This window comes from Diceros bicornis, chromosome 2, assembly GCF_020826845.1.
Source record: "Diceros bicornis minor isolate mBicDic1 chromosome 2, mDicBic1.mat.cur, whole genome shotgun sequence".
Lineage (NCBI taxonomy): Eukaryota > Metazoa > Chordata > Mammalia > Perissodactyla > Rhinocerotidae > Diceros > Diceros bicornis.
The window spans coordinates 9,789,097-9,933,275 of NC_080741.1; positions in this window are offsets into that span (position 1 = coordinate 9,789,097).

Sequence of the window (144,179 nt, forward strand, 5' to 3'; positions counted from 1 at the left end):
TTTAGCGTATTTTGTTATACAGAAATTTAAATCTTTAGGTATCCAGATTTGCAGTCTTTGTGTCTTGCTTAGGAAGACTTTCTACTCCCTAAATTAATTTGATTATTATTCTATTCTTTCTTTAAATCTTGTCTTTTAAAGCCAGGTCTAGGGCCGGCCCTGTGGCTTAGCGGTTAAGTGCGCGCGCTCCACTACTGGCGGCCGGGGTTCGGATCCCGGGCGCACACCAAGACACCGCTTGTCTGGCCATTCTGAGGCCGCGTCCCATATGCAGCAACTAGAAGGATGTGCAACTATGACATACAACTATCTACTGGGGCTTTGGGGGGAACAAAAAAAGGAGGAGGATTGGCAATAGATGTTAGCTCAGAGCCGGTCTTCCTCAGCAAAAAGAGGAGGATTAGCATGGATGTTAGCTCAGGGCTGATCTTCCTCACAAAAAAAAAAAAAAGCCAGGTTTATTGAGGTATTATTTATAGGCAATAAAATTCATTTTATTTTTAGTCCACAAATTCTGACAAATGCATGAATTCATGATACCACTACAGTCAAGACATAGAACAGTTCCATCTCCCCAAAAAATTCCCTCACGTCCCTTTTGTCTACCATTGGCTCAATACCCAGCCCCTGGCAACTACTGATCTTTTTTCTGTTCCTATAGTTTTGCATGAAGTCATAGAAATGGAATGATATAGTCTGTAGTCTTTTGAGTCTAGCATCTTTCACATAGAACAATGCACTTAGGATTCATCTCATGTAGTTGAAAGTATCAGTACACGGTTACTTTTTATTACTAAGTGGTATTCTATTGTATGGATGTACCATATCTTATTTTAGCATTCACAGTAGTCCCCCATCATCTGCGGGGGATATGCTCCAAGACCCCCAGTGGATGCCTGAAACTGCGGACAGAACCAAACTCTACATACACTGTGCTTTTTCCTGTATATACAGGGAAACAGAATTTGCCACCCCAAAATGTGTCTCTTTGGCTTGATTATTTTTAAGAACAAAAGACTCAGGAAGAAACTTTGATATACCCCCTAAATGCCTAAAAGAATTTAAGATTGAAGGCCTATTCCAGGAGAGAGCTATCACTACAGATAACTATAGTATAATATGAACTAGGTGTGGCAGACAGGGAGGAACCTAGCAAGACCCCTTTGATCAAAGTCCTCTCCACGTCCCATTGTCTCTGCAGGCATGGCAAGCATTTGTCTACCAAACATTTGCTTTTCCATCTCCATGTGAACTGCCTTCCTCCCCTTTGAAGTCTTGAACCACTACCCCCAACATCTTCTTTTATCTTTAGCTGAAAATGACATGTAAGGTGGTGGCTTTGGCTATTTTGACAAGTTACTCAGTTTTCCTGGGTTTCTCCCATGTATACATGTTATTAAACTTGTTTGATTTTCTCCTGTTGTTCTGTCTCATGTCGATTTAATTCTTAGACCATCCAGAAGAACCTGGAAGGGTAGAGGAAAATTTCTTCCTCCCCTACACATATATACCTATGATACAGTTTAATTTATAATTTAGGCACAGTAAGACATTAACAATAACTTCTCTTTGGCATATCCAAATTGCCGGCATCACTACTCTTGTATTTTGGGGCCATTATAAAGTAAAATAAAGGTTACTTGAACTCAAGCACTGCAGTACTGCAACAGTTGATCTGATAATCAAGATATTTACTAAGTGACTACCTGATGGGTAGCATATACCGTGTGGAAACACTGGACAAAAAGATGATTCAAGTCCCAGGCAGGACAGAATAGGATGGCACAAGATTTCGTCAGGGTACTCATAACAATATGTAATTTAAAACTTACGAATTGTTTATTTCTGGAAGTTTCATTTTAATATTTCCCGACTGTGGTTGACTGTGAGTAACAAATGTCAGAAAGTGAAAATGCAGATAAGTGGAAACTACTGTACTAGTTGAAGGACATTTGGGTAGGTTTCAATTTGGGTGACAACAAAACCACTAGAAATATTCACTATAAAATTTTTGGATAAACGTAAGTTTTTATTTCTCTTAGGTAAATACCTAGAGGTGGGGATGCTAAATCACATGGTAAATGTATATTTAACTTGAAAAGAAATTGCTAAACTGCTTTCCAAAGGGACTGTATTATTTTGGTTTCTCAGCAGCAGCATATGAAAGTTCCAGTTGCTCTGCATCCTTGTCAGCACTTGGTATTATTGAGGTTTTGAATTGTTTTGTTTCTTCAGCGATTCTATTTTGTGTAGTAATATAACATTGTGGTTTTAATTTGCATTTCCCCTATGATTAACGATGTTAAGCATCTTTACATGTGTTTGCCACCATATGTCTTCTTGGGTGAAGTATCTGTTCAAATCTTGTGCCCATTTTTTATTGGGTTGTTTTCTTATTGTGTTTTGAAAGTTATTTATGTAGTCTAGGTACAAGTTCTTTATCAAATATGTGTATTTTCTCCCAGTCTGTGGCTTGCCTTTGTACTCTCTAAACACTAGCTTTCAAAGACCAGAGAGTCTTAATTTTGATGAAATCCAGATGATCAATTTGTTCTTTCATGAATTATGCTTTTAGTGTATTATCTAAAAAATCTTTGCTGAACCCAGAATCATAAAGATTTTTTCTTACCTTTTATTCGAGAAGTTTTATAGTGTAGGTTTTATATTTAAGTCTATGATCTATTTTGAGTTATGAATTATATTACTTTGCTAGTATTGCCATAACAAAGTACCGCAGACTGGATGGCTTAAACAACAGAAATTTATGTTCTCATAGTTCTGGAGGCTAGAAGTCTGAAATCAAGGTACTGGCAGGTTTGGTTTCTTCTGAGATCTCTGTCCTTGGCTTGCAGATGGCTGCCTTCTCTCTCACGGCCTTTCCTCCATGAGCATACATCCCTGTTTTCTCTGTGTCCTAATGTCCTCTTCTTCTAAGCAGACCAGTCAGATTGGATTAGGGCCCTCCCTAATGACCTCATTTTACCTTAATCACCTCTTTAAAGGCCCTATCTCTAAATACGGTCACATCCTGAAGTACTGGGGGTTAGGACTTCAACATATGAATTTGGGAATTTGGGGGGACACAATTCAGTCCATAACATAAATCAAAATTCATTTTTTTAATATGGGCATCTAATTGTTCCGCAACCATTTGTTGAAAAGACTATTCTTTCTCCATTTTTTTAAAATGGTAAACCTATTTTTCCTTCTGTTCTATAAGTGAAATAGTACCGGCATCCTGACACTCCTTGGAGATGTCTTTCTTTCGTTAAATATCTGGCTACTTAGTTACCATAAGACCTCATCTGGTCTCATTTTTTAACTTCATTATGAGTTCAAGAAAAATGATGATTTTGAGATTTTCTGGCTTTTTCTTGTTGTTAGGTTGGGAGAGACTCCCTTTCTAGCTTTATATGCTTTCAAAGTTCCATAATGTTATTTTTAATTTTTCTATGTATATTTTGCTCATTAATTCAGATTTTCTTTATGTCTCTCAGTAAAGGTTCCTATTTTTTCATAAAATTCTTAAATTTTATAAAGTTTATTTCTTGGTATTTTAGAACTTTACTCTTTGTTACTTTGCTGCTCTTAACAGTATCATTTACTTTATTATGGACTTAAACTATCACTGGTGTATAGGAAAATAAATGATTTTTGTAAATTGATCTGGCAAACTCACTGAATTTATTAAATCTAAGTTTACCAGTTGATTCTCTTGAATTTTCTAGTCCATTTATTCCTGGGTTGTAGCTCCTAGAACTATCGTATTCCCATAGCAATATTCTCCTATGTGTTTTTGGCTATAGTTTCCTCTTAATTTTGTCCATAGATCTGATCCTATCTGTTTTCCCTGTTTCAGAAATTTATAGCTTGCGTACGGCACTCTCGTTTTCCTGTGCTTATATAGATTTTTTTCAAAATCTTTTTTTATAACTTCTTGAAATATACTTGCTCAGTGTGGCTACTTGAACTCCATCCCTGCTTGCTTTCAAATGCACCTCTCACTTGATAATTTTCATGAGTAAAACTTGCTTGCAATCAGGTATATTTTGGAAAAGCACACATAAAGTTTCTGAAAACTGAGTTGATATTTTAAATCTTCTAGGTAAACAGTTTTTAATAGCATCTTGCAAACTGGGTAATTAGTTGTCAAGTACAAACTCATAATTACCAGAAAAACAATTCCTATACTATCCTTTCTCTATGATTTTCATTAGGCTTTGATATCAGTATATCTCTCAGCTCATTCACTGATTTTGGAAGTTTTTTGGTTTTTTTTCATTTCTGAAGAATTTTATGTATTATGGAAATTTGGTGTCCTTGTAGGTTGTTAGACCTTTCCAGGAAAATTAATTTGCACTAGTGTCAATAATAGGAATAGATTTCAATCACTATTTCAATTTTTTTCAATGGCATTCATCTATTCCAGTGTTTTGGCTCTTCTTGAGTTAATGTTAAATTAAAAAATTATCTATTTAATCTAGTTTTTCAAATCGCTTGCATAAAGCTTTTCATAGAATTCTTTTATCATTTTTAATTGCTTCAATTTCTGCAATTATATTTTCATTGCTCATGGTCTCTAATTTTTCTATCCAACTTGTCAAAAATATGTCTTTTAATAATTGTTTTCAGAGCACCAGTTTCTGGTTTTTAACACCTTTTTGAAAGTTTTCTATCTCTTTATTTCAACTTTTATATTTAATAATTTCTTTCTACTTTCCTTGAATTTATTTTGCTATAATAACTTCCTGAGCCAAGCATATTTCATTCATTTTCATAACAAGTGTATTTAAGACTCTAAAGTCTCTAGTTTCTCTTTGACCACTTCTCACAGGTTTTATGCTTCCTTTGTCATTTTATTTTCCAATTATTAGAGAATTGCTTTAATGGGACAAGGACCAGCTAATAGTGGCAGAGGATGGCACGTGTGTGTGTCCTCCTTTGCTAATGTTTTTTTATTTAATTTTTATAAGATAGTTTACATGGCTTCTGCTTTCTGCTTTTAATTAATTTTTTCTTTTTAATTCATTCATTGATATTTTGTTTGGAATTTATTCAAACTTTTATGACCAACATCCATGTATTTAAAAATAAAGTGTAAGTTGGATGCAGATGTCTCTTAGAGTCATTAGGTGCAAATAATGAGTAGGAGACAAAAAACAAACCTTGATTCACATGCTTATGTCTGAAAAATTAAGATGACCTCATGGTATATAACGTTATTGGTTATAACAGCATAACCAACAAGAATTCAGAGAGAAAGCCTGACAAGTATTTTAAATATGTTGGTGTTATTCTAGCCTCTTTCCTCTCCAAATAGATATGGGCAGAATTGTGGTTTTTAATTTTTTCTTTTTTGTGTCACTTCATCTTTGAATGGAAAAACCCACAAATCCTATTTCTTATCATATCTTCTAGGTCTGGTGGCATAGGAGGCATTAGAAAAGTGGACTCTTGGAAAAGGAGGCTGAACCAATGCAAGTTTAGGAGATTATATAGAATTGATCTAGATCAAGTGATATTTCTTTGGGAAACCATTTGCAATATTTGATAGCACATAATTAAGTTACTGGCAAATATTTCTCCAAAAGTGGGATAGAAAAGGCTCTACAAAGGCTCTACAAAAGATAATTTCTTTCCTTAACCCACTAATGTAGTTATATCAACAACAAGTATAAATTGAATAAAGGAGAAATTACTTTAAAGAATACAGAGTTATCCGCATTTCTTCAGATGCAGCCTGAAGGTGGAAATGGAGTCCCAGGATTAGTAATAAACAGGATTATTCTGGCTTTCAACCCCTAGGCATGTGACGATACCTTTCAGTCCTCATAGTCACCTCATACCTGCTTCCGAGTCTCTAAGGCCCAGTGCAGGTGGGGTTACAATCCCCTCTCTCAGCAGCCATGAAGTCTGTAACCAGAAACCAGGCAAGGAAAGGGTTGATGGGAACCTGATCCATAACTAAACATGGTCTGTCAAATGTTTTCCAGAAAGGAGAAAACTAAATGTGCTGTTTTCCAGAAGTTGATGTCCTCATTTTTTGCAGATGTTGCCATCCTGCAGTGAAACTTACAAGGTTGTAGCAGGATCTCTGCAAATTGCTCCAGCTCTAAGTGTCCAGAAGTTACCTCGGACCTGTCACGTAATGGCATGTTGCACTGAGCTCCTTATGTAATGGCGTTGAACTCATTCTGTAATGGCCTGCACGTGTGCCCTGATTGGGCCCAGTTGTTACATGGTTGTAACATATCCTCTGCACTCTGGTGTATAAAGTCTCCACCTGCACTAAGCTTGGGGGCACAACGCTTTGGGAGCTATCCCTGGGGTTCTCCATTGCTTGTACAACAATAAAACTTGTTCTCCACCCACTTCAGCCTTGGTTGTGCTTTTCGGCTCTGCACTCACCAAGGGACAGACCCACTGAGTTTGGTTACAAGTCCAGAGGCCTCAGCTGCTCCCACGGTTATGTGAAGAAGCCTCACCTGCTCTACAGAAAGGAGGAAGGCAATGAGGTCATGCCCAAGACTGTGACTCCCCACTCTCTCAAGCCCCAGATCTCCTCCCAGTACTGACATGACCCGGCTGAGGGCCTCTGCCACCACTGTGGCCTTGGAGTCCTCACCAAACCTCACCTGGGTTATCTGGAGCTTCAGTTCACCCAAGCCAGAAGCCTCCCTTGCCAAAATGGAGTTTGCTCCCTCCACCTTACTGTTATGTCTATTATCCTGACTCGGTAGAAAAGCTGCCTTTTGTTCCCAACATGTCACAGAGATTTTGTGTATAAAGATAGCTCTTTTTCTGTTTTACTTATGTGCCATTTCACCCTAAGAACTCAAGTGTGGATACGTGACTATTGGACTAGCATCATACATACTGTAATGCATTAGAGTCACCTCTTCCATCCGATGGCAAAGACATGGCTACATATTGGACCAAACACATATACCCAACTCTCTCCCCTGTGGGATAAGGTTTTCTTATAAGACCTCTCAACTCCTGATGCAAAGAAACCCCTGGCATCCCCCCCACATTCTGCCAGTGGTGCCCAAGTATTTCTGAATCCAAATTGATATGCAGCTCAGATAAACCGAAGCCCTCCCTATAAAATATAGACTATATTTAATCTCCTGGAAAATTAGCAAAGAAAATATCTAATAAGTAATAATCCGATCTGATAAGCATTCAGTGGAAATTTACATAGAGCAGGGACCTGATGGGGCACAAAGCAGTGATTCATTTGGGAGGCTGGCTGATGTCATAAACCAGGAGAGGCGAGCAGGAGAAGTTTATGGGCAGTAGCAGTTCCCTCCGAGTAAATTATGGCTGTGTATTCATCCTGGGACATTTACTGCTTTCACCCATAAATACAATTAATATGCTGAATTTATTTTCAAAGCACAAAGCAGAGTTATAACTTATCTTAAAGTTTTTCAGTGGAGAAGCATACAAAACAACTTCAAAGGAAATTCTTTGGGACTGGCTTATTGAAGAATTTAACCAACATCTTCATTTTCCTTTTGGAGACCGTGGCACACATACACAGAATTTCCTTTCAGGATGTGGCACATTTTCAAAAGCAATAGACAGAAACTAGATGCTCAGTTACTGTTTTTTCTTAACTTTATCATTCCTGTCTTTCCCCCAAAATCTGAATTTGACTTAAACACAGTGCTTTTATTATGTTTTTGAAGGAGCTTGTCACCATGAATAAAACATGCTTACAAGTAACTATAAGCCATGGAAAGTTACTTAAATTAGTTTTCAATTACCTAAAAATACACAGTTAAAAGGAAATATTCCCAGAAGCTTACCTGAAGACTACAGGAATATTCCAAGTTCTTTAAAAACTTTAAATATGCACCAAGGTGCCTAATTTGCAATGACTTTATATTCCATTGTCTTTTTTTTTCTTTTAATGAAAAGAGTGATTTGTTTTCATTGATTGAAAAGCTTAAAATACAGTGAAAAGAATTTCTTATCAAATTGCTCTTCTTTTTCTAACACATTCTTTTTCCTTTTTCTTTCACACAATCTCAGTCTTCTTTCTACAGAGTTCCATCAAGAAGGGAAAACAATAGTGCAGGTGGGGAATGGGTCCATCAGGCAGGCAATGGAGCATGCAAGCAGGCCACAGACCAAGTTCTTAAGCATCCAGACAAAACCACACGGCCGTAAATTACTGTCATTACTTGCCGAAAGTTCCCTGGATTGTGCAGGATTGCCCATGCAATCATAATTACAAAGCAAGCCGTAGTAATCATTAAACAAACACTGCAACTTCTGCAGTCTTAAGCAAAACGCTTGTTTTTCTAGCTTATATTCACGTAAGATATGGAATTACCAAGTGGAATGCACTAGCTCACACTCAGTCCCTAGGATTCAGAGAGTTCTGCTCTCTAGGCCATCCTTCTTCTCACCAGCAATGACATTTTGCATGTTCATGTTTCACCAAAGTGTTAGAACAAGTAAGTAATCAAGGTAGTTTTCAGGACCATCTAGTAAAACTGCAAGAAATGCAGCCAGAAATTCACAAATTTGAGTTACCACAGAATGAAGTTTTTTCACTTGGCACACCACTTACAGGTGATGTCTTACTCCCTTGATTTTCATGGAAGAAAGTCAAATTTGGAAATTGGCATTAATGGATGCTTATCATGTGGCAGGGAGCAAAGCTTTCCTCATCTATTATCTCCTTTTTATATTCACAATAACCCTATATATAAAACAGTTTAATTGCCTCCATTTTATAGAAGAGGAAACTAAGGCTCAGAGTAGTGGAATTATTTGCCATTCTTCATCACTGGTTCGTGTCAGAACCATGATTCAACACTAGGACTAGCTGTTTTTGAAGGCAACACTACTTCCCCTGTCCTGTGCTGGTGATAGAAAAGCTGGGGAGCTTTTCTAAAGTAAATAAAATGTCGCCCAACATTGTTTTCTAGAATTGCACTTTAAAGATGAGGCAGTTTGCACAGATCCAATAAAACTACAACTGCTTACACAAACAAAAGCCAGTCAATCCAGCCCATACCTGGAAGAACACAGGCACAGATGTTCACCACAGGCAAAAGCAGAACTTAACTCTAAACACGCCGTTGATTTACACATCTGTATTGAGTGCTGACTTGCAATGCACTTTGTTAGCCGTTGGTGAGATGAAGATGAATACGGCATGGCCCCTGCACTTGTTAAGCTCAGAGGATAGTCAGGGAGATAATTAAAATACAAAAGAACCAAGGCAGAGAAAACCTACAATTGGTGGTGTAATTCTCAGTTTCTCGGGAAAGATGAACTCCTCCCCTAACCTCATGCCCGCACACACCCCTGCTCCCAATGGGCCGAGCAGAGCAGGCAGCAGAATGCCCTTGTGTAAATGCCACATTGTGAGAGGTGGTAACAACTCCGTCTCCAAAGTTCTGGGTAGGTCTAAAGTGTTGTGAAAGAGAAGAAGGCTGGAAAGACAAGCTAATGATGAAGTGCACCTTCACAAACACTGCCTTCCATGCTAGCTGGCAAGAAGACAAAAATGTCCCTCAGAGTCGCATCTCTATTCATTCCATCCCAGACAAGCCTGGGCAGCAATTCCAGATTCATCTGGTGGAGAAACCCAAGAAGCTGCATGCTGAAAATATTAGTTGGAGAAATAGCTTTTGATTTTCCTGCAATATAAATGCAGCCACTTTCAGCCCCTGCGTAAGCCCTTACCCCTTGAGGATGTGACTGTGGACACTTGGCCAGTTTCCCCTTCGCTAGCCACTGGACGCCCCAGCTCCTGCAGTGCTGGACCTCCTCCAGTTCCTCAAAGTATTTACATGCGGTCTATCTAGCTGCCTGCCCTCTAGATGCTTCTTTTCCTGTCTCAATGTTTAAAAATGCAGCCTGGGCCATCTCCAGCTTTACTAAGACTCTTCTAATTCCTCCAACAGGGGATAGGTGCATCTGCATGATTTCATTCAAAATACATTTATAAACACTGAGGACTCAGCAGTGCACAAGACAGACAGCTTCTGCCCTCACAGAGTTTATATTACAAATAAATAAGTAGGATAATTTCAGATATTGGTAAGTACTATGCGAAAAATAAAACAGAGGCATAATTGAGGGTTAATAACACAGGAGGATAGAACTGAGGGAGGGTGAGTGGTAGTGGTGGCTTGCTTCGTCTAGAGTGTTGCTCAGGGAAATGACAACTGAGCTGAGCTGTGAACTACAGGAGCCTTCCAAAACAGAGGCAGTGGAAGTTTCCAGTCAATAGCAAACACAAGTTCAAGTGCCCTATCAGAGCATTGCTCAAAGGGCACTCTAGTTGCCTCGCCAGTTGCAGTCTGAGTTTTCTGAGGGGAAGATCCATGTCTTATTCATCATTGCATATACCTTAGTACCTGGCAAATGGGCATTCAATAAACACCTGCTAAATGAGAGATGACAAAAATATTCCTAGCCTTGAGGAAAAATTTACATGAGCGTCTTTATATATGGAACATTGAACAATGTAATGGACAAACAACATCCTGATTCTATAAATGTAATAGTGTGGTGTCTGGCAGAGCAGGGACTGTAATGGCTTTGGATGTGTCAAGTTAGACACACCCATCCTACAGTTATCCAATTGAGTCTACTGATGTGCATTGAGGGTTAGAAAACTTTCTGGAGGGGGAAATAAATTCCACAAACGGCACTAATGTACAGACATACCAGCCAGTCTAATGGGCCAGATGGGGCAGAACCCAAGCGGAACTGTAGACAAGGACCATGAGAGCGTTGAAAGAGAACTTGCTCCAAGGGAAAGAGAAATCTGGCTCCCAGTCTCCAGACAATGCAGGCATGTCCAAGGGAAGTGGTGGTTTCTGACCATGAAAACCTGTCCTCAGCCCACAACTCTAGAGGCACTCGAGAAGAAGGGCTGTACACATAAGCTGAAAGTAGTCTGTCACTGAACTCTACACTTGGTGACCAAAACACCTCGCTGTGGCAAGCTCTGACAACATAAGACAGAGGAAGGAAGCTTTCCCTCTACACTTATGAAAGCTGACTGAACCACCACAGTATTGTAAAGACCAAGAACAGCACTGGGCCACAATGACACTCAGTAGAACTCAAAGTAGTTTAGTGAGTGGAAACCAAGCTCCAACCCAGCCACAGAGCACCTCCACCATCAAGACATTGGCTGTGGGGATCTGGCTTGCTGGGTGCCACAATAAGCAATAGGATCATTGAATTTGTAAAGACACATTGGAGTCTCCTAAAGAATCCTAGAAATTCTTGGAGACAGGAAACTAAAATACACTTTTATATCCAATTATGTAGAGATTTGTGATTATGAAGATAATGTTAAATCATGGTTCTGTAAAGGAAATTGATGGGGGCAGGATCAGTTTAACATAACCTAGTTATTTTGAGACTATACCTTAGACTAGGTATTTCTTGTGGTATAGCTTACTATATAGCTGAAATTTGGAGAATCTTATAGTTTAAATGGTTAGTATTTCTTAAGCTAACATTTCTCAGTAGATGACGAGTGTATGGAAATATATCTAAATCACCTAGGAAGTCTTTCAAATAAATGTCCCTAGTTCTCCCTCTGTCTACAATACCCACTCCCCCATGATTCCATTATACTCTGCCTCCCAAAGAGCTAAGATAGGATATGTGTGTCTGTTTTTGTAAATCCCCCTAGATGATTCTATTTATACCTTTCCCTACGTGGCTGTCCCTCTCCTAAATTGAGAACTGCCCTAATCGCTCTCTAATATAAGTTGCATCAGCCTAGGCTTTGACTAAAATGATACAGTAAATTAGATTTAGTACCGTTAGTAAGTCCCTGAAAGACAGGTAAGTTGATCATGTTTCTGGTTGCAAGTAATAAAAAAAAACAATTGAAAATACCTTAAAATCAAAGGGTATATATTATTGTACATAGAAATAAATCTGAAGATGGGGTGGCCCTCGGCCAACATCTATGCCATCCAGGCACAGCAGCTGGTCCTCTTCGGCTGAGCATCTCATGGTTTCAAGATGGCTGTGACAGTTGCAGGTATCACAGGCAAACATAACACCATCCAGAGGAAGAAAAGGTGTTTCTTCTTGTGAACTTCTTTTTCAAAAATGTCAGCAAGGAAAATCTTTTGACAAACCCTCAACTATCTTTGCCTTAATGTCTCATCACCAGCATTTTATCACAAGCACAGCACCGGCCACTGGCAAGGGGCTGGCCCCCGCGGCAGGCTCAACAAATCCTGACTGCTCATTAGAACCAGGAGGGTGCACACTGCCACAGATCCTGACTTAATTAGAGTGCAGCCTGAGCGCTAGCAATGTGTAAGTTCCCCAGGTAACCCTAATTTGTAGTTAAGGCTATCTCAATCATGGTTTACCCCTGGCATTGACACTTGCAATGCCTCAAACACCTCCCCACACAGAGGAAGTAATTGAACAAAAGCAGGGTTGTGTTAAGAAAGAGGGACAAGAAAATGGATATTAGGCGGACCACAATACACACCACAGGTATTCTGAGTTGTTCCTTGAAAGAAGGTCCATGACAGGGATGAGCGATTGATGTTTTTAATTCCAAAGGATAAAAAAATCTTTTCCATTCAATTTCAGGGTTTTTTACATTTCTGATAACTGAAAAACCAAACATTTTAAGATGACTATAGTCTCCTCTATGAAGCCTTCTTCCAAATAAAAATGTTCTAATCTTCCCCTCTTTAGAAAAAAAGTCAAACTTTGGAATATACAGTATTTAGTAGGTTTGATATCTGCTTCTGGCAACACTGGGGATGACCATATGACCACCATCTTGGTGACCTATAGGGGGAGCTCAAGTTTCCTCTTCACTCTCCCTATGAAGCCCAGGGAAGACATGCTAAGAGGGATGTCAAGTTGACCAAGGGCTGAAGGGTGTTGAACACCGGTGCTCACAGGAAGAGGTTTAAGCTCTAGGCTTATGTGGAAGCAGTTTCTCTCCCTTTGGAAACCTCAGAATTGTTTCTTGAAAATTGTCTTTTCCTGCAAAATTGGTGGAAAGAAGCCCAAGTCTAGTAAATTTGCACGAATTTTCTGAAGCAAAGAGACTTTCTTCTCCATTCATTGGTGTGCTTTCCATTCAACCTGCCTTCTCTTGCCGTTACGAGTGAGAAGGTAGAGAGAGCTGAGATCTGAGTGAGGGCTCAGAAGGAAATGGGCCCAAGACATTCGTGCCCCTGCCCCTAGTTTCAGTTGTCATCAAGCTAATCAAGTCCTTTGGCTCCATATCATTTAGGCTAGCTCTTTAGAGCTAAAGACGGACACTGTGGTTTTGGGGCCAAAGCCACCATTCCTTGCCTGGTCTAGACACCTGGGCCTGTTTCTCAACCAAGAATCACTTGTGGGAGGAACCAAGTGTCAGCGTTTAAGGCGGGATGATGTTTGGGATCACAGACCCCAGCCCTTTCTGAGTCTCTTCCAGCTCAGCACAGCTCATGCTACCACTTAGTTGGAGACGAAAGAGAAAAAAAAGAACAATAAATTTTCAGGTTAAATAGTAGTAGTTTTCACCGGCTTTGGAAATGGGAGACATGATTTCATGCCCTGGACCCAGTACTTACTATGTGCCCTTAGATCTCTAAGCTTTAATATCTCTAAGCTTTAGTTTCCTCAGCTATAGAATAGGGATAGTAACAGTAGCCTCCAACAGTTATAATGAGAGCTAATTTAGATTGGTTCTTCTCAAACTGAGCGCACGTAAGAATCACCTGGAAGGATTATTGAACCATGGAGTGTCAGGCCCCACCTCTAGAGTTTCCGATGCCAAAGCTTGTGATGAGACCCAAGAATTTGCATCTCTAACAAGTTATCAGATGATGCTGATGCTGCATGTCTAGACATCAGATTTTGAGAACCACTGATTAAGATAATACAAGCAAGTTACTTAGCACAATTCTTGGGAAATAGTAAGCAGTAAATACATTTTAGCTATTATTTTTAAGCTACATTTTGACTTTTAATGCAAAAAATTTATTATGTTTTAGAGTTTTTAAAATGAAGCATCTGTTAGATCATTTCTAATGCTACAGAGCTTGTCCTGATATTATTAGTCAGTTATGTTTCATAATGTAATTATATACAGGTAATTCCACGTCCAGGCACATAGGAGGTTTTGGTGATATGAGTATTCTCCTCTGACATGTGTATTTGCCAGTATGAGTGAGTTGCTAAATCTATACCTAAGAAAATCCTAACATGACTATCTCCTTACTCTGATTATTCTTGTGTTATGAAATCTGAACTTTCACTAAATTGTTAGCCAACATTGTCAGTTTGTTAAGCAATTGGGTTCTTCAGTACCTACCTCACAAGATGACCAGGTACCGTCTGAAGAATCCTGGAAAGAAATAGTTCTGCACAAACTGGTTCTGCACAAATGAATCATATCATCTTGGCTGTTCAATCATAATTCATCCCTCTCTTCATCAGGGTTAAGTGAATTGCTCTTGTAGATTAATAATAAGTTCCGAATGACACTTGTACAATCTTCAAATCGCTTTCACATTCATTATTTTATCTGATTCACACAGCCTCATGGAGGCGGTTATTATCACAGTAGCCATCCCGTAGACGAGACAATGAAGACCTGGGCTGCTTGTAATTGTATAACGTCTCGTTCACTCTCAGTTGCAGAACCTAGGCTGGAACTTCAATCTCTGGAAACCAGGATCTACAATCAGTGTGCTCTCAGAGAGGACGTTCTCAGAACTTTTTAAAATCAAACATAGCATTTGGGCTCTTTGAGCACTAATTTTTCATTCAGTTAAACCTGAAAAAGCAAAACTTGTCTACTGTCGGAGATCAGACTATACAGAGAAAAAGAGAAAAAATTAAAACCACACTCAATCTTACCTACTCAGAAAGGACCACTCTAACATTTTGGTGCATAATCCCCTAAACTTCCCTCCCTATCACATCATGTGCAAGCCCAACCCTGACGCTTCTGAAGCTGCCGTTTTCATTTACCAATGTATTATGATTATCTTTCCATGTCAATAAATGAAATTTTTTTTCCTAGCATAGTGGGCCATTGTTTGAAAGCACTGAAATTTGCTTAACCAACTGAGTGTTAGGTGATTTCCAACTTTTGGTTTTACAAAGAGCACTCCAGTGAATATTCTTGGAGCCCAATCTTTCCCACATCCTTAGTTATGTCCTCAGGAACAATTCCCAAATGTGGAATTACTATGTCAAAAAGCATGCACATTTTAAGTCTTTTGATACATATTGCCAAATTGACCTTCAGAAAGGTTGTACTAAATTATTTGCCAGTCCTCAACTTAAGAGCATACCACTTCTCCCTGTTATTGTTATTATACATTATTTATTTATTTGGCTACTGGTAGATTTTCCCTGGCCAATGCGTTTTGTGTTCTGTACTTCCACAAAAGAAGTCTTACAGAGCTCAGCAAAAGCACCCAAAAATCTGTTTTCATGAACAAGATTTGAGGATTGTGCAAAGTTGGTAGAACTATTTCATTTAACCCCTTGTTTCAAAATTCCACTAATACCTTCCATCTCTCCATTCCCACCTATAACAACCAACTTTTACAATGGGCCACACATTATTCTAAATCCTTTATGTGTGCCAAATCATTTAATTTCACAACGCACCTCTGAGAGGAGATGCTATTATCATCCCCCTTGTACAGATGAGGAAAGGGAGGTGCATCTTTGGCCAAGATCACATGGGAAGTAGCAGAACTGATATTTTTATTTTTTTTTTTGCTGAGGAAGATTAGCCCTCAGCCAACATCTGTGACAATCTTCCTCTATACGTGGGTCTCCGCCACAGCTTGGCTGACGAGTGGTATAGATCTGCGCCCTGGATCCAAACCCGCAAACCCAGGCCGCCAAAGTGGAACACGCCAAACTTAACCACTACTTCACGGGGCCGGCCCCCAGGACTCATAATTGAAGCCAGGTAGTCAGTATTTCAAGTAAGAAAACATAAAGGAAAATGGAGAGACAAAGAGGAAGAAGGAAGAATACGGGGGGAAACAAGAGGCAGTGTTCCAGAATGCAGAATGGACAACACTGAGACCGCCGCAGGAGATAAATTATTTGTATGTTCTGTATACGTTATTATTCCTACTGAAATATAAAGGAAATTAAAGTAATGGGATCCAAAATGGAACTAGAAGCACTCCTCAACCAGTTTCTGAAGCACCATTTGTGGGCCTGCTGAGGAAGAAAAGCAGGCCTACTGAAACTCAAGACCTCCAAGTCAGAATGAATCATTTCAGAAACCCTGGCCTGCACACAGAGCTGTTCCATTTCTCTGCCTTCACCAATTTGTGGTTCAATGTGGGCAAACTAAATCATTAAAAGCTCTGATGGACAAAACCTATTTTCTTGACCAGTCATTTGTTTTCCAGGTCAGGAGATAGGACAAAATAAGGCATGATAATTTTTTTAAAAAACATCAGACAAGCTATTATGTCTACATCCAAGTTCCTGGAGGAGATCACACAAAACTGCTCCTTCATCCTGGTGCAGAAAGGACATAGATTGTGCTAAGCCAAATGTTGCTAACCTTTGGGAACTTGAATGCATTTCTGAATAGAAGGGCTTCTTGAAAGAAAGTAAACAAACAAGTGTTCCCGTGTTGATATTTTACTGAGTTGTGTACTGCTTAAGATTTGGGACAAACGAATAGGCTGATTCATTAAAGCAATTTAGACTGTTATCAGTCCTTTCAAAAGAGACTTTTGTCCAGAAACAGCAGATGCTGCCTGTCTTCTCTCTGTCATGGTTTAATTCTTCTAGCCCTCACCCAATCTCAACATACTTTTTCCCCTAACGTACTGTTTGCCACTGTCTCGTTTTTTGTTTTTTTGTTTTTTTAGAGCTATGCCTTCTACATTGGAAATTATTTTGTGCCAGTTCCTAAAATCACAACATCACAACATCTAGATTTGTGAAAGTTTAGTAAGGTAACCAGTAAAGTAAGGTGCAAAGAAAAAAGAATGTAAACATTGTTTTTTATTTCCTCAACTTAAACATGCCTCAGGTTTCTCCAGATCCTCCTCTCTTCTCCTTAGGGTTGACTAAAGAAGGCAGTAAGAAAGTAACACACCTGAATAGGAGTGCTTGACCAGAACAGAGGTGTTTGTCCTAATGGTTTCATACTGATGCACAAGAGAGGCAAATGTGGAGGCTCTGCTCCCAGAAAACACGTCGTCTACAAGCACAGGATCCTTTGGGGGCGGGGGCCTGTTAGTTCTTCTTATCTCCTCTGGAGGAGGTCGCTCATTCTACTTTGTCTACGTGTTGCAACCTCATTCTTCCTCCTCAGTCTAATTCTGAAACAGCCTACTTTTTTATTCATGGTTTAATTTTCCTATCATGTTTTCAAGAGCCAGTAAAATTCTGAAGCAGACAGAAAATGTAAACCAGATGTCTGTTTGAGGCCACAGGCAACAGCATACAGTAGACTCAATTTTTGCTGTAATTTCTTTCTCTATTTTGGAAGTAGCTACAGATAAATAACCAACTCAGACGATAGCAACGGAAATGATGGAAGAGATACTGGAATAGTGTATTCAAATGCAACATCCTTCCTTTCTTCCCTTTAGTTGAAGAATATTCCAGCTGGTTTTACCGTGAAACTTTGCCCCAAAGGAGTAAATAAATAGAGCTAAAACCTCACGTAAACTCTTCTACGACTGTTGGGAAAATGCCTTAAAATAAAAAATAACCAAATACTGGAAACATTCTAAATTGTTGTGGTCCAATACTGTGTGCTCATTGTAAGCTTTCCAAAGTAATTTCATTCTGTTCAATATAAGCCCATTAATTCCCAGGATCATATTATTTTTTTGTTGTTCTCACCAGAACCCCTAAATAAAAATGAAATATGCTATCTCTTCATGAAAACATTTCCTTTCAAGAGTAATCCCTCAAAGTTACGTCTTAAGTTGACGAACCAGGATCCACTCATGTTTGGCTTGGCCCAGCTTATAGGCTTCTTGAGTCTCTCTGAAATGTCTAAGAGCTTAGTTATGAAATACAACAAGACTTCACCAATTCAGATTATTTGTGGGAAAGGCTAACATGTTTAAAGGATAAAGTTTTCATTAAAATTTAGTTTTGTTATCAATGAGACTATATGCATGAATAGTTACTGTCATATCAAAGTACTTCCAGATTTTACAAGGCCTATCTTTAATTATGCAATTATTTATTGGGTACAGTAATATCCCTTTCTTAGATATTATTTTCTTTCAAAGACTAAAATGTGTGCTTTAGCCTGAGTAACACAGATAGTCATCACTTTATACACAGAAGATTCAAAAATGAAAGTGTATAATGACATGGCCTCTAGTCAAAAGGCTAATTTATTCCTATTCACGGATGGCCCTAGCACACTTCCGGTTGTACCCTCTTGAATTCTATTTACCTGGAGAACACAATTTGGAGATGAATGCTTATAAGATGATTCCCTACCTCTTTGATGGGAGAGCTTTGCAGGGTACACAGGCCAGGGCCTCCTATCACCAACCTCACTGTTACACTAATAGATTGAGAAGAGGGCTGTTACCTAGATAAGTTTAGAATTCCAAAAGATGGTGATAACCTTGAGAAGTAGTCAAAAGCTGAAAGTGAATTTTCATAAGCAGGATTTATGTATATCAAGAATAATCACAAACCAACTTTAAGTCAAAAATATAATTTCTTTTTAAGCATGTTAAAGTACAATATTACGTTGTGCACTGCACATAGACCAAAATGGAGACACTGTTTTCACATCTATTTTTTGAAGCTAAAGTGGCTACTTGAAACCAAAGATCTTTCAGAACGAATGAAAAATAAGCCTAGTGAGTTCCTTCAAATCAATTAGCACAGCATGTGATCTGTAATGGAGAACAAGTCATTCCCAATGAGAAATGTGTGTGATCACTTACAACCTAGAAGAGAAATCAATACCACTAGCTCAGGTTACATCTGCGTCTCTGCAGTTATCATATTATGAGGATGTTTGATAACTGCATGTAGTATTCAGTTGAAAGAATTTCAAGTTGCCCAACCTAATCTGAGCTTCTCTGGTTGGAGTATTTCTCAACAGTGTTTCACATACAGGGCCTTTCAGTTTAACAAGAGGAGGCTTAAGACCCCAGGGAATTATAGTACCATGATGCTCATTCTTGAGCACACATCAAATTTCCATTTATCTACAAAACCATTTGAAGAAAAATTACATACTCTTTTAAGAAGAGCTTGATCAAAAATCTTTTTAAATGTGTTCTTGAACTAAAACACAAAAAACTAAGAGCAACACTAATAAACATGCTCACGGAAGGAATAAAGGGAAGCATGCCAATGTCTTAAGAGATCGCTTGCCCTTTCAAAAGGACCAAGCCAGGTACAAAAAGAGTCAGATTTGACTGGCAAGAAGGGTATTTGTGGTCTGGGATAACCAGAAACTAATTCTATTCTGGAATAATTTTACAGCTAAATAAGACTTTTTCAACCCTGATTCACATTATCTTTGCCCCATTACTTTCACTTCATTTTTCCTTGTCACTGGCCAAAGTACAATCATTTATGGCCTTGAGGAGAATTTGGAACATGCAACTGAGGCCCATATTTGGAAAAGAAACAGCATGGGTAAGGGAGTCAAGAGAAAAGTAATAGAGAAAATGCTCACCATTTTGGCTTCTCCTCCTGGAACCTCAGGATTTGTAACTAGGAAACCACAAACCTACATACAAAGGTATAATTGGCTCTGCTCTAAAGCATCATTTACCTTACCAAGCACATGACCCAGAAAGATTATTGCCAAAGTTTTTAGCTCCAGAAAGTGGAAAAATTGTTGAAAAGGGAAGGAATTTAACATAAAATATATACAGCTTCTCCCCCAGGAGATATATTTTTATGAAGAAACAGCAAGCAGTGCTTGTATATATATAATAAATCCTTATTTATTCAGCATTAACAGGAAATCTGTCATGTTTCTCATAACCAAAGATTTTTTTATCCATTTAAAAATATTGCACACTTTCCAACCTTTTAAGACATTGATTTCATTTTGTTTTTCTCAAGATCCTTGGCATTAGTTGTTCTAAAGTGATATACTTAAGGCTATATGCCCACAGAATGTCTATTGTTGTTTTAAAGACTTTTGTCTGTTTTTAATAGTTTTTGGCCAAGTGGTCCTCTCTCTCCCTGACTATATGGGCAAGAGTCTACCTAACACACCCTGTAAGGGTCTGATAGAGCCACTCTCTTTCTAACTGGATACTCCAATCTGCTGTATTCTCAGAAACCAGATAAACAAGCTTGTGATAAGTAAAATTAAACTAAGAGTAAATGGATGCTAGGCGATGAATTTTTTTATGGGGAAAGACCATGACATTTGGGTTACTCAGAAGCCTTTCCATGACTTCCTTTTAGCTTCTGGACTATTTCCTGAGAGGTAGAATGTGCCACTTAAACAACTTTCATGTAAGTAAGGTGCTGTGTGTTTACGCACCTGTTTGTGGCTTGTGTTGTTACTCAAAACAAATTTAATCATTCCAGTAACTTTTATTCTTAAACAGCAGATCTTCCAATCATGCTGCACATGTATTTTAGACTTCAATGACCTTCTATCACCAAACTAAATTAACTTAGGACAGAACATATGTAATAGGGATAAAGGGAATGTTCTTGCACACTTAGAATAAGCCAAGGTCAATGTTTGGTTTCAGGTCATATTGTGAATTGATGTGTGTGTAATCCTATGCAAGTTGAGTGCACAAACACATTCATGCCATGTGCACACACTCATGCACACACTGACCCTCAGAGGCCTATGTGGTTTGTTATTCTAGCAACTAAATCCAGTGCCCTCTCCTAACCTGAAAATGCTCAAGACTGATTCTCTTTGCTTCCCACATTCTATGTATGATATGTTGTGTAGACGGTACTTTGTTCTTGTATGTAATTATGAAAAGCAAGAGATTCCTGGGACTAACAAATAGATGATGCCCTCAAAGAATTTTGGCAAAATTAAGAGAGCAAAACAGAGCAGTGTTTTAGAAATAACAAATATCTATGGTTCCCTTGAAGAAAATTCAAAATCTCACTCTAACAATCTATTCAGTTTTACTCCACTCCTACAAGTGGCTCCCTTTTCACGTTTCTGCCCCTCTCTCCACAATTTTTGTTATTTTTTTTAATTTTTTAACCATGAGAGCATCCTGCTCCTCTCTAGTCAATATTGAAAGTAATTTCAGGCAATGGAATGATTAGAGGCTGCATCATTACTCTAGAGAAAAATGAAAAGCATTACACTGGCCGTTATCATTATGCCAAAAAGGGAAAAAACACACTTAAATAAGTGCTGAGTTAAGCCATAATCTTCATTGCCTAGCCAGTTGCTGTCCAAGCAGAGATCCTCTCATCTACTTATCTTCAAATGTATATTAAAAGCTTAGTTTCATTTTCATTTCTGAACATTATATCTAATCAATAACCATCATGGAGCACAGAGTAAAGCTATAATGCCTCTTGCATGCTGATCATTAGGCTGGGATAGATCTTCATCTACTCCAAACTACTGCTGAGCATCTCTGAGAGGAGGAGAAGACATTGTCTCTGCTACTGAGAGGATGAATTGATGTCGAAGCTCCAAAATACTTGGGAACGTTTAGAACTAACTCTGAGTTACTTATCCACATTTCAATATTATTGTAGATTTCAACTAGTCACTTTCTCTCAGAGATTGGACATCTGCGTGTAGACCTGGAAACATTCTTGGAACTTTTCTCTCCTCCCCACTTTCCTATTTCTATCCTATCACTCACCAGCTAATTTGACTAAAACTTAGAAACTAAAGTGGAGGGCTTAAATTTTAAACCTGAATTTAGAGAATATCAATTTTCCCTAATGCTCCACGAATTCATTAAACACTTATTAGTATAAAGCACACAGACTCAAGGATATGGCATAGAGATATTGTACACTCTGCAGCAGAATGCAGAAATAATCCAAAAATGGGGTTGGCTTGGGGAAGAGTTTTAAAATAAGTTATTTGCTTCTGTAGCCTCCTCTTCTCACCTCATTTCTTCGTTATGTTTCTTTACATTTACCGACTCTTTCTTCACCCAACACACTTAGGGAAACCCTATGTTTACCTAAATCTTTTGTCCAATGCTTAATTTCTTTAGACACAATGTTGCGTTCCCCACCAATTCAAACTGCCTCTTCTCTTGCCTCCAACAGTCTCCTTCTTTACCTCTCCTCTTCTTTTTCCTTACTCTTTTCGGCCTTTCTCTGTTTCTTCCCTCGGTGTCTTCCCCCTTCTTTCACTCCATCTTATCCCTTTATTTTTTTTGTATCTTTGTTAGCAAGAGATAGTATCAGCCCATAGTGGAAAATTAATAGAGATTTGTAGAAAGAAGGAAGGAAGTGGGAGAGAGCAGGAGGCAGAGGATCAGCTCATGGTCAACCCGATTTTCCAGCACAGAATGCCTTAGTTCTTAGACCCTTTCTTCCAATCCAGCTGCAGGACATGGAGGGTAGAAAAAGAACAACATATTAGGAAAGTAAAAGTATGGAGAAAACAGATTCTGAGATATTCTCCTTTTCAACCCTTTTTGGTTCCAAGAAAATAGAAGACAGAAGTCATGATTTTATGATTGAGCTTGTTTTGTAAGTGGAACTTTTGAGCTGAAAGGGACCAGCTCCCATCTCCTTGGGACTAATTTACCCGTTTGGTTTCCACTTATGTGATCATTGTTCATCATATTCTTCAGTTCTTTGAGTTCAGATTCCTCTATTGTGACTGTATATTTCCTTTTCCTATTTTGCAAAGAGTGGTCTTTTTCCATGAGGGGGAACCAGCCATACCCCAGGCCATGATGAGGCCTTCTCTTTTGGATTCTTCTCTTTGTGGCCAGAACCCCATCAGTACCCCCAGTGAAGGCCCACCTGTGCTGATTTGGCCTAGCCATGACCAAGTGGTCTCTTCAACATCCACGGTCTATTCACATTATTTTCTCCTCCCCCACTTCCCTTCTCTTGAAGTTGTTTGAGTAAAGAAAGAAGCTGCTAATACAGCTAATCGTCTTAACATACCTCACGGAACTGAGGAAATCTCACCGCCTGCTTCAACATCTCAGAAATAGAAATGATCAAGTTTTGAGATACTATAGTAAATAATCACCACAGCTTCAACTAAGGACATCCACTAGTAGAGGCATTTCTTTCTCCTTAATCATGTCTCCTTTGCATTAGTAACTTATTTCTGGCAGGAAACCCAAAGATTGTGAAGCTGCTGCATTTCCCTACTTCATTTCCAAGTATTTCCACCTGGACTGGATTTGTGAAGATTCATTTAAAAAGCCAAAAATATCTTTTCTCTCAACAAAATATTTGGATTCTGGAATGAACTGAATCTCTGAACATAGGATTAGAGAAGCTGACAGCATCAGCTCAATATTTTTAGGGGTGTGATCATTTAATCTCAATTTATAAGTCTAGCTACCAGAAACATCTTGGGAGCCAGTCCACCAGCCTTCCATAGTACCAGGACAACTTAAAACTGGTTCCACGGCATCTCATGTCACTTGGCTTCATCAGGATAAGTTAAAAGGCAAAACTGTCTCATTGCTGAACTCCGAAGAAGAAAATCATTCATCAGAGAGATGGTCTTGACTTATCTAAAAAAATTACTGCAGGCTGTCATAACTTTTTCTCCCATAGCTAGTAATTCTGGGCGTTTATTACTGATAATATTTTCATTGATTGCTAATGAAGAAGAGATTTAGTTTCTTAAATCTTCTACTTGTGCTGCATTCTAAAATGTTGCTTGAGGATTTGAAGCATTTCCTAAATCCTAAAATTCCTCCTAAAATCACTCTGATTTGAATGAAGAACAGTTCTGTTTAGTTCAACAATATTTCTTTGTACTGAAACATATTTTCATTAGAGCAGTAATAGAAACTTCAATATGACAATTAATCAAAATAGATTCTAATCCTTAAAATAGAAAGCATAGGCAGAGAAGATGCTATTTACAACCATAATATTCTATGTCTCTGAACAACACAGAAATATTACAAGAGAAAGAAACTAGATTAAGATGGCTGACTGGACCCGTTCAAATTCATCAGAATATATAGTTAGCTAGATATTTAAATAAATTCATATTAATATATATCCATAATATCACTGCTAAACATGAAATATTGTCAATGGTGAATCAGAAATTGGATGAATCTATGAAAATTAGAAAACAAGGTTAGCAAAGGAAACCCCAGATCCAGCACACACAGGCAGGGACTCCTACAGAGGTGAGGGTGGCTCCGGGGTTGTCCAGACTGAGGTACTGTTTTCCTATTCATGGGAGGCCTCAGGACAATTATTGGAAATGAGAAATTGTGTTAGAAGAAAATATGCTCTTTGGCTTCTCTTTCCTTCTACGTTTGTGTCGAGCAACTGACAGCAGAAGCACGCGTCCATAAAGGAGAGCAGTTAGGATGGGACTGCCCCACCTACTTTTAAACTACCAGAAGGCAAGCTATGTGTAATATGTAAATTGTGTAAAACTCACACATTGCAACTCTCACCAGCCCCTCCCCTCACGTTCACTGCAGACGACCTCTGGTTTTCAGAATAGCCTCCAGCAACAGAGGAATAGAGATTCTTAAATGCAAAGATGAACAGATGATTGAGAATCACCATGTGCTCCCAGAAAAACACCACCATGAAAAATAGGCACAAATAACAAACAAAAGAATCCACCCCCAGAAAAAGAGAGGTACCATAGCAAACAAAGAACCTTTAAAATAAGGACAATTGATATCTCCAGAGAGAGTTTAGAAGATAATGCATCCAAGAAAAGAAAACAATTAAAGATCATAAACATTAAAATATGATTATCAAAAATGAAATTAGCAAAAGGACTAAATCGCAGAATGGAACAAAATCCTGGAACTGGAAAGTAAAGAAAGTATAAAAGGGATGTTAAGAAACATGAAGGATGAAATTAGAGATGAGAGAGGCTTGATATAAGAAATAATTTAGAGATTCAAAAAAATGTCCCAAAGCCCCAGAGAAACATGTTATCAGTTTAAAATGGCCCATCAAGTACCAAGCAGCATGTTTGACAAACTGCCCCACCCTCCCAAAGTATCGTCCCGCAATTTCAGAGCACCATGAAAACTGATGTCAACTTTCATTAAGGAAAGATTTCACATTTTTTAGAAATCTATACTATTCTTAGAAATCAAGAAATCATGTAGATAAAAAAGAATAGTAAGTTATAGAAGATATAGATTAACAAAATAAACAAGCTTCATTGAGTAGAGATATATAAAACTCTCTCGAATAACTTAAAGGAAGATTTATTCTAAGGTTAGAAAATAAATCAACAAAATTTGATTTACTTTCTGAAGTTTTCAAGAATTGCTAATGATCCAGTGCTATGCCTCTCAAAACCAGAAACCTCACCTTAAAATCCAGAGGTAAATAAAACATGAAAAAGTTTAAAATATAATTAGCATAATCCTAGAGGATACGGAAATGAAAAAAAACCTACTCAAAATCGAACATTTGGACGGCTCTTCTAGGGAAGAACTCTCTCTCTCTCTCCCCCTCTCTCTCTCTGTCTCCCTCCCTCCCTCCTCCCCTCCCTCCCTCCCTCTCTCTCTCTCTCTTACACACACACACACACACACACACACACACGTTATCTTTTCCAAAACATTACTCACAGAATAGAATGTTCTCTTTGTCACGTTCCTGCTTCCTATACCAAAAGGGAATATTGCCACAAACAAAAATCCTACATAAAAATAAAATATTTATGATAAAGCAAGCCACTTAGAGAAGAACCAGGCTCTCTGGCAAAAGCAGGAATGAAATAGAGGATGATGATGATACAACTGATAAGACAGGTACAATTTACAGCCACAAGCAGCCCCAGCCCAACTGCTCTGGACTCTCTTCCCCCACAGCAGGGGGACGTGGTTAGATGTTGACTCTTTGAAGTGGTTAGATCTTATCAAAATTCCAGTTGTGCAGGTTCCTATTGAGGCCAGGAGATATTAAAGGAGAAATTCACAGAGGCAGTCTGGAAATCAACAAGCCCAGGACTCCACCTCTTTATATTAGGCCTCCTTCATTGGGCCTCCTTCTCTAGGCCTCCCAGGAGGACAAGAGTTTGTAGCTTTGTAGGGCTTCTGCATTGTAGGGGACAAAAACCTTGAAATTTATGCACTAGCAGAATGATCTAGCTAGCAGCAAGTTCGTTGATTTGAAGTCAGTGTGAGGGAGAAGGAATGGGATTCACAAGCGAGGCAGCTGGAAGTGTTGCCTGCTTTCCAACCACCCAGGTTCCTTGGCTCCTCTGGTTTCCATCAACCAGCTTGCCCAGAAGAATCACAGGGCAGTGTTGCTCTCTAATTCCCAGTTTGCAAAACAGCAGGCAAATTCATAGAGACTCATCAGAGAGATGTGAGTGGTATGTGGGAAAGCCAGACTTTGCATGTGGTGCTACCTTTTCTTACAAACACATAGCTTAGTTGCAGATATATGAGATTTTAAATTCTCAATAAGTTAAAAATAAGAGATTACTTAAAGCATTTTTAAAATTCTGAATTGATTCCAATATAGTGAATTGAAGGAGATATATATGATATAAGATAATATATAATATAATAATAATATAGATGATTTTTTAAATTATACTACAAAGATACAAACAAGGACAATCTTGTTCACAAAGGTGATTGATTAAAAGCAATACCAACAGTTGGGGGTCCTCACTTAAAGTGAATAAATAAGTTTGGCCACAACAGAATGAACTCAGAAAAACCATGTTCTTTTTGCAATTGTACTAGCAATTTTATGAAAAACTTGAGAATCCTCATTGATTATGAACATGCCTCAGTTTCTCAAACCATAAAATACATAACATAATCTTCAGGAACAATCTGAAAGGAACTGTAAGAAAAAAAGGGGAAAATGTCAATAATTACTAATAATGAAATATCATTAATTAAGCTAAGATCCTCAAGTAAAATCACCAAGGAATAGCTGTAAAGCCCTCTGAGCACTGTTTGTTTACGAAAAGTGAAAAACACTCACATAATTGATATTTAATCGTGATTATATTGCCTTTAATTATACCAGGAAATTAAAACTTACTGTTTTTAAGCTAAGGAAAGCATAAAAAAGAACACAAACAATCAAATTTAGAGATTGACTGAAGAGGGAGATTGAATAAAGTATAGAAGTATAAAAAAAGTGTAGAGCTAAAGCCCGGGTGTAAGTTACCAAGATTTCACAAAATCCAAATTCAAGTATTTCAACAAAAATAAAATCTGTGAAGAAAATAAGAGAAATATTTCATGAGACCCAAAAGGAATATAACTAGAAATGACTGACGAAATAGTCAAATACAAAATGGAAAAAACAATAGAAGCCTATAATTTGTTGTATTAAAACTCAGCTACAGCCCAAGTTGAGAAAGTCAGGATAAAGAGAGGGATTTTGAACTAAAAAAAAAACTCACACAAAAGAAAATAATTTGTTATTATCTGTGTAAAGTTTCATGCTGCCAGAACAAGGAGAGTCTCAAAGTAGGATTCTAACATTAATCTTCCTATTTCCATCTTCTCATAACCATTTATTCCACTTTAAATGTTCAGGATATATCATGACCATAAAAGTAGGAGGCTGTTTTCCCAGGAAGAAAAATCAACACTTGTTCAGTCTTGCGATTGGATTCATTACTGGGGCCCACAGTTGGGCTACAACAAACAGGTGGTGTGCCCGTTCTCCCAGGAGCATCTCTTCCCCCTGTTGTGTTTTCTTTCTCTCCTTCTTTCAATAAGAAGTGAATTTTGTCCATGGAAGGTCACCTGTGACCTTACCTTAGGCAGTTAGACGATTCCACTTACCCAACTTTCCACCTCCCTCCACTACCTCCCTCCCCGAGCATGGTGCGCTGTATGCTCCCCTGCCTGTTTTACAAACGTTCTCTGCAAACCATATCCATCCATGTTAGAAAGTACAGCACTCTTCTTGTCAGGCCTCAGCTGAGGATCCAAGCCCAGGTTGGCATGATAAAATTTTCTTTTAAAAAGATGTGAGCTAGGAATGGAATGGAAGGTAATTATCACAGAAAGTTGTCATCCCATCTCATGGGGACTCGTGCACACTCCCTTTACAGGGAGCTGCACTGATTATGCCCACACGCAGGGATGGGGTATTTGAGAAACCAAATAACTGGCCAGCTAACAGCTAAGGGCTTTTGTTTATCTGGCAGAGTCAGAGTGTTTTACTGTCTTTTGAAAGAAGGAATTATCCACAATCGTGTCTGGTATCTTACTTTACTATAGGGATAAAGGCTGGAAGTTAAGATGAGGTCAGAGTAAATGTTATGCCAAAGGAGAAACACAGAAAGAAGATAGTGACACATTGCAATCTGTGGGCCCAGCTTACATGTTCCTTCCTGTTTTCACTCAAACTCATTGCTGATCACAGTGACTGGGAGTAGTTTAAAGAGAAAAACGGGATTATTAGTCAAGGAAACCTTATCTACAGGTTTCCTGGTTTATTCAGAAACCGTTTATTCAGTACCGTTCTAAACACTACACAGATCAACTTCAGTGTGTTTTTCTTCCATTTAGAAGAGAGAATCCATTTTGAGCATCTTTGTATAAAAACAACTCAATTTATTTTCTACAAAGGCATGTGACATTGCTACACGTGATGAAAGTGATTATACTATTATTAAACTAAGCACACCGATGGTCCCGCTTCCTTCTTCCCCCACAGGTGTTCTGGAGCTCACTCCTCATTATACTTCCTGTGCATACTTCTGCATCTCAAAATCTACTTCAGATGGTAATAAAAACACAGACTTACAGCCTTCCAGGTATTACTCTACCCACTATTTACTACAAAACACAGAGAGATCAAGGTCAAGAAGCTCTTAAAATTCGATATTATTATTACACAGCCTATGTATTTCAAATTAAAAAGTTACGTTTCAAAAACACAATAATCTTGACATATTAGGACATTGTGAATCATTTTAGGTTGTTCAAAATTCAAAGGGAATATGCACTGCATTTACATAAAAAAATTAAAGAGAAATTTTATTACATCTGACCTTAACTCCCTTTATTAGCTTAACCACATGTTGAGACACATACAGTATTAAAAAACATGGCATCTGGTAACGCTTTCCGGAAAACTAATCATCTATCTTTGAAAACATTCCATCAGAAAATATGGAGTTCCTGGCTTTATCTGAATGATAAAACATGAATTAAACAGCTTTGGGTTTTTAAGAGTATAGAAAAACTCATATTTTCTTTGTTCTTCTCTTGGCAATCACAGTTTTTCCTGAAATCTGAGAGCTTGGAGAATTAACATATTTTCATTTCAAACCTTGAAAACATCCATTTATGTCTCCATGATAGAAGTATATTGTGGCAGAAAATTTTCCTCAACTATCAGAAACATTTTGACAACCAAAGGGAAAGTCTTTAGAATGTATCAAAAACTCATTCCATTAACCAAAATTAATACTTTTACATTTTATTGCTAATCAGGTGTACTTCAGTAAAGCCCTAAATGGACTATAGTTATCAAAAATACTTTGTATTTTTTGTAACTTCTTTCTTTTTGAGGGCTGAAATAATTTTTAGCAGAATTAAAACATTTACAAAGCCTTTAAAACAGATTTTCTTTTCTTTAGGGGCAAAATGCCCTTTTAATATGCAATTCTTTGATATCATTGATGTCTTTGATAAGTGACATCATGGTACAAGCTAAGAATAGCATTTAAAATTATTATTTTCCCTCTGGCATTTCATGGATCTAAAAATCTAATTAATATTTAATCACCTTGAATGTGAACATAATTCTATAGAAACTAAAGTATTGTCCACTTGAAACATATCTGCCCCTTGTTATAACAGATCAGTGGCCAACACATTTGTTTCCTCTCATAAGTGTGCAGAACAGCAGAGTGCTCTAAGTCATGGTAATATGAAGGAGAATTTAATGGGGGGCTTTACTTCAATTCTCTATATCTGAAATTGGTGAAAGCAAAGTATTATAAGAACAAAAGTTGTAGACTGTTCTGACATCTTCAAAATCCATTTTATTTGGGAAGTATATTAGCCAATTGAGCCCAATAATTGAAATGTTGATGCACTGCCCTCCTTTTCTCTAAAGCAGAGCAATTATTGGTAGAGAAGGCCTTATCAGAGCTTTGCAGTTTCCTGGCTTAAAGCCTGAATCTCTATTGGTTTCTGAATGAGGTGTCGTTTTGTAGTTATCGGCCCATTTAAACATCATTGGATCAGCTGTGATCATTGCCTGCTAAGCTACCCTATTCCCGCTCCTTGACCTGTAAGAGTTTTTTTGACGGTTGCTCTAGATCTTTCCTTTGGTTAAGAAAAACACTGCTCTTGGCAAGATTTGGATTTCTCTGGTGCCATTTTTATTACTACATCCCTTTGCTATTTTGATGGCTCTTCCCAGGGATGAATTTATGTGTCATTCTTGCTTTATCCTGGATCATAACACTACTAGGACCTGTACTTGACAACGGACCAGCAGTTAATTACCATGATCAAGACAGAAAATATAGAGCCCACTCTTGTCTCTATACTGACTAAACATTGGTCATTGCAACAGGAACGTACCCTTTGAGGGAAGAATCTTCTAACAAATGAGAGGTTTGTATGCTGCAGATACAATTACCTAATTTGAGCTGACGTGATATAAGGATATATCTCAAGGGCTTCCAAGAGCCTCTTCCATAATGATCCAATGAACCAATCTTTCATGACTGCCAGCCCTGTGACGACCTCAATTCATAAGCCGTAATCATAGGGGTTACCCCAGTCACCCTAATGGGACATTGAAAGTCTGACATTATTTCTTCCAGTTTAAGCCACCTCATAGTCCAGTTTTTGAGTCAATTGTTTCCATGTTTGGTAGGGCATAATCATCTAAATGATATCTAGAGTTCTGTTTTATTATAACTAGGTCTCAACATAAAAATAGCATGTTCTTGTAAATTTCCATAAGATTATAAAATAGCAGAAATTCATCTTGCTTTTCCTCCCCAAAAGAATCCCCCTAAACACACACACACACACACACACACACACACACACAGCATATAAAAGCCAAAGAAAAAGGAATTTTATTTCTGCATGTAAATAGCTTTGATATTTAAAAATTTTTTTGTTACAAATTCAACTTTTCCACTACTATTTGTTTAAAATAAATCTCTTGAAATTCAGTTGTCATTGATCCTTAATTCCTTTCTTAGTGTCAGAAAGTTTTTAGTTCAATTTAATATGGAAAATTTCTTCCTGTCTTTCAGTAAAGTGCCAAATTTGCCAAGTTTTCAAATGTCTCACTGAATCTATCCACAGCCATTTCGTGAATATTTGAATCCTTACTGGTTACCTGGTTAGGATGCTCTTGGAGCAAAACAAGTAGGAAAGTTCTGCCCACCAAGACAGTGACGTTCTCTCCCTAGTGATTCAAGGAAACTACATACCTTCAGTTACATGAGACGAGATTCCTGGGGACGACTTAAAGTAGCCCTTTGGAATTTAGGGATTACAGTAAAATGTGTCTCATTTTTGACAACGGGCTAGCCGAAACCCTTTGTGGCAATGATGAAAAGGTAGTATTTGGGAAATGCCTGCATTGCCAATGATAGCAGATCAAAAGTGTGTGTGTGTTATCCAAAGTCCGAATGAGAAGCCACTATAGAGCTGTCTTCCTGGGCAGTGCCAGGGTAAGGCTATCTCAGCAGAAAGAGGCCAGAGTAGGGGTGGGGGCAAGGGAGTGTTACAAGCAGCCATTTGCAGAAGAGGTTCTTACCAAGTCAAGGGATGTAGTCTGGGTACTCAGGGAAAATGCTCACAGATGCTCCCACAAGATGAAATTTCAGCTTTAAACACCTGCCAAGGACGAGAGAAACCAATGCCAGATTTCCTTAGTACGAACCTTGCCTCTTACCTCTCCTCCCTACCTGTTTCCAAACGTGGAGGGCTGGGGCAGCCTAGTGAGTGGAGGAGAAGGGATAGACACCAAGCAGGGCACTAGAGGAGAAGACCACATGGTCACTCCACAGCAGGCTTGCAGTCACTGCTGACCCAAGCTGGAAAACAGAATGAAGTTTGGAGTTTAGATTTTACACTGGACTGAACACGTTAGTTACTGAAGTGAAGTTATCCTCATATGCAGTAAAGACTGGAGAATATTCCGTTATCCAAAAGTAACAAGAAAAGTCACCAAGTCTACTCAGTCTTTCATTTGAAGAGTGGGAAAAACCTAGTGCCTTGAGCAGGTTAAAAGAGGCAGATGGGGGGCCGGCCCCGTGGCTTAGTGGTTAAGTGCACGCGCTCTGCTACTGGCGGCCCGGGTTCAGATCCGGGCGCGCACCGACGCACCGCATCTCCGGCCATGCTGAGGCCGCGTCCCACATACAGCAACTAGAAGGATGTGCAACTATGACATACAACTATCTACTGGGGCTTTGGGGGAAAAAAAAAAAAGGAGGAGGATTGGCAATAGATGTTAGCTCAGAGCCGGTCTTCCTCAGCAAAAAGAGGAGGATTAGCACGGATGTTAGCTCAGGGCTGATCTTCCTCACAAAAAAAAAAAAAAAAGAGGCAGATGGAATAAAAGTAAAGTTGCTTTATAGTTGTACCCTATGGAGTCCACACCTTTCCACCAATAGGCTGATTTAGATGTATCCAAGGGACTGAAGTCCTCCCGAGCTTGAGCATAAATATGTCTCCAGCTGGTTTCCAACAAGTTTGGGCATGCCTGCTGACCTGGTGGGGTAGTCCTGCCAGGCATCTTTTTGCTTGGATGCTCTCAGAAAGATAAAATATCTTAAAGGAAGAGGAAATATAGGCTTGACTCAGTGACAAGCTCTCTGCCTCGGAGCAAAGAGGCGATTCTAATATGGTACTTGTCAAAGGGATTTTTCTGCTGCCCTCCCTGGTGATTTGTCTCCAAAGAGTCCTTTCCTCCCCGTCCTTGTCGTGGCTCACTATGACTGGAGTATATACTCCTTGGCCATTGCTTGGGCCAACAGGATGTGGACAGAAGTTACAATGTTTTCTGAGGTCTTAAGGGGCATCATTTGTTCCCACTCAGTAACTCTTGAGCTTCTGCCATTTCCATAAGAAGAACGTACCCCAAGTAACTGCAGACCCCAAGGAGAAAATCCGTGGAGTAATCTGAATGAAGCCTGCAGTCGACAAGCCCAGGCAATTCTCCCTGAGCCCAGCAGAGCCATAGCCAACCCACGAACCTGTAAGTAAAAAGTAAATGCTGATTGTTGTAAACCACACATATTTTGATGGTGTTTGTTGGGCAGCATTGTCACAATGAAAAACACAATTGATTAATACAAGCAATTTCTATAAAAGCACTGTCACATATTGGAGTATATAAAACACTGGAGTTAGAAGAAGTTATTTGTCCCCTATTTTTTTACTGAACACTCAGAGCTGATGCACCTTGGGTGATCCAGGGCAGTGGCAGGAGGGCCTGGGAGAGACCACAGTGTCTGGGAAAATGAGAAGCGTCAGCCACAGCAATGCCCAGTGCCTGGTGCCTGGAAAGAGGTTGCAATGGCCGTGCTTTCATGAGCACTGAGTAAAGTAGTGGGAATCTGTGTATAGAGATGCTCAATAGACATATAGGAGGTGGGAAAGGGGAGGACGACTCCACAGGTGCCACATGTGGCTGACCATAATTATTTATGATCAGATGTGATCACATTCTATGATATCCCCAAAAGACGTGTGGTCCTGCAATACCAGACAGAGCCAAAAGCAAAGAAATACGGGTTACAAGTACATCATTGCAATGGACTTTTACTGAAAGAATCAAAGCCTTGGACAAAGGCAAAAGATAAAACTAATGCATTTATAAGTGACCCAAATAGTCATGGAAAAACTGGCATTTTTGATGATGGGATAGAGATTCAAGATTTCAAAAGGATGAAAACATGGGATGAAGTCAACAAAGTGAAATTTATGAGGATAAACGTAAAACTTTGCAGTTAGATTCAGGAAATCAGATGGCCAAATTCAGATGAAAGAATGTGAGATTATGAGAAAAAGGTCAGGAGATGTTATATTATAAGCCCATGTGATTTATAATAAATCTAATACAATCTTGTATCAATAAAAGTGTAATGTCTAGATGAAAGATGGGAATAGTTTCTCTGGACAAGGTACTGGATATGGTATGGTGCTTGGTTAAATTAAATTCTGTCATCGTTTATCCATCTAGTTTGTGCAAGTCATTCTGTTAAATATGGCATTTGAGTACGTACAGTGACAAAACGGAATGACACCAAAGTACTGCAATTAGGAAGGTCAGGGTTCTGGAAACTACAACACAAAAGGAGTTGTTGAGGAAAAAAGAGGTGTTTACTCTAAGAAGGGATGACTTGATGGAGAATTAATGAGAATTATTTCCAAATATTTGAAATGTTATTCTTTGAAAGAATGAATAAACTTACTTTGCGAGACCCCAGAGAATAAACCCAAGCCCAATGAGTGGATGTTATGGAGTCAAATTTTGATACAATATAAAGGGAACATTTCCAATTAGGACTGTAGAAAAAAATCAAATTGGCCCTGTCACAAAGGAGTGAGGCTTACATTCCTGGAGGTATGTAAGCAAAGGTAGAGGGTCCATGTTGTAAAGGGATTTCTGTTCGGGGTTCTCTCTCGCGTGCACCCTCTCTCGAAATACATCAGTCTGTGAAGTCTTCTGATAATTTTCCACTTCCTCAGCAGTAAAACCATCTTCATAGAATCCCTCTACTTTATCATCCAGAGGGGCATTTGTGAGAAGCAATCCATACGAGAATTTTCCTATATTTATAAAAGAGCTTAACCTGCCAACATAGTATTTTCTTATGTGCCCCTTGCAGTGAGGTCAGGAACAGCCACGGTAGTGTCTGAGCGTATGTGTTTGTGAGCTTGCCTTTGTTCACACATTGGTAATACTGTGTAGATGGATGGGTGTGTTGATAAATGGAGGCATACAGAGAGAGAGAGAGATTGAGAGAGAAATAGAGAAAGAGGAGAGAGAGAGCGTATGCAGCTGAGAGGGTAAAAATTGCCATTTAAATCTGCACGTAACTAGAGTCCCCATCTCCTAGGAGAATGGGATAATTTTTCTCCCTATGGGACACTGTGTGTTTAGAAAAACTCCTTCCTAAATATAAAAAGTGAAGCACTCAGGCACGGTCCATCAGCCAGATAAGTTAAACAAAGAAAACTGAATTATTTAGCAGAATGCGTGAGAAGTTTAAGCTTCAAGGGCAGGGACATGATGAAGGGTCTAGGGAGAAAGAAGGAGAAGAAAATGCCCAACAAGATGACTGGAGGCCGCGGCCCTCTGTGGGCAAAGCCAATGGGGTGAACAAGGAGAAGGGCATCCAAGAGGCAACTGGGGCAGTGATGAACGAATTATTCTGTAATTACTCCTCAAACACCAGCAAAAGCTGGCTGCTCGTGTAGTCTTATGAGGATCTGCCTATAGAAGGAGAAACAATCTGGGTGGTATCCAGTGTGGGACGATGCTAGGTGTGAAGGTAACAGAGGCCCAAGAGTTGAGTGCATGGCTGACACAGAAAAGTAGAGTAAGAGGAGACAATAATAAATTTAAATCCCATAAAAATCCCTGAAATAGTGAGATGGAAACCGAGTTTCTCACATGGTTTCCTAGTCTTGTGATGGGAATTGGAGCAGTTTTATTTAAATCCTAGTGGTCAAGGTCATCCCAGCAGATTAGAGGATTCTAATCTGCTAGCAACTGGCAACTGTGTTTAATATTAGAAAAAACAAGAGGCACCACTATCTGCAAGTGGGCTGATGAGTCTGTCAGGCTTCCCTAAACTGAATGAACAAACAAATGGGGAAGAAACAAAATAACCAGCCTCCCATTTGAAAAAGTTTACAGGCCTAAATATATTGTTAGTGCATTGTGAATAAGAACCATAAGTAAATGAAGGAAACCCAGTAAGTGCCATCTAAATTTTTGAGGACTTTGCTCTGCTGGGTAAGAGAGTTACAAAATATAAATGAAAATTGGTGCAGCCACCATGGAAAACAGTTTGGAGGTCCCTCAAAAAGTTAAAAATAGAACTACTATATGATTCAGCAATTCTAGTTCTGGGTATTTATCCAAAGGAAACGAAAACACTAACTTGAAAAGATACACGTACTCCCATGTTCATTGCAGCATTATTTACAAAAGTCAAGAAATGGAAACAACCTGTGTCCATCAATGGATGAATGGATAAAGAAAATGGATGTATATACAATGGAATATTATCCATCTATGAAAAAGAAGGAAATCTTGCCATTTGTGATAACACGGATGGAACTTGTGGGCATTATACTAAGTGAAATAAGTCAGACAGATAAAAACAAATACCATATAATCTCACTTATATGTGGAATACTAAAAAAAAAAAAAAGAAAAAACCACACAAAAAAAACCAGCTCATAGATACAGAGAACAGATTGGTGGTTGCCAGAGGTGGGGGTCAGGGGTGGGTGAAATGGGTGAAGGAGGTCAAAAGGTACAAACTTCCAGTCGTAAAATAAATGTCATGGGGACAGAATGTAGAGCATGGTGACTACAGTTAATAACATTGTATTGTATATTTGAAAATTACTAAGAGTAAATCTTAAAAGTTCTCATTATAAGAAAAAAAATTTGTAACTATGTGAGGTGGTGGATGTTGACTAGACTTATTCTGGGGATTATTTTGCAATATATACAAATATTGAATCATTCTGTTGTTCCCCCAAAACTAATACAATATAATATGTCAATTATATATTAATAAGTAAATAAATGTTTAAAATAAGTAAATAGAGTTATCGTATGGCTAACTATATTTTTCCCAATTACTGACAGTATGAGCAAATATTCAAAATTATTTTGATTACTCTTGACTATTTCTTGGCTAATGGACAATAACGTGATGTGAGAAAGTTTTGTATGTCTTGTGTCAAGATCCTGTTTTAATTTTTATAAAACATACACAACAGTTTACAAAAGAAGCACATCTATTTGTAGACTATAATTTTGCTTTTCAAAGAGCATTACCAGCTATTGTTTTGTAAATTATCTTTCTTCTCAGTTTATTTTATTAATAGTTCTTGTGATAATCCTATGTTACTTGCTTTAAATTAGGAGCAACGTATAAAATGTAAAGCAGAGGTGAGATTTCCAGTAACGAGGCAGTCGATGAAACAGAGCAGTCGATGAAACTTTGTTAATTATTTGCAGACGTATCATTTGGCTTATCTTTGTTTTCAACGTCCTTTTCATACTGAAGTATTTATGGCTAAAGTGATATCATGTCTGGGATTTCCTTTCAAATACTCCAGGAAAAAAAATGGGGTACAAATGGAAACTAATGGCAGAGTGACGTTAATTAATAAAGTTGGATAATGGGTACCTTGAGATTTATTACACTGTTCTCTCTATATCTTGGATATGTTTGGAATTTTCCATAATAGAGTTTAAAAAATAGAAAAATAAATACATCTGTTTATATGATGTAGACTCTTTCTCTGCCGTTTGTTAATAACTGCAGACAAATTAAAAGCTTATTTTAGTAAATATATCAAAATTCCTTTTGCTGACACTCACCACCTTAAACCATCACTTTCACTATTTGTAAATCCTTGAGGATAGGAGGTGTTGTTGAGAATGTCTTTGTAGCTTTTGTAATTTGTTACAGATAAAAATTACTTAGAATAATGGAATCTGATTTCTGTTTTTCAAAAGCTTTCCAAAACCACTACTGGAAACCAGCTGCAGTAGTCATAGATCCCTGAGAACTCAAGGAACCAAGGAGAGGGGGCACATCTGTCTTACAGCATCTTATAAAACTTGATTGGTCTCATGATGCTCACCAGAGTATGGGAAGAGCTAACATGATGACCTCTCCTGTGTCAAAGAAGGGTAGTCTGACAAAGACTGTCTTAAGCCAAAACCTCCTCTTACATTGCAACCTTTGGGCATCCTCCTCTACGTCTGGCCTCTCTCTTACTCATAATCTCTACATCCTATGATAGGCAATAGGCACATTATATGGACAAAGCTTGCGTGCTGATACAAGTTTCCACAGGAAGTTGGAGATATGTGTCTTTGTGGTCTTATTCATGGGCTTTTGTGGTAAATAGCAGATGATAGAATAGTCCTCAGCTGATGTAGGGCTAGAAAAATAGGAATTATTTAGGGAAGTTTGTTTAAAATATATATCTGTGCGCCATGCCCCAAAACTGCAATTTATAGATTTGAGTTAGGGTCTGATATTGTGATTTGTTTTCCTTTCTTTCAACTTTCCAGGTGATTCTGATCTGCAGACCAACTTAGAGATCATTCATTTATAGTATCCACCAAAATCCTGAAAAGCTTTCTAAGGATCCAGGCTCCCCTGATGTTTGGAACCAATGGTATCCCCTGGAATTTCTCACAAGATCAAAACCAAGATTAAATTGTCTACTTATAGCCTAGCAGGAAAATTAAGGCCAAACATTTTGAGACAAAGGGAACAGGTTAACATGATGGTTCTGCTTAATAGATAAAGAAATATCATGTGTTAGAGGGCTCCACCAGGGCCAACTCTAGAAGAAAAAAGAGAGACACGCATAATAGACAAGAGAAGCGTGACTCTAGAACCCAATTCCTTACAAGGGGAACTCAGTCAAATTCCAGCTGAATATCCCATTTTAAGTCCTCCTCAACAGGATATTTGAAAATATTTCACAAAACACAACATGCTTTTCCATAAAGTCGATTTATTTCATTAGAGGAGCTAAGGACATGAGAGATGGTTTTACTCTCAAGATCATCCAAGGAAGAAGTGGCCTGAGAAATTGTTCACTCAATATTCTGAAAATGGGTAAACAGAATAACTCCTGACAATGCAACGTGGACTTTGGGACTTGACATGGTTATTTTTCTTTCCTTCCTTCCTTCCTCCCTCCCTTCCTTCAACTACAAAAGTAATGAACACATACTTGACAAAGATTCATACAATAAAGAAGTATAGATTGAAAAGGGGAGAATTTCTCCCTCTACTCACATCATCTCACCCTTGGAGACAATCGTGCAGTAATTAGAGTCTACTTGAAATCCTTCCAAATTGTCTTAGTTTGGGCTGCTATAGCAAAATACCACAGACTGAGTGGCTTAAACAACAGATATTTATTTCTCACAGCTCTGAAGGCTGGGAAGTCTGAGGTCAGTGTGCCAGCATAGTCAGCTTCTGGTGAGAGCTCTCTTCCTGGCCTGCAGATAGGTGCCTTCTCACTGTTTCCTCTCATGGTACAGAGAGAGAGAGAGAGGAGAGAGAGAGATCAGGTCTCTTCCTCTTATAAGGACACTAATCCCATCATGACCACCCTCAGGACCTCATGTAAATCTAATCACCTCCCAAAGGCCCCACCTCCAAATATCATCACAGTGGAGATTAGAGCTTCGATATATGACTTCTGGGGAGATGCAAACATTCAGTCTATAACACATATCTTCTATGTAGTTACACATTTAAATAAATATATACCATTCTTTATAAAAAATAGGAACATGCTATACATACTCTTCTAACATGAGGGAGTTTTTTTTAACTTAAATATAGATCATGGACATCTTTCAATGTCAGTCCTTGTAGATCTATCTAACTTTTTAAAATAGCTATGTGATATTCCATAGAGTGGCATTTCCAAAATTTATTTAATCATTTTTCTATTGATTGACAGTTAGATTGCTTTCAATTTTCCTCCATTACAAATAATCTTGCAATTAACATATTTAGCCTTATGAGTATGTTATATTTCTATTGGATAGATAGAGTAGAGTCCTAGAAGAGGAACGAGGAGGGGGTGGGAAGTCATAGGACACATGCATTTAAGACGCTGAGGGACACTGCCAAACAGGCCTTCAGAGGGCTATCCCATTTTCATTCTCATCCGCAAGCCCTTCTGTTCACATCTTTTACATTTAAAACATTTAATTCCGTTATCTGACATATTGTAAATAATAAATACTATTTTTATGATGAAAAATTGATACAGAGATTCAATCCATAATGCATCATGCTAGTCAATATTTTGCTTTATGATTAACCACAATGGTCCTGTGTTAAATGATCTGTTTCTGTGCATGTGAGTTCTTAGCAGAACATTACGGGCCACCACACTAACTACGAAGAAACATGCTGTAACTCAAAATTGCCAGGGAACATTAGGTGGAATGAGAAAGTCAAGGAGAGCTGGAGGTTACCAATTAGGTCTCTGCATTTCAGGACCAGCAGTAGAGCACACAGAAACGCTAGTCCCATCATATATCTTCCCATCTCACAGCCAGGGGAGGCCATATACCAAACTAATTCCAAAGGAAAAAAATGAGTGTCACTTGGAGAATAAAATTGGGAAAAAATATTAGCATGAAGGAACATCTGCTGCCATCACAATGAAATAGTGGCATATCCACCATCTTAAGGTGACTTAACACCCACAATAATGAAACTAATGCATGCACAGAAGACCCAGTACTGCCTCTACGTACCTGTGCTTCCTAGCTGCTTGCTAAACATCCTTAGCCCAGACCTGTGAATCACTGGAATTGCTGAAAAAATTGCCAAAATAACCTCTGAGAAGCAGATGGTTACGAAGGATTCTGTCCAGATGCCAGAACCCCATATGCTTGCCAATCTGTACTTCCAGCATGCACCATTATACTTAAAATTATATTTTTCCTTTTCCTGCCATGTTCACTCTGCCGTAATTAACAAGGTTCTAATAGTTTTCCAGAAAACAAGAAACATCACAGCCTGTTCACCTTCTTTTTATAAATAGAAAGGTGAACAGCAAGTGTCGGACACCTGCACCTTGACTCTTTGGGGTTCACGTTAGTGGTCCTCATGAAGTCTTGTTGCAGTGGTTTATTTCAACTGTGTCATTGTCTCCCCAGGAATCTCCAGGCACCTCAGTACTGAGAGTGCCTCTCTCTGATTCCTTTCCCAGTCTACTGCAGATTCTCTACATTAGAACCATAGTTGAATTTCTCTAGCCAGCAATACCAACTAATATACCCCACACGCCGTGACAGCAAAACCTTTGGCACCAGCCCAGAGGTTGAACTTTTAGACATCAACAACAAACCACTTTGATCAGCACACAAGCTTACACGTCACAGGGAGAACTGAAATATTTGCCAAACCCAATTTGACCCTTTGGAGAGCTCAGAGATGCCATTGTTCAGAGGTCAGTCTTTCCAATAAGTTTTTCTATTGACTTGTTTACTTGCTTCTGGACCAGACTTCTCACCCCCCTCCAGGGTCTGGCACCACTGGGTGTGGAAAATATCCAAGATTTCATAAGTTGTCTATTTCTGCAACAGTCAATTTGGCATACTTACATGGTGTTCCAATGTAGGGCTCTGAAGCTACCAATCATTATGAAAAGCATTCTCTCACATTCCTCATCCTATTTTCCCAGTGATCTGCGTGCCATACATGTGATATGGAAAGGAAATACTCTTAAACATTCAACCTTTCAAAGAAAAAGGAACTTAAATTTCTTTCAGTGAATATTTTGATTGGAGTTATAGAATAGTACATTGATTTTATTAGTAAATCTGAAACAATGTTGTTGAATTTTTTTGTTTAGTGATGACGTTTTAGAAAAACTCAGATTACATTATAGTATGTGAATTTGAATCAGCATTTTAAAAATAAGCATTATGACACATTAATTATGTCTTAATGATTAAACCTTGGAAGTGATGCTGATTTAAGTCAAAATAACTTTTGAAGATGTTTTTCTTGCCTGCAGCGATCTGGATACCTGACAGGAGGGGAAGAGAAAAAGAGAGAACAGAAAAAATACTAGTGTTCCAATCATGAAAAAAAGTGGATTTAGGCATTTTTGTTTATTTATTCGAACTAGGGTTGATAACCATGGTGGGAAGATCTAGTTATAATGGGCAACATTTAGACATGTATCTACAGGCAGGACACGATGTTTTTATTTGCTTTATGGAAAGTCAACATTAAGAATGAAAAACTAATGACAAAGATAGCAATATATAATTTCTGTCTGCATGTATGCCCTACCTCCCACTGTCACGTGATCTTATGTTTAGGTTCTTCTTGGACAACTGAAAAAACAACTTAAGTTCAGAAAGAGTTTTCTTGTCAGAAAATTGAAACTGAAATTCAGGAACATTAGATGAAAACACCGAAATCCTAGAACATTCTTTTTCTCAGCATTTTCTTCTTCTCAATGAGAGAGATAGAAACTATGGAAATATAAATGATAAAAATATTTGTTTTAAAAAGCTAACAATAATGAGTTAAGGGCAAAATCTTAAAACAGTGTATTTAAACATATTGGCTTCTATAAGAAATAATAAAGGGCTAAAATATATCTAAGTATGGATGATTTAAGACAAATCAGAATGGATAAATATTATGCTTTTGTTGGAAAGTGGTGTTTTATTTACAGTAATTTTTTTTCATTGATTTTGCTATGAACTTCCTAATAATGATTGTAATCTTTTTTCCTGACCTTAAAGCTCCAACCACTCTAAAAATTTTGCATTTCACAAAGCACACTGTCCATGCCTCTGGGCTTTTGCACATGCTATATCTTCTGTGGAAAATTCACACTCCTTACAATCCCTGCCAGACAGAAGATTGGCCAACAATAAAGTTTCTTGTTCAGATGGACTGGAAGAGAATCCAGATGATGACCTAGGTATAAGATAATTTTTTATATTATGAAAATGGTAATTCAAATCAGTGGGTTAATTATTTAGTCTATAACTAGTGTTGGAAGAATTTGTTAATTATCTGGAAAATAAATAAACTTAGACTCCTGCCTGATGCCTTATTCAAATCTAGATTCCAGAAGTTTAGTGGTGTGAACATGAAAAACAAAACTACATAAATTTTAGAATATTATTTAGGAAAATAATTTTTATAATAATCATGTACAATGAGAAAATTTATGGAAAAAAGCAAATTACTAAACATATGAGCTGATGACAACCTCAATAATGATCAGATAAATGTAAATTGAAACATCTAATCTATACTAGTTATCAGTTATCATAATGTCTTATTAATAAGTGAGAGAGTGAAAAAAAGTCACTCTCAAATGTTGTGGGTGAAATTCTCAAATGATGAAAGGATTTTAAAGCACAATTGGACAATAAATCAAAATGCCAAATGTGCATACATGTCAACCCGGAAATTTTAGTTTTGAGGAATGTATCTTATAGAAATACTCCTACGTATGTATAAACACACACACACACACACACACACAGGTTCATTGCACTATCGTTTGCTACAGCGATAAAACAAAGACAACAAAAGTCCACCAACAAGAGATTGGTTTAATCAAATAGAATCCAACCATACAATAAAAAATTGAACCACTGTTAAAATTAACGAGATATATCTGTATTTGCCAAGTTAGACAAATGTTCATGATGTACTTTTAAGTCAAAAAAGAATGTTTCAGAACAATATGCACCGACTGCTTATATATACAAATACAAAAATGTATTGTTTGAATGTTTTACAGGTGCATGTATAGCTGTTGTAATTACACATGTATGCTTCAACCTGCTCATGTGCCCCCTCCTTTTCAAAACTTTCTTGATCTCCCTATGAATATGATCTCCACTTCTTAAGTTATTTCCATACCTTATGCATACACCTATAATTCTACTACCATCTCACTTGTGTAGTTTCTGATCAAATAAAGATTAAAAAGTTTTTCAGTGGACAAAGGGGGCAGAACTTTCAGAAATATATGCTTAGTTGCCACACCCCAAATACCAAAACCATGTTGGGAAAAAAAAACAGAGGCAATCTCCCAGCAAATACTTAGAGCCTCAACTGTTTGCCTAGCCTATCTCCAGACAACACAAGATGTAGAGATAACGTACCCAGACATGCCTACAGTCATGGCACTCCCCACCCCACCGAGAGCAGGCAGACTCCTGGGAGGAGACTGGGGGAAACTCCTCTGCGAGGAAGCCTACCCCTTGGGATGGTCCCTGATTTTTAAATCTCTAATCAAGTGTGGGCAGGTGGGAGGCAGAGAAGAAGAAAGAGTGTGGCCCTTGTGCACACTCCAGCAGCCCACAGAGGGAACAGCAGGCAGCTCAAACAGATGTTCCACGGCTATTCGCCTGACATCTGCTCCCATCAACCCAGTTGCCAGACAGGGTTTCACAGACCTTAGGATTGTGCTAGTGACTATAAATTTCAAGTTCTGCTTGGATTGAGGAGGACTGATTAGAAAGTGCATGATAGATGCACGTAGATGAGTCAACCCAAGGTAACTATTCACATAGAACTGGTTTTATATTTTCAAAACGTTATCAAACTCAGGTATTAGAACATCTCAACGCTGAAGCACTTCTGTAACAGGACAGAATTATTCAAGATATCTGATGTCTTTAAGACCTCCTACAAATTTTCCTTACCCATTCTCTCTGCAAAAGCTGATGAGGGGTCACTAGGGTCAGCCTGAGAAAACTGTGATGTTAAATCCTTAGAGATTTTCCCCAACTTTCAGTCCTTTTCTAACCGCCATCTCCAACTGCAAACTCAAAATCACTAAGTTATTTAGGAGTTTAACAGAATTCAAACCAGTCCAGCATAAAGTTATATGTTGATAGACAATAGAGATAGATAGATAAACAGAGAGACAGACATTATGCATTTATCAAAATATATCTATATTAGATATATGTTATACATGTTTGTTGGTATGTGAAACTCAGTGTGTACAAAATTGCACACAGTGTCTTATAGCTATGTTAATGGTCATTTTTTTCTGATGAGTTACACAGGAAAAAAGAAATTTCTAGCCCAAGTGCAAATTGGAATAAGGCAAAGAAATCTTTTTAAAATCTCTGAGGCATCTTCTAATGCAGTGGTTCTCAAAACATAGTCCCCAGATAGCAGCATCAACATCACCTGGGAAGTTGTTAGAAACTCTGAGGGGGGGACCCAACAATATGGATTTAATGAGCCCTCCAGGTGATTCTGATGCCCGCTCAAGTTTGAGAACCACTGGCCTAATGGTTATGATTATGGTTCTGAAGGCTCTGATAGCTCAACTTAGGGTAGACTTGACTGTTACCCAGGTCTTCTTTCATAGAACTTTTACATTTGGCTGACTTGGTTCACTGGACTTACTCGGTCTCTAAGAGGGAATCACTTGGTCATTCCAGATGCAGACATACATTTTTAAATGGGCAAGTATTTGCATATGAACCATGAGGACAGTGCCATATAAAATCTAACTTTTTTTCTGATTTAAAAATGCTGAAATTTGAAGTCTTATAAAAGTATGACAATTGAATCCATGGATTTATAGTTAACAAATCATCTCTATTGAAAAAAAAATGCAATTGGGCCTATGCCACTGTATTCCAATAGTCACATCTAAATGAAAAACTGGACAATATCTGTTCTCATTATAAAAGACAGTTGTTTGTAATATGTCCCTTCCTTGACTTCAACTCTACTTCCACCACTTGTTCTCCCTGTCATAGTAAGCAGATGATTATCTTTATTGATGCCCTCAAATTGTTAATAGCCATTTATGGAGTGAGCAGTTAGTTTATGACACAGATGAACACCCGGCACCTTCTGATTGCAAGTATGTTGGGGAATAGTCATCCTCCTGTCACAGCAGAGTGTGAGTTTTCAAAGTCTCCAAACTTTCTAAACCTTGGATGAATTTTATATAAAACCATAGTATAAAGTCAATGCTCCTATTTCTTCCTCAAATAGCTCAAATAAGGTTAATCAATAAGATGAAAGGCATAAAAATATGCATGTAAATTGGAGCATTTGCCATTGAGTCTGACTGAACGGAAAATTAGAACTCAAAAAATGGTCTTCCCCAGGCAACACAGTAGCCTTGATTATGGAAGAAACAATTTTTATTCTATTAGCTCCAAATTCTTTAATAGAAATAGTATTTTAATAGAAACACTAATTATATTGTAACTTAATTGAAATGGGTCAGAAGTTAAGATGATTGTATAGAGAAGCAAATAAAAGCAATAAATTAACAAAAGTTTTCTATAATTACTACAGTGTCTAGGACACCATTAAAGTAATTTTATTCTTATTTCTGATTTGCCTTAAATCCCTACATTAATATTCCTAAAATGAAGGCCAAGTAATAGGACATTCACTTAGCTCTCTCTGTCTTAACTTGCTGTTCATTACGTCTCTTCAATGTAGTCTTTTAACATAATATATGTAAAACAAGCCATAAGTATTACAAGCTGTGGTTTAAATCCTCCATTTAATTCCTGCACGTAGATTATATGTCTTTGAAGATTCAATTAATCACAATTTTCACATTCAAAATTAATTTAGCCATTACAATTAAAAATTTCTTTCAGCTAATATTTCAATTTAAAATGTCAAAGCAAAAGTAATATTTATCTTTAGGAAAAGATAACATGTAGTTAAATGTCTTGCATGATTGGGGATTACACAGAGACTTGAATTCCTCAAGCCCGAAAGGAAAAAGCATGACCTGCCACCACATGAATATACATCTTAATGGGGGATGGGGCTCAATAACTTTAAAGTATTATGTTTTTCTTATCAGCCTTAGTATGCTTCTGCCTCTTTCTCATTGAGCAGTGCCAGTCAGTGCTGGGGATTGTGGCATAAAAAGGAAACAGCTGCCTCTCAGTTCGGTTCTCCTCTTGTCCCCTCCTTGCCCTGGAGCGTGACATAAGTTGCAGTTGTCACCAGAAGCTCAGGTAGCAGACAGAAACCCAGCCTGTTCTGAGACCTTGCCAAGAGTAGCAATTGTGCAAGACTGGTGGGTGCAGCAGTGCGCCTGCACCTTCGTTGGAGCATTCTGAGTAGAAAAACAAACCCCTATTAATGGCGCATACTAATGATCTTTACATTTTAATTAGAAATGCTTGAGTTAAGAACACTCGCTGAAACTGTAATGAGCAAGGGAAAGCCTACCTCCTGTTCCTCTGCTTTTCGGACTAGGAGAAAATCAATAAGCTGACTTGAATCAAGTCAGAGCAAATACCAAGGAAACTCATTAGAGATCTGTGATTTAGTCCAAGCTGGAAAGAGCAGATATTTCTACTTCAAAGCCAAGGAAACATAAGGTTAGCAAAGGGAAGAGTTCATGGAGGTCTCTTCCCTCTCTCTTTCCTCTCTCTCCCTTTTTCCACTCATTCACATACGCATTCATCTTTATTTTACTTTGCCATTTCCAGTCCCTTCAACGTGCAGAAACCAAAAGCCACACGCCTATACCAATGTTTAAAGACTGCATCAGGTTTTAATATTTTCCTAAGCAATTTGAAGGTTTTTGTTTGCTTTCTTTGTCTAAAAGCACCAAGAAAGATTTATTTCTTGATTATTGTAATAAGAACAAAAAAAAGTAGATTTAATACTTTTGGAAAATATTTTTGGAAAATTTCCTTTAAGTGAAGACTAATGTGGTCCTTTTGAAAACAGAGACAAGATATAGGTAGTTTTAAAAGATGATTTTATTGGGGAAAAAGTTCTATGAGTTCTGCTCTCCCACCCCAAATGACTTCTAAAGCACCATCATCACCACGGAAGCTTTCAAACTTTGATTCTTAATTAAAAAGTCCTCAAATATGGAGAAGAAAGTAAAAAGTCTAGGCTCAGTACCAGGAAATGGCTTTGAGCCTCTCCACCAACAGAAATAAATGCATGAAAACAGGGGAGAGGTGAGCAGCTTCTCTTGGCTATTCCATTTCTGTGTAATTTTAACCCAGGTGATGCCTTAACTTCTCTTCCTCAAATATCTGGAGCAGGGCTTCCTGAAGTGAGGTTTCCAGATATCTGGTGTCCACAGTGGTTAATCAAGTGGTCTTCAGACAACATCGAAGCTTTGGAAGAAAAAGCAATAAAACTATTATGTTAACAAGCATTTCATAAACTTATGATGTGAAATGATTTGATTTTCACAGAAACCTTGTTACATATAGAACAATCACCACCTTCTGGAAAGTTGTTGTAGGCACTGTAAGTGTGGTTATCAATTCTTCTTGCCTATTCTTCAGTTAACAGAATGCATTTTTGTCCCTGCTGATGAATTTTTTCACCATTTGTAGTACTTCTTTTATAATTGTGAATTTAATATTTTCTATCATATCATGCCGAGTTAATGCCCCTATTTGAAAATTTGGATCCATGGCTCAAAGGGGGTTCAATGAGGCATGAAAGTAATGATGACAATAATAATGATAATTTCTACAAATCAGAAGGTCTACAAATCAAAAGAGACTGGAACTCCTCTGCAAATATAGAATATGAATTGGTATGTATGCAAATATGTGAATCTGCTGGTGTGATGATTTCCATAAGCAGATGAAAAGGAAGTGAATATCTGAAAATGGATGTTTTGGAGGAATAGCAAACTTATTGGATTTCAGCCCAACTCTATTTTCTGTTTTGAAACTTTTTCTAAATAATGACTTAAACCCATAAAAGCTTCATGTCTAAAGATAACAAAGTGACTTCTTATGGAAACAACTTGAGTTAACACAGCACAAATATTTAATAATGCTTTTCAATATAAAATTAATTTTGTCACCTGGCCAGAAAGGGACTAAAACTACGTTGGCATCGTTCACGGTGGCCCTTCTCATAAGCCTAGATATTTTCGTTCTAATAATAAAGTCTCATTGATCTTGCCCCTTAAATTTGTGATTTGCTATTTGATCACTTCTATTAGATCATTGTGTCATCTACAGATAATGACAGTTGCCTCTGCCTTTCCAATTGTTCTTCTTACTTCTTTTTTTTAATCAAATTTATTGTTTTCCTTCATCCTCTAGCCCAGGGTTGAAGAGCTGCAGTAATTGTTAGCATCTTCGTCTTGTTCCTGACTTTAGGAATGCTTCAAAATTTACACCATTTTCTGTGATGCCTGCTATGGATAGCCGATGAATACCCGTTGGCACATAAAAAAAATTCCCTTTGTTCCAAGTGAAGAGTTTTTAATATTAATTGGTGCTAGCTTTTATTATATGTTTTTTGAAGGGCATCAGTTGAGATAATTATATGGTCCTTTCCCCCTTTAATATGTTTCTATGGAGAATTATATTAGATTTCCTGATGACAAATCTGAATTTCTGAGATAATCCCTCCTTAGTCACACCTTCAATACCCTGCTGCAATTTCCTTGCTAATAACTTACTTTGAATTTTTGCATCTTTGTTTATAATTAGAATACTACAAGAAGTTTGCCTTTTTTATATTAAAATCATAATGTTTTGGTATTGCTTTAAAGTTAGCCTTGAAAAATTAATTAGATAGTTTCCACCTTTTTTAATCATCTGGAAGAATTTCTAAAACATGAGAATTAGCTATTCCTTTAAAATTTTTATGAAACTTACAGTAAACTGTCTGGTACTAGTTCTTTGAGAGATTTCTGACTACATTTTCAATTTCTTCTACAGTTATTGATGGTTTTAAATTTTCTACTTCTTTTTGAGTCATTGCTATTAATTTATACTTTCTTAGAAAAATATTTTTTCTCTTAGAATTGCAAATTTATTGGTCCAAATCTGTAAGTAGCATTTTCTTCAAATTTGTTCATCTCTACAGCTCTAGTTAATAGTCCTATTTCTTCTCTTCTATTACTATTTTGTCATTCATTTTATCTTCTCCCTCGATCAGACTTAGCAAATGTTCATCAATTTTGTCATCTATTATTTTTATTGACCAATACGACTCTTATATATATTTCAACTTTGATCTGTATTAATTCCTTCTTCCTAGTTTATTAGTCATTCACTTATTCATCTAATATGTAAAAATTGTGACATAATTTCAATTTTTCCCATTGATAATGATATTCACTTGGATCACTTAACTAACATGGAATCTGCCATGTTTCTCCAGAGTAAAATTGCTTTGTACCTATTTTGTGAGGAAGTTCCTGAAACTATTTAAATATCCTGTTCCTTATCAAGCTTTCAGTTTATTCATTTATTTAATTGTATCATTGTGTACTCATGGTTTCCTATTTTATCAATGAGTTATAATCTATTAAAATCATTAATTATTATTATTTTTTGTGTGTGTGAGGAAGATCAGCCCTGAGCTAACATCCATGCTAATCCTCCTCTTTTTTGCTGAGGAAGACCAGCTCTGAGCTAACATCTATTGCCAATCCTTCTCCTTTTTTTTTTCCCCCAAGGCCCCAGTAGATAGTTGTATGTCATAGCTGCACATCCTTCTAGTTGCTGTACGTGGGACGTGGCCTCAGTATGGCCGGAGAAGTGGTGCCTCGGTGCGCGCCCCGAATCCAAACCCGGGCCGCCAGTAGCAGAGCGCGCACTTAACCGCTAAGCCATGGGGCCAGCCCCAAAATCATTAATTATTTTGATACTCAAATGGAACTTGGTTTGGCCTGTGGGAACACCTCAAGCAGACTTTTGAGTTCTTTTTTCTGCCACAAGATGACTCACGCTTATCAAATTTCCCCTACCCCAGGCCTAAAAGCGGCATCTCTCAAAGAAGCCCAAGATCCTGTCTGTGAAGAATAGTTGCTCCAGAGTCCTCTCAGTGGAGAGAGCTAGGGAATATATGTGTGTATGTACACTTAACACATTCACAGACACACACATATGTCAATGTTCAGTGTGTTCATAAACACATAACTATAATTCTATAGTTTTCCTTCTTTATGAATCTGCATTAAAAGCCATGAGTTCACGTCAATACTGTCAAATCCAATCTATAGGGTTCGTTCTAATTTTCTCCTTTGCCATATTTTAATACCTTTTCCAACTGTGTGAAATTGATTCCCATTATCTTAGTATATATACTTATTTGATCAATTTCTCTGGAGATAGCCAATATCCCTTTTCTGCCACCACCTATCCGCCATCTAGATACTCAAAAGCAAGCTTGGCTGTCCTCCTTACCCCACTGGGGCTCTGACTCTGCATGCCAGCCACCACCCCCACACACATGAACACCCTCCTCAATGTGCTCAGACCCTGACACCCGATAAAAGACCACCCCTCCACATAGATTTCTCCCTCACCCTGCTCAGGTTCTGACTAACCGTGCTGGGCCACCCTCAAACGTAGACGCTCTTCTCACCCTGCAAGACCTCTGACTGCCAGCTCACTCTGGGCCACCATTCCCAATGACATGGACACTTTTATCATCCCCATCTGAATTAGTTAGGAAGGATAGGGAAGCAGGGAGAGGAAAAAACTGTATTCCATGCTACATTGAGCTTTCATAAGTATTATTAAAATCCCAAGAAAACTTTTTACAAGGATAAGTATTTATTTGTTCATATCGATCAGTCACCAAACATTTATTGAGCACTTGCTGTGGCTCAGCTGAGGTAATATGAGAGAAGTATGAAAAGGTTCCTGTCATGTAGCTACTTGAAATTATATTGGAAGTCGAACAAGGAAAGAATAATAAAGGTTCACTACATTTTCTATAACAACAGAAACACAAAAAGGAAAATATGTGACTATTAGATTCTCAAATTGTCATAAAACATAGTTTCCTTTGAGGTAACCTTTCCATGCCTGAGGTCTATGCCTTTCCTTCCAACTCCATTGAAGCTCATTTAGCACCTAGCTTTTTATTAATGCTTTGAATGGATGGTGGTAAGTTTTACTCTGTTAAATTACTGAAGCAGATACTATTATTATTTTGGTAGCACTGTCATCAGAACTAAAGTGTAATAAAGAAAGTCACAATATAATGTAAAAAAATCATCGCTTAAATAAAAGAAGAAAGAAATGTATGGCAGAGTAATTCTTAAAATGTGTTTGCTGTAGGTTGGCCTGACTCAGAAAAGCAATTTATATTTTAATCATTTCCGTAAAGGTCTACATTTCATTTTAAAAGTATAAAGCATAAAGCACACCTCCATGTTCTGGCTGAGTGGATGGAGGTTGGGACTGTGGAGCCATGCAGTACTCTAAAGGAGTATTAAAAAACAGCACAAGTACCCTTGGGGAGAGAAGAAGGCAAGGAGCCAAGGGTAACAGAGGAAGACAGCAGTCCTGCTGGGAGGCCCTGTGGGAGAGGAGGGGAGAGGAAGTAGCTGCTGCCAAGTGCTCCTGTCACCACAACTATCATCACTTTTGATGGTTCAAAGGGAACTGAGATCATTTGCGTCTTATTCTACATGGATTTTTTTAAAAAAGTGATTACAGTGGCTGAGAGAATATTGTCATAGCCAAAGGCCAAACAGTGACTAATGTCCACAGGAAGAAATGGCCACTATTACTAAAATCATTAATTGTTGTCTTTGGATATTGCTTTTGTCAAAATAAATGTGCAGAAACGATTATGGAAGTAATTATTCATGCCTTTCAATTTCACCAGTATGTTCGAACTGCACTCTCTTGCTTTCTGCAGGAGTGACTGAGACTCAGTAGGTCTACATAATGTCACTTATAATCAAGGCACAGCCTTCATTAAAGTACAAAATATTTCCTTCTGTAACCAAATAGGAAATAAAAGCTGATTCCTGAATGTTCTGGCTGTCCTTCCCTGCAATGGACAAAAGCTCCCACGTGGTCTTCACCTACTGCCAATGTGGCCAGTCCTACATTCACTAAATGAGATCTTCATGAATGCTGCCCAGAGTCTGCCCTTTTCTTTGAAAGCCCTCTCCAGCAGTCAACCTCTGGACTCTGCCCTTTTGCCTAAATCGTTCAATTAGGGTAAACACTGACCCAAGCTGGATTAAAGAGATCCTCCCTTCTCTGAGGTTAGCGTTAGAACTCAGGGACTCTAGTCGCTTACTTGATGACACTGAGTTTTTAAGGACATCTAAATGTGGGGACTGGGAGACCTGCCTCATGTTGGTATTTGTAGTTTTTGCATGAAGAAGCAGAGGAAAGTGACCTACGAAGAGGCTGGAAGGAGAAGCAGACGGGCTGAGAGAAAGAGACAGTTCGGGGGGAGGTAGGGACCTCTGTCTCTGACCTCTCAGTTCTGGATCCACCATCCACCCGTCCATGCGGTGAAATTCCACTGGTTCCTCAAAACACTGCCCACCTTCACTCGGCCTTTTCCTTAAACTCGCTGGGACTGGACAGAGATGAGGAAACCTTTTGTTCTATGAACGGTGACCTGTCAGTGGTTTACAAGTCCTCCCTCTTACTCTGTGACCCTTTGTTCCTACTGGTGGCAGTATTTACATGGAAATACCACTGAAATTTTTTATATACCTGGAGGCGGCTACCAATGGATTACTGAGCGCCCAGGGATCACAGACTCATTGCTTATGGCCTCCTTTCCACCCGGATTCAACACTGTCCGTCCTAGAGCAGGCGATCCACGTGGCAGGAGCCCTAGATTGGGAAGTTCTCTCAACAGCTCAGAATATCTCCACTTGAGATCCTTACTAGAGATCTCGATGTTTGTTTCCTGTACAGGCCCTAAAAAGCCCAACTGATCTTATTAGTGCTATGGAATATGATAATTAATTCATCTGGTCCCTCAAAGAATTGAGTTAACCACCACTGTTTTAACTGTATCAGAGACACAGTGCACAGAGGCTCTCAAAGTTCCCTGTTAGTGAATGTACAAGAAATTGCCTTAATTAAGTGAAGCTTTCTAGCTTTCTTTTCTCCTGCCCATGTTTATTATTTGGCTGTTATTGTTTCATTTTAGTTTTCATGTTTCTTTGTTATTGTTGTTTAGTCTCATTTTTATTGTTTCATTTTTTATTTTTGTTGTTTTGTTTAGTTTTATTGTATCTATACTTTTTATAGTGAATCTACTCAGATTACCCCTGAATAAAATAAGAAAAACATAATAGTGAAGCCAATCATGAGAAGAGAAAGTTATTTTCAGCCTCATCCACTTCGCCAATATATCAGCCAGAGACGTGGAGGCACTGTGAGAGGAGACATCACTCAGAGAAGAAGCCCCTGGACTCCTTCCCCAAGGTTAACAGCGCCGTGTGCTCCCACGCGCCCGGGCCTCTTTCAGGATCTTTATTCACGTTTACAATTACTGAGCATTTACTCTTCACACGGGAACCAGAAATAAAGAAGGAAAATTCCTTGCACTTGAGGAATTGGCAGTCAGTGGGAAAGACTGACATCAAGTCGGCGAACAAGAATATAAGAAAGAACAAAATAAGCTCTAGGAACGTAGACACCTTTGCATGATAAGATAGAGGACAGAATTGGCCATGAAGGAAGAACAGGTGGAGAAAAACCAAAAGGACATCAGGACACCCCAGACCAAAGGGACAACCTGAGCAAAGGGGCAGGTGCCTAAGGGTTCATCTTTTGTTTGAGAAACAGTGAAAAGCCAATCAGGAAACTCTTGACTTGGCAGAATTTGTTAGAAGCTTGATCTGCTTGGAAAGCCATGTTAGGGAGTTCAGACGTGAGTTATATCAGTTAATACATACTTAACTCAAAAAGCTAAGCTTTTGTCATCTGAAATGCTGCTTAAATAAAAAATAATCTAAAGAGAAGGAATAAAGTGAGGAAACTCAAGAATACAGGTGGCACCACACCATGGTTCTTAACCTTTCTGGAGTCATACACCATCTGAGAGTGTAAACAAACACACACACACAGAGTAGCAATCTGCTTTGGTAGAGCAGAGCACGTGTAAATTTTTATTGCCGTAAGTGAGGTTGGTGTTAACTCATTCTTATTTTCACTAATATTTTATGGTACACTTGTACATAATTAGAGGATTGACATTTAATGTTATAAAATCATCCATTAGTTTTCTGTTTACAACCCTTTGTTTCTTATCAACTAGATATTAAAACATTTTTTCTATCACATAGAAATGTGTCTTGATCCAACATGAAACAAATTAACTCAAAAATCATTTGTTATTTTTGCCCCAAGAGCTACTTCTTTTTTTCCTGGAGGATTTATATTTAGCAAACTGTGTTTCTTCTTGTCAGTGTATGTGTGACAATATGCTACAAGGAGACACGTAACTAAAACTGGCAAAACCAAGCTCCTGACAGCACATTTGTGTGACAGGGCAAATCTAGGTTGACGTACTGTGATAACAAAAACGACCCAGTCAAGGCCACGGGGCAGCTATTCTAACATCCAAAGGATGGCATCTTCCAGGAGCACAAGGCGATCTGACATGTCAAGATGAACCCATAATTTTTAAAGGAAGATTATGTGATGGTCTTACATTGCAATTTGTCACGTGTACTCATTCAAAGGACACCTTACAGTATTGTATAAGCTAAGAAGGGGTGGGGCAGGGATAGGTGAGGAGAGCAGAATTCCCCTGTCAAACAACTGGAAAGACTGGATACTAATTCAGTCCAAAGGCACTTACTCTTCAATCAACTCACTCAGCCCTCCAAGGCCTCCTCTCCCACTGCAGCCACAGAAAGCAGACAGATCTGCCAGAAAAATCAGTTCATGCACAAGCTAGCACCTGAAGTTTCGTGTTTAGCTCTTATTTATTTTGTTTTTGGAAACGTTGGTGAAACAACAAACATACTCTTATCTACCAGGAATCAGTGTCACTTTCTTCTTTCTAGCATCTTCATTTATGCAGCTGCCTTTGATCTTTTTTCTTAATAAAAAACATATATATAAATATTCCTCAGGGAACCAATTGTCAGGGAAATTGGTTACTAAAGTATTTGAAGGCAGATATGAGGAATGACCAGTTCTTACAGAGAATCTGTGCGGTGACACATTTATGATGTACCCTTACAGAGAAGAAACTTCTGTCCAGCTGAGCAGAGATTGGAACAGGATGAAAACATAATCTCATAACAAAACCCTGTGAGGCCCACTGTTCTCCTGCCAGCTGGGCCGCTCCGTCTCCTGGTGAGGAAGCAAACAGCTGGGGGGAAGGGTGCTTCTAGACTCCTGTCAGGGCCTGACTAGAGGGATCAGGGAAGAACGTGCTCTGCCCATTGTCAGATGTGCTATCACCCTCGCTAGGCTGCATGGGAATCCCCCACCCATCATTCTTCACCTCAGAGACTCTCCAGGCATAAATAAGAAAACATTCCACCCACAATCTATTATTTACAGGCCTGGGCTTCTCCAAGTTTATCGCTGGAGGCACCAGATGCTCACTTAACCCCCTTATCTCTGAGTTCTTCCATGGATGGTAAGGGGTTGAGCAGTAAATAGCATTAGGTATGTAATCAGCACAGCCGTTGTCTGACAGTCAGACTCCTAGCCACTCAACTGTTGGAAACCGCCTCATACCTGCATGAAACGATTTGAGGTCTCTAAATGATGAGGAAAGGCTTGTTCCCATTCTATATGGGAGGGGTAGTGAGCAATAATAAACATTCCTTTGACCAGAAACTACTGATTTAGTATTGTACATAAAATTAAGGTTATTGATTTAATAAGTTAGATTATATTTACTCTAAGCATCCCCACCTACCCTAACAAATGGAGGAGCACACATTAGAAGTGGCAAAGGCTGGTTGACGCAGAACCAAGGGACAGATGAAGAGATGATACCTGAGAACACAGAGGTCATGAGTAAACACTCAGGCTTAAGAGATAAGAGCCTAGGGTCTAGAACCACACTTTCGGGGTTCAAATCTGGCTTTGCTACTGGCTGCTTTATAAATTGAACAAGGTACTTAACTTCCTTGTGCCTCAGTTTTCTCAGCTATAAAGTGGGGATAATAGAAGTCCATGCCTCATTGGGTTGTTTTAAATGAGTTAATTTCTGTGAGGTGCACAGAACCGTATTTGGCACAGAGTAGCCCTGGGTAATCATTATTGTTAGTGAAGGTCATATTAGGAAAACACAGAGGTCAGGAGTATTTGAGTAAAAGCAAAGGATCGCCACACCAGAAGAGACCCAGAGGGGATCACTCTGTTACAGTCTGTGATGAATAATATTTGGAATATTATTCCAGAGTACCTCTGTTAAAAAAAGAGGGGGGATCAAACTGCACAGAGTGTTTTCTAATCTTTTGTAATCTGCTTTTTTCACTTAGTGTTTAGTGAACATTTTTGCATGAAATTAAACATGCAATTCATCTTATGGCCATAACTTTTATTTGCCAATTTCTTATTATCAGACACTCAAGTTCTTTTCAATTTTTTGATATTAATAGGTGTAGTGGGAAGAAAAATATCAATATTTAAAACAGTCAAAAGAACATTAACCATAGCTATTTCCATATACTAGTGGACGTGGTTCTTTGTTTAGGAAAATGCCTGGAAAAGCCTATTTGGGCATGAAGAATAACAATCCGTTCATGGTGGGAAGGCAGAGGAAATTACAAAGGAAGGTGAGCTGCCCTGCGGAGTATAGTGAGAGGAATTGTGCTTTTCCCCTGGGTGGTCTGGGGAGAGCAGGTGAGGCTTAGGGAGGGAGGCTCCACCGGGGAGGAGAGGTTCTGTGCTTAGAACAGATGACGGGTGCTGGAGCTCTATGGAGGACATACCAGCGAGACATTTCCCAAGGTGTGGGATAATTTTCTAGTCATGGTGAAATTTGACATCGATGTTAAAGCTGTTTCTGGTACCATGGTCTACTTCCTGTTGGCTATCCCTGGACCTGATGATCTCCAAACAATACATTTACATCAGTGATAATACAGGGGATTGGAGGGAGATATACGTTTAGTGTGGAGAAAAGTGGGTCCCCAAGAGAGGTCAACAGACGTTGTTTCTAGCAGTGAGATCTTAGGAGTGTTGCTAAACCGCTCTGTGCATCAGTTTTCATCTTAAAATGGTGATGATGTCACTTATTTCCTAGAGTTGCAATGTACAATTAAAATGTTTAGAAGATGGCTGGTAATAGCATGTGCTCAAAAAACATTAACTATAAAATTCTACTCCAGTGAATCTCTTTGGGCACATCCATGGTTGACTGTAGTGCCCTCCATAGTTGCCAAAATAATTTCTAATCAGAATAAATCAGATTTTTATTGTTCTGCAGATAGAAACGGAGATAAAGTCAAGAATCCAAGCTAACATGCCAACTCTTGAAGAAATATGTGACTCACTAAATTTAGTAGATAATCTTCCCAAATTCCTTTCTCTAAAGAAGTATCCATGGAAGATAAACACTGTGGAAATAAAGAATAGACTCCTACCATGCACCACTCACGTTCTACACACTTTGTGTCTGTATCCCTTGGTTACACAGGTTATTTTTGCAGCCAAGAAAAAAATTACACAAAAGAAGACTCCTGAAACTTCTAGATCTATATCTAATTTTGATTGTTTTTAAAATGCGGTTTTTACTAATAAGTATTAAGGGCAATGTTAAATTATATACAATATATTCAATTTAATAAGGCAGAGGAGTAGGGTACCTTTTTAAAGAAAGCTTATTCAAAAAGTAAATATGTGCTTTGAAGAATAAGTTTCATCTATGCAGGAAACTTGGTTATCTAGAATAAATCATCCGCTAAAAGTGCCAGCTAACTTAAGTTCTGGTTTACTACTCTTCTGAGATTTCTGCATTTCACTCTAATAAACATGAAACAGCAAGTTGTGAAAAGTTTTTTCAGCCATTTATTCTTTCATTGGCTTCAAGTATTCATTTATCTACTCATCATGGGGCTGACGTTTATTGTGTAGCTACTATGTGCCAGAGACAGGGCACTGTATGGGGATATGTTCTGATTTCAGAGTGCTTGGTTTAACTGAACATGAGGTTACATATAGATGCTGCCATCCTTCGATTATGCAGAGTGTGTCCCTCTGCTGCTGGCTGTCATGAAGGAGGGCTTGGGAAGATTTCCACATCGTCATATGGTATGAACAAAGGAAAAGTCTTCACTGGGGACACATACAAGAGAAGAGAAAGTAGAAGCCCCCTTCTCTCATCAACCAGCAGATGGGTGTGCCTGGACACACTATGGGTGAAGGTTCCAGAGGAGGGCCCCTGCCACGGTGTTGATCTCCCTTCTTATAAGGCAAGCATGAAAACAACCTTGTCAATGTGTGTGTGTGTGTGTGTGTGTGTGTGTGTGTTTGAAAGAGAGAGAGAGGGTGGGGGTGGGAAAAGAGAGAGAGAGAATGTTTGGCAGAAGTGAGAGTGTGGTGGTAATCAGAAACTGGACAATCAGGCAGACCAGGTTAAGTACTAGAGGTTTCCGTAGTAATCTGAGAAAGCCAATTGTCCAGCTCATGGAGCTCATGGGGAGTTTGGTTCAAGCACAACCCCTCCTGCCAGAAGGAGGAAGCCCCAGCCTTGTGGGAGGCTGAGCTTGGACGCAGGCACCCCAATCAAGAAAAGGAATAGTCCTCTCTCCCACTTCACTCCTTTTCCAATTAAACAAGAAACCCCAGAGTAATTATCAGACAATTTGAGGCTCTTCTGTGTGCCAGATATTATTCTAGGTGTCAAGGATATCAGAGTAAATAAACTGGATAAAAGCCCCTGCTGTCATGTAACTTGCAGACTAGTGGGAGATACAGACTAGTACATTAAGGCTACCATGTTAAGTATTATCTGAGTATAATATCAGTGTTCAAAATCTGCAAGACAGGATTTTACATTTATGTTAATGTGTAATAGAAAAAAATATAACCAGTGCATCAAATTTTTGTAGATGTTACTTGGGATGAGGCCAAAGGAGCAGTAAGTTAAAAAAAATAGGTGGTAGGGGGTGGGGGGGTGAGTTGCTTGTTAAAACATCTTAAGTAGATAATAATACAGGTAGAACCCAGATATAACATTAAAAATTGCTCATGTGGTATGTGAACAACTAAAGTTCAGGAAACACTACTCCCTGCCACTGAATCCTCACAAAATCCTGTGAAGTAGGCATTAATATGTATTACCATCAGAAACTGGACTCAGAGAAGTCTAGAACACTAACCGGTCCCTCAGGACCTGAAGGATGGACTGCCTCGCTCCACAGCCCATATTCTCTCCACGGTCCTGCACTGTCCTGCACTGACACCAGGAATGCCAATGATCATCAAAAATTCTAATTCATGTAGGATTCTCCCAAATGCTAACCCCATGTAACCAACTCTCTGCCCCACAGAGCAGTCTGGAGCCACCACGCTGTGGATCATGAAAGGACTCACAGCTTGCTTTTCCCCTCCAGGAATCAATAGTGCAGTGTTAGTAGCATTTACTCTGCCCGTGCATTTGCAGCCCAGGAACCTGAAGGCAGTTACCTCAAAATTCAGAAAACATCTACTGATAATAGGTGGTCCCATGGAGAGGTTTTCCCCCATAGGAAACGTCAGAGTAGAGGAATTAAACATGGACTGAGAGAAAACTGCTGAGCTGGCTTCTACCGTGGAACTCATTAACCAAGTTGGATTAGTAAACTCTTCCTAAGCCATATCTGCCCTATTAAAGCTTTAAGGGCCATATGCCAAAGTGAAAGTTAAATAAAGCAACAAAAAGACTGTGCCCAAATGAATTTGGTTTTATTTTTACCACACAGACTGAGGCTCTGCGCTATAAAGCAACCACAGAGAGATTTTGCCAAGTTGTGGTGGTTTCCCAGAATGCATTAAAAACTAAGGAAGTCTCCACCATCTCCACTAATGATGTTTGCTACTGGATCATAAAATGGCTTCTATTCTGATTTTTAGGAAAAGCTCATTTAGTGAAAATTTCATCAAGCAATGTGAAATTTGCACATCAATTTCAGTATAGTCTATTAGGCCTGGCTTAAAATTCTGCAACAATAAAGGTTTCAAAATGCCTGTTATTCTTGTCTTAATTGCCTTTTTTCCTTCCACTGTTACTAAGTATTTCATCTCACGTAAAAAAAAAAATATCTTGGCTTCAAATTTAGTACAGGACAAAGGATACAGCTCCGTGGAATTAGATGATACATACATTCAAATGCTGTTATTGCAGAGGACTTTTCCTCTTCTGTTCATTGCTAGTGGAAGGCAGCACTAGAAAAACTTTAGCCCTAGATAAGTTTTATTATTAGATAAGTTTTATTATATTTTATTATTATTAATAATTTTATTATTTATCAAGTGTTGAAGTTTAAATTATTTTAAAATGATTTTCTTAGTATAAATACAACTTTGTATAATTTCACCAATTTTGGAGGGTGATAAATCTGAATTATGGAATATTTGTTCTGCCTTACTTTGCTTCTTGTGTCTTTTTTTTTCTTTCAAGTATATGCAGTAACTCAAAGCAGACCAAAAATATTCCTAACAACCTGTTTCAATGAATAAGAATAATAAAAATGATTTCTAATTAATATAACAAATATACTTATTCTCAAGTGACCAAAATGGTTTGTGCACTTGGATTACAAAGACATTTTTTAGCAAGTTATTCTTCCCAATCCCTGTTTTATAATCAGTAGAAAAACAAAATTGGTAGCTGATTACATAAAGAAGCTTCTACTATAAACATTTAGAAAAACTGGATAAAATAGAACAACTTTATTTTTCAATACATGGCATAACGTAATAAAACAGTAGCGGGGGCTCTCAGGTGCTAAACCTCCAGAGAGTTCTGAAAAACAGTGTTGTGTGAATGTGAAATAACCCTGAAGGTCCCGAGGGAGAGAGCATCAGGACTATTAATCCAGGGACTTGGGCTTAATGTTCATGTAGGGCTGAAAAGTAGCATTGGAACCAGACTACTTGAGATCCTAGCAAAAAGTCAGGCTACTTGAATGGCTGCCCAATCGGTGAATTGGCAGCTTTCAAGTAGAGGGGGAAAATGTTATCAAATGCCTATAGAGAGACCTGCTCACAACTCCAGCCACATAAGACTAATGGATAAAGCAGACCTTGTTACAACTTAGTTTGCAACCAAAATTAACATAACACATGGAAAAAATGTATCCAAGCAGAGTCAGGAGACATAACAAATAAGATTTGATCCCACAGAATTTTATGTAATAGAATAACTCAGTTTCTAGGTAAGCTGGAGTCATTTGTGGCAGACCAATATTTCTTATGAGAACAATAGAGAAAGCTGGATGAAAACAAGAATGATATGTTTGGAGATACTGTTGGAGGACTACAGATCAATGAAATCCAGGAGAGTTTGGATTTTGGAGACATGAGCTGACTTTTTGCAGCTGCTTGTTTTCCTGGCCCAGTTGCTGATTTGAGGAACCAGGCAAAAAGCTAAGAATTTAGATTTTGCCTGGGCAGAAAAATCCTTCTAGGAATAGAAAAACCAGCAGAGAGTTTAGTGGTCTAAAAAGATGGAAAGATAAAATTGGAGACTTGATGATTCTCTAATTGGGGAGATGGTTTCTCCTCTAGCCAGTGGCCAAATTATGAAGCTGCACAAGGGAGGAGGCTGAAGGTCAGCCCAGGAGGGAGCTCCGAAAGGCAGAGCAGAATTTTCTGGAAATCTATTGTGCCAAGGAGGCAAGGACTAGAGTTCAGGAATAACCAGGAAGAGGAGTCCAAGGCCGTTCCACAGCCTCCCAGTTGAATGCTCTGCGGGGCCATGACGTCGAGCAGAGATGAAAGAGAGGTAGACTGAGCTCTACCAAAATTGCAACCCGAGTTTGAATCAGCTTAGTTTCTGATTGGATTAATGTGCTCAGACCCAACTCTATCCGACTTGCAGGGGAAACAGTAACTCCTGATGGAAGAAGATAATATCTTCTGGATCTCTGCAATTTAATACACACAGTATCTGGCGTTCAGTCAAAACTAACTTGACTTTTCCAGATTTTAGAGGTTGCCCACGTGCCTCGGTGTATGGCCCCACTCTATCTTCAAGATCAGCAACCACATCACTCTCACGATTGCTTCTGTCTTCACATCTCCTTCTCTGACTCTTCTGCCTCCCTTTTCCATCTTTTAAGGACATTTGTGATTTTATTGGGCCAGCCCAGATAATCCAGGATAATCTTCCTATCTTAAAATCCTTAATTTAATCACATCTAGAAAGCCCCTTTTGCAATATTTACTGGATCCTGAGATTAGGATGTGGACATTGTTGAGGGACTTTTAGGCTTCCTACCACAAGAATAAAACAACGATGAGGTTTATTATACGGCATATTAGAAAATATATACTTGTCTGTTAACAGCATGTATTGGTGAAAATGTAACGTAAAGGGAACTCTTGCACACTACTGGCGAACATGTAGAATTTTACAGTCACTTTGGAGACTATTTTGACACTATCATTCTTGGTGTCTACCCTAGAGAAAATATCACGTGTGCACAAGGAGACAAGTTCAAAATTATTTATTGCTGCTCTGTTAGTAATCGTGAAAAAGGGAAATAATCTGTTTCTTAGTGGGAGAAAGAGAAGTAACCATGGTTTATTTGTGCAATGGAATCCTATATCTTAGATGTAATCAATGCTATATATATATTAATATACTAACATAATATAGTATAAATTATTAAATAATATTAATATAAATAATATATATAAATTTCAGAAACAAAAAATAGGAGAAAAATTATTAGGTAAATTTATAGAAGATCATGGTGGTGAGGAAGATGGAGGTAGCACTCAACATTAGACTTACACTTGTAAAAGTGTGTGTCCATTTGCAAGTATACATAATAATAGCATATTGTATATGTATACATATCTATAGGAAATAGTACCCCAAAACTTCAGATTAAGGTTGTCTCAAGAGTGGAAACAGGCTGAAAGAATAAAGGAAGGGAATTAGATTTCTATATAGTATTTAATTTTTTTAAAAACCTAGACTAATGAGTGAAAAATTAAAGTCTGCTTAATCTTCAAGGAAGTTTATGAGTATTTGTTTTATTATTTTTCAAATTTTTTATATTTGCATTTTTAAAACAATTATAGGTATGTATTAATGGTAACTTTCATTCTATTCTATTTCCAAAGTATCATGACCCTGAAATTAAAGGAATCAAATTTAAGTAGAGATTGACACGAGAAGCCAAATCATATGCATATTCATAATTAGGACATAAAATTGAACATAACAATACAAGTGATTAGAAAATAGTCCTAAAAAAGGAGAATTGTCAAATTTGACTGTGTCTCATAATGATAGATGTTTTTATCTGAAATGTTACTCAAAGTTTATGGAACTTCTGCAGAAAATTTACCCAAGAATGAGGGCTCAAAAATTTAATTATCTAGCAATGTATTTTTATATCCACCATAAACTAGCAATTTCTCTAGAATGTACTAAAATAATTTAGAAATCCACCCTACTATTTCTGTCCCTTTCTTCATTTATAATGAGCATTTTGGGGGGTGGGGGAGTTGTCAGAGCACCTCCAGCTCTCTCTCTTGTGTCCTTTCATGGCCCTGCTCCTGAAAATTTGCACAATTTTGTTCTTTTTGTGTATGACAGAAGATGTGAAGAAAAATTTGTTGACAAACCTAATTCTTTAGACTATCAATGCAAAGTAAATTCCTTGTCACAATAAAATCAGGTCTCACACTTGACTGGATCACACTCAAGATTTTTGCATCCTTTGAACCTGCTTCAACTGTCACTGTCTCCATTCTAAGTTATGTCTCTAAGGCTGGTTAATTTTTCTCCCAGCTCAAATCTGGAAGTGCGAGTCTTGAGCGGGGTGCCAGTTCCTTCTCCCTTGATACAGGATTTTGTAGTAATTTACCCATAAATAAACACTGGTAAATGGAGCCACACTCCCAATTGTAATACATGTTGCTTGCAAAATCCGAGTTACAGCAACATGTCCTGTACCTTTGCAGAGATCTCCCTGCCAGCCCCAGACTGCTGGACCTCAGAAGTTCAATAAGGAAGCAAGCCCTCTGTTTTCACGGAATTGATCTCCAGTCTTCTGGCATGCATTTGGCATTTGTCTTACCAAGATATCTTGGTAACAAATTTGCTCTTGGTTTTCAATGTTGGTGAAAGGGGAAAGTTGAGGGGCTTCTACATGGTTCATTGTGTCATAATATCTGTCACTCAGAGATTTAGGAAGCCATTGTGGAAATTCTATCATTTGCTAGGTATATTTATAACAATTATATATACAGAACTTGGAGAATAGTCAGATAATGGTTTGGGGGTACCAACGAGCTATCCATGAAATTGAATTGGGTCAAAATCCCTTTCATTGATTCACAGAAGCCTCCATTCTTACTGATGGACAAAAGCGATACTCTGGGACCCAGGGATTTTATGTCTGTTCAAGTCCATTTCCAATAATTCCTGAAAGGTCTGATCATATCGCTTTTCCCAGTGCATAGTTATTCAGATAAATGGCCACAGAGCATTTTGGAAGAGATTTAGGATGTATTCCGTCATGTTTGTGAGATTTGTACCTGCTCCTTCCTCAAGAAAGCCTTCCCTCTTTTCAGGAGCTCTAAGTCTGTGACTGGACTAAGGTTTGAGATTTGGTGAACAGCTATGACTCTTAAGTCAGGTTTCTGTTCACCAGACTTTTTTTTTTTTTAAGTTATAAAAATCAAGTAGGATCCTGGTAGACTTCTCATCTTTTTCAGACGAGGGATCAACAACAAATTACCCACCACCACAGATCACTGTGAGTCAAACCCTCTAATAAACACACCTATCCCTTTACTGATTCGTATAGCCGTGTCCCTGCCTCTGGCATTTAAGGGCTGCTGTGAGGAATCGACTGCTCCAGCACCCCACCTTTGCATTTGAAATGAAGCATCTCATTTCAGTGGCGGTCTCCTACCAGCATCCAAGACAATGGAGAACAGTTTCGAGCACTTTTCAAAGATGATGGGCTGCTGTCACTAATGCATTTTTGAGGGCAGTCTTTTTCACGGTTCTCTTGGGAAACACCGGGGCAGAGGGTAAATGAACGTGTTGTACGTGAGCAGTCCATTTCAAATTCATATCTCCCTCAATCTTTAGTTCCTTCCCAAAGCCCTAACTTGCATGCAACAGACCTGACAAGGCTATGCATTTAACTGCAAAATAGTGACAACTGCAGGATCAACATTTGAATTTGGTTTTTATGTTGACAACTGCAGGATCAACATTTGAATTTGGTTTTTATGTATCTCAGCCCTACGACATGATTGGTAAAATATTTTTTTAGCAGAGAAATTCTGTGGCTTTCTTTGTCTTTCTTGAACTGTGGACTTCAGATTTTGGGCTTGTAATTCTTTTTAAGTTGTCAAATGCCATCAGAATCAAGCACTCACTCTATATTCCTTGAATTCCTTATGTCCTTGCATATGGTTCTCTGGCTGTGGCCTTGTTCCCCTCAAAGACTTGCCTTCTGTGACTACTTCACTGCAGGTGACCACAGATGAAAATTAGAGGGCTGTTTCACACTGCTTGCCAAGAGACTTCTGCAGTGGCTGGATTTCACAGCCTTCAGCCTGAATCAGCCCAGATAACCAATTCCAGATACCTCCTATTTGCCTGAGGTCCTGTTTTCTTATATGACTTCTGGAGTCAACGTCTGTCTCAGTCAGGGTTATTGGTTGCAAGCAGAAGAAGCTAATTTTGATAGTTTACACAGAAAATGAATTCATTATAAAGATATGGACAGCTGACAAAATTTTAAGAGGGATGGAGGAACAGGCTAATATTCCAGAAATAATGCCCACAACCATATCACAGAACTGGCCTCGTGAGGGAATGCCATTGCCACCAATACTGAGCACTAGAGGCTAGAGTTTATATGACTGTCAGTGATAAGACTGTATTTGCATCTGATATTGATGACAGTTCTGTGCCAGGAATTCAACCCCGGGGGCAATTCACCCCTGACAGGCAAGTGCTAGAGTACTGTACTGACTAGTATGGCTAGTAAAATGGATTCTTCACGGAGCCTCTTTTCTTACATTGCTCACTTCTGAACCAACTCTGGCACCAATGAGTTTAATCGAATTTACCTAGGTCACACACTTGTGCCTTCAGTGCAAGACAGGATGACAAAATGAATTTTCTAGTTTCTACTTTGAAGATACTGAACACATAAGTAGGAAATTCTCCAAACATAGGAAAGTTTTCAAAAATGCTAGATAACCAGAAAATATAAGATATTCACTATTATTGATGTGTACACTTATTTTTAATCTTCCTCAGTGGATAATTTTTGTCTTCAGTATATTGGATATCAATCACATAAAGTCTTCTTTCTTTGGTCTTATTTTGTTTTTTGGTGTTTGTTTTCTTTCACTTTCTTGCTTTATTTGTCTTTTCTAATATTGCTGTATTACTCAAGTTTTCTTAATATTTTTTGTTTAGGGATTTAAATTTTTTCTCTCAGTGTTTACCATTAAATTAACTTTTAAAAACTAAGCTATTATTTCTCTATTACACTCAAAGAAAAGAAATCTCCTATTAGGAGGATAAGAAATTTCACCTGTATTTACTTCTTTCATTCCACAATCAACTCATAGTTTTCATTAAAATAATCTAGAAATTCTCTATCCAGATTATTTTATTTTTTCATATTGTATCCTCTCTTTAAAAATATTTTGACACATATGATTTCATAAGTATGTTAATTTTTTTCAAAATTCAAATTATTTGTATAATTTAGATACTTATTTGCTTTCATTTATTAAGTAGCTGGAGAAAGTTTTCTAGCAATTTTTTCCAAGAAGTCTATTTGGGTTGTCTACTTTCTAAACCATTCCCTATCTAAAATTTCTTCATAAAGCATTCACTAAGGAAATATAATTCATAGGTTATAGAAGGCTTTGGTGACAATTATCCCTTTAAAACTATGAAGAAATCATTCTGATATTTCCTGCATTTACTGTTATGGAGAGTTTAATGGCACCCTGTGTGTGTGCATGTGTGTGTATGTGTGTTTCTTAACTTCTTGTTAGGAGTTTTAGTTTAGTGCGGCTGAGAAGGAGGGAGATTCACCATCTGCAAAAAATATGTGCATGTTTCCTTTTGGTTCTGAAAATTCAACTTTTACCAAGATACATTCTAGATGTGTGATTTTTGTTAATTTTGCCTGTTATTAAAATCTGAAAGTTTGACAACATTCTCTGTCAATGAGGCTATGGTCAAACTGGCTCCCTCATATGAACACGTAATACATAACTTCTACAGCAGACTATTTGTTAATATCTAGTGAAATTATTTATATACTACCTTCTGACCAGCAATTCTACTTCTAGAATTTTCCCAAAGATACCTTGGCAAAAGTATGAAGTCATTTGCACAAAGAAATTCATTGCAAGATTATTATTTGGGTTTATATTGCAAGATTATATTTGGGTTTTACCTTGTAAAAAACCAAATGTCTTTCAATAGAGCTAACTAAATAAAGTATGGGTATATCCACAAAGAAGAGTGCTATGCAACTCTAGAATGAATATCTCTAGATGATAGTGTGGAGTGACTTCCAAGAAATATAGTTAAATTGAAAAAAGAAGAAAAAGTAAGGTGGAGAAAATTGCATACGTAATGCTATCCGTCAGCTCAGAAAGAAAGGATATGAGCATAAATACATATCTTCTTATCTTAAAAAGTAAACAATAGAAAAATAAATCATAAAATAAAAAGAGTGGTTTCCTTTAAAAGGAGAAAAAGAATATAAAGAATCTACATTTCCTTGGATATATCTTGTTTTTTACATTTTACATAAGTATAAATAAAACTATTTTTAAAGCAATCCCTGAAAAATTAAAATAAAAGTTCGGGAATATACTTAATGTGCATTTAGTTGATGGCACAGAGATTGCTCCAAATGACTTTAAAGAACAGTAGTTTGACTGTATCCCTAGCAGGGTATAACCCAAGAAGTAAAAGAAATAAAAACACATTTTTTTAGTAATTATATTGTAAGTGAAGTGTTGGTATTGTTAGTCTGGATCTGCTGTGGATGTATTTTAGGACAAAAAATATGCACATGATATTCTTATTCTATAATTCTCCCATGTTATTGAGAACCAGGATTCTCAGCGTGAGATACAAATGTAATATTGAAATGGTCAAGTAAAACCCCTAGTAATCTTGAATTTGAATTGAAAGTACCAATGGAAACTTGTCATGAATTTTCCTTTAAAAAAAGTATTCCTTAACTCTAAAAGATAAAAAAGCCAAGAGAGAATGACCAACCCATTTATAACGAATGTCTTAGCACCTAGATTATCGTCACCACATAGTATTTCTCATTGAAAGGAACCAAGGCTCGTTGGAGAAATAGCTGATTCCAGGTCTAGAGTAGGAATTTTACAAGGTTAGCCCAGTATACTGTGTCATACCACATAGCAAGGAAACTCTCTAAGACTAGTAGGGTCAGGTCAAAAGGACACAGAAGTCAACCTAAAGAGGCTCACACTGATCAAAGATGGAAATTTTCAGGATTAATAAGATAATAAATAAAGTGGTTTGAAACTCGTCGTAAATACTTGAATCTACAAGTCTCCATGATATAAAAAATTAAGCATCTAGGATGTTGGTGAACCAACTCGTAATTTTGAAAACTAGTAAAAAAGGGAAAGAATCATACGCTTATTCTGCCTTTCCTATACATCTGTGCCATGGAGTAACCAGATAGAAATGAAGGGAAATTTCTTTTAGGGAAGTGTTCTAGCTAACAACTAAGGAATGAATGATAGAATTAGAATATCACTGGTTTTCAAACCATAATTGGTTTATGCATTGATCATCCATTGCTACTAATATCACAAAAAGACAAAACCCCAGACATTGAGTGCTTCCTAGTAGAAGAACACAATGCTACTTATGAAGTAGGCTTGCCAAAAAAAAATTAACATTTTCTGGTCAAGCCTCTAGATCCTTAAAGCTTAACTTTTAGGAAATAGAGAGGTTTGAAGATCTTTTCATCCAACACACCAAGGAGGCAATTTGCAAAATTCAGACTGGAAAACTCCAGGGAAAAAAATTATTTCTTTAATAACAAATAATTGTAAAAACAAAAAAAGAGATGGAGGGGAAATCTACAAAAGGCACTGAAGACACGTTATCAACAAATTCCTATGTGAGGACCTAATTTGGACCTTGATTCAACCAAATGGTAAAAGAATTATTTTATAACATTTATGAGACAATCCAAACAATAGACTCAATATTTGATGATATTAAGGAGCTATTATAAATTCAATTTTTTAAGAATGATAATGCTTATGATTTTAAAAAGGTTTTATTTGTTTTAGAAATAAAAACTGAAATATTTACAGAGGAAACAATATGGTGTCTGGGATTTACTTCCAAATAATTTGGGAGGAAAAAATCAGCTTGTGTGCAGATGAAACAAGATTGGCCAAGGGCTAATAACTGTAGCTGGGTGATGGGTACCTGGGGGTTCATTAGCCTATTCTGTCTACGCTTGCATAGGTTTGCAATTTTTTATAATAAAAAGTTGAAAAGAGTGTCTGCTACTTAATAAGTCCTATAATTTTGAAAACGGAAGTCTGCATTTGAGTTCAACTATTTTATTATGTGTTTGATTTTCTTTCTATTCTGCCTTCTTAGTTCTTGACTTTTGGATTTCCTGCTTTAGACATTTTGCATCTTCTGAATCTGTCCTTATAGCCTTTTGTGTTTTTTCTTATTACGGTCTTCTCTTTATGGTTTTTCTCTGATTGAGATTTTGAGCTTTTATTTAAACCTACTACAAAATTAAATTAGATTTTTCTTCAATATCCAAACTTTCTTTTTTTTGTTGTTTTTGGTTTTTTTTGTTTGTTTGTTTAATGCAATAACATTGGTTTCTAACATTGTAAAAATTTCAGGTGTACATCATTATATTTCTATTTCTGCATAGATTACATCATGTTCACCACCAAAATACTAATTACAACCCATCACCACACACATGTACCGAATTATCCCTTTCACCCTCCTCCCTCCCCCCTTCCCCTCTGGTAACCACCAATCCAATCTCTGTTCCTATGTGTTTGTTTATTGTTGTTATTATCTACTACTTAATGAAGGAAATCATGCGGTATTTGTCCTTCTCCCTCTGACTTATTTCACTTTGCATTATACCCTCAATGTCCATCCATGTTGTCACAAATGGCTGGATTTCATTGTTTCTTATGGCTGAGTAGTATTCCATTGTGTATATATACCACATCTTCTTTATCCATTCGTCCATTGATGGGCATTTAGGTTGCTTCCAAGTCTTGGCTATTGTGAATAACGCTGCAATGAACACAGGGGTGCATGTACCTTTACAAATTGGTGTTTTCAAGTTCTTTGGATAAATACCCAACAGTGGAATAGCTGGATCATAGGGTAGTTCTATCCTTGATTTTTTGAGGAATCTCCATACTGTTTTCCATAGTGGCTGCACCAGTTTGCACTCCCACCAGCAGTGTATGAGAGTTCCCTTCTCTCCACATCCTCTCCAACACATGTCGTTTCCTGTCTTGTTAATTATAGCCATTCTGACGGACGTGAGGTGATATCTCATTGTAGTTTTGATTTGCATTTCCCTGATAGTGATTTTGAACATCTTTTCATGTGTCTGTTGGATACCTGTATATCTTCTTTGGAGAAATGTCTGTTCAGGTCTTTTGCCCATTTTTTAACTGGGTTGGTAGCTTTTTTGTTGTTGAGATGCATGAGTTCTTTATATATTTTGGAGATTAAGCCCTTATCAGAAGTATGGTTTGCAAATATCTTCTCCCAATTGTTAGGTTGTCTTTTCGTTTTGTTGATGGTTTACTTTGCTGTGCTTTTTAGTTTGATGTAGTCCCATTTGTTTATTTTTTCTATTGTTTCTCTTGCCCAGTCATACGTGGTGTTTGAAAAGATGTTGCTAAGACCGATGTCGAAGAGCGTGCTGCCTATGTTTTCTTCTAGAAGTTTCACAGTTTCAGGTCTTACACTCAAGTCTTTAATCCATTTGGAGTTAATTTTTGTGGCTGCTGTAAGGTAAGGGTCTACTTTCATTTTTTTGCATGTGGCTATCCAGTTTTCCCAACACCATTTGTTGAAGAGACTTTCTTTTCTCTGTTGTATGTTCTTGGCTCCTTTGTCAAAGATTAGCTGTCCATAGATGTGTGGGTTTATTTCTGGGCTTTCGATTCTTTTCCATTGATCTGTGTGTCTGTTTTTGTGCCAGTACCATGCTGTTTTGGTTACTATAGCTTTGTAGTATATTTTGAAATCAGGGAGTGTGATACCTCCAGCTTTGTTCTTTTTTCTCAGGATTCCTTTAGCTATTCGGGGTCTTTTGTTGTTCCATATAAATTTTAGGATTCTTTGTTCTATTTCTGTGAAAAATGTTGTTGGAACTTTGATAGGGATTGCACTGAATCTATAGATGGCTTTAGGAAGTATGGACATCTTAACTATGTTAATTCTTCCAATCCAGGAGCACAGAATATCTTTCCATTTCTTTGTGTCTTCTTTAATTTCTTTCAGAAATGTTTTATAGTTTTCAGTGTACAGATCTTTCACCTCTTTGGTTAAGTTTATTCCTAGGTATTTTATTCTTTTTGTTGCAATTGTAAATGGGATGGTATTCTTAATTTCTCTTTCTGCTACTTCGTTGTTAGTGTACAGAAATGCAACTGATTTTTGCATGTTGATTTTGTATCCTGCAACTTTACCATATTCATTTATTACTTCTAAAAGTTTTCTGGTGGATTCTTTAGGGTGTTCTATATGTAAAATCATGTCATCTGCAAATAGTGACAGTTTCACTTCTTCCTTTCCAATTTGGATCCCTTTTATTTCTTTCTCTTGCCTGATTGCTCTGGCTAGGACTTCCAGTACTATGTTAAATAGGAGTGGTGACAGTGGGCATCCTTGTCTGGTTCCTGTTCTTAGAGGGATAGCTTTCAGTTTTTCACCATTGAGGAGGATATTAGCTGTGGGTTTGTCGTATATGGTCTTTATTATGTTGAGATACTTTCCTTCTATCCCCATTTTATTCAGAGTTTTTATCATCAATGGATGCTGTATCTTGTCAAATGCTTTCTCTGCATCTATTGAGATGATCATGTGATTTTTATTCTTCATTTTATTAATGTGGTGTATCACGTTGATTGATTTGCGAATGTTGAACCATCCCTGCATACCTGGAATAAACCCCACTTGATCATGGTGTATAATCTTTTTAACGTATTGTTGTATGCGATTTGCTAGTATTTTGTTGAGGAGTTTTGCGTCGATGTTCATCAGTGATATTGGCCTGTAATTTTCTTTTTTTTTGTGTGTTGTCCTTGTCTGGTTTTGGCATCAGGGTAATGCCGGCTTCGTAGAATGAGTTAGGGAGCTTCCCCCTCTCCTCAATTTTTTGGAAGAATTTGAGAAGGATAGGTATTAAGTCTTCTTTGAATGTTTGGTCGAATTCATCAGGGAAGCCGTCTGGTCCTGGACTTTTATTTTTGGGGAGGTTTGTGATTACTGTTTCGATCTCCTTACCGGTGATTGGTCTATTCAAATTCTCTACTTCTTCTTGATCCAGTTTTGGAAGGTTGTATGATTCTAAGAATTTATCCATTTCTTCCAGATTGTCGAATTGGTTGGCATATAGCTTTTCAGAGTATTCTCTTATAATCTTTTGTATTTCTGAGGTGTCTGTTGTAACCTCTCCTCTTTCATTTCTGATTTTACTTATTTGTGCCTTCTCTCTTTTTTTCTTGGTGAGTCTAGCTAAAGGTTTGTCAATTTTGTTGATCTTTTCAAAGAAGCAGCTCTTGGTTTTATTAATTTTTCTATTTTTTTTTTTTTTGGTCTCTATTTCATTTATTTCTGCTCTGATTTTTATTATTTCCCTTCTTCTACTGATTTTGGGCTTGGTTTGTTCTTCTTTTTCCAGTTCCTTTAGGTGCATTGTTAGATTGTTTATTTGAGATTTTTCTTTTTTGTTGAGATAAGCCTGTATCGCTATAAACTTCCCTTTTAGATTCTCTTTTGCTGTGTCCCATAAATTCTGGCATGTTGTATTTTCATTTTCATTTGTCTCCAGGTATTTTTTGATTTCTTCTTTGATTTCTTCGTTAACCCATCGTTGTTCAGTAGCATTTTGTTTAATCTCCACGTATTTGTGGCTTTTCTGATTTTCTTCCTATAGTTGATTTCTAGTTTCATACCGTTGTGGTCAGAAAGGATGCTTGGTATTATTTCAATCTTCTTAAATTTATGGAGACTTATTTTGTGGCCTAATGTGTGGTCAATCCTGGAGAATGTTCCATGTGCATTTGAAAAGAATGTGTATTGTTCGGTTTTTGGATGGAATGCTCTGTATATATCTAGTAGGTCCGTCTGTTCTAGTGTGTTGTTTAAGGCCAATGTTTCCTTATTGATCTTCTGTTTGGATGATCTATCCATTGGTGTAAGTGGAGTGTTAAAGTCCCTTACTATTATTGTGTTACTGTTTATTTCTGTTTTTATGTCTGTTAATAATTGCTTTATATATTTAGGTGCACCTACATTGGGTGTGTAGATATTTACAAGTGTTACATCCTCTTGTTGGATTGTTCCCTTGATCATTATGTAATGCCCTTCTTTGTCTCTTTTTACAGTTTTTGTTTTAAAGTCTATTTTGTCTGATATGAGTACTGCTACCCCAGCTTTCTTTTCATTGCCATTTGCATGGCGTATCTTTTTCCATCCCTTCACTTTCAGTTTGTGAGTGTCTTTAGGTCTGAAGTGTGTCTCTTGTATGCAGCATATATATGGGTCTTGTTTTTTTATCCAGTCTGCCACCCTATGCCTTTTAATTGGAGCATTTAGTCCATTGACGTTTAAAGTAGCTATTGATAAGTATGTACTTACTGCCATTTTTAAACTTTTTTTCTCAGTGTTTTAGTAGTCCTTCTCTGTTTCTTTCTTCTTCTGTACAGAATTGATGGTCACTTTAGTTTGACCTCTGTCTGAAAGTTGTACTCTTTAACTCCCCTCCTCCCTCCTTTTATGTTTTTGATATCATATCTAACCTCTTTTTTGTGCTTTTGTATCCATTACCCTCTTATCATGGAAATAGACAATGTTTTCTCTTTGTGGTCTTCTCTTTTCTCCTTAAATCAGTCCCTTTAACATTTCTTGTAACGCTGGTTTCTTGGTGACAAACTCCTTTAATTTTTGCTTGTCTGGGAAAATTTTGATCTCTCCTTCCATTTTGAATGATAACCTTGCTGGGTAGAGTATTCTTGGCTGTAAGTTTTTTCCTTTTAGCACTTTAAATATATCGTGCCACTCTCTTCTAGCCTGTAAGGTTTCTGTTGAGAAGTCAGCTGATAGCCTTATGGGGTTTCCTTTGTATGTAACTTGACATTCTCTTGTGGCTTTTAGGATTCTCTCTTTATCTTTAATTCTGGACATTTTGATTATGATGTGTCTTGGTGTGGGTCTCTTTGGGTTTATCTTGTTTGGGGCTCTCTGTGCTTCCTATACCTGGATGTCTGCTTCCTTCCTTAGGTTAGGGAAGTTTTCATCTATTATTTCTTGAAATAAATTCTCTGCCCCCTTGTCTTGCTCTTCTCCTTCCGGGACACCTATAACACGTATGTTAGTGGGCTTGATGTTGTCCCAGAGGTCCCTTAGACTGTCCTCACTCTTTTTAATTCTTTTCTCTTTTACCTGTTCACCTTGGGTAATTTCTTCTAGTCTTTCATCCAGCTCACAGATCCGTTCTTCTGTATCCTCCACTCTGCTTTTGAGTCCCTCTAATGAATTTTTGATTTCCAGTATTGTATTCTTCATTTCTGATTGGTTCTTTTTTATATCTTCCATTTCTTTGTTGACATTCCCACTGAGTTCATCTATTCTTCTCCCCAGATCAGTGAGCATCCTTAACACTCTTTGTTTGAACTCTCTGTCGGGTAGTTTGCTCGTTTCTGTTTCACTTAGTTCCTTTTCTGGGGTTTTGTGCTGTTCCCTTACTTGGAATGTATTCTTTTGCCTCCTCATTTTGCCTCTTTCCCTGTGCTTGTGTCTAGGTATTAGGTAGGTCAGCTACGTCTCCTGCTCTTGGATAGGTGACCTTATGTAAGTGATGGCTTAGGAGTCCTGCAGTGTGCTTCCCTCAGTTCTCAATGTTCCAGGGGTGACCCCTATGTGGGCTACGTGTGTCCTTCTGTTGTGGCCTGTTTGCTTTCCCTGTTTGCCCTCCCTCCCAGGGAGGCCGACCTATGCTCCTGGCCAGCTGTTGTAATGCTCAGCTGTTTGTAGTTGTTGTGGGCCCTTCAGTCTCTTTATCAGGTGTGGGGAGACTCAGCACTGTTGGCTGCAAGTTCTAATACCACATTTGTGTTGCCATATTTCTTTTAAGTGAGTAGGCCCCCAGCGTGGCAGGTTGTTATGCTCAGTGCCTTACAATTGCTGTAAGCCTCTAGCCTATTAGGTCTCTTGTCAGCTCTCTGAGGATTGCAGCTGGGTGGGGCTGGCCTCAAGCACAGGAACACCCAATTGTTTCAGGCTTTGGAAGGTGGGGCAAACCCTCTATGTGGGTCTTTGAGAAGCACAAGTCTTCTGCAGCTGACAAGCCCTGCCACCCACAGGTCCACACACACAGTCAACACAGTCCTGCCCCGTGTGAGCACCCCAACCTCCCCAAGTGGACCCAGTCTCTCCATGTCGGGAGCCCCACACACTCCGCCACCGCCCCACACTCTCCACCCACTCCTTGTGCACACCCTGCCCCGCTCAAGTTGGCTCAGTTGCCAGGCTGCAGAGAATCCAGTCACCAATCTATGCAGGCCCACAAGTTGCCTGAGGGCTTGTTGTTGGGTGGGGCAGTCTCTAGGGTGGGCTGCCTGCCCTGGCTGAGCTGGATTAAATCGGTGCTCTAGTGGGTGGGGCAGACCCTGGGCTAGCAGGCCTCAGGGAGAACTCCAATGGCGTCTGTGTCAGCAAGCTCACACCAGGCCACAGCAATGGCCGCCGCCAATGTCCCAGTCCCTGGAGAGGTCTCACCTCTCATTGAGATGCACTCAGGGCCTATCAGGTGAGTCTCTTTTCCCCAAAGCTCTGTGCACCTTTCTTTCTGGTGATTTTAGGTTGCTTTCTGAAATGGGTGATTTAGCGTGTGGGCCCTTTAAGAGCCAGTTTTAATTTCTTTGTAAACCAGCTTTTCTGGGGGTACTCCCCAATGTTTTAGTAGCAGGCAAAGTCAGATATTATGCCACTCGTCTCGATTGTGCTGGGTCCACAGAATGCCCACAGCGGGGGCGCTCCCGGCTCAGGGCCCGGCGTCTCCAGGAAGGGCTGCACACCTGTGCGCTGCTCCCGGCGGCCGTGAAGCTGGCGGCTTGTGAAGGCGGCATTTTTCCTCTCCAGAAGGGAGTCTCTGCCTCTTCCACCCCAGTTAGGATTGTCCGTTGTTGCAGGAGTTCCTCTTATCCAGTTTTCAGTTCTGTCTCAGGGGTAATTTTTCCACCAGTAGTTGTAAATTGGCTGTGTCCACGGGAGGAGGTGAGTTCCAAGTCTGTTTATGCCGCCATTAGAAAAATTAGATCTTTCTTCAATATCCAAACTTTCATTCACTACTGTTATTGCATATTTTATTTGCTATTGTATTTGTCATCTCCAAAACAACCAATTTTCTCTCAATCTCATTGAGAACATTATTTTTACTAAATAATTTAATAATAAAAATAATTTCATTAAATGACGTGTTTCAGGCATTTAAAGTAACTTCAGCAAACGCTTACTACGTTTCATATGATTTGCATACATTATACCTTTAGATTATTCATATTTAACAGATGAGAAACCTGGGGTCTATAAAGCTTTAGTAACATCACAGGGACCCAGGCTGGACTGGGCTGGGCTTATTTTGGAAGCACTGTTCCTCTCGGCTGGGCTTGCTCAAGAGTCTGGGGCTTGGATGGAGTTTGCTGATCTAGGGGGGCTTATCTAGAATGATTCAACTTTGTTCCACGGGGCTCTTCCACCTTCTGGAACCAATGAGCCAGCCCATACATGGTCATTTTGTGATGACGGTAAAGGTGCAAGGGGCAAGCAGAAACATCCGGGGTCTCTTAAGGCCTATGCTGCCAACTGATAACATCATCGTCTCTTCAAGTCGCGCGGCTGAACTTAAAGTTAAGAAGCAAGGAAATGTCTCCTGCTGCTTTAGTGGGAGGAATCTCAAAGTTACAGAGCAAAGGGCACGAATTGGGAAAGCTAACAAGCAATCACTCGTGCAACTTCTCTGCATATTAAAAGACAGAGCCAGAACTCTGGACAAAAGCTTGTGCCCTTAAGCACTATTTGACAATGAATTTTTTAAAGTTTTCTCCTGATTTTTGCATAGGAAACCACATTCGTTGATGCCAGTGATTAATCTGCTTATTGGAATCTGCTGCATCTTTTCATGTGTCTGTGATTTTTTTTTTCTTTTCTCAAGTAGAAGGATGAGAGGCATATATTTTTGTGCAGTATTGGGAACTGGGATGGTCTGTTAGATTTTGTGCGCACGTTCCTTTCATTTTTCGTATCAATTAACTACAGATACTCCAACATATCTCATAGGATTATAAGAGTTAAATGCAACGTCTGGAAATACCTAGCACATAGTCGTAACTTAATAATTAGTCCCCTTTATCTCCCAGGATCTCTCTTCCTGCATGTAAACATGTACAATGCTTTTTCAACACTGCTTATATTTTCATCAACACTACCTCCCATTCATGTTCCCTGCTTTCTCATGTTTCAATGATTTCTCAGTCTGACTTGCTCCAGCCTCCATCGCTTAGCCATCTCAAGAAACTGAGCTCTCAAGTGACACCAATCATCCAACTTTCTTTAATTCTCATTCATTCTTCAGACAGCCAACACTCCATACAATTGCTTTTCTTGAAGTCACCAATATCCTCCATTTTGCCAAGCCCAATTATCACATTTCTTTCCTGATAGTACTCAAAGTCTTAACAGTATTTTACACAGCTGATCACTTACGCCTTCCAGACACACTCTCTTCTCTTGCCCCATGACTTTATACTCGGAGTTTTTTCCCTTACCTCTCTGGCCATTCAACCTTACTCTTTTTTGCATTTCTTCTCCTCTACCCAATCTCTAAATACATGAGTTTCCCCAAGGCTCACACCTGGAATCATTTCTAATTTTTTTAATGTATTTTCTCATTAGATGATTTCACACTTTCCAATGGCTTTAGACAACTTCCAGACGCTGAAACCTCCCAAATCTATATCTGAGCCTAAACTTCTGCCTCAAACACCGTGTACTTCCCTGACATACCTACTTGAATAAGTCCGTGGACAAATTCTTGATTTCTACTCTTGGCTCTCTTGTTTAATTCTGACGGCCATTCCTTGGAGATGAGACTTAAACTAACTCTCCCAATAACTCTATTTCACATTACTTTGTTTTACTGTATTACCAACACACACAAAATATCTGAAATAATATTTTTTCCCCATTTATTTGCATCTTGTTTATTTTCTGTCTACCTGACTATTAGCATAAGCTTCATGAAGGCAGAAACCTTGCCTGTTTTGTTTACTGTTTTATCTTTAGAGCCTAGAATACTGCCAGACACAAAAAAAGTAGTAAATATTTTTTTCGATGAAAGAATGAATATTATCTTGCTTTGGTTGGTTTTCTGAAAAATAAGCTGAAATATGCTAAAAAGTTTATTAATTATTAATAATAATTGCTCACTTATGCTGCTTTATGTTTTGTAAATATTTTCATTTAAAATGTCTCATTTGGGGCCGGCCCAGTGATGCAAGTGGTTAAGTGTGCACGCTCCGCTGCGGCTGCCCGGGGTTCGCCAGTTTGGAACCCCAGGCGCTCACAGACGCATCGCTTGTCAAGCCATGCTGTGGCAGCGTCCCATATAAAGTGGAGGAAGATGGGCACAGATGTTAGCCCAGGGCCAGTCTTCCTCAGAAAAAAGAGGAGTATTGGCAGATGTTAGCACAGGGCTGATCTTCCTCACAAAAAAAATAAATAAATAAAATAAAATAATAAAATGTCTCATTTAATGATCATGGCAACACTGGGAGAAGGGGTTATTATTCCAATTATAAAAGTGAAGAATATTGTGATGGAGAGGGCTCACAGAGATGTGAAGCTGAGTTTTGATTCCAGGCTTTCTGAGTCCAAGTTCACTGAGAGTTCCATTATACCATCATGTTTGTCATTTTTTGCTAAGGAGTCAATAAGCAAAGGCAATTAAAATGCATTCTTTAGAAGAAAAATTTATTCATATTCAATATTCATTTATATACATATAAAGTCAACAGAGTTTTTCCTGTTGCTATATTTTTTTAACTCCTCAATAATAAAGGATGTGTTTAGACTACTATACTCAGTGACTTATAGCATCATTTTTCACTTGGAAATTTTTTTAAAACATGATCCAAAGGGAAAATTTCATGAATCACTATGACTAGATTTAAATAAGAACAACAATTATAGTCATAATAATCATAATAGTATTAATGCTTTTGTATGGTACTTCATATATTTTCAGTGTACTTTTATGATACTTAGCCTTTTGGTTTTCACACAGACTATAATGTAAGATTATTGAGCTTTTTTTTAATCATTTTAGGCATTTTTTAAAACGTACTTTAATAAGACTGTGTAGATAGTCTAGTAAAATAGAGTCATGATGTGAAGAGAAAACAAACGTAACTTCGGAACAGGTTTCTGTCTCTGTGAGTGTAGCCTGCAAGCAGTTCCAAGTGTGGTCAGTCTGCTGCCGCACAGCAGGATGGTCACAGAGCTGTAAAATCATATTAAAGCCCCAGGTTAGTAACTGCTCCCTCACAAGTAGGACTCTCAGTGACAATAGCCAGGTCAGCCTTGGCAAGAAGTAAATGCTCTTGAGTCCTAGGATGGACACCGTGTCCATCCTACAGATGACCACTTTCTTTATGAGCTCACTGAACAAGCATTAGAATGATGGTGGTAAGTGGCTGACTAAAAATCAGAGTGGACATCCTACCTATTTGAAGAATTTCCTTTATTATAGAGACACAGATGACATTAAGGGACTTTGAGAGATTCGTCTACATTTTTCTTCCAGAACTTCTTGTCACTACTTCTCCAATTATACTCCTTCCAATTTTCCAATCATGTGGCCAAACCATTAGCTCTTGCCCATTAATTTATATAAATCTCTATCTTATGCCATCATACCTTTCAGGCAAAGAGGAGCATTGTGACACCAGTTGCATATAGAATAAATGTACAATGTTAGGCTGGTTACTTCTGGAAAAGAGAGTCTTTGGGCAGCCACAGGACTGGAGGGGTTGTGTTGAACATTTGCTGAGTTTTTTTTCTTTTCAGCATCCAAATCCTCTTTCTAGAATCACCCCAAAAATCTCCTTGAGAAACTATTTCCAATTGAGTTATTTTGAATAAAGTTTTTCAAAGTAAATTTTAAAACAGATGAGCAAGAAAGATGTGGCAGTAGCCTTGCAATGTCCTGTCTCCCATCTAGCTTGTTATGGTAAGAGAGGACATGGGAATAGGATGGAGAAGCTCAAACCAGGAATAAAGAGTATGCATTTGACCAAACATTTCCTGTAGATTACTGAGAAACTTCAGGATAGTAATTGGCAGTTGGACCACATCTACTTTACAAAAATAACCTTAAATTAGACAAAATCAGGAGAATGCAACTCTAAAATCTGAGGAATCCCAACAACCAAATTCCAAAATAACTGCCTCTTCTCCAGTATGATGTTGATTCTTAGCTATCCTTGTCCACTATTTTGCATATATATTTTATTCATTATCATTTTAATTGCCTTCTCTAAGACTTGGGGGTAGAAAGCGTCAGATATTGCACAGTTCTCATAATTTTCTTATATTTCCAGAAATTTTTGCATAAATTTTATTCTTCTTTGACATGCAAATGAGTTATATTTCTAATTGTTCTAAGAGCACTACTATGTTGCCAGGAATTTTAATGAGAACTTTTGTGATCTTTGGGTTCTAGTTCCAAGAGTGCATTTCAGACAAAAATATCTTTGGGAAAGTGTGTGAGTGAACCTCTACAAAATATGCATTGCATTATAAATCATTATCACCAGTGGAAGTGTCTTATTAATCCTGCATAAAAGATGCAGCAATTATTATTGCTGCTGTGCATTCAGTCCTCTGTCTAGAAATGTAGTTGAAATTCCCAAATTGTAGGTCAGGTTAATTTTTCAGTCTAATGAGCAGATTTTTGCATCTATCATTTTTATATTTATCCTCATCTCTTATAATTATGGATTATTAATTTTCTTCTGACATTAAGACATCTGACTTGAAGTTAGTTTTACATTATAAAAATCTTTTCAATGACTATCTTTATTATAGATTCCTGGAACTGCTAGAAAAGAATTACATTTTCACCACTTTTCTCTTGAATACTTGACCTATTTTGAGGAAGGTGAACCATTTTCAAATTCTCAATGATTCAGATCTGTTCCTTCATTCTGATATAGTTATGTGCAATGAAAATGGGGACATTTTTCATCTACAAAATGGTGACATTTCACCCTGAAAACATTTCAGCATCCATAAACATCTGATTTTGTATATGAAAGATAATTAAAGAATTTCACATAGGCTCAAATTATTAAATGGTTAGATTCAGATTTCTTTTCTTTTATTAAGATTTAACTTTCATTTTTATTAAAGTAATAGAGGCTCACAGTTTAAAAAACAAAGTCTATACTAGATTAAAATGAAAAACTGCTATCTTCCATCCCATCTCTCCCCACTCCTGATTCTCCTTGCCAACGACCGATTCTCACTCGTAAGAAGCAAACACTTTCATCTCTTTCAGCTTTTTCTTAGGGCATTTTCATCCATGTTTCAAAATAACATGATTATACTGCTATTAATTATTTAATTTTTATGCGGCAGAGGAAGATGGGCTCTTTGCCATTCTCCACACACAAGCACACACATATACATACACTCTTCCCTCATCCCCATCCTCCAAATACAGTTAGGTCACTGTTTCGGATTAAATTAGTACTCAGTGTTTACATTCTTATGATCAGGTAAGTATGTTCACAGTTAAGCTGCTAAGTATGCTATTATAACATTTTCTTTCTTGTACCAACTTTTGCTTCCCTGCAAGTAGACTTGCTTTATATTTTGTATTTGCTTTAAAATGTATGTATACCTAACACTAATTCGTCCCAAGTGCTCCAACTTCCTCTAAATACATTTATCCGATATTCTAGCAACATTATTTAGTCTTTGGAATATCCCTACTAAATCCTCCATCTGCCTACTTCAAATTGTGTTGTTTGATCTAGAGATTTCATCCTAAAATTTGCTTTAATCAATTTCCCTGCAAATCCCTTTCATCTTGGTGGTAGCTTTCCAAGAAAGGATGTTGGGAGGTAAAATGTTCAAGATTTTATAAGTCTGAAAATGCCATTATTCTCATTCATGATTGATTTTCAGTGTGGCTGGATAACAAGTTATCAGTTATAAATCATGTTTTCTCACAATTTTGAAGGCATCACTCCGTTGTCTTCTAGTTTGAGTGTTGGCAAATTCTTTTCTATAAAGAACCAGATATTAAATTTTTAGGCTTTGCAGGCTGTATGATCTTTGTTGCAACTACTTAACTCTGCTGCTGTAGCTCAAAAGCAGCTGTAGACAATTTGTAAACAAACGGGCATGGCTGCGTTCCAGGAAAACTTTTTACAAAAACAGGCCAGAGTTTGCCAGTCCCTGCTCTAGTTTCTAGTGTTACTTAATGCTATTATGATTTCTAATTCATTTATATATGACTTTTTTCTTTTTAGAAACTTTGAGTTTTAAAGTCCCTTCACTTTGGCCTTGACATTTGGCATGTCCAGGTGACCTACATTGTTGGGCATGTGAGATTTCTTGCTGGAAACTTGGTGGGCTTTTCAAACTGGAGACTCCGGAAAAGTCGTATATTTTGATAATTTCCTCCCATCGCCTTTCTTTGCTCTCTACTTCAGGAACTCATATTAGTTGAATGTCAGACCTCCTAGATTTATCATTTTTAACTTGTTTCTACTATTTTCACGGTACTTTTTGGAAGATATTTTAAAATTTATCTTCCAACCTTTCGGTTTGACTTTTCATTTATGTTACCATTTTTTTAACTTCTAAGAGCTCTTTCTTATTACCTGACTGCTCTTTATTAAATGGTCCCTTGTTCTTATTTCATGTGTACAGTCTCCATGAGAATTTTAATAGACCTCCTTCTGGTTCATAGATGGCCATCTCTCTCTGCGTCCTCACATGGTGGAAAAGCTCTCTGAGGTCTCTCTCATAAAGGCACTAGTCCCATCCATGAGGGCTCCACTCTCTGACTTAATCACCTCCCAAAGTCCCCAGCTCCAAATATCATCACATGGGGATTAGGTTTCAACATATGAGTTTGAGGGGGACACAAATATTCAATCTATAGCGGGGTGTGTGTGTATGTGTGTGTGTGTGTGTGTGTGTGTGTGTGTGCGTGTGTGCCTGTTACCTGTATTGTCTCTGTTTCTTATGACTTTATTCTCTCCTCTCCTCCTTCTCCTCCTTCCTTCTCTCTCTCAGAGAGGTTTCCTTGAAAGTTGGGTGATTTGGGGCTATCCCTCCACATTTAAGAACAAGGCACTAAGACAACGACTGGAAGCTCTACATACGTGATTGATCTTGACAACTGGTGGCCTTTACTGTGGCATGATCAAATTACGATCCAGCAATTTCACTGAGGACCCCTAATTCAGTGTACAGGACTTTTTTCTTAGGCTAGTCAGTTTCCCTAAAAGCAATTTTCTAATCTCTTGCCTGGGAAATCACCGAGCTGAGAGGATTCTGGGAACCAAGTAGGGGAAGGATGGTATAAGGATCTCACAATGCAGCATGTAGCCTTTCACTAAATTCCTGTGGTTTTAGTGTGGCTCATCACAGCCACCCAGAGTGTATTCAGTATTCTCCAAATCAGAACTTGTCTGACTCAACACCTATAGTGAGAAAATTTTACTCCAGTCTTCTTCACGGGTTGGAGAAAGATAACCATGTGTGATCAGGAAAGGGATCTGCTGGTCTAATACTTTCAAGACTTTCAAGTGATCTTCCTTTTTTCAGTCCAATCCTATATCCTGTGTCATGTCCTGAGATATCTGATACCACTAACTTTTTAGTCCTTCCAGGCATCCATAGGAAAAATTGGCTTGGTTCTTCTTGACTTTTCCACCAGCAGGCTTAGATTTAAGATTTCTTACTTTGATAAGTTAATTACCACTCATCTATCAGCCTTCCAGCATTTAAAAAATTGGTTTTCGTTTTCAGTCTATTGCAGTCTTCTCTTTCATTCTTTATTTTTTTTCCTTGTGGGTTTTTCTTATCTGTTTAATTCCTTTGGTGTCATTTAAGTAGGATTTCAGGAAGGACTAGACTTAAATTAATGTGTTTAATCTAACATTCCATCTAGTTGCAACTCCAGTTTTAGGAAACTCATACCTACACCAGCTATTTCAAAATTCTATAGGGATGGCCCTGCAGAGTTGTCCTGAGTTGGGGTGAGGGGGCCGGGATTTTATGCATGAGCATCCTCCAGTTACTGGATGCCAGACACCCCAGAGAGGGGACACATCCTTGAGTGAGGTGGTTGAGGGCAATTCCAGGAGAGGGCTTAGAAGTGAGGCCTGCCAACTGGGGTAATGGGGGCACACAGCATAGCGTCTGCTGCATGTGGCTTTTAGCAAACTTGCATTTGAACATCTGGACAGATAAATAAAATTGAAAAAAAAATTCCAAGTGATTTACTTAGCAAAGAAAACTGATACTTCTTCTGAGATAAGCAGGACTAGAAACTCCTTATTTGTAGAGGCTATGTGTAATTCATCTCTTTGTCTGCAGCATATAGCTTTTCACTTGATTCATAGTTGATCCACACTTACTATTTATTTAATAATTAAATGAAATTAATAAATAGGCTTTAATAATTAGCGTTTATTCAAAACTTACCCCTAATATAGACATTATCCTTTTCAGCACCTAAAAATAAAGCATTTTTCCTGAAAAAAATATTCAGCATGTGGCAGTCAATGAGGAGAAGAGAGTAACAAATAGAAGAGTTTGATCCATGTGATACACACTGGAAGAGAAAGGTCACAATAGGTCGCCATCATCACAGGTAGGAGACGGGATGGAAGACATGTCATGCTGTCTCCGACTCCCACAACCATGTCAGTTTACTCCTCGACAAAAGTTGTTAAGCTGGTTTATCTAGGGAAGCAATCTAATGGCCCAGAATGTCATAGGGATAATTTCAAGTCAATAAGTGGATTATCTTTTCATCTTCAATAAAAGCTAGGAACAGAAAGAGTTGGGATTAATGATCCTGAAAAAAAATGATATTTAGAATGCAGGAATAGATTTCTCTAAGCCATTACTCCGTAAGGAGAAAACACTGGACAAAAGGTATCTCTGCTTTCAACTATCTGTCATCTATTGGTCAATTTACTATCTCTGGATGGTGAAGCATCACAGATCCCTCTGGGCATATCCAGCTCATTTGCATAGGCCAGTTGTCCCAGACTCAACTGCCTCATGTTAAACTAGCAAATAGCTACAGGAAAATGAATCTCTTTCAACATACATAGCTCAGAGCCATATTTTTTCTCATGTTGATGGCTTGGAGAGTGTGCTGCTTCCCAATTTTGTACTAGATGGCTAATGTTATGCTGCTTCAGTCAAATGACATTATATCGAGTTACAGAGCAGGTCAGCACAAATGGCCATGTTCAAAGAAGTCTCTGTCTTCCTGCCAAGTCGTTTGGCACCACTCAAGTTGTCATCAATTTGAATTACTTGTAGATCATTTCAGGAGATATCAAGATAATTATTGGCTGTTCTCATAGGATAGGAAGCCAACAAAGCACTCACTGAACCTCTGCATCCACCTATAAATTGAGGAACAGACGTTTTATATCTTAAAACAATATAATTCATGCCATGTTAATGTATGCACTGTTTCAGCTTATATTCTATTTTCCTACTCTTAAATTATATAATATGTTTGGGTAATTTATCCAGTTGATATTAGAATGCATGCAGCCTGTTGTATCTAAGATACTTTCTCTCAGCGCTTTGCTGAATTTTTCCACTGAAGAGTTATTAGAGGATATATGGCACCTGGTCCTGTTACATTCAACAAACAACTGAAAATTAGGCTTCAAAATTTACCTTTTTAAAAGAAATATGCACACAACTACTGATATTACAGAAATACTCTCCATTTGAAGTGAATTACATTCCAAAAGTTCATTCAAATGCCAGTTGCCTAAAATGACATTTCACATAGAAACAATACAATTATGGACCCCACAATCTGGTTATGGTTCAATACTATATTAATAATAATGTCTTATTTACAATGTTGGTGCTGTGAAGAAAGTCATTCTTAGAGAAAGCTCCAAGACCTCATCCCCTGGCATGCCGTTCCAGGAGGAAAAACACTCAAACTCTGTATATACCTTCTTCACCGACTTCTCAAGGTGCCAGCGGTAAAAGAGTAAAGAATCTCAGTTATCCCCAGAAAACCAAGCTAAAGAGAAAGAGAGCGGAGATTAGCTCCTGGTAAAGGTGATTCGTATCCCTAAGTCAGTAAGTTTTACATGAAAAATGGCAACAGTACATAACTAGTTAATTCCTCTCACAACATCAACACTTATTCCCCAGCTCCCCACTCTACTCCTCTGAACATTATCTTCCCATCTCTTCTCTTCCAGTTTATCAAGGGGAGGCTGTATGGTAGTTAAAAGTGCAGACTAGAGTCAGACCACCTGGGGTGAAAACATGACTCCGTGTTGGAAGACAGTTCTCCAAGGGTGTCCCACATTTATGCACACCTTTTCAGCAGAGGCAGTGACAGACTTATTCTGGAGTATTTTTTCAAAGCTGTTTGTAGACAACCTTGGACAATAGAGACAGTCCAAGTGTCTCTGGAGCAGAGGGCATATTTATTTGCTGTCCAGTATAATAAAAATAATGTCTCTATCCAGGGCAAATGTTGGACAAATTTGCATGCAGCCCATTGAAAAGATTGGAATTTCCTAAACTTGGGCTTCCTCAGCTGTGATGCAAACCCATAGCATCCTCCTGGGTCTGCCCCCACATTACCTCCCTGGGACTTAAGGGACTAGGTAACCAATATTGGAACATGAAACTCTTGCTCCTGCTGTGTCCTTTGTCTTGGATCCAGGAGTCTCGCGTCTTTTGTCAGCATTCATGAAACTACAAGATGCTAATGTATTAGCTTACAAGTAGGGTAAAGTCTCACGCCTGACACTCCACCACGTAATAGACATGTGACTTTGGAAATGAACCTTCAGTTTTCGCATCTAAAAAATGAGGTTAACAATAGTCTTTACCTCACAAGATTGTTCGATGTTTAAATAAGATAATGCACAAGAAGCGTTCAGCACAGTTCCCGGCACTGTAAATGTTCAAAATTAACTGTGGTTGATTTTTATTTTTTGTTTTTCTAACATTTTTGGCTTAAAAAATTTTTGTTTTGCTCCTCTTATATGTACAATTTATCTTTTTGGAAGTATATATTCATGTTTTTCTTTTGATTTAACTATGTGAGTATTAGTATGGAAGTGGAAGGTAAAAGCATTCAATAAAATACAATAAAACCTTGGAATTGTATATCTAAGCACCGTCCAGAGATTTGCAAAGGCAAGAAAAGGAGCTTACTGCTTTTGCTGTCACTGCTCAAAGCTGCGGGCTTAGCTCTAGATATGAATTACAGGGGAGTTGCTGTCTAACAGATAAAACTCCAGACAAATGAAATCAGAGCAACTTCTAGTGGGGCCCCGGGCACCAATAGTTTCTCCACATTATCCCAATGACTTAACGTCCAGCTGGGTTGAAAACTACTGTTCTGATCAAAAGGATTTGTCTTTTTTCTTCTAAGATGGTGGTTGAATCTTGACTGGAAGCCCTGGAGAGCTTTAAAAAATACGTATGGATGCCTATGCCCCACCTGAAAAGTTCTGATTTAATGGGTTGAAGTGAAACTCTGGCACCATTAAAAACTTCTCAAGTGATTTCAATCTATAGCCAATGTTCTAAGCAAGAAGCTAAAGTCTTTCCTTTTAAATATTCCAAGGAGGTAGGTGAGGGATGTAATAAAATCACAAAAAATTGAAGCCATGAGCCCCCTTTCTCATACTTCAAAGTTTTTAATGTCCAAAATCAAGTTGAAGACTCACAATCCTGAGTCCAATCAACTGGCTTTGCATTCAATGTGGTCAAAGTGGTTCTGCAGTTCTTTCCCAACACAGAAATGAAATTGTGCTCATTGTAAAGGAAGCATTGTATATTTCTATGTTGATGATTCAAACAATTTCCATAGCCAAATATGCTATAGCCATTAGTCAGACGGGTTGTATATACAAGCCTGTAGTTGATCCTATGATTCGGGAAGGTTCTGTTATTCGGAACGAAGGCGTCTTTGTTTTTTACATCAGCATGTTTTGCTCATATGTTTGTAAAATGTGATACTACCCAGGGTAGGAAAGTCAAAACAGGATTGTTGCTGAATTATCTGCAAAATAAACAGTTTCATCTGAAACAGTCAGTTTTAGACCACCCATAGACAAGGATTTTACAGGGATCCTTCAAGGTAGACATGAATGTTTAAACCATAAAAGTATGGTTTAAAAGCAAATGCTGTTTGAAAACTAGGAACCTGTGAAAACAATTTAGAAAAAAACATTATTTAAAAATTTGATTGGTGAACAACCTCTCAATTCTCTTCCCCTAAAATAAAAATATAATGATCAAGACAAGTTAATCAGTATTTCATTTTACTCCTTCTTAGTGGCATTAAAAGGGATAGGGCATTAATATTTGAGCAGTTCCTTCCATATATGTCAGGTACTTTAGCAAAATCATATCATTTTTGTGCACACAACAGCCCTATTAAGTGTTGTTATTATTGAGGCTCATGGAGGTCAAATTGCCTGGGGTGGTTTAACCACCATATGGTGAAGGTAGGAGTGGGTCTCATCAGTGTCGTGGAGAAATCTCACTCTTTCCCATTACATCACTTGGCATTAACAATGCACTCAGCACACAAAGGTACCTCATGAAGGTGTTATGGACAGCATTGTATCCTCCCTACCCAACTTCATATGTTGAAGCCCTAACCCCCAATGTGACTGTATTTGAAAATGGAGCCTTTAAGGAGGTAATTAAAGCTAAATGAGGTCATAAGGGTGAGGCCCTAATCTGATAGGACTGATGTCCTCATAAGAAGAAGAAGAGACACCAGAAATCACTTTCTCTGTAAGTACACAGAGAAGGGACTATGTGAAGACATAGCAAGAAGGTGTCCATCTACAAGCCAGGAAGAGAGCCCTCACCAAAGACCACACTGTTGACACCTTGGTCTTGGACTTCCAACCTCCAGAAATTTGAGAAAGTAAATTTCTGTCATTTAAGCCATCCAGTCTATGATATTTTGTTATAGCAGCAAGAGCAGACTAATACAGAAGGAAATGATTCTCTAACTCAATCCAGCTATATATGTCCTGAATCAAGAACTGTTGAATAGTGAAGAATCCCCGGGCTAGGAGTCGGCAGATCTCATACCTTCTCCTCAGCCTACCAGCCAGTGAACTTGGGCACGCCAAAAATTCTTTGAGCCCCCATTTACTCATTTGTAAAATGAGGATTCTACTATCTGCTCAGCCTACTCCTCCAAGTTATTGTGAAGATGGAAGTACTAATGCTTTATAAATTGTAAAGAAGTAAACAAGCATAGGAGAATATCATCAGTAAAATCTAAGTACATGTGACAGGTACCCAGAAAATACCAGTTTCCTTCAAACAGGCATGGAAAATATTTACAATATCAAGACATTGAGCAGAGTTACACTCAGAATAGATTTTGAATGGCCTGTCCTAACACATAAAATCTAAATTTCTCTGTCAAGTGGTTAATCCCTATTAGAACCCAGGAGACCTCTTAGGGTTCCCTTGATTGAGTGGCTGCAGGTGTGCAGAGTTACAACCCTTCATTATACATCACCAGCTTTTATATTCCCTTATTAGTCTTCCTTTCAAGGGATTTCTCTTCTATCTGCAGCATATTTTAGGTTTTTTTCTAAATACTTAGGAATCAAAAGATCTGCTTTCTTATCCCAGGTCAACCACATTCTAGTGATGGATACCAGCATGTTTAACCTCTGTGGACAGAGCCTCTTCATCTAGAAAATGAATATGTTGGGCTACATTTAGGGTTGCCAGATAAAATAGAAGAAACCCAGTTAAATTTGAATTTCATATGAACAAAAAATTTTTTTACTATAAGTGTTTTCTGTATTTTTATTTGCTAAATTTGACAAACCTGGCTGAGTAACTTCTCAGGTCATGTACTCCCAGCATGGTATTACTTCAGAAGATACAAAATTATAATAACAATAACAATAGCTGATTTGTTTAAGATTTACTCTGTGCCAGGCACTATCCTTGTGCTTTAACATGTATAATCTAAGTTAATCCTTTACAAGGCCCTCTAAGATAGTATGAAGTTAAAGGGAGCACAGTCCACAAGACTGCCCTCACTACTGACACCAGTTGAACGTTCAGAGTCCTCAAGACAAGTCTTAGTTTCAGTAATTCACTAGAAGGACTCACAGAACTAACTCACTGAAAGCTCTTATACTCACCATTACAGTTTATTATAAGCTAAAGACACAGATTGAAATAAACCTAGGGAAGAGGCACATAGAGCAGAGTCTGGGAGGATCCAACACGTTGAACTTGCAGGTGCCCTCTCCTGTGGAGTCATGGGCAGTGTTAACTCCTCCTGGCAATGACATGTGACAATACACGCAGAGCATCACCAACCAGGAAAGCTCACCTGAGCTCTGGTATATTTATTGGGGCTCCATCATTGACTGCCCACACAGCTGACATCAATCTCCAGTCCCCCCATAGGTCAAGCGAATACTATAGAATTCAACGTCCCTGCCATAGATCACACTGTTAGACTTTCCAGCATGGCTCAAAGCCCCCACACAAACAAAGACACTCTTATCAGGTAGGACATTCCAAGGGTCTACAGATAACCTCAAGTAGTCCAGAGAAAGGCCAGACTTCTCTTTGGGCAAGGTTAAACTCTTACTACACAGACAAATATTAGTAGGTGCTCTCACTTTAAAGATGAAAATCTGAAGTACAAGGTCAGATAACTCAGCCACGGTTGTACAAAGAGTCAGTAGAAGAGCTGGGATTCACACTCAGAGCCTATGCCTTTAAGCACTAACTGTGCTGTATTTGATTCACAGAGAGATCCAGAACCAGTCCCAATAACTGGGCCAGCCTCCAGCTACTGCTACTTTCAAACCAAGCCTGATCCAAGTCAGGTTGTTTACAATAGAAGCCAGGTTTTAATTTCCTAATTGGGAAAACAGCCAAAGGTGAATTTTTTTTTGGACTGAAAAGGTTCAGCACCCCAACTACGTCAAATACCACCACGAATGTTGAGCATCCACCATGCCCCAGGCACATACAATGTATAGTGCAGCAATGACCTTACTGAACACAAGTAAAGTAAAGGTTAGTTGTGAAGGGTGCTCCTTCACACTGTACTTTCTGGATGGCCAACATGTAACAGTGCTGTTCAGATTCTCAGTCTCTCTCTCCCCTAACTCTCCCTCTCTCCCTCCTTCCATCTCTTCTGCTCGCTCACTGAGGCAAGTGGTCCTAGCAGCTGGGTGTTTGCTCTCTCTCTTTTATTCCTTATCCCCAAGTCTATGGGGTGAAAACAGCGACTGTGGTTTGTGCTTAGCAGAAAGGCAGGCAAAGCCAGCTTCAGTTTGAAGTTCCTTTGGCCTACTTAGCATTAAAAAAAAAAAAAAGAAAAACGAATTCTTTGGGGTTTAGCTGGGTTATCAGAACTGTAACTTTATTTATGCTGCCACTGTCTTCTTACTTTGCTTTTAGTTTATCTGAAATGGTAAGTTCTTCAGGAGAAAAAATAGTCTAGATTTAGGAATTCCTATATATTTGGCCAAAATAACATCTTTATTAAAACCCAAGAGTTAACACTTCATATCCCATGCTACCAAAAGAGCAGAGAAAACTGAGGACCAGGGAAGTGATGTGAGGAGACCAGAGTCACACAGCAAGTTAGCAGTCAAGTCAGGACTGGAACAAAGGTCTCCTAAATTAGAAGGCAACAAAGGCTATGCCACCTCCTCTACAGAAGATAACAGAAGATCAATCAAAAGATAACATAGCAAGGGAAGCACTAAGCTGGCACTGAGTCAAACATATGAAGTAACTAAGTGTTTAATAGCTTGGGAAAGATTTTTGAAACCAACAGTGGAGTTTTAGTTTTTTGCTATTGTTGTTTGTTTGTTTACAATTTACATTTGTCGTTAGACAACACATCAATAAAATAATCTGCAAAAGAAGTGTTTTGTTGATTGGATTGGATTTTTTGTTTGTTTTATTAGTTTGTTTTTATTGGGAGATGTGTCTAAAGGCTAGAAGGAGTGGAATTTGAGGTGGTGGGAGTTGGAGAAGGAAGAGGCTACTTTGATCTTTTGTTTTCTAGCTTTGAAATAGTCTCACAACAACATGCTACTACCTAAAGGGTAATACTAACAAATGTGTAACAGCCACTACACCAAGGGCACCAGTTAGGCTCAGACATCATCGGTCAGTCCAGATGCTGGCCATAGGTCATAGGTTTGGAGAAATGAGATCCTGGTGCCCACTGGCTGAATGTCAATGTTTTACAACCCCTAAGTCCTAGTATTTGCTGAGCACTGTTATGGACTGAATGTTTGTGTAGTCCCCCACACCCCAAACTTATACGTTGAAATCCTAAGTCCCAAGGCGATGGTATTTGGAGGTAGAGCCTTTGGGAGATGATTAGGTCGTGAGGGTGGAGGCCTCATGAATGGGATTAGTGCCCTTAGAAGGGAGACCCCAGAGAGCTCTCTCACCCCTTCTCCCATTTGAGGACACATCAAGAAGATGGCCAAGTATGAACCAGGAAGCAGATTCTCACCAGACACAGAATCTTCCAGCAACTTTACCTTGGAATTCTCGGCCTCCAGAAATGTAAGAAATAAATGTTTGTTGTTTAGGTCCCCCAGTCCATGGTACTTTTGTTATAACAGCTCAAATGGACTAATCAAGCATTTATTTTGAATGGGTCACTATTTTACAAACACATTATAGTTCTAAGTCTTCCCAACATCCCATTCTACAGATGAGAAAACTGAGGCCTAAACAGGTTAAATAACTCAATTGTGAAATAACTCAATATTTCACAGCTAGTAATTGGCAAAGTTTGAATTTGTACCCAGTTTCTGGAATTTCAGAACCCATAATACTAAGCATATAGCATTGCCTAATAATATGGTGACATAATCAAATGTATTGGCCACCAATATGGACATTATTGTTTGGATGGTCTGGCTTGGTTTGTTTTGATTTGGTGAGATTTAGTTTGGTTTTAAGCCAAGAGTTCCAAAAGAAAATTTGGGGAATCATCATTTTGGCTTAAATTGCTTTATCTGTTTTGCCTCAAAGCAAAGACATTTCAGCATATTTAACTTATCAACATAAATTCTGTAGATAAAATTTCACATAATAAAAAACTAAAAATACTTAAATAAATTATAATTAGAGGTTGTAAAGTACTTCTCATCTTTAAAGAGTTTACCAGCATTCAGCCTATTAATTTTCTCAGACCTCTGCAATTATTCTCCCAGGTGATTACGGGTAAACTTGAGTGAAGAAGATGGTCACGGGAGAGCTATGCCTCATGGGAGGACGCATCCCCAGATCACAATATATCTTTGTGCACAGACTCTTGGAAAAGGCTGTATAGAGTGGAAATGGCACACTGGTCTTCTTTCCTACAGCAGGTCCAACCGGACTCAGACTCATAGGAAGGGAGACAGCAGGTCAATGCTGCGCCTCCACTATAGCTGTTGGGGAGATCCAGTCCCCAGCGCAGTAATCATTCCAACATGTGGGTAAAGAAGAGGGATAAACACCACTGAAATAAAAAGTAATACTGCAAGGCAGGAATTAACATTGAAACTAAACATGAAAACGGTTTACAGAATTGCTAAAGAAGAAACAATTTAAGTATGAAGAGGTTATTTGGTGGGAGACCAAATCCTCATGTCTTTATTGGTTAGACTTACACACGGCCAACGCCTGGTATTACTTGACTATGCTGAGACCATTACAGAAAAAAGAAGTGCTGAGAGTCAGCAATAGATCAAAGAAAATAACCTGGAGATGAGAGAATATTATTAATTACACTTGGGTAACAATCCTGTAAGCGTGTTGACAAAAATCTAAACCAAGTGTTGAACGAATCTGACTTTGTTTTCCCAGTGTTAGCACAGATAATTACTTACCTGCAATCCTAGAATAAAAAGAGTAGAATATTTCTACACCATCGTCTGTGTGGGTCTAGGTCAGATATCTGGGCCTTTGAATTAGGCAGTGGGGAATAAAATAAGTAGCAATCAAGAGTAAAAGAGCACAGACGATTGGACACATTCAAGAGTCGTCAGCAATCACTCATCTAACATCCATGTTTGGAACCGTGGGTATGAACAAGTTGAGCTGTAGTGCATATCAAAGCTCCAAGTTCACAGGTCATTGATGCCCCCGTTCTCACAGACGCATTGTGTCCACACATAAAGTCACCTAATGAGACTGTTCATCATAATCTGGGCTCCAAAGCCTAAGAACTACCACCCAAGAGAGACTAGCCCAGGTGCCGTAATATCAAGGTTCATTCCAGAGAACATCTGTAAGCTATGGCATTTCTATGGCTTCTGAGGGAATCTAGAATACTTCCTTTTCATCACAAATGAAATCAGACCAGCATATTATAAAGCAAGTGCACTAGGTAGGGCTATTTTAAGCAAATGCACAACCTAAATTTCTTTTGAAGGTATTCCAAATCAGAGTCCAGTCCAGCACAAAATTGGCCCAGACAAGGATGACGGTGGTGAGGTTTCATTAAATAAAGAGCAGTGGTTGAAATTCTACACCAACTTCCTACTGGAATTTGCATATGGCAAATAAGTAGATTTAGAGATTCAGGGTTGAAGATACATGAACTTTGTTTAGGGGCAGAAATCTCACCAACTAAATTCCTCAGAGATAGCCTCAGGTTGCTGCTACAGCAACCCAAAACAACCAAAAAGAAAGTTTAGCTGGTCTTAGTCCCATCCAGACTCCGAGCTTGAAGCCAATGGACAGAAGTAAATATGCTATAGAATGGAGACCCCTAGAGTCTGATTAATTTATTTTGGAAATGACTGATTGGTTTTGAAAAGGAAATTAAATTTGCCATTTGTTCACTCCATATCAGGATGTTTAGGAGAGAAATTTACTCTAAAAGATGTCATCTGCTATGTTTTTAAGGTTGTGTGTGGGTTGTTTTGCTGTGTTAAAATACTAGTTTCACTCCATGGGTGGCATGAATCCTACTTAATCAGGAATGGATTAAAGGCTGCAGTAGTGGCTGGCATTAAAGCTGTCATTTAGGGCCAGCCCCGTGGCTCAGTGGTTAAGTGCGCACGCTCCGCTACTGGCTGCCCGGGTTCGGATCCTGGGCGTGCACCGATGCACCGCTTCTCCGGCCATGCTGAGGCCGCGTCCCACATACAGAAACTAGAAGGATGTGCAACTATGACACACAACTATCTACTGGGGCTTTGGGGAAAAACAAGGAAGAGGATTGGCAATAGATGTTAGCTCAGAGCCAGTCTTCCTCAGCAAAAAGAGGAGGATTAGCATGGATGTTAGCTCAGTGCTGATCTTCCTCACACACACAAAAAAAGCTGTCATTTAGTTGAATAGCACTACCATACTGGGAGAGAACGTGACATTGGCAGAAGCCAGAGTGTTGGTAGTGGGCACAGCAGCTGTGTCATTGAGAGCAGAGGCAGGCCAGGGGCAGAGGAGAGAGGCAGAGTACAGACGTCACAATGGATCAGAGAGGCTCACATTCAAAATTATCCCGTGTTAACAGTATAGACGTTCCTTAAATTTTGGCAGTTATATACACAAAAATCAGTGATTTAATTTTAATTTTTAAAATGACACTAAAATCTGTTTTTTAAAAATAAACAATATTATATCCTGAAATTTAAAGTTTAACTTCTGCTAAATTTCTGTACTAAATGTCTGGAGGATATTTTGCTTTTATATATTATTTCTTTTGCAGTAATATTTTTGTTTCCTTTTACTCAGCTCACCCTACCCCATTCCTAGCCCAAGTACAGGTAATTAATATTACAACCTGAAGTTAATTCCTTTACATCTTCTGTTATAGGTTCTATTTATAAAATATACAACAGCAATTTACAGAAACGTAAAGAAAAATTATTGAAAAATAAACAGTTAAAATGTTATTTTTCTGTTAAAAAAATCTTTATCAATTTTTTTATTTTAAAATCAATCATAAATATAAACTAGAAAAAGGAAAACTTCACCAATGGCATGTTCTAAGATAATCATGCTAATATTCTAGAAAATTTCTTTCCTGAATTATTTCTCTTCATAGATTTAGGTTATTTTCTAAAGTTGTTATATATATAATTATACACATACATACATATGTATATATACATATAAAATCTTAAAGCCTTATTACTTTACCTGTACTTTCAATAAAATTAAGAATGAGTTTTAAAGATACTTGTAAATATCTGCATAATATTCTACTGAGTGGATGTGTCATAGATATGGCTGGATATTGGTACGCTTAGTACCAGAGTCCATGAGCTTCTCTTCATTCCCAGATGTCCTTGCAGTTAGATTAGCTCTATTCTAGTCAATGGAATGTAGATGAGAGTGATGTATGCCACTCCCAAGCCTATCCCCAAAACCTTGCATGACATTCCGTTGCTCTCTCTTCCTTCTTCTGTCAGCTGGATATAGAGGATCAAGCTGAGGACTCCGGAATCCTAGAAGATGGAAAGAATCTGCGTTGTTGAATCACCACATAAAAGGCCATTTACCAAATACCTGATTGGACTGTGACATGAGCAAGAATTAGAACTTTATTTTATTATGTCATGAAGGCGGTAGTTTGTTACATCATCAAGTTTACCCTGACCAATGCATAGTTGACCCTAAAGTTTTATCTTCTTGACATACTGGCTACGTGGCTGTCGTGGAGGTGCACTGCTCAGAACTCCCACAAGAGCAGCTGCTGCAGGAAGTGTGGTTCACTGGCAGCCCCCAGCTACTGCTCCCTTGGCTCTGCCATGGTGCTCACGCCAGGGCCGGCTTCTCCAGGGCTGCTCCCAGCCAATGACTGAGCACAGAGTGGTATGAGAGCCGGAATATTTATACCCAAAGCAGGAATCCTACAACCTTTGCTCAAGGACTCCATGTCAACACAGCTGAGACTTTCGAAGAACTGCACTGCAGTCTGAGGCTTTTCCTATGCAATCCTTTGTTCCTTCTCTCTTTTCACAGGTGTCAGATCTGCATCTCAGTCTGAAGGCTCTTCCAACTCCTGCTCCCCCTTCTTTATCTTTCACAGGAGTTTTGTCTAACAAGTCTCTTACATGTGTAATATCACCTTCACATCCTCTTCCTTTAGGATCCAAACCAACAGAGGTTATTTCAAAATTTTCCTTATTATATATAAAATTGTGATGAAAATATTTATGCATATTTTTCTAAATTTCAGATAAAATTCTCAACAGAGATTCTCCAGTAGGCAGTATGAACATTTTTATAACTCTTGGCGCATATTGCCAAATAGTGTTCCAAAATGTTACAATTTACCCTGATATGAATAACAAGTGAAAGTGCTTATCTTACCACATCCTCAGCAGAATTAAATATTACAGTTTTTAAAAACAATAAAAGTGTTTTGCTAATTAGAAGAGCAAAAATCATCATTCATAGCTATTTTATTATGCACTTTTTCAAACCTAGTTAACGTGAACATAATTCTAGATATATGTATATTAATTGTATTTCCTCTTTTGTGAGAATTCTATTTGTATCTTCTGCCCATTTGTGGATCTTACCATTTTTTCTGTTTGTGAAATTTATTTTTATTCACTAAAATCCCTAGTCCATCTTTAATTTCCTTTAGGAAAAAAAGTTAAAACAAATTTAAAACAGAAATAGAATAACTAAACAGAAAATATTTCCCTGTAAGTACACCAATACACGTGGTTAATGATAAAATATGCACTATTTCTAAATAAAATTCCGATGTGTTATGAGCTCCTTTTTTACCAGAATGTCAACATTTATTCTTTGGCAAATTTTAAATGTTAACAGTGAAGTATGTGTAGAATTGCCTATCGTGGAAAAAACAGAAAACTCTGCTAAAGATAGTCAAGAAAATGTCACATTTCTTCTTAAATAAATTTTTTTTTCTTTTTCCAAATATAGCAGTGTTGACTGTCCTTTACCCACCCTCCATGTCTCCAAAGAATAAAATCAGCTGTGGTTGTTCTTCAACTGTATCCTCAAAACAAAAGATCACAAGGAAAAAGGTTCAAGTTTTTATACAGAATCTCTACTAGACCACTGAATTAACTCACACACACGCAACATTTAAGTCCTAATGTTGACATACAAAAATATAGAAAATAATGTTACAAACATCTTTGTACCTACCACCAAGCTTAAGAAAGAAACAGTGCAGGGGCCGGCCCAGTGGCACAAGTGGTTAAATAAGTGTGCGTGCTCCGCTGCAGTGGCCCGGGGTTCGCCGGTTCGGATCCCAGGCGCGCACCGACGCACCGCCTGGTAAGCCATGCTGTGGCGGCGTCCCATATAAAGTGGAGGAAGATGGGCATGGATGTTAGCTAAGGGCCGGTCTTCCTCAGCAAAAAGAGGAGGATTGGCAGATGTTAGCTCAGGGCTGATCTTCCTCAAACACACAAAAAAAACAAACAAACATTGCAGATCCTATCAAAGTCCCTTGTATAATCTGTTCAATCTCTTTCCTCCCCACTTCCCCAAAGATAGCCACTATTATGAATTTAATGTTTACCATTCTTAAGCTTATTTTTATACTTTCACTATATATGTGTCACACACCAATAAAAAATATAGAATATTGTTTTGCATTATTTAAATTTTATGTAAATTGTATCATATCCTACATATCCTTCTGCAACTTGTTTCTTTACTTCAAAGTTATATTTTTGAAATTTGTTTATCTTGGCAGGTGTAACTCTGGTTCATTTTAGCTGTTAGATAGAACCTTCCTACTCCAGGTAATGTGTGTGGATCAGCAGCATCGCATCACCTGGGAGTCTGCTAGAAATGCAAAACCTCAGGACCCACGCCAGACATACAGAATCTGTATTTTAACAAGATCCCTGCATGACTTAGATGCACATTAAAGTTTGAAAAATATTAGCATTGAATTCCATTGTATTAAAACTTCACACTTTATCCATTCTCTGCTCATGGATATTTAGGCTGTTTCTAAATTTTTAATATGCTGATTTGATATTTTGCTTATTTTATGTTTTTTTTTAAGAAAACTTTCCCATCATCAAGATAATAAATGTTTCATGAGTGATCTCCATTTAAGCATGCAAATGACTTACTGAGGGAGTGGTTCTTTATCCCAGGATGAAGTGGACTAGTAACATTATAACTTGCTCAAGAGCCCTCAATGTACAAGACATGTCACATTTCTTTACTTCTACTAAACTGACTAAGATTCTGCATCTATTGATCAAGGTCAACAAGATGTCCAGTATCACACATTTTCATAATTTCCTCACCCTCCCATCCACATTACTAGAACCTTACCTGCAAAGATAAGAATGAGACATCTAGTTATCAGTCCACCATATTGATGATGAGGATGCTTCCTGAGCAGGTCTATGAAACCCTCTCCAGCGTCTGTGCCTCCACTCCCACCAAGCTTCACCAGGGACCACTTCACTGAGTCTAGTGGCCATCCTCCTGTACTCACAGGTAGGCATTCGCTTCAAGGTCCTGCCACTTCCAGGGTGCTGTGTCTTGGCATGCCCTCAGTGGGTCACCTGCGACTCTTCTGTTTTCCTTCTCAGTTTTTGAGGCATCAACCTCCTGGGTAGAACAATTCCCCACTGAGAACACAAAGTATCACCAGAGTTCTCTCCTGCTCTTTGGGTCACTCTGATACGCCAAAAACTCTTCCTTTTTTTCACAAAAGTCTATTAATTCTCCTTTGGAAACAAGGAGAGCTCAGACCTTGGAAAGAAGCCAATTTAAGTCCTCTCATTTCTTTAGAAAGAATATACAACATATAAAAACATACAAGGTGCCAATTAACTTCTCACAACTTGCTCTATTACAAGCTTAAGATTTGCTAAAGCTGGAGGCTCTAATTCAGGGCAAAGCAACAAAGGTCTCTTCAGGAGTGATTGCCCTTACCACTGAGTCACTACATTTTTTTTTTTTTAAACTCATCTCCTCCACCTCAACACCTTCCCCTTTATAAATTAGGAATTTGGACCAAAAAAGTATAAATGGCTTAACCAAGGTCCCAAGTTTGCTCTGGAAAGATGAAGCCAGAGATCCTCTGGAAAATATCACTTAGGAAATGGTCTCACTGTTTTGATGTAGCATGAGTCCAACAGGGTTCCCCCTTTCTGGGACCATCATGGGGCTTCACTCAAAATGCTGCCTCAGCAATGTAGTTGCAATCACACAACCAGTTCCTATTACCAATGAATTACAAAACAAATTTTAAAAAAATAGAACATTTGGCTGCCTAGGCAAGGTAGAAATGGATCAGAGAAATTGGTAGGGTTGACAGCTCGTGTGAAGGCAAAACCAGTAAGTCAGCAATTATTAAAGACTTGCTAAAGTGGACACAGCTAGTCAATGGTAGAGCTGGCATAACTCCATAAGCCTTGCTGCCCAGGCAACTCAATTCAACAAATGTGTTCACTGCCCACCAGGTGCTTAGTACTTCATACTTTATCTCATTCCATCTATAAAATCATCCTGTGCGGTAATATAAAGATCATCATCTTACATATGAGGAAGCTAAACCTTGAATGAAAAAAAAGGATTAGATACCTGGTAAGAACAAAATTGAGTTTTCTCCAGGTGGGACTTCCACTTGCAGGTCCAACTTGCTTTCCTGTATCCATCACAATACAGCTGATAAAAGTACCAGGCAGTTACACACCTCTAGACGTACCAGCCCCAAAGAAGGCAGTTACACACCTCTAGACGTACCAGCCCCAAAGAAGCCATATTAACAGTAATCATCCAGATCACTCCATCTTTTGGCCCTGTGTTGCTCAGGTTGGACTCCATCCACCTGAAAAGAAACTAAAGTATTTCTAGGAGACGTGCTCTGGAAAATGTCTTCTCCTATCTGGACACAAATTCTGAAGTATTCCTTCCTGTCAGGCACCTTCCGGGTATGTCAGGTCAGAATGGCACCACCATCTTTCACCAGGTATTAACTGGGCACTTTCATCTCTGGCCACAGCTGGGAGATTAGAGAACTCAAGATTTCAGACTTGGTCTTTGTATTATTACATTATAGTAAAGAATCTCAGTCTCTCTCTCCCTCTGTCTCTCTCCATTCTGTTAAAGAAATATCCAAACAAGTCTATTAATATTCCCTACACAGACCTTATAGTGAAATTGCTTGTCATTTTTACTGACAACATCTTTGTCCCTGCCCCAGTCACTGCAGTATTTGCACACAAGTCAAATGAGGGCTCAGATGATCTAAAGGACCAGTCATCACTCAAACCCATCTCAGCTCCATGATGAGCAGGCGACATTCAATAGTCAGGCTTCTTGAACCAGATCCTTCTTCCATCAAGGATCCCTACATAAAGAGGCTTCTGGACATCCCACCCCCGCAGTGTTTTCCAGGTATGTCTCAGTTCCATCTGAGGCAGCGCCAAGAGAGCCCCAGGAGGATAATAAAGAGAGCCAATGTTTATTGAGTTCCTGCCCTGAGCAAGCCCTGTGTCAAATGTTGTGTTTATATTATTTATTCTTCTCATAAATCTGCAGGTGGGTATTATGACCTTCATTTTGATATAAGGAAACTGAGATTCAGAAACTTCAAACTGAGACTGTACAGATCATAAGTAAATTATTATTATTTTACCTCAAGTCCTTCTGTCTCTGAAACCCATTGCTATGGGTTCTTATCTCCTGCTAAATTCATATGTTGAAGCTTTAACCCCCAATGTGACTGTATCTGGAGATAGGATCTTTAGGAGGTAATTAAGGTTAAATGAGGTCATAAGGGTGGAGCCCTAATCCAATAGGACTGTGGCCTTATAAGAAGAGAAAGAGATTCTCTCTTTCTCTCTCCCTCTCTCTCTCTCTCTCTCTCCCTCCTCCCCACCCCCCCATCACCACCATGTGAGGACAGAGCAAGAAAGGGAGGCCATCTGTAAGCCAAGAAGAGAGCTCTCGCCAGGAACCAAATCGACCAGCACCTTGATCCTGCACGTTCCAGCCTCCAGAAACATGAAAAATAAAGGTCTGTTGTTTAAGCCACCAGCCTGTGGCATTTCCTTAGAGCAGCCCAAGATGACTCAGACTCTCATTCTCTTTCCTCTATGTCTATATCATGTGTGTGTGTCTCAATCAGCTTTCAGGCCATTTTATTCTCCCCACAAATACTGATTTACACTTCTGTGCCCTGTGCTGTACATGGGAAATATAATGATGAGGAAAAGCAGACATGGCCCCACCGTCAGGGAGCTTACAGTCTGGTAGAAGAGATCAACAGAAATCAAATCTCATACACATAGAGAATCACAAGATTACTGATATCAGGCTCCCTGGCCCCCAAGTCCATTAGGCACGTCTATATAAATCCAAATGCAATTTGTGAACACAATTCAAGATTTATTTTCCCTAGAGATTTCTCACTCCCTAGGTTAATTAATAGATACATCGTGGTATTCATTAAAAAAGGGCAAGATTCGCCCAACCCAACCGCTCAGATTCATTCAAGTCTCAGCTAGGGTAAATCTGGAGCTTGCCATGTAGCAATTAGTCTCAGAATGAAAATTACTCCGAGAGAGGTAGTATGTAACTGTATAGTCGCACTAAGATATAAAGTCCAAAAGTAGACATCCTTGGCAGAAATTTTGCTAACAGGGTATGTGCAAATATTTTCTACAGTATCATTTTGCCTCAGGCCTGTCCTGGAGGAGAACTATGACTTCAGAAACTCATTATGAGTTTAAAGTCTTATGAAGGTAATTTTATTTCCATTTTATAAGTCTTGTGTACATTTCAGATAGTTTTACTGCCTTGGGAAAAAATATTAGAAAGGAAGTTTGGAACAATTCCTTTGAAGGGAAAATCTTACGCTATTAGACTGTTTTGGGAAAGGTTACTTATGGCAGAATGATTAGGAGAATTTTAAGATATTTGCTGCTCGGCACCCCAGTTTAGAATTTGAGGCTGGGGTTTCAAAGGGCAGAGCTGGCAGAAACTTTATGACATCTTAAATAAATTATAAGCGAGCACTTTCACCATATTTAAAAGAGCATTATTTTTCAGAATCTGTGAGAGTCTCTCTCAAGAGCACTCTACACCTTTAACTGCTGCAGTGTGAGCAAATAACCTCATTTCTATCTAAGACACCTGCAATGGAAGGAAGTGGCTGCTGGCTCAGCTCCCCAGGACCTCTAAGGAAGAGAAATAGAGAATTTGATTGAGTGAGTCATAGAGGCTTGGCTGAGGCCAGTGTCACATGTACTAAAGAGCTTGAGGACTGGTTGAGTGATCCTTCCCTTCCATGGGCTATAACTCTGTTTCCAAAGGGAGGTTGGAGATGAAGTTGGGTGGAATGTGGCTCACAGCTCTGAAGATGTCTTCTGCTGACTTGAGATAGCACAACACCCAGACATTTGAGAGAGAAGGAGGTGGCTTCCTCGTAAGTAGGGAGGAAATAATGCCATGCCAGATACAGTGCTTACTCTCACCTTGTGCTGGACAGTTCCTGAGCACATAGACCATGTTTAACAGCCCATCAGTACAGGCTTCAGTAGGGAATAAGGACACTGCCAGTGAGCAGAGGGCTCATTAAAATAGCATAACCTACAAATTAAATCATGCCACGCTCCCGCTCAAAATCCTTCAGTGGCCTCATGATGCCCACAGAATAAAACCTAAACTCCTCAGCGTGGCATACTTCCATCTAAGTAACCTTCTGTCTACCATTGCTCCTTCCCATATTTGGTATTCGGGATGCCATCATACTCTCCTGCCTCTGGGTTTTGTTCCCCTATTTCCTCCCTCCCACCCTCCCCCTAACTTTTGAGTCTCTAGTTATCTCCCAAGTCTTGACTCCAGTGTAATGTGGTCTTCCCTGAGGGTATTCTAGCTCTCCCAGGCAGAGCAACTTCACCACCACCCTCCTCTATCCCTCCATTACAGCACTACGTATCATTTTGTATGGTCATTGTTGACCTTGTTACAAGACTGTAAGGGCCCTGAGAACATGATCCATGTTGTAGTTTTCTTTCTACCTTACTAGTTGGGTGACTTTGGGCAAATTACTTAACTACTTTTTACCTCAGTTTCCCCGCAAGAAGATGGCTCCTTAAGCCATACTCCCCTGTACTTTGAAAAATAAAGGGATGTAAATAACATCTAGCCTAGTGATGCCAAGTATAAAGAGGCTGTACACGAAATTCACAACAGAGACGGGACGATTCAGAAGTCAAGACTCAAAACTAAAGTGAATCAGGAAAGCTAAGCCTCTGAGATCCCTAGAGATGTTGCGAAGAACCACACGGTCGGGGTTCAAGGCAATCTTATTAAATCTTAAAGAATAAGGTTTGTCCCAAGAGATTGAATGATTTAAGGTGGTCCATCTAAACAATAGATGTATACACCTGTATTCCCTAACATTACACTACTGGTTCTGTCCTGAGGGTCTCCATTTTCAAGCTTTGCCTAGGGATTAGCTCTAACTTCTGTCACGCCTTCTGTCAGATAATGCCAGTAGTTGTTAAAAAAAAAAAAAAAAATTGGACACTTGTCAGGCTTTCATAAAGCTCCTCTGGGTAAATGTGAGTGACTCAGCACTGATTCACTCAGACAGCAATCTCTTTAGAGTCCATCACAAGCCCTGGGCCTGCCCCAGCACTTCAGGTGGACAGAGGAGTGAAAGGTCAATCCTCAAGCTACAGACTATAGCCTAGAAAAACCCCAGGACCAGTAACAGTGAATCCCAGCCTCCCCGGTACTGTAACACCTCTCTACCTTGAACTAGTATGATCCATATATGATCAGTGGATATCCTATTCTGAGGTGGTTACACTGGCATTCCCAAATCCACGAAGCTGATTCCACTTCAGCTGCTGTAGTGTCCTCAGGAGGATTATTGTCACTTTCATCTTATAGTTTCTGAGATATCCTTAGGAATTTAGTCATCCAGTCAAAATACTAACCATTGATATCTCTAGATGAGAGGGATACTGATTAAGCTAGTGTTCATCCAGCATCATAAAATAACATCGTAATAAAGGAAGAGCTCAGTGTCACCTTCATATTGGCCCTCCATGACCTAAAGTGTAATGGCACAACCCCCTTTCAGTGTGTAAAGAACAGATATAGATCCTGCAACACCATAGTACATCCTTAGCTATATGATATGTCTTTTTCTAAGACAGAATAGAGACAATAGGCAAGTCTGGCAATGTTAACCCATCAATCACTCTTCAGGCCTTCAATGAAAGACTTAGCACATCTGCTGGCCCAGGTACTCGGCACATGGGATTTTTGGCTTCCTTGTATAAAGTTCACATGTTCCTTAAGCTCTACGAAAATGCAAACCATTTTGGAATGGCGTCTAAGAAAAAAAAGTAGTTTTTCCCCTGAAATGGTCTTTTAAGATCAGTAATGATTCTTGACCATTTTCTTGGTCAATTTGAAATTTGGTGCTTTGTCCAGGTTTGAAGGTCGGTATCTTTTCCAGATCATGAGGCATTGCTTTTGTTAATATTTTCAGGTAAACAATACCTGAAAGTATTACATATGTATGGTTAACATCTTCTAACATAATATTTTGCTAGAAAATAGAAAAGATGGCTTCGTGGGTGCATAGTTCATGTTGAAGGCTTGTAATGGTGTGAATCTTGAGGCCTGAAGGCAGGCGAGGTCAAAGTCTATCACCTGGAAAAGGTGGCAGACAGGTGGGAGGCTTCACAGAGGACAAGTTACTTTCATGAGTCCAGCATGGTCTAGGATTAGTATCTTTAGCTTCCTAGCATCAGACTTCATTTTGCCTGCACACCGAAAGCACCTCCTTCTGTCTGGAGTGGGAGGGGGGAACTCACACTGTCAAAAAAGAGTATTATTGCCCTCTTACATAAAATAAGTCCAGAGGTGAGAACCAGGGCTGGTCGAGTGGTTGCACTATCACCGTGGATCCAAATTCTATCTCTGTATTCCACTATTCCTACCACTGACTTCCATCATTCCATCATCAAAGTTGCCTCATTATGCAAGATGGCTATTGGAGCTCCAGTAATGATGTCCATATTCCAGGAAGAAGTAGAGAGCAAAAAAGGGACATGATAGACGTCAGTCTGCTTTTTAAGGATTTTGGAAGACCCACCCAACAATTTTTGCTTACGTGTCCTGAATGATTGAAAAGGAGGCCTGGATATTTAATATTTTCCTGATTCCACCTGGCATAAAATTAGGATTCAATTAGTAAGGCAGAAACGGAGAATGGAGATTATTCGGTAACTAGCATCTCCTCCACAAATGTATGAATCAGAATATCAAGTTATTAATTTACAGGAAGAAATATCACTGCATTACATTAAGGAAAGGAAGGAATTGGGATGGAAAGTCAAGTCAAGCCATTAAGTCGGAGCTGGCTGTAGGTATGCATACGGAAATTGCCAAGAATGGATCCCAATCAAAACAGGTGGCCACGGTTAGAGGAACAAGACAGAGCAGAAGTCAAAGCCAATAAATAAAGCATGACAAACGAGGAAAGGAATGTCAGTATAACAGTTTACCAAGGAAGCAGAAGCAAAAAAACCACACCAGATCAAAACTCAAAGAGTGTATAAAGGGAATACGTTTGCAGAGCTAAAAATAATTCTGCTCTAACAAAGTTTCTCAATCTTGGCGCTATTGACATCTTAGACTGAATAATTCTCTGTTGTAGGGGGCTGTCCTGCATTTCAGCATCCTTAGCCTCCACCCACCAGGTGCCAGTCATGACAATCAAAAATGTTTCCAGATATTGTCTAACTTCTCCTGACCTGAGGAGAGCCAAATCACCCCTGTTGAGTATCATTGTGCTCAAAGCTTTGTTGCTGTTCCAGCGGGTTTTGCAGTTCCAACTGAGAATGCCTTAAAGACACTGAGTTACTGCTTACATTTCATGTATCTTATCTTAGGAGATGTGACTCTCAAAAGCACTGATGGTGGCTTCAGGGAGTTGGAGGTGACCTAAGAGACCTGTCACTAGGGAAGGGTCAGTAAAGTGGTGTGGATGAATGCTCTGCAATCCTAGGCAGCAGTTAGAAGCAAAGAACTAGATGGATGTACAGCAACATGAGTATAACTTTAAAACATTGTATTAATTTTTTAAAAATTAAGGGAGATCTACAGAGTAATGTTATAGAAATTCAAAATACAGAAACACACAAAATAACCCTACAGATTTTATAAGGATTCAAACCTATTGAAGGACATCTATCAAACATATTAGAGTGAATGCCTACGTAGAGGAGAGGACTGGGATTGAGAATAATAAGGGGAAAATAAATTTAAGTTCAGGATGAAGTCTTATATAGAACAATGAGTTTGTATGCCATGAATTGAAGAGAATAATTAAATAACTCTTGGCACTTGCTGTCCAATAAGAAAAAGAGAAAGAAAGAAAAAATGACACTGGATATCTTAAATTCACATTTTCACTAGATGGTTGACATATTGTCATGGCAGAGGCCTTCCTGGCACTGCCCAAGCTCATCATTTGTGGATAAGTTATGCAGCATCTTGCTGATAACTTCCTAATTATGATACAACTCCTAGGCTTTAAGTTATGTGAATAATCAAGAACTCATGACAGGAGGGGAGCTGAACTTCTACAACCCTAACTGAGCTCCATTTTGATCATTTAAGCAATCAAGCTATTTTGTCACCATTCGTTGTGTAGAATCTGCATTCTTCCTCCCTGAACTGGACATAGAGCACTGGCATATCACTCTTCGGCCTGATGAGCAATCGTTACCACTGAACTTGCTCTCAGCGATGGGGGGTGTCCACAACTCAAACTGTTGACAGCATTAGCCTCTCTCAGTTAGTGGTGATGGTGGAGATGATGTTTCATCCACAGATGTTCAGCCTCAGGTGTTGAAGTTTCTCCACTTTTTATCCTAGAGTAATGCTGTGATGCTGTCTTGCTCCTTTCTTGAGCCATCCGTTACAGATGGCCAAAGTGATTGAGTCAGGAGGCATTGTTTAAGGGCTTTAGCAAGAACTCAATATGCAAGATAAACAAATGGGGACGATCTCCCCTGTGCTAACACAGATGTACAATTTTAGAAGAGTGACATTAACACCCACAGCAAGCTTTGATGGCCTTATGGTAATTTAAACCTCTGAATGGCAGCTGGTTGTGGCAGACATCGAGATGTACCACTCACGTCCCTTCAAGAAAGGACCCGCTGTCCAGCTGCAAAGACTGTGATTAGTAGATGGTCTTCAGCTTTTATCACCTTTAGGATCGCTCTTAAGCATTACTACCAAGGTCTCACTCTAGCCAGGAAACCAGCCAATGATTGAGCAAGGCAGTGGTGTAAGAGCCAAGCCATTTATTCCCAGTGTGGGACTCCTCTAACCGGCAATCTTTGCTCGAAAATCCCCTCAATGGGTTAGCAGAGTTTTCTCAGTTCTGCAGTTATCTGATGCCTCCCACCTGCCCAACGCTATTTTCTCCCCCTTTTATTTCTGTAAGTGTTACCCTCCCCCAAAAGAATCTTTAAAACTTCTAATTCCATCTCAGATCTGCTTCCTGGAGAACCCTATCTGTGACACTGGTGGTGCTGATGAAAAATGTCATTTACATATTTTCATACCCCTGGGGAACTTGGTCAAACTTGAGGGGAGAGGAAGTCTGCAAAAGCCCTAAAATCATATAAAACATGTGTGTGCACTCATATGTAAATTTTTCTAAAGGGATCTTAGCTTTTAAAAACTTTCTTGAAGGTGCCTACCACATAGAATGATGATTGTTAATCCTCCCAATATCCATTCTTCCCTTCATTTTTAGCTGAGAACAGAAATGTCAGAATAAAGACCTATTATCCATCTTCCTTTGCAGCAAGGCATCAACAGGTAGTCGTATTACCAAACAAGAAGAGATTATCTCCATCCTCCTTCCATCAACATGATGGCTGGGGCTTGACTAGCCATCTTGGAATATGAGGTGGAAGTCAAGTGTTGAAGATGACAGGAAAATAATTAGAAGCCTACATCCTTGATGATCACCGAGGTGATATTCTAGTTACAGATTGCTTAGGTTTGCAGGAAGGAGAAATAAACTACGACCTTGTTTAAGCCACAGTCATTTGGGGTTTTCTGTGGCTTCCAGCTGAATCTAATCCTAACCAATCCAGGGTCCATGACCCCGAAAAGATTAAAAACTATGCAATAATGTCTTAAATTAATCTAATTTGTAAACTTCTTGAGGTCAGAACTAACTTTTATTTGTACTGTACAACACCATACCTGGCACCTAATTGAAATTCAATACGCATTTTGATCTTGAAAAATGTATGGTAAATATCTGAGCCGCACATATTGTTGGGAGCTGCATGTTTCTGCTCTGGTCTTTCCGTTTAATTTGTTTCTAAATTGAATGAAAGCTTCTTAGGCTATAAATCCCAGGAGGTGGGCTCTTGTCATCAAACTGCTGAATATGTCCCAAGATATCTATTTTAACCTCAGAATCTGATCTGGTTCCAATATTATTTCAGGGTTGATTTAAACTGTATACAATTATCCAGGTTTTTAAAATGGAATTGCCTTTTTATTATGGAAAAGATGGTCCCTTTATTGAATCTCCGCGAAGCAAATAAGCAGATGACAAGCAGTCTCTCCCAATAGGGCTTTGGCCGAGAAATTATCATAATTCATGAGCGACCCCTTTCTCTATACAGGCCAAATCATAGCAGTCTAGGAATTCAAAAGAGCTAACATAAGAATATCAAAAGTTGGTATTTCATGGACAAAAATCACAACAAAGAACATTTCATAGTTTTTTTAAAGTTTTAGTATTCACTCATAACTTATTCTCAATCTATTTCCCACCAATCACTAAATACCAGCTCTAGGTTATATTTGGGGTATAAAATCTCCTCAGTTTTCTACTGTCGAATCCCCATATGTCATTAAGTTAAAACAAGCTCAATTTGGACCAAGAGTCTCTGGCTAGTTTTGTGTCTTACAGGGAAAATCTGAAATTTGAGTAGAGCAATCATTTCAGTAAAGACTTTTGAAACGAGTACTTTTCCTTTTATGGCAAGTTGTTCCAGACACTTCTCTGTTCTCTGGCAAGTCTAAACGACAACTTAACCACTTGTGTACTTTGTTCAAATCTTGGATAAGAAAAGTTATTCAAGGACATAGATCTAACACTTGCAGTTCCCTCGCTTTCCCCGGAATGAGTTACAACCTCTGTAAGATGCAGAAAGAAAGTTACAAGCCTTGATGTCTTAACTTCCTTCCATGCCACCACAGAAGCCTCTTGCGGCTGGCAAGCTGTGTCAGCAAAGCCGCACGAGTTGCCGTGTGTGCTGACTCTGCCCGAGGATTCTATCGGGGCACCGGGCCCAGACCCTCAGCGGTTGCGTCATGCTTGGCCGTGGTCGATCCTGTGCTGACACAGACTTGAAGATGTGTCGGCTGTGCCAGCGTCAGCTTCTTGGTGCCTCAAGCAGTGCTTGTGACCAGGCTGCAGAAGTCACCAAAGGAAGCCTTGCACTTAAGTAATAATTTTAAAAAGAGAGAGAGAGGGGCCGGCCCGGTGGCGCAAGCGGTTAAGTGCGCGCGCTCCGCTGCGGCGGCCCGGGGTTCGCTGGTTCGGATCCCGGGCGCGCACTGATGCACTGCTTGGTAAGCCATGCTGTGGCGGTGTCCCATATAAAGTGGAGGAAGATGGGCACCGATGTTAGCCCAGGGCCGTCTTCCTCAGCAAAAAAAAAAAAAAAAAAAAGAGGAGGATTGGCGGATGTTAGCTCAGGGCTGATCTCCTCACAAAAAAAAAAAAAGAGAGAGAGAAAATAGCCCAGAACTCCTTACATAGTCCACAGCCTTGGAGAAGTAGCGTGCAGCTAGGCTGCCTGAGTTTGCTCTCCAGCCCTGTCCTCATTCACTGTGTGATCCACAGTGAGTTCCTCGTCTCCCCACGCCTTACTCTCCCTCTCTGTCAATTGAGGATAACAGGACCGAACTCTTAGACTTATTTTGAAAACCAAAGGAGTTAAAATTTGTCAAGCACTTGGAACAATGCTTGGCACACGGTAAGAATTACCTAAATGTTTGTTAAATACATTTTTTGTTTAAGTTTCACCCAAAAGAGGATGCATCTAAGTCCTAGTTTCTTACAAGGAAATAGGCCTTTAAATTCATGCACGGCTTCTCACAAGATTTTAGTCCTGTTTCTATTTTCCAATATAAAATTCATTCCACATCAGTAAGATTCAGTTTACCTCATTTCAGCTCATTCACAGAGTACCATCAATGAACAAGGCGCTGGGCATCGTGGAATGTGGCCTGGCAGGGTGAGCCCCAACATCTGACTCAAGGCCGTCATCATCCAACAGACGGAATGAGGAACCGGGTCACCTTAGGCAAGTCACTTAACCCCTCTCTGAGCTTGGCTGCTCACGTCCCAGTCTGTAACTAATTCATCTCAGAGGTATCTTCCAGCTTCAACAATCTATAAATCAAATAACTTAAAATGAAAGGCCGAAGGCAATGAACTAAAGGAGAAATGCAGTGTTCTGAGGGCCCAAACGAGGGAAGATTATTTATTAGTGTTTCTCTAGGTTTCCTTATAATATTAGGCATACTGGCTCACCTTAAATTGTTGTCTCTTCTCTACTAATTCAAATTATTTAAGGCATGCAGATTAGGGTCAGGGGAAATATTCTTTAGTATAAATCAGTACAATTTAAATTATGAGATATTTTCAAATTTTAATTACAGAGCTTTAAAGTATGGAGTTTATCAAGTAGAAGTCCTTTTTAACAGTAAAGGGGAAAGTTTTGCACCTAGCCTAAGTCAGACAGGTCTCTGTCTTAGGGGATCTGAATTGCCCTGACTCTGGCTCCCACCCACGTAAGCAAGAGCTCTGGCCCACTGCAAGCTCCCTGTCTCGGGGAGTCCCCATGATGGCCTCACATGTGCTCAACCACCAGCCTACTCACCACTGTCCAACTGCCCCCCAGGCACTGCTGTCAACCTGCTCAGCTTTGTTTCTTCCAAGTTCTATAGGGCTTATGCAGATACAGCAGTCTGTCCGGCGTCAGCTGAGACCAGCGTCTTCAAGGCATCATGCTCGCCAAACACCCAGGCTGCCTCGTGTTGCTTCCACCCGGAGGGCCGCCTCCCTGGAGCTCCCTCAGACTCCGCCATCTACACAGGTGCACTCCTGGGTCTGCAAGTTGTCAAACTGTGCGGTCATTACAGCACAACGGGAGGAAATCCACTCTCCCACTCACATTAAAAACTACTGGAGGGGCCTGCCCGGTGGCCTAGTGGTTAGGTTGGGCATGCTCTGCTTCGGTTGGCCCAGGTTCGTTTCCTGGGTGTGGACCTACACCACTCGTGGGCAGCCATGCTGTGGTGGCGACCCACATACAAAATAGAGGAAGACTGCCACAGATGTTACCTCAGGGCAAATCTTCCTCAAGCAAAAAGAGGAAAATTGGCAACAAATATTAGCTCAGGGTGAATCTTCCTCAGCAAAACAAAACAAAAACATTACTGGAATGGTCCCCAAAAGCAATGTGTCTTGGGTCCAAAAATGTTACAAAGTTTGGAAAAATAGCTCTTTTGGGTGTTAGTTACACATTGCTCTTCCTCTCTAAGACCCAAGCATGCTCTCAGCAGTTAGCGACAATCCCCACCCTGCACTAGCTGCACTACTGCCTTCCAGATCACGAAAGGCCTCGTTATCCAGCCCAGCTGGCCTTGGTGGGCTTCTCGCATGTAGATGAGATCTCCCCGGGGCCACCCTTCCCTCTACACACAGACTTCTGTCAGGATACTCACCAGTTCCCCTACCTGCCTAGAGGTTTCTTAAACTTGGCAGTGAACACAAGTTAAGTCCTTCCCAAGGCATCTCCTCAATCATCAAGAAAATAGGCTTCAAATAATATTGCTCAAGCTTTGAGAAAAACCGTTTCATACAAGGCAAATCTTCAGTAAACCTCTAGAGAGGTGGCTGGCCCAAATTAGGAGGAAATAAAAATGTAAAGGCAGTGTGGCAGCTCGCTAGTTATTCCTCCAAAATCCATTCTCCCCTTCTTTCCAATTATGAGAGTTTAGCTGGGCATGAGGTTGCCCAGCCAGAACTAACTTGCCCCAGCTCCCTTGCACCCAGGAGTCACCATGTGGCTGAGTTCTCAGCAACAGGACATTAATGAAAGTGAAATGTGCAACACTTGTGCCATTTGCTTAAAATGAAATCTACACTTCCTCTCTCTCCTTCCCACTGAAAGTAACCAAGCTTCAACCAAGGGAAAATGAAGCAAAGACAGGGAAAGGAAGGAAAGACGGAAGGGGAAAGAGTTGCTTTTTTAAGCACCAGAGTTTGTAGACTGAGATGAACACCTACCACAATTGCTTGTTAAGAGACAATGTTAACAATACTGGAATACATTGCTAAGAGAGTAGGTCTTAAATGTTCTCCCCACACCCACAGAAAGGCGAGGTGATGGAGCTGAGAACTAACCTTACTGTGGTAATCATTTCACAATATATACGTGTATCAAATCGTCATGCTGTACACCTTAAACTTACACAATGTCATATGTCAATTATATCTCAATAAAACTGGAGGGGAATAAAGGAGATAACAGTGGGTTCACAACAAGCTACATCAACATAAGTCTAAGAATGTCTCTTGAGAGAAGAAAACCTCTTCCCCTGGAAGCTGAATATTTATTCTGTTGGTCCTCAAACTTCAGTGTGAGGTGAATCACCTGGGGAGGTGGTTAATATAAATTCAGAGCTCCATTCCCTGAGATTCTGATTTCAGTCAGCCTTTAGTGGAGGTCTCAGGACCACATTTTTAAGACACTGTTCTCAGCATCCACAGCTGCACCATCAAACACCTAAACATGTTTGAAATGGCTAGACTAACCCACAGTGCAGTGGGATCAAAGAACTGAGAAGATCTTGAGGATGGTAGAAATCTATAAAAAGCCTCGGGAAATAATAGGCTCATTTATTATCTTCCAGCCAAACTTTACTTCTAGAATGCCCTTCTGAGAAAATAATACCATTTCCTATATTTCCTTATAAAAAGTATTTTCTTCAGGGTATGAATTATTATTTTGATCTTTCTAGTATTTGCTTGTTTACAAGTTCTTCTTATGATAAATACTACAAAGAGACTTCATTAAATCATCTCTCCAAATTATTCTACATTCTTAATTGCAGGAGCCTAAATTAATGTCTCAATTACTGTAAAATTCATGGCAAATAAAACTGTTTGGTTAAGAAACCTTCTGATCCTAGTCCATATTAGAACCACAGATTTGGCAAATCATGAACTTCCTATCTGACCACTTATTTTGATGCAACTTGTTTATAACTTGTTAATAAGATATGCTGCCAATTCAGTACTTGCCCCAACTTCCAAAGTCTATGGAAGAGTAGATTTAGACCATCACCTATTCCAGGAAGGGTCCTGCAAGTTACCTAGACCTGAGTTTCTCAAAGTATGGTACCTGGACCAGCAGCGTCAGCATGAGCATCACCTGGGAATTTGTTAGAAATGCAAATTAAGCCCCAGCCCAGGACTACTAGTGGCCTTTCAGGTAGTTCTGTGCTCACTAGGGTTTGACAGCCACCACCCTAGACTTCTCTCTCTCTCCTGCCTTTTCTGAACATCCCATCACTGTACCTCCCCAATTATTTCTCGTCTCAGTCCCCTTCTTTCTCATAGCCTAGTCCAATCCTTTATCACATTTCATCCACACTATGGAAGAAGGCTCTGTATGGTCTCCCCACCTTTCCTCTTGTTCCTTCACCATCCGCCCTCCACAGAGAGGCCAGAGTTATCCTTCTAAATGCTAATTGCCCATCAATTTTCCTAACTAAAATTCTTCAAATGCCTGCAGGATAAAATCCAAATGCCCTAACTTGTCATAAAAGCCCATTTTTACCTGGCTCTCCTTCAAGGCTTTACTCCTTGATAAGCAACACCCCCCACCCCATTCTGATGTCTCTTGGCCCTTGCATATGCTGGCCCTTGCATATCCTTCTAACCTGGAATGAATACTTAAACCAGAAACTTTGATATATAAAATAAAATCGTTCTCATCTATTCATTAAAGCAGTTTCTTCTTAGTCTTCCCAACTCCAGCCACTGCCCTCATCTCGTGCACACCGGGTAGCAAAAGCAAAACCTTATTTATTCATATAGACTCAGCAAAGTCTCACGTCCTTGGGGCCGCCTCTGTGATCACGCCTGGCAGACTCAGTCGCTCTGTCCTTGTGCCCCAATGCACTCGGTAAAAGGGCTATTCTAAGGCTTCTCGTGTCCTAATATAATTTACAAATACGGTGTTCTTTCTATTGAGGACAGAGATTGTGTTTTGTTCCATTCTGGAGTTGCAATAACTCCAGCACCTAGCACAGTAGGTGGTCCAAAGACCCCAAATGGTGGTGTTGATTGGTAAAACTGATGAATGAATGAAGGAGTAAACAAGTATCAAATAATATGTGGTAAGAAAAATTGAAGTCATTTGCAACCTGGATTTCTATTTTTTGCTACATTACTTTCCAGTAATCAATAATTTCCAAGGACATGTCTTTTTTGGTCAGCAGTGTTTAAAATTTTTTAAAATGACTTGAGGTGAGGCATATACCCTCTTTCCAGCATTCCCCCTCCATCCATTTTTGTCTCGCTTCTACCAGACTCACACATTCGTGTTGCCATCTGAGCTCAGGAAAGCACGTGAGGCAGCCACCAGCCTTATCTGCTCTTCTGGACCCTGATCCTCAGCTCCTGTTGCTCAGCCATAGCTCTTGTGCTCCATTCCAGGTGCTGCCCAAGTCCTCCCCTCCACCTCCCACTGGCACCCTTAGATATATATGTAAACATTCCAGAACTCTCAGCATCTTCTTTGGCACTCACCTTGGGCCTCTCTGGCTGAGTTTGAAATCTGGTGCTTCTCTAGCTTGGTGCCTTCTCATGGTCCCAGTTCAGGGTTCTTATGTCCCCTACCACATGTAGGGTGATGTTTAGGGCACAAACACTGCTCTGATACATTCAAACTGTGTGACCTAAGAAGAGTCTCTATCTCTAAGCCTCGGTTTCCTTATCTGTAAATGGGAAATCATACTTATCTTGTAGATTTGTTGGAAGAGTTAAATTAGAAAGAATAAGTTAAAACATATCACGCAGTTTTGGCAAACTAGTAGACCCTTATTAAATTTTATCTTCTTCAAGTTGGTTAAGGCAACAGAGCTCCAATAACATAACCAAAGAATTATTTATTAGTAAGCTTCTACTATGTGTTAGTCTGTTCAAATACATTATTCAACGAATCCTTACAAAATGGCAACCACAAACTATGAGTTAGGTACTATTATTCCCACTTTACATAAAAGGAAATTGAAGCTCAGAGAAATTAAAATATTTGCCCATCATAATAAATTTCGTACATCAGTAAGGAATGCTTCTGGCTACAAGCAGTGAAAGTATTTTTTATCACATTACAAGGAATCAGAAAGCTGATACTCAGGATTGAGTCAGAGATTCAATGAGGTAGGGGTGCCAGGTTGGTGTTCTGGTATTTTCTTACTCTCCCCATCTTAGTCAGAAGATAACTACAACCATATTATCCACTTATGGATCCAATACAGGAAGAAGTAGGGGTGGTGGCAAAAAAAATAAAATAATGACATTCTCCTCATGTTGTTCTGTCTTTTTAAGGAAAAGATTTCCTAGGAATGCCCTAGAGGCTTCCCCTTATAGCTTAGGGGACAGAACTGAGTCACACAGCCTAGTTGGAAGGAGGGCTGGGAAAGCTAGAATCTTACTTTGTCAAGTAAGATGAGACAAAGTCAAGTAAGATGATGAGAGAGGAGGAGGCTGGGAATGGGTGTTGGATGAGCCGAACAAGTCTTTGCTACAGGGAGATTGGGAGAACCAGGATTCCAGTACAAACCTGTTTGACTTCAAGGCCACATCTCTTTTGTTACTCTATACTACATTTTATGTTATGTGAATGTAAATTATTTTATAGAAATTTAATATATTAGTAAAAAATCCAAACTAAGGTTTCTATTACCATTCTGAACTCTTTCAAAGAAAGTCTGATTTCTCTCTCTAGTGACCCTATGATAAAAGTGGCATGTTATAAATAAACCATTGTACCTTTTTGGGACAGGAATATTAACTCTCTTGAAAATATGTTTTCCCTTTGATATCAAAAATATGAGTGATGTTATAAAGCAGAAGCCATCAAATTGGCAACAGATTTCAGATATATTTAAATCAGAGGAGGATAGATTACACGCTTTTAAAAGATCCATTTTACATTTTTGATCATAAATTCATGTAACCTAGGTAACATGTTTCCAATACATCTTTCAACCAAATATGTCTTCAACATTTTCAAATTTCAAGCCAGAATCTTATTCCAATGGATTTTTGTGTTTGAAGACTAGAGCTGCATTTCAATTTATTTTAGTAATCCACTGATATTTATCAAGATCTGAATATATAAAAGACTAGAATATTTCAATCAAAAATTTTAAAGATATGTATTTACTTAATCAATTTCACGGTTGAATTGCAATTCAGATACAAGTTTTATTTCAAAGTTAAAATTGCCAGTCATTCAATTTTGCAAGAAATAACTATATTTGCTTTATTAAAGGCAAAGAGAAATGAATGTTTGTTTATCTAAAAATTAACAAAGAGGTTAGTTACTTTAGGGAACAAGGAAACACCCCCCTCTTTTAGTCTAAAAAATCATCATGATTACCTGTACTAATTGTCAATGATCAAGTAGTTTCCCCACTATAATATTTTAGTTTTGAGTACAGAAGTCAAGATGGCGGCATAGGGAGACTCTGAACTCACCTCCTCCCGTGGACACAGCCAATTTACAACTACTCGTGGAAAAATTACCCCTGAGACAGAGCTGAAAACTGGATAAGAGGAACTCCTGCAACAACGGACAATCCTAATTGAGGTGGAAGAGGCAGAAACTACCTTCTGGAGAGGAAAAACGCCACCTTCACAAGCTGCCAGCATCACGGCCTCCCAGGAACCACCCACAGGTACGCAGCCTCCCTGGAGAAGCGGGGCCCTGAGCCGGGAGCTCCCCCGCTGTGGGCGTTTTGTGGACCCAGCACAATCGAGACGAGTGGCATAATATCTGACTTTGCCTGCTACTAAAACATTGGGGAGTACCCCCAGAAAAGCTGGTTCACAAAGAAATTAAAACCGGCTCTTAAAGGGCCCATGCGCAAACTCACCCATTTCAGAAAGCATCCTAAAATCACCAGAAAGAAAGGTGCACAGTGCTGTGGTGAAAAGAGACTCACCTGATAGGCCCTGAGTGCATCTCGGTGAGAGGTGAGACCTCTCCAGGGACTGGGACATTGGCAGCGGCCATTGTTGTGGCCTGGTGTGGGCATGCTGACACAGAGGCCATTAGAGTTCTCCCTGGGGCCTGCTAGCCCAGGGTCTGCCCCACCCGCTAGAGCACCTATTTAATCCAGCTCAGCCAGGGCAGGCAGCCTACCCTAGAGACTGGCCCCACCCAACAACAAGCCCTCAGGCAACTTGTGGGCCTGCATAGATTGGTGACTGGATTCTCTGCAGCCTGGCAACTGAGCCGACTTCAGTGGGGCAGGGCGTGCACAAGAAGCAGGTGGAGAGTGTGTGGCAGTGATGGAGTGTGTGGGGGTCCCTGCCGTGGAGAGACTGGGTCCACGTCGGGAGGTCGAGGCGCACACACGGGGCAGGACTGTGTTGACTGTGTGTGTGGACCTGTGGGCGTCAGAGCCTGTCAGCTGCAGAAGACTTGTGCTTCTTAAAGACCCATATAGGGGGTTTGCCCCACCTTCCAAAGTCTGAAACAATTGGGTGCTCCTGTGCCTGAGGCCAGCCCCACCCAGCTGCAATCCTCAGAGAGCTGACAAGAGACCTAATGGCTGGAGGCTTATAGCAATTGTAAGCCCCTGAGCCTAACAACCTGTCACGCTGGGGGCCTACTCACTTAAAAGAAATACTGCAACACAAATGTGGTATTAGAACTAGCAGCCAACTGTGCTGGGGCTCCCCACACCTGATAAAGAGACCAAAGGGCCCACAACAACTACAAACAGCTGAGCATTACAACAGCTGACCAGGAGCATAACTCGGCCTACCTGGGCGCATACAGGGAGAGCAAACAAGCCACAACAGAAGGACACACGTAGCCCACATAGGGGTCACCCCTGGAACATTGAGAACTGAGGGAAGCACACTGCAGGACTCCTAAGGCATTACTTGTACAAGGTCACCTATCCAAGAGCAGGAGACGTAGCTGACCTACCTAATACATAGACACAAGACAGGGAAAGAGGCAAAATGAGGAGGCAAAGGAAGACATTCCAAGTAAGGGAACAGGACAAAACTCCAGAAAAGGAACTAAGTGAAACAGAAATGAGCAACCTACCTGACAGAGAGTTCAAACGAAGACTGTTAAGGATGCTCACTGATCTGGGGAGAAGAATAGATGAACTCAGTGAGAATGTCAACAAAGAAATGGAAGATATAAAAAAGAACCAATCAGAAATGAAGAACACGATACTGGAAATGAAAAATTCGCTAGAGGAACTCAAAAGCAGAGTAGAGGATACAGAAGAACGGATCTGTGAGCTGGATGAAAGACTAGAAGAAATTACCCAAGGTGAACAGGTAAAAGAGAAAAGAATTAAAAAGAGTGAGGACAGTCTAAGGGACCTCTGGGACAACATCAAGCGCACTAACATCCATGTTATAGGTGTCCCAGAAGGAGAAGAGCAAGACAAAGGGGCAGAAAATCTATATCAAGAAATAATAGAAGAAAACTTCCCTAACCTAAGGAAGGAAGCTGACGTCCAGGTACAGGAAGGACAGAGAGCCACAAACAAGATAAACCCAAAGAGGCCCACACCAAGACACATCATAATCAAAATGTCTAGAATTAAAGATAAAGAGAGAATCCTAAAAGCTGCCAGAGAAAGACAAGTTACATACAAAGGAAACCCCATAAGGCTATCAGCTGACTTCTCAGCAGAAACCTTATAGGCTAGAAGAGAGTGGCACGATATATTTAAAGTGCTAAAAGGAAAAAACTTACAGCCAAGAATACTCTACCAAGCAAGATTATCATTCAAAATGGAAGGAGAGATCAAAAATTTCCCTGACAAGCAAAAATTAAAGGAGTTTGTCACCAAGAAACCAGTGCTACAAGAAATGTTAAAGGGACTGATTTAAGGGGAAAAGAGAAGATCACAAATAGGAAAAATTATCTATTTCCGTGATAAGAGGGTAATGGGTACAAAAGCACAAAAAAGAGGTTAGATATGATATCAAAAACATAAAATGAGGGAGGAGGGGAGTTAAAGAGCACAGCTTTCAGACAGAGGTCAAACTAAAGAGACCATCAATTCTGTATAGAAGGAGAAAGGAACAGAGACGGACTACTAAAACACTGAGAAAAAAAGTTTAAAAATGGCAGTAAGTACATACTTATCAATAGCTACTTTAAACGTCGATGAACTAAATGCCCCAATTAAAAGGCATAGGGTGGCTAAATGGATAAAAAAACAAAACCCATATATATGCTGCATACAAGAGACACACTTCAGACCTAAAGACACTCACAAACTGAAAGTGAAGGGATGGAAAAAGATACGCCATGCAAATGGCAATGAAAAGAAAGCTGGGGTAGCAGTACTCATATCAGACAAAATAGACTTTAAAACAAAAACTGTAAAAAGAGACAAAGAAGGGCATTACATAATGATCAAGGGAACAATGCAACAAGAGGATATAACACTTGTAAATATCTACACACCCAATGTAGGTGCACCTAAATATATAAAGCAATTATTAACAGACATAAAAACAGAAATAGACAGTAACACAATAATAGTAGGGGACTTTAACATTCCACTTACACCAATGGATAGATCATCCAAACAGAAGATCAATACGGAAACATTGGCCTTAAATGACACACTAGAACAGATGGACCTAGTAGATATATACAGAGCATTCCATCCAAAAACCGAAGAATACATGTTCTTTTCAAATGCACATGGAACATTCTCCAGGATTGATCACATATTAGGCCACAAAACGAGTCTCCATAAATTTAAGAAGATTGAAATAATACCAAGCATCTTTTCTGACCACAACGGTATCAAACTGGAAATCAACTATAGGAAGAAAATCAGAAAACACACAAATACGTGGAGATTAAACAAAATGCTACTGAACAACGACTGGGTCAATGAAGAAGGCAAAGAAGAAATCAAAAAATACCTGGAGACAAATGAAAATGAAAATACGACATACCAGAATTTATGGGATACAGCAAAAGCAGTTCTAAGAGGGAAGTTTATAGCAATACAGGCCTATTTCAACAAACAAGAAAAATCTCAAATAAACAATCTAACAATACACCTAAAGGAACTGGAAAAAGATGAACAAACAAAGCCCAAAATCAGTAGAAGAAGGGAAATAATAAAAATCAGAGCAGAAATAAATGAAATAGAGACTAAAAACAATAGAAAAAATTAATAAAACCAAGAGCTGGTTCTTTGAAAAGATCAACAAAATTGACAAACCTTTAGCTAGACTCACCAAGAAAAAAAGAGAGAAGGCACAAACAAGTAAAATCAGAAATGAAAGAGGAGTAATTACAACAGACACCTCAGAAATACAAAAGATTATAAGAGAATACTATGAAAAGCTATATGCCAACCAATTCGACAATCTGGAAGAAATGGATAAATTCTTAGAATCATACAACCTTCCAAAACTGGATCAAAAAGAAGTAGAGAATTTGAATAGACCAATCACCAGTAAGGAGATCGAAACAGTAATGAAAAACCTCCCCAAAAATAAAAGTCCAGGACCAGATGGCTTCCCTGGTGAATTCTACCAAATATTCAAAGAAGACTTAATACCTACCCTTCTCAAACTCTTCCAAAAAATTGAGGAGTAGGGGAAGCTCCCTAACTCATTCTACGAAGCTGACATTACCCTGATACCAAAACCAGACAAGGACAACACAAAAAAAAAAAGAAAATTACAGGCCAATATCACTGATGAACATCGATGCAAAAATCCTCAACAAAATACTAGCAAATCGCATACAACAATACGTTAAAAAGATTATACACCATGATCAAGTGGGATTTATTCCAGGGATGCAGGGATGGTTCAACATTCGCAAATCAATCTACGTAATACACCACATTAATAAAAGGAAGACTAAAAATCACATGATCATCTCAATAGATGCAGAGAAAACATTTGACAAGATACAGCATCCATTGATGATAAAAACTCTGAATAAAATGGGTATAGAAGGAAAGTACCTCAACATAATAAAGGCCATATATGACAAACCCACAGCTAATATCATCCTCAATGGTGAAAAACTGAAAGCTATCCCTCTAAGAACAGGAACCAGACAAGGATGCCCACTGTCACCACTCCTATTTAACATAGTACTGGAAGTCCTAGCCAGAGCAATCAGGCAAGAGAAAGAAATAAAAGGGATCCAAATTGGAAAGGAAGAAGTGAAACTGTCACTATTTGCAGATGACATGATTTTACATATAGAACACCCTAAAAAATCCACCAGAAAACTTTTAGAAGTAATAAACGAATACGGTAAAGTTGCAGGATACAAAATCAACATACAAAAATCAGTTGCATTTCTATACACTAACAACTAAGTACCAGAAAGAGAAATTAAGAATACCATCCCATTTACAATTGCAACAAAAAGAATAAAATACCTAGGAATAAACTTAACCAAAGAGGTGAAAGATCTGTACACCGAAAACTATAAAACATTGTTGAAAGAAATTGAAGAAGACACAAAGAAATGGAAAGATATTCCGTGCTCTTGGATTGGAAGAATTAACATAGTTAAGATGTCCATACTTCCTAAAGCAATCTATAGATTCAGTGCAATCCCTATCAAAGTTCCAACAACATTTTTCGCAGAAATAGAACAAAGAATCCTAAAATTTATATGGAACAACAAAAGACCCTGAATAGCTAAAGGAATCCTGAGAAAAAAGAACAAAGCTGGAGGTATCACACTCCCTGATTTCAAAATATACTACAAAGCTATAGTAACCAAAACAGCATGGTACTGGCACAAAAACAGACACAGATCAATGGAAAAGAATCGAAAGCCCAGAAATAAACCCACACATCTATGGACAGCTAATCTTTGACAAAGGAGCCAAGAACATACAACAGAGAAAAGAAAGTCTCTTCAACAAATGGTGTTGGGAAAACTGGATAGCCACATGCAAAAAAATGAAAGTAGACCCTTACCTTACACCATCCACAAAAATTAACTCCAAATGGATTAAAGACTTGAATATAAGACCTGAAACTGTGAAACTTCTAGAAGAAGACTTAGGCAGCACGCTCTTCGACATCGGTCTTAGCAACATATTTTCAAGCACCATGTCTGACTGGGCAAGAGAAACAATAGAAAAAATAAGCAAATGGGACTACATCAAACTAAAAAGCTTCTGCACAGCAAAGGAAACCATCAACAAAACGAAAAGACAACCTAACAATTGGGAGAAGATATTTGCAAACCATACATCTGATAAGGGCTTAATCTCCAAAATATATAAAGAACTCATGCATCTCAACAACAAAAAAGCTACCAACCCAATTAAAAAATGGGCAAAAGACCTGAACAGACATTTCTCCAAAGAAGATATACAGATGGCCAACAGGCACATGAAAAGATGTTCAACATCATTAACTATCAGGGAAATGCAAATCAAAACTACAATGAGATATCACCTCACGCCCGTCAGAATGGCTATAATTAACAAGACAGGAAACAACATGTGTTGGAGAGGATGTGGAGAGAAGGGAACTCTCATACACTGCTGGTGGGAGTGCAAACTGGTGCAGCCACTATGGAAAACAGTATGGAGATTCCTCAAAAAATCAAGGATAGAACTACCCTATGATCCAGCTATTCCACTGCTGGGTATTTATCCAAAGAACTTGAAAACACCAATGTGTAAAGATATATGCACCCCTGTGTTCATTGCGGCATTATCCACAATAGCCAAGACTTGGAAGCAACCTAAGTGCCCATCAAGGGACGAATGGATAAAGAAGCTGTGGTATATATACACAATGGAATACTACTCAGCCATAAGAAACGATGAAATCCAGCCATTTGTGACAACATGGATGGACATTGAGGGTATTACGCAAAGTGAAATAAGTCAGAGGGAGAAGGTCAAATACCGTATGATTTCCTTCATTAAATAGTAGATAATAACAACAATAAACAAACACACAGAGACAGAGATTGGATTGGTGGTTACCAGAGGGGAATAGGGGAGGGAGGAGGGCAAAAGGGATAATTCGGCACATGTGAGTGGTGATGGGTTGTAATTAGTATTTGGGTGGTGAACATGATGTAATCTATGCAGAAATAGAAGTATAATGATGTACACCTGAAATTTATACAATGTTATAAACCAATGTTACTGCAATAAACAAAAATTTTTAAAATAAAGAAAAAATATTTTAGTTTTGATTTACAGACTCACTTTCTCTCTGTTATCTGTAGATAAGGAAGGGGTGGATTATAAATAGTATGCTCAGATTTGTCATATAAAAATAAAACACTTATAAAAGAACATTAAAGCAATATTATCTACAGGGGTACTAAAAACTCCCCCATTAAAAGAAATTAAAAACCTTCCAGTATCTGATGGAAATAGAGTTTATACTGGAGACGGTTACAAAATACTGAGTGCTAAGTAAGATTATAGATCTCAGAACTGCCTGATGAGCAGCACTAGTTTAAGGCTGCATTCATTAACATTGCATTCAGCTCTTTGCAACAGAGAAGCAACTAAGAGTAGCTTCACTATATAACGGGGTACTGTTTCACACAATAAGAAGTTGAGAAATGGCATTCAGGGCAGGGATGGCACCCAAGTGATGTCATCAGGGGTCCAGCTCCACAAATATTAAAGTGCAGGCCTTCATCTTCATGGTCACAAGGTAGCAGCTTTCACTGCCAGGTAATCAGACTCATTCCAGGTGGGATGAAGAAGGAAGGGAGGCCTGAGGTCTGGCCAATAGTCTTAGAAACACCGCTGTGAAATTTTATAACATAATATTAAAACCATCGATCCTAGTCCTCTGATTTTTAAGTGAAAAAACTAAAACACTGAGATCAGATGGCTTTCCCTAGGTGGCCCAGCTAATTATATTTAGAACAAGAATAAGTCCCTTTAGTCTTTGGGCTGATGTCATTTCTATTGTGCCTACCGCTTTCTGCCTGTTGGTTAGGCTTCCTTTGGAATGCCAATAATGATGACATTGGGGACCTCTGAATATCCTGCAGGATAGAGGTTAGGAAAAGTCTGGATCACTGACTCATAGGAACATTTATAGTATGGACATAGGCCAGTGGGGCATCCTTCTCTATAATCTCATCCTTCTCCATCATCCACAGAGACCTCTTAGCTCCTTGGCATCAAAAGGCCAGAGCATAAAGAAATCTTGGTGAAGAGAGCAGTGGGCACGGTTATGATGACCATGGTGGTGAAGGTGGTGGAGGGTGCAGGGTGAAGGGAGTGGGAGCTGAGAGATGGGGGTGGAGGAAAGAGAATCCAACTCATTTTAAAATGTGGAGTTTCTTGGTATCTATTTTTCTCAGCTTTGTGCACCACGTCAAAGCATGGAAACAAATGCAAAGGTCTCATTTGACATCTTATTGCTACATAAACAGAGAAGAGACCTCCTAATTATCATTGAAATTACATAGGTGGCCTAATACTTTAATCACTGCCAGCAGCTTCAGTAGTTCTGGTTTGACTGAGACGGGTATTGAATTCCTGATATCAAAATAACTGGGTCATGCAGCTCATAGGATGACAACTGAGAGTGGAACCACATCGTTACTCAGAATTCTACTCGAGGAAGCAGAAACACATCCTGCTATGTGTGAAGGCAGATGGCCGCAGCATGCCTTCATGCTTGGTCAGATGTTATTAATCTATGACCGAAGGAGCAGGTGGCAACCAGAGACCAGACCATTTCCTTCCCAAGTCACCAAGCTACAGAAAAGTATAAATTGTCTCAACATGTTGGAATCTCCACAGTGCTTATTTTTAATAATTGTACTTTTTAAGCAAATGGAACTGAGAAACTGACATTTTATCTCCATTTTCGTGGCGTCTATGAAAGACTCCATGGAATATTTAAGTAAGTAACCACTCAAATACTCACTGGACAAAAGTAATTCTAAAATAGGACATTAACTCCACATTTAAAGAAAAATTCATTACACCTGAGCAGTTCATCACCATGAAATACATTTGATTGTATTTTATAGCATGAATCAGAGTTTTCCCAGTATAAAGAATTCAGCCAAATGTTTTACAGATTCAGCTGTATTAGGAATGTAAATTATTCTAAACCAAAGACTATTTCCTTCCTGGCTCACTTCTGTGCAGCCCTATGATAACACCCCAGGACCTGACAGGTCAATACCTCTGGGAGTCTTCCTGAAGCAAGGGTCCTAATGGGCCTGATCAGTCCACATTGGTATATTTATGTAAAGCAGTTAAAATACCAGCATTGCAAATTAAAACCTTAAATTTATTGCCTATGCTTATTAAAATACCATGGTCAGATGCTATTCAGCATGACCCAAATAGCTTTCCTTTCATATTATTATTTGTATTAGTAAAAGCCATTTAAAAATGAAATCCCATTTCAATTTATCTTTGTGTTTAGACTGTTGTTCTAGCCTAAGAAGAAGAGAAAAAAACTAAAACAAATGAAAATTGCCTTTTTGTGTTCTGAAATAATTTAATCTAAATTGTTAACTCTGCTGAAGGTGCATTCAGAAGAGAGAAAGCTCATCCCAAGGGCTAGAGGGGCAGCAGGTTTATCTTATTTATGCATCTGGTGCCCTAATTTGGGAGGACTCGGAAACTCTGGACCTAGCACACACAGCCAGCAGCAGCCTCCTTTTATTCAATAAATTCTGCAGTGGCAAAGCAAGAAGCTAATAAGCTCAACCCAGTAGAGTGTCCAAGACAAATACAGAGCTCGACATAAACCTTTAGGAATTGGAAAGGAGCAGCTGTTCAATATCCTGGGAAACTCCCTGCAGTTGAAGTTTGGGAGGGCAGAAGGAGGGGCCCTGGAAAGACAACACCTTCCCTCACCCAGCTTGCAGAGGGCAAATCCAGGGTTCAAAGCAAACAGCTCTGAATCCTAAGTATGAAGTCTGTTTTTGCCTATGCACAATGACGAAAACCTGTTTGTTTGTGTGTTTTAGTCTCACCTCCGCAAAAATAAACACGTGGCTATTTAAGATTTATATTTGGAGCAAAATACTGAATGGTCTCTTAGATGAATCCACCCAAGATCTGTTTCTCCATTAAGTGTCAACAGAAAGCTCCCCACTCGATGCCCTGGCTCACTTCTTTTCCCCTCTCCTGTAAAGCAGCATTATATGCAGGATTCAGAAACCAGATCCTCAGAGGCATTTTAAACAGCGTCAACACATCTCTGGTCTGCAGGGAATTTGTTCCTCACCACTCTTCCTCTTAGCCCACGACACAGACAATTAGAAAACCCCATTTAACCAGATTGTGGTAAAATATTTCATCCTAATTTGCTCTCTAATTTCAACTGGATTGAGGGAAGACACGTGGAAGTCATTGCTCAAAATTTCCCCAAGCCTAGATGTTGAACGAAGCATCCCAGGCAAGTCTGTTCCTGCCTGAATGTTTGTTTCGTAGCCCTTGTGAAACTTATGTCAAAGTAAAGCCGTTCGACAGGTTCATGTTTAAGAGCCTTGGTAAACGCCGCTCTTAGCAGCAATTACAGCACCTACTACAAATAATTTACAGAGCTACATGGAGTGTGCGTGGAGGTGAACAGTTGGAATGTTTCTGCCTCCTGTAGGCAAGATAAACAACTTACTGTGGTTGATTAATTCAACAAAACGACTGAATACTTGATTAACTCTGAAGCAGCTTGAAATTAAATAAGGAAATATTCGATATGCTGTAGCTACCAGGCTGAAGCTTTTTCCTCTTTTTATTTCAGAAAGTCTACATTCACCCATGAATGCAGTATAGTCAGGACTACAGGACATGGTCTGGAATCGTGTCCTCACTCTGGCCTGTCATGGCACCTTATCGTAAACATGGCTTCAGCAGGAAACAAAGAGCTAGAGCTGACGCCAGATGGGTGCAGTGCATCCAGGACAGCAGATCGTGTTCACCTGATAACATAAGATCAGTGAGACTGTAAATACAATGTGACATGGCTGCTGAAAACTGAGATTGTTAGAGCATCTGCCACTTGCCAGTTTGTAATCTTGGACAAGTTTTTAAGCTCTCTTACAGTTCCCTCATCTGTGAAATGTGGACAATACTTCATGAGATTGTTGTCAGAAGTAAATAAGCTAATACACAAAGTACTCAACACGGTGTCTGGTTCAGAGGGTGGTTTACAAATCCTGCCTTTCCATTCAAAGTGGATAACCCTCCCTCTCTGTGGCAGGCTGAAAAATGAACCCTCCAAAAGGTATCCATATCCTAATGCCTAGAACCTGGAAGCGTAAATTATTTACTAAAAGGAGCCTTTGAAAATGTGATCAAGTTAAGGATTTTGAGATGAGGAGATTTCCCTAGATTATCTGAGTGAGTCTTAAGTCCAATCACAAGTGTCCTTACAAGAGAGAGGCAGAAGGAGAATACACACACAGAAGAGGAGGTAGCAATGACCACAGAAGCAGAGATGGGAGTGATGCAGCCACAAGCCAAGGAATGCCAGCAGCCACCAGAAGCAGGAAGAGGCAAGCAGGGATATTCCCTAGAACCTATGGAGGGAGCACAGTCCTGCTGACACCTAGATTTGGGCCCAGTGAAACTGATTTCAGATTTTGGCCTCCAGAACTGTAAGAGAATAAATTCCTGTTGGTTAAACCACTAAATTAGTAGTAATTTGTTACAGAAGCTACAGGAAAGTAATACCCTCACTAACATCATCCACGTCATACGTTGAGGTACAGACATAGGCCACCCTCCTTTCCAGGCCACCAGCAATTCTTTTCACTGTCAACAGATGACCATCTTGTCTATGTCATAAAATACAGTACACTTTGGTTGGAGTACCGAAATAAGAAGTGCCTGTCTTCCCTTTAATTGCATATTTTTTACCTCAAAAGAGAGAAAATCCTTGGGAGTTGGTAATATACTACACCATCAATTGTGTTGGTTAGGGGACATTTGGGGGCTACACGCCTGGATTCCAACTGAAAACTCACCGTCTGTTTGCTCCTAAGCCTTTTGTCACTAGAGTAGTTCCAGCAATGTTCCAGAGCCTCTGGCTAGGAAGGCAGGACCAGCTTGTCCTGGGAAGAAGAATGTATCTTTTCTCCTAAATTGGTATTTCTATGGTCATCTAAAAAATTCATTGAGATGATTTTAAGTAATACACTAGACAGTTTTCAGTGGTACATGGACAGAGAGTTAAACAGTATCACTGCCTTTCCAATTCTCTTTCCATCCTATTCACATTAAGGAGAAAGTCTAACAGTATTTATATTGATTATGACCTCCAATTTATGGTAAAGTATTCATTTTTAAGAATAAAACTTTTTATGATATCATACAAATTTTCCTTCTTAAACAAATGTATTTTAGGAAACCTAGTGAATCAATTTAAACAAAAGTATTAAATAAACAACATTCCAAGTGGTCACAGGGAAAATAGTCCCCATATGCTTAATGTTAGGGACATACGACTCCAAAAAGACAAGATCCTCAATGGGGTCCTTGAGACACTACATCTAAATCCCCAGTTTCTCAGACCATAAGCTAATTAACACCAAAACCTTAACCACAGTGTTGTTTAGATCCCAAACTGCTCTCAGGTAGTTCTAGTAGTTTCTTCCAGTAGATCTCAAAGTGTAATTGAATGCTCCTGTCCCCCTAAGGAAGCACCCTAGGCATTCACACCATCCTGCCCAGTCAGGCTCTGGCACGCCCAAATTGCATCATTCACCCACTGCCTCAACCGTTTCCATACCAAACAGTCAAGAGAGTCTTTGTCAAGAGCAAATAAATACAATTCTTAAGTTAAGCAATTGTCTTATATGATCTTACTATTCTCTATCCTTCTAGAAATAGAAAGGTAATTGGCTCCTACATTAGCCATCAGGGTAAATTGTGTGGCTGAAGGGGCTTGTGTTCTAATGGTCACTTTAAAAGAAAAATGAAGTTCGGTAATCTTAAATAATTCAGGAGTCATGTAATTACAGTAATTTTTACATAGAAAACAGAACAAAAACACTTAGATAATTTTTGTTGCATTGTACTTCACTCTGGTTAGTGAAAAATGATAATAATACATCTAGGGTTTATTTTTCCCTATATGAATGGTGAAAAAACCACACTCCAATATCTTTCACTCACAGAAAAAGAAAATTACTTCCAGTCTTTTGGGAACTTATGTCACACTCAGATGTGCAGGGACAATGTTGTTCCCTTAACTTATCTATAACAGATTCAGCTTCTGTCCTGAGCCCCACCTACAAGTGGCAGAGAAAAAACTAAATTTTAATCCAATAGAGTAATCCCAGGCCAAACCCATCATTGAACCATCAGTTTAGGTCACACGGTGTTGTTTTGATAAAGACTGTTCTTTATCCCCTACCTTCTCCCTTCCTTCCTCAAGTCGACAGAGGGCGTGTGATAGAGACTGACACGCTCGCGGAGCAGCTGGTGAAGGGGTGGCATATACGTATCTGTGTTCCTTGTGCACTTCGCATCATCACTGAGCCTTCTAACGTTAAATAGTGAAAATTAGTCCATCAACTATCTACCTCTTCATTTGATCAGTGTTCCACAGACTTTTCTAGTTGACTTTTTTTGGAATTACGGATATCCTGAGGTCTGGCCCAGGCAGGCTGCACTATAGGCCTTGGTTATTGGACCCCTTCACTGTTCACAAGGATCATCCTCCAGACTGTGACACCAGATTGTCAGTTTTCAAATCACTGCTTACTATCTGTGACCTTGGGCAAGCTATTTAACATACTTGTGCCTCATTTTCTGCATCTATAAAATGGGGAGGGGATAATAATAATAGCAACTACCTCAGCAACCTCAGAGTTGCTGTGAGGATGAATGAATAAAGATAAAATAATTTGAGCAGTATTTAGCACATATACGTGCTATGTAAGTGTTTATTACTATGGTTGTCTTTGTTGTGCTGGAAGATGGTCCAGCCAGAGAGTCAGCTTACCTCCACGTCCCACGGGAGCATGTGAGACCCTCTAGATTCTATCTAGATCATACACCAGCCAAAGGAAGCTCAGAGATTTAAACCCAGATCTCAGTCTTCTCAGGCTCTGCCAATGGAGCATTCTCAGTTGTGACCAGCTCCAGGATACTAGGAGAGCAAGCTGTGAGACAGTCTTCTCCCAGAATCCCAAAATGAATTGAGGGAAAATTCTGCCCACATCATCCTCCTTGGTTTGACTTTGGCCAAAGCCAAAGAGGAGCTGGAGCTCAGTCTCCCCTGGTCTCTCTCACCCTTGTCCTCCTCCCACTATCCTTCTGAAACTGCTATCAGGAGCTTCTCTGTTACTTTTCCTTCCTGTCTTCCTTCCCTTGCATCAGATCTTCCTCTTTCAGACTCTAGCTTTGTTGGCTGTGCCACCAGGGTGGACAGAGTGGAGGAGAACTCACTAATAAAGATACCTAAATCAGGAAGCTTTCAAAAATATCATACAGATTACTCTAGCTTATAACCTAAAAATAGCAAGAACCATCTTTAAATAATCAGTGATGAAAGGAAAAAGTAACAACAACTATACTGGGTTGGGGGCTGGAATCAAAGTAGCAGGAATCCACTGTATTTCAGCCCACGGAAATGATTTCCTGAAGAGAAACCTCCCAGACCCTCCCCCAATGGTATTTGGGGGAAGAAGAAACATTTTAACTAGAAATAAAGTGCTGATTCCAGGTAATTATAAACTGAGCTTTTCTGGGAAAATTGGCTATAAGATGGAGCTTTCAAAACTACAATGAACAAAACAGGAAACACAGCACCTTAATGAGAAGCAAGCTGGAATCAGGGTTCCTTACAGACACTTTCTGCAAGAAATGCTAGTTTCTAGAGTTCATAATCAATAAGTATTTTTTTTATATGATGTCCTGCCCAAAATAATTAGCCTAAAAAGGAGAATCACTTGGCTCCTTGCACAGGCCTCCTGCGATCCGTCAAGGTAGGCCACACAGAGGTCCAGGATCTGCCTACTCAACACTCTGCCAATACCATGGAGCAAAACCTGCTGTTCTGATGCAAGGGAAGTGCTTTGGGACTGCCCTAGGCTACTCCTACTAAAATATAAAAGTAGAGAATATTCCATGGAATGCGTAAGTCTAGAAATAGAGACATCTCCAAACTTAACAGCTGTAAATCACCATGAGAACCACCTGTCAACAAGCTGCAGTGTCTCCTAATAAGCAAACATCACTGCTGATGGCTTCAGGTATAAACTGCGCTGTCTCTTCTATTAACACTGCAGCCACAGTACATTATTTTCTTTTCAGAGGCTCTATGTGTGTGTCCATGCACATGATGAAAAAGTTAAACAGGTTCAGAGTCAGAAAGAAAACTTTGGTAACTCTAATTGTGTTGCCCACTTCTGTCTGCAAGGTCATTCATTAGCCACAATTTTATGAAAGTGGCAGGCCTAACTCATTAAAGCTATTGGTGTTTTTTAAGTGGAAATGGTTCATAACAGTTTAACAGAAGAAAAAAAGCCCTGAGGGTATGCAGAAGTTTTTTCATTAAAAGAAAATTAACCCTGAATTTGTAGCACTGTGATTTAATAAGCAATGGTAATGTTTGCCCAAAATATACAAGATCAAAAAAGTACCATATGGCTTGATTATATGCAGTAATTAGGATAGAATTGGGAAGTGATGGAATCATAGAATTTTAGACCTGGAAGAGTTGGAACAGATCATTTTATCTAATCTGTCTAGTTTCTTCCTCCCAACTACCCCTATCCCTCTCTCCCCAAACACATTTCTGAGTAGCAGAAAAATTAAATTCCTTTCTCTAGGTTACATATTTAAATATTATAACTGAAAGTCAACATTCTCATTTCAAAACACAGAAAAAGACAAAAGAAATTCTAGTGTAAATGACAATCTAGAACAAATATTTGCATTATATAAGATAAAGAAGCTAATATTCTTAATACATAAAGAACTCCCTACTAATCAATAAAAAAGTTTAACAGCCCAAAGGGAAAATAGAGACAGGATGTTAATAGACCATTTAAGAAAGAATCCATAGGAATTCTTGATAAATGTTCAATCTTAATAGAAAACAAGGAAATGCAAATTGAAACAATAAAATTCCATGTTCATCTATCCATTGCTACAAATTTTTTAAAAGGTTGTATTGCTGAGGGTTAAGGAAAGGGGTCCGTTTACATGCGGCTGACAGTCATGAACACGGCGCAAACTTTCTGAACAGCAATTTAGCAATATGTCAAAAGCTTTAAAAATATTTATGTCCTTTGACCTACTAACTCAATTTCTAACCATTTATCCTAAGATGTACACCAATAATCATGTGAAAGGATGTTTATTGCAGTGTTATAGGCATGAAGAGTTGGAATCAATCTAAACGTCCAATAATAGGGATTGAGTAAACACATTTTTGTACATTTATTCAATTGACTACTACCCAATAATCATGTCATATGACAAAGTAAATTTAATGCCACAAAAATGTTTATAAAAATATCAGGTTATAGAAGAAAGCTAAAGTGTGATTTAATAAACTGACATCAATAAAAAAATTAACTATATGGAAAATAGATACCAAAATGTAAGACAGTAGCATTATAAGTGATTTTTTTCTTCTTTATTATTTTCCGTAAGTTTTCAAATCTTTACCAGGAAACATGTATTACCTAAGCTAGAACCTAAACAATTTATATGACAACAAAGCCTCTATTAAGATAAATTTGACCTGTTTATCAACATAGAGGTAGAATTTTATAATCCCTAGGAACTCTTCCAAGGATATCATTCTATAGTTGAAAACTGAGCCTTCAGAAACCCACACTCTCTCTGTTGAATTCTGCTTCAATGAGAATACGACAAATGATCATATACACAAAAAAACCTAACAGAGAATTATTTTAAAACTGCATTTAACCTTTTGGAGTTGTGGAGAGTGGGGAGAAGGACCCAGTGTCCCTTTAAATATTAAGCATCACTTTGTAACTTCCATCACTGAAACAGGGTCACTGGTTTAAATGCCTTTAGCATCTGATTAATTAGTAATCAGGACAGAGTCAGATAGTTTCTCTGCTTCAGAGCTGGTAATTATCATTCCTGACACAGAATTCAACTTTCGGTAGGCAGCAGGCACACTGCTGTCACCATTACACTCGGCTCCACGCTCCAAATTTATTTTAAGATTCTGTTTGGAAAAGAAAGAGGATCCTTGTGAAGATTTTACCCAAAGCAGCGTCTTACTGGACTCATTTTTTTCCTTCCATTGGCTCCGTGTATTCATAGGTGATATAATGGATTATCTGATGAAAGCAAAGAAGCTGTGGAATACCAGTGGGTAGCTCAGGGAGACAGTAAACATTTTTAAAACTCATGTCATGATTATTTAAAAAAAGAAAAAAGGGAAGGGATTTTGAAAAGTCTATTGTATTTTAAGAAAGATCCCCAAAGTAGCATGGAAAAATTAGAAAAGCTGGCTTTCTCCTTTTCAATTTTGAGCATTGTGCCTGCAATCAAGCATGTATACAAAACTGTCTAAAGCCATGGTTTATCTAGGCCTATTAACTGAGGATACTTTTGGAAAAACACCTATAATAAGTCAATTGCCATGCACATTCGGAGTGCAAGTAACCAAATTACCAGCTATAAGTCCATTTTTCCATTCTCAATGTTGGATGCTGCCAAATAAAATAAGTGAGGTAACCACAACAAAAAACATCTTAAAACTCCTGTCAATGAAAGGGTAGTCACAGCTGATACAGCCATATGCTATTTCATGTTTATTCATGAATACATGTTTATTCATGAATAAACAAACAAACAAGAAAACAAACAGACAAATACAGTGCACGGCGGGAATGCTGTTGGTATGGGTGGTCCTTGACCTGAGGTGAACGTCGGGAGTGAGGTCCCAGTCTAATTACAGCACCACACCTGCTGTGCTCCATTGGCATTTGCCGTCTTCTAATTAGAATCCTAGGATATGAGAAATTAGGCTTAAGAGATATTTTCTAAGTAGTGTAAGCAACTTAGGATTCTACGATCCAAAATTTTCTTTATAAGAGTTTAAATCCATAGACCCTGGAAATGACCATTTCCCATTTCTTTCAGATGCTGGTGCTCTTGAAGGAGAGAAGGAAATGTGTGTGATGCAGAAGTGATGTCTTGATGCTCAGAAACAGAAAAACAAGTCACAGTCAGAGCTGCAGAGCAGTGTAGCAGTGACACTGCAGGAGCCAGACCATGGTAGGAAGATGCTAATGTATGCAAGGTGACTCTGTGCCTTTGTGTAGGAGCCTTAGACAAAGAGAGTGAGGATATGTAAACAGGTTGTCTTGGAATCTGGCATGATTTTAATAAGGATTACTCTTGAAAACGCTCAGAAAATTATTAAAAAGAATAGTTGGAAGTCAAGTTATCATGGAAATTAAGATATCAGAGACATACTGAGGTAGTTGGCATAGTTTGCCAAGTATGTCCAGTTCTCCACGTCCCAGGAACTTCTAGGTGTCCCTACGGGTGGAGCCATGTGACTACTTTTGGTCAATGAGTCGTAAGCTCAAATGAAGTGTGTCATTTCCAGAATGGAGTATTTAATGGCCCATGGGAGACCTCAAGCTGTCTTTTTTCCTTCTGGCGTGGTGGCTGGCCACATTCAAGATGGGCAGCTACTCTCTCAACGTAGGCTCCTAAAGAGTTATGATGGATCCAATCCCCTGCAGACTCACAATACACATTACTGAGTGAGAAATAAAATGTGGTTATTTGAAGCCACAGACATTCAGAGTTGTTTGTTACCTCAGCTTAACCCAATATTCTGACTGATACGTATCGTGACTTCCAAATGGATATAGCCTAGTGATAAAGCTTTTACTCGCCATTCAAGAAATCAGATATAAATTATAAAAGTCATAAAAAGGCTCAAAAGCCATAAAAATCCCAGAACAGTTAGAAGTGAACAATGTAAAAAGGACAGCAAAGTAGCCTTGAACTAATGCATTTCAGGGGAAAAAAATCTGCTGGAGGAGAGAAGGAGTGAACCAAGAGCTACGTCTAACACACAGCAATCTCCTTACATTTGCTACCGTTCTTCAAGAAAAGTAAAAATAGCTCATAGAATAATTTCTTTTCATAATCATTTGTAAATAATTTCCTTACTTTCTGCACATTGTTCTATACATAAAATGAACCATTCCATTATTCTGACACTACTGTCATTTTTCCTGCGAATTACCAATTAAAAAGCTATAGGAACACACTTTTATTGTACAGACAAAATACAAACACTACCAGCTAGTTAATCTTTCATCCTAAACCAACTAATTTCTCAAAAAACACATGAGATTAAAAAATAAAGTAAGAATAGGGAGGATATAAATTTCCATAAAACATTTAATTATTTTGTTTTTCCTTGTTAATAACAAAAATTCTCTACTGATTTTGAGATAGATTTTGTATGACTTAAATTTTGCGCCTTCGGCATAAAAGTATATTAGAACTATGATATCTACGATATTGTCATTTCATAAGTGAAGAAATGGAAGCCCAGAAGCATCATGAAGCCAATTAAAATGCATTTAGGGGTCCATTTTTTAGTATTATCTAGTTTCTAAAACACCTGACATTCATTTGGTCATTCAATAAATATAAATTGAGCATCTGTCACGCATCAGATGTTGGGGCAGGTGAGCAAGACACACTCTAATGAGGAAGGCAACCGTCAAGAGTAATTAAAAACAGAATGGAAAGCCCTGGGCTTGAAGTACAGGGAGGGAGCAGTGGAGGCACATGAAGGACCATGTAACCTGGGCTAGGGGCCTAGGGAAGACTTCTCAGTGTTGACATGTAAAATGAGACCAGACCAAGGGGGCTGCGAGCAAGACCTTTCCAAGAAAAGCAAAAAAGAGAGAGCCTTCAAAAAGACCTTGAGCAAGAGAGAGCACGGGCCTTTGCTCAGTAGATTGGGGTTCTCAAAGGCCAATGGAGAATGGCCAGAGATGAAACCAAAGTGCCCAGTTTAATAGGAATCAGATCTTTAAGCTTCTTTTAGGCTATGTAAAGGGACTTGTATTTTTGGTTAAAAACCAGGAAGCCATTAAAGGATTTTAAGCAGGGAGTTTGCTGTTCACACCGTGGTCTAGAACATGGATTGGACAAGGCAAGCCTGGAAGTAGAGTGGCTGATGGGGAAGCATTTTAAATAATCCTAGTGAGATAAGTGTCCTCCAAACTAGGATAGTAGCAACAAGGTGGAGAAAATTGGACAGTTTGAGAGAAAGAACAGAGTCAAGAGAATATCCACAGGTTAGAGGATGGGAAGAATGGTCAAGGTCATCCCACATCAGGCGGCTCTGGGCTCACCGGCCTCCTGGCTCCACCACTACCTATTGTGTGACCTGGAGGACCTTTCCCAACCTCTTTTGCATCAGTCTCCTCATGTAACAAATAGGGATAAAAATCGTACTTCCCTTATATGTTGTTTTGATGTTAGTGGCTCCATTGAGGCCTAACACATAGTAAGCCCTCAATAAATACTAGCTATTAGGTTGTAAAGGAAATAAGTTGGATTAGGACTAAAAATGTCCGTTAATTTAGCGATTTTATTTGCTAAATGTATTTTAGGAAAATAACTCTATGATTGAAGGGTGAGAACTGAAGTCATATTGCAGTGATCTAAGGGGTAGAAGAGATAAAGAAGGAGAGATGGCAAGTGTGGATAAGTCTTGGAAGAAGGAGGGATAAGAGGCAAAATAGTTCACACAGGGAAATATGAGGCCACAAAAGGACTTTTTTTTTCCTCAGCTCAGGACGAGCTGAGGAAGACTCGTCCTAAGCTAACATCTGTGCCAATCTTCCTCTATTTTGTATGTGGGTTGCCACCACAACATGGCTGGCAAGTGGTATAGATCTGCGCCCAGGATCCAAGCCAGCTAACCCAGGCCACCGAGGCAGAGCATGCAGAACTTTAACCATGCAGCCACAGGGCCAGCTCCAGAAGGACTTTTTGTAAAAGGTGATATCTGTGTTTGATTAAGTGCTAACAGGAAACAGACAACAGAGAGGGCGACATCGAAGTTTCAGGAGAGAGGGGGCATATGTGTCAGTACAAGCCCCACAAGAAGGGGAGAGAAACTGAGATCCAGAGCACAGCTGGAGGAATAAGCCACAGAAGAAAGAGTGGCTCTTTCAGACTGAAAGACTCTTTGCTATACCCTTTTTCAGACAAATTATTTATATATATCCAATCAACAGAACATTTTTGTTCAATCTTATTGTAGAAAAGAGGGCACTAAGACATACGATATGTATGACCTAACTAAAAAATCACATAAATGTGAGCAAAGTGAATGAACCAGGATTGTAGTTTCTGCCAGCTTGTATCCTAGTCCTCTGGATATCACTGACAGGGCCACATTAGGCCACTGTTCAGAGTGCTTCTGAGGTCAGGAAGAGGAGACAATGATGGATTATGGAGCAATCAGGGGGATTCAGCAGCAATTTAGCAAATGATACCAGACCAAGAAATATATATATATCCAGAAATTAAACTCAGACAGCAAAGATTTATAATACAAAGAAAACAAAGTATTTAGATACAGTGAAAGGCTAGGACAAGAACCAAGGTGGATGCTTGTATGAAATATTTATCTGTATGGAATATTTAAACTTCTATATTTTCACAAAAAATATTCTACCGGGCTCTGTTACAAAGCCAAAGGTCTGAGTCAGCCTAGGCTCATAATGCCTTCCAGGGTCAACATTCCATCAGGGAAAATACTAATTGAAACTCAGGTATGGCCGCTTGCAAGGCTGTTGGCAATGTAGCAATGCAAGAGCCACTGATATGCAACTGATTTTCAAGACCACAGTAGACATATGTCAAATCTCATACTCTTATGCATGACTATTTCTGACTCCCCCATAATGTGACATAGAAACCTACTTGAATAAGCTTGGTTTATAAGTTTCAGAAATTTATCTAACGGATCACACTCTAAAATATGAGGGAAACATGAAAAATATTCTTTAAAATTATAATAACAGAACAAAAATAATGACAGTGCTTGAATTTTAAAAGATCAAAGAGATATCTCATTAGAATAACAGAGGTATTATAGGTAATGTTTTTCAAAATATGAGGTACTTATAACTGTAAACAAATTGGAAATAAAGTTAATGACATGCTTGCTGAAATACTTAGGACTGAAGCATACTAATATCTGTAACTTCTTTTGAAATGCATCAAAAAAATAAGATGCTTTGATGGATGGATAGAAGGATAGATAAATAAGATACACATGTGATAAAGCAAAAATAGGAAAAGTAACAAAAATGTTAATTGCAGAATCTAGGTGATATAGCTAACTTCACAATTTTTCAACTTTTCTGTGTTTTAAAATTTTCATATGAAAATGTTATAAAAATATTTATGAGTAATCATTTCACTCAAGTTCTTGTTTTCATCAGCTACCATCCTCTGAAGAGCATTGTTTCATCAATTACCCACTTTTGGTCTGTTTCATACCAGTTTCCCACTGTCTCCCTACTGGCTCTTTCTTCCTCTCAGCACTTTTAATAGACTGTGTGTGTGTGTGTGTGTGTGTGTGTGTGTGTGTTGTAAAAACAGAAATGTATTCCAATTAACCTTAGAGAAGAAAGGTGTGTACTATTCACAATTTGCAAGTTACAGAAAACTAACTCAATCTGACTTAAGGAAAATGGAGAATTTACTCACTTAACTCAAAAGTCCAAATGTAGGGGTGGGGAATCTGGAAGCTTCAGGCATAACTGGATCCAGGAGCTCAGATTATGCTGTTAATAATCTACCTTTTCCATCTTTCTGCCTTCTTTTACTATGTTGGCGTTTTTTCAGCCCCTGTACCAGTATTTGAGAAGCAGTTGTGTGAGTGGGGTTGTAGTATTTTCCGACATGTACACTGCAGAAACCTCTCCTATTCTAGAAAATTCCACCCTTGCATCTATGTCTCCTTTTAGATATCACCTTAAGACTTGCCATACTTTTTGGAAGCTTCATCTATACTGATTTTCCTTCTTTCTCACCTCAAAACCACCCCTAGGTTCTCTGCAACCTGCATTCTGCTGCCACAGCTTCACTGAAACAAAAGTAACCAATGACTTCCGCGTTGAGGAGGCGGGGGACCTTTCAGCCATTTTCTTACCGTCCTCTGTGCAGCTTTTGACTCCACTGACCACGCACTTCTTCTTACTTTGGGTTCTCCCGGTAGCAGACCCTCAGACAAGGATTGGGTTCAAGTAGTTTACTTGAACGATGATCTCAAGAGGCACAAGTGAGGAAGCAGAAAAAAGTGAGGTAGAGAAGAGAGAAATGCCGATAGAAAGACACTAACAAAAAGGGCCCCTGAGTTTTCGTCTGGTTGTGACAACAATCCCCTACTGGGTCGCCTTGCGTGGGTTTTGCCTCTCTAAATCCTCCCTCAAATGCATTCAGGGAAATCTATACAAATCTGGCCCCTCCTCACAAAGTCTTTCAGGTTTCCAGGCCCCTACCAGATCAAATCCAGCCTTAGCGTTCAGCATAAGGCCTCCTACCACTTAACCCTAATTTGCCTTTCTGGTCACTTCTTGCCCTGGTCTCCACCTGTACTTTTGGACTCTAGTACTCAACTACTGTGGGACTCCCAACAAGACATGCTGTTTCACACCCTCTTGTCTTTGCCAAGGTTCTACCCCTCTGCCCGGAGCACTTGTCCCCCTCTCTGTGCCTAAAATGTCTTAGGCATCCTTCACGACTGGATCAGGCAGCCTTCCTCCATGTCTCACTGCATCTTGAGCAAACCTTTACGCTGGCACCATTTAATGCTATTATAGCAACACAATCTGCTCCCTTCTCCCATCTCCCCTATTAGACCATAAGGACCTCAAGGGTAAAGGCCATTTATTATTTAGTAGACACTTAACAAATAATGCACTGAACAGTAAAACTACTAATAGTACCTTTCCTGACACCTCTCAGTTCAAGTGTATAAAATTGATTATAATTTCTTTTTTAGACATAGAGTTACAAGAGCTGGTTACTGAGGGAGTGAGGGAGAGAACAGCAAGGCACGCTGGCACATTGGAGCCAGGCAAACGCCCACGGCATCAGCTGCTAGAGCTAAGGAAGGGGAGAGGCCAAGAACCCCGCCTGTGCTCCTCGGCACTCTCCTTGGTGAATTCGCTGAGGTTTCCAAGATCTGGAATTGGCTTCAGCCCCTAGGCTGAAGTTTGCTTTTATAAATAGGTACCAAGAATTTCCTCTCTGTCTTACTCACCGTAACTAGATGTAAACTTCTACCACAAAAATAGGTGACTTGATCTTACTTGCTGAGATTTTCAGAATAGTCTGTTAGTAGAGAACTTTTAGTCAACATTCATCACTCATTCATTCAACTAATATTTTGTTTCAATTAATTTTTTGAAAAATAAAACATGGACATGGTATAAATATTAAGTGGTAAAAAAGGGTATAGATCAGTTCTATCTAAAACCTCATCCTGCAGTGATGAAAATGTTCTATATCTGTGCTGTCCAGTATGGTAGCCACTATCCATATGTGGCTGTTAAGCCTTGAAACGTGGCTAGCATAACTGAGGAAGTGAATTTTGTATTTTATTTAATTTTAATTTAGTTAAATTTAAATAGCCATAAGTGACTAGTGGCCGACGTATTAGTACAAAATGGAGAGTAAAACCTCTCTTTCCATTTGTTCCCCCTCAGCCACCAAGCTCCACTCCTCAGAGGTATCCGTTATTATCAGATTCTTGAACATATTTCCAGTGAGATTCTATGCATTTAGAAACATATATGTGTGTGTGTGCACACAAATAGCAGCATATGTGTTACACAACCCACTTTGAATCCTGGTTTTTTTTCTTTACAAGATATTTTGTCAATATTTGCATATCAGAATATAGGATTGCCTCATATAGGAGCACCAAATAGTATTCCTTTTTATGTTTGTGCCATAACTAGTCCTCTATTCATGGACATTTTGCTTATTTTAATATTTTTCTGTGAAGACAATTAATAATGAATGTTTCGCAGGTCCCCAAGACCATCCACATATTCTATGATTCACTAGAAGGATTCTCACATCTCAGAATATAGTTGTGCACACAGCTAAGTGTTATTACAGCAAAAGGATACATAACAAGATCAGCAAGGGGAAAAGACACAGGTGGAGTCTACAGAAATCCACACATAGGCTGCCTATGTTCTCTTCCTCCTGTGAGGGGACACACTGAATGTGCTCCTTCCTTTAGCGGCAAAAATGCAGTAACATGTGGGCAACATTTCTGCCCAAGGAAACTCATTCAAGACTCACTGCCAAGGTTTTCATTTGGGACTGGTCACGTGGGTACCCCTTGCCTAGCAACTACCAAAATTCCAAATTTCCAGAAGGAAAACAGCTGTTCAGTGCCCCATGGGTAAAATAACCTTATCACTTAGGAAAATTTTCATATCAG